We start from the raw sequence: 144,179 nt of genomic DNA on the forward strand, positions 1-144,179 counted from the left end.
ACAATAAATTTAAATGTACTTCAGAGATTGATTTCAGGAGTATTTGAAATATGTTTTAAAAGTTCAGTTAGGAATCTGTGAAATATGTAAATAAAGGTTTTCCATCAACACGCCAAAATTCTGAATCTGTCATCTTGACATTGAATGTATGATCTAGAAATCAATTGTGCTCTAGAAATTGATGTCAGGAATACGTGTGTGAAGTTGCATGAAATTTGGCTGAACACTTTTTGTCAATAAGCTGCGATCAATCAGAATGATGACAGACGGACGGAGGATCAGTATGACGCCAATTAGCGCTCCGCCAAGCCGGCGTATGAAATGACATTTACAAGACGTATCCTTATTCTCTCTCCTCCAAGCTACGGGGATCAATACTCAATGTTTCAAATCGCTTGGCCAAGGGATGCTAAGTAATTCATTAATCAAATAAATATAAAGATATGGGTTATACAATATACTGTTTATTAAAATAAAATGTTGACTTATTTTTTTTCACAAAAATATAAACAATATGTTGTAACATGCAATATTAAAAGCGTTTTACATGATAAAACACAATGAAATACAACAGTGGGTTTTTTTTCATAATAAAACGGGGTTTTTTCCCCCATTCATATATTGTCATAACACATCTATATAGATACTAGTTATAACGTTAAAAGTATTTCAAATACTTTCACATTATTGAACAAATATTTTACGGTATGCAAACGCAATTATTTCTTTTAAGTTGATAGAGATAATTATACAACATGAAAATCATATATAACCATCAACAAATATTTCAATTGATATGCATAACATTCCAGTGATCAGACAAGTATTATCTCAAAATAGATTACAGCCCAAACATTTAACAAACTCCATTTCAGAATTACAATGGGAATGTATTAAAGGTATCCTTATAAAACAAATAAAAAACCCAAACGGCCCATATTGCTAACCGTATATTCAGTGCTGTGACATTCAGAGAATGTAAAATTCGAATTCATTAAAACAAACCTGATAGTTCTTTATCATCAGCATACTAGAACCTGTATACCATTACTCTACATTTTCTGGTTTTAGGACATTTGACTCGCACTACAATCAATGTTTGTAAAAGTCATTCTTTTAAACACATATATGCCTGGCCGAAGCGAATGGACGTATCCGTAGAGTGAGCTGACCAGATTCATATGGATTCTCGTCATTTCAGCTGCTTTAAGTATGTTACTTAAACATAAACTCTTATATATACATGTCGGTCAATCGCCACGCCAAACCCAACGTTTTAATCCCAAGTTAATTGTGCAAAAGTGGAATATTCAAACTTGTCCTTCAGGCCACTTAGGTCCGCCATTTTTCGGACAATAGAGAAGTGAAGTGTGTACTAAACGTTCACCATCGTTACATGTAACTTTGTCACCAAACCAGAAGGATTGATATGGCTTCATCAACACCACATCCAGGGCTTTCCAAGAACATTAAGAAAAGTATTGGTGTTATTCAATCTCTGACAGACCCCGTTACGATAAAACAAGTTGTCGGACAATTACTGGACAACACTCTCATAATGGACTCCCTCCTACCTAATCATGGGATCGATCATATCCAGAGTAAACTTGGATCTTTAGATTTTTTTTAAGAAGAGTTGGAGCAGTACTCCAGACGTACATGCCTTAAGTTTAGGGGTATTCCTGTAACTGAGAATGAGCTAACTGACGAGATCATTATCAATGTCTGTAATAACATATTAGGGGTAATGATCACGGAACGAGATATCGGAAGGTCTCATAGGATTGGACCAAAGACATCCTCCCATCCGAGGGACATCATAGTTATACAGGTCACCTTTTTATCTGAACTTTCTGCCTACCCTGACCCACCCGCGCGGCCCGTACCCACAACACCTCGTGCTGGTCCCAGGACACTAGCTGATTGCGATCGGCCAAGTAAGGTATCTACACCAACACCCAGAAGATGGAACCAGTCTACCCACCAGACAGCTACAGCTGCATGTACTACGAAATCCTCCTCTATAGTGTCGAACAATAAAAACGGCCCACTTCAAACTAACGCAAATGACTGATAATGTGACCAGTACTGAACATACTGTGACTTAAACATATATACACTTGAATCCTATATATTTGGTTATGTAAAAGCCTCAATACCCAAATAACCATGCGCAAGTACTACATTGACATAATTTTCAGTGCGAGAAAAATGAAAATATCAAAATAATATGTATAGGACATCGAAGGATTTCAGCAGTAACATCGACTTGTAAAAAAAATGTAGAATTGTTTCTGAACATAAAAATCTGCCGAAGATACGACAAAAATACAAGGTATTCATTGAAAATGTCAAATTAATTGTTTGTGCAAAAAAAGAACATCAATGCAGTCAAGGAGCAACGCATGTTACCGTTTTTTGCGAGCCTGTACGCCCGGAAGGACGAAAGGTTTTGAAGGCTTCATTTAGCAAAGAACCAATTCACTCTCATTTTCCCGTACTTTTTGTGCAGGTGTTGCTATAACGGCTCGCACTACTCGGCCGGGAGTGCCCGCTATTAATGTGCAAGTCGTTATATTAATACTTTAGACATTCTTCTTTTTTCATTATGATAACAATATGTTCTAAACAGCGAGGGTGTCTACGTCTGGCCACGGGGCCTCGTTGCAGATGTCTGGGGTGCACGTGTGCTATGCCGGTGTGGGTCACAGCACACATACGCGTGTATGTTTATGTGTGCTGTGACCTGTATTGGTGTGGCATTTGTGTGTCTTAGTCATTTGTAGCGGGCCCCTGTGATCTGACCCATTGTTGTGGGACGAATCAGCGTTCTGCCCATCTGTTTCATGCTATTGGCATGGAGTGGTTGGGTGGGGCGGGGTTCGTGTCATGACTGTGGACAGGACTGGAATGCCTATGCATCCAGGCCATCTTGATACTTACTGAGTTTTTTAATTATTTATCCATGTTGAACATGCCCGTATGCCTGGCTGCAGGGGCTTATAGCGGATGCTCGTGTGCATACCCCCATACTGATAACTCATGTTTTATGACACATGTACATGTTGGTGTGTGTGTGCATGCGGGCATCTGTGGTGGGCCCCAGTGGTCAGACTGAACCCTCACAATTTTGAAATGATAAACACACTCTTAACCTATTGCAAGTTCCTAGCAGAGGTTCCTGGGCAGTATGGGGGAGTATACATGTATATAATAATCATATTCCAATATGCTTGCATTATATATACACATGCAGAGTACCTGTGTCCCTTACTACATTGTCACATTATACTCATAATTAATAATGATAGCTATATCCGCTATGTAAGTCAAAAAATACTTCTTGCTAATGACATTGAGCTTAATCCTGGTCCCATGTAAAATATAGAAATCACTCGTCTTAATGTTAGGTCTGTAAGGAACAAACTTGATATAGTTGATTCTGAGCTGCACTTTAATGACATTGTTTGCTTAACAGAAACTCATACCAGATATTCCCAATAATGATAATATGCTAGACTCATTTCCAAATGAACCATACAGAAAGGATAGACAAAATAGGATGGGGGAGGGGTTGATTTATTATGAAAATACTGTTCAGACTAAAAGAGGATTGGACCTTGAGCATGATGATATCGAACTTATTTGGATAGAAGTGCATACTGGTTATCACAGATTTTATTAGAGTGAATATATATACCGGAATCTAATGTAGAATACTGGACACAACTTGATATTTTATTGGATAAAGCTGTTGATACCTCACTAGACATAATTTTAACAGGTGACATAAATATTGACATGTTATATCTACGTCCTAACTCACATCTCAGCAGAATTTTTACTAAATATAATCTGAACAGTCTAATAAATGAACCGACAAGATTCACTCTTAATAGTTCACCCTCTATAGATATTGTCTTTACTAATAATACTTGAATCATTCAAATACATGTACAAGCCCTCAGTTCTGTAGTGATCACTGTCCTATACATATTACAGTTTCCTATTCTGTCTATAAACATAGGTGTTATAAAAAGACTATATTAATGTATGATAATGCTGATTTTGACCAAATGAACAGATCACTGAGAGATATTGACTGGATGACACATGCGCAAACTAGTACCTCAGAAGAACTTAACCAAAAACTTACCAACGATATTAATCAACAAATGAATAACTATATTCCTTAAAAGATAATTACTATACGTCCAGATGATAAACCGTGGGTTAATAATGAAATCAGATTAAAACTAAGACAAAAATTAGGATCCATAGAAAAGCAAAACTAACTAATAGTCAATACCACTGGAATAAATATAGAAATATTAGAAATTAAACTATTGAAATCATAAGGAAAACGAAAATAGTTTATCTTGAAAAACTACAGATATATCTGAATGATAAATCCTTACCACCATCTAAATGGTGGAAAATAGCTAAGTCTATATCTAATTTTAATAATAAATCAACTAACATTCCTCCTCTTGATCAAAACGGTATATCTCTCCAACATCCTATAGATAAAGCTAATACACTAAACGATTACTTTACCCCAATAGCAACATCCTCTCCTAATCTTGACCCACTGCCGCCTACTGTAAATAACTATCATTTTCAATTAGAAAGAACAAGATGTAATCGACCAACTTGAACTACAAAATGATAATAAACCAGCAGGGCCTGATGCGATTATACCTAAAGTAATTGAAAAAACTAACACCCTCAATATCATATCCACTAACACTACTATTTAACAAAACGATGAATTTTGGACATATCCATGCATCATGGGAACTCGCTAAAGTTAATGCTATATATAAGGGTAAGGGGTCCCAAAATGATGCCTGTAATCATAGGCCAATCTCAATTACATCTTGTTTCATTAAAATTATTGAAAAAAATCATCTTTAATTACTTGTATAACTGTCCTGTAGCAGCTGAAAATTATTTCTGAGCACCAGTCAGGCTTCCTGCCTGGTGACTCAACTGTGAATCAATTATTATCTATATATCACACTATTATAAATGATTTATATAAAGGTAAAGAAGTTAGATTTGTCTTCTGTGATGTAAGTAAAGCTTTTGATAGGTCTTGGCATGACGGTTTAATATATAAATTAGAAGTTTATGGAATTAAAGGAAAATTACTGGCATGGTTTAAGAACTACTTGTCCAAGAGAAAACAAAGGGTTATTACAACTCATTATTACTTGCAGAATATATGCTCTTGGGCTAAATCTTGGGATATAAAATTTAACGCATCCAAAACTAAAACTATGATCTTCACACGGAAAAAAGAAACTAATCACCCTTCAATCTTTTTCTCTAATCAACCACTAACCGACAGTATAACCATAAACCTGTAGGTCTTACTTTTAATGAAGATGGTAAATGGGGTCAACATATCCAAAATATTTATGACACAGGATGTAAACGAATTAATATATTAAGAAGTCTTAAAACCTCACTTGATAGCAGTACACTTAACACTATGTATATATCCTACATTAGACCATTTTTAGAATATGCGAATGTAGTTTTCGATATTTGAACTGAACAATCAAAATTATTATTAGAATCAGTCCAACTAGATGCTGCTAGAGTAGTCACGGGGCTTCGTAGAGGTACATCACACCATAAATTGTACAAAGAATTTGGATGGGAAACCTTAGCCGATAGGAGGGGGAAAACAAACAATATTAATGTATAAAATATTGCATAATATATCACCAAAGTACCTTCATGATATAGTTGATCCTTTTTTAAATGATTTAACAAATGTGAGGTATCAGCTAAGACTAAATAGAGTGTTTAATCCCCCGGTATGTAGAACTGAGAACTACTTTAATAGTTTCTTTCCCTCAACCTTTCGACTTTACAATCAGTTAAATCCAGATATTTAAATGCTTAATCTCTTCCCCAGGTTAAAAAACTAATTAACATAACTAATAATATACAAAATAATGATACTCAGACAGTGGTAAAAATACTCTGGTGATAGACAAATCAATATCATACTATGTCAAATAGAAATAATCCACGAACTTAAACTTTGATCTCTTTAATGACCATCTATTATAATCTGCTTCATGTAAATGTGGTTATATACAAGAAACAAGTTATCATTTCTTCTTTGATTGTGCCAGATACAACAATCACAGACAATTACTCTCGGCTACTCTATTCAATGATAATCACTCGCACTATAATCTACATACTTTACTAAATGATTGTAACCAATGTGACAATGAAACCAATAAAAATATCCTAGAGAGTGTCTCAACCTTTATCGTGAACTCAAAAAGATTTATATAACTAGAATGATCTATATCAACTTATATTATAATGTACTAATAATTTAATATTGTAAACATGAACAGCATACATGCTTATGGTTATCAATACCATTGAGCACTTACTAAAAACACAGTGTGAATATGATATACTCTCCCCTTAAATCATAACAATATTGACATACCTTATTCATAATATTTAATGTATATAAGCCTAATATTCAACTATCTATGAGTCACTCTGTGTGGATTTTGAACTCCGAGGGAGTCTAAAACTCACTCATTACTCTGGTGAGGCCAAGAAGTAGCACAGGTTGACTTGTGAACTTTCATGAGCAGTTGGAGTTATCCTCCCTTCACCATATGACTTGCACATTGATATCTGTCTTGTCTACAAGTTGTGTCTTTTTTATATTATATTTTATATGCTGATTTATACAAATGCATGCAGGAGAGAACTGGTATAGGCATATCCTGTTGTTCGATCCAATTCATACAACATCATGAATAAAATTGGTTGAAATAAAATGAAATGGAACTCATCAAAACTTCATACAGGGAAACTATCAGGTCCTTTACACATCATGGTAATCAGACGAAAGTGTTTAAATAATGAATAGATTTGCTCCTATGACCTTGAAGATGTCAAAATCAGTTATTGCTACAAGCTTGACAGCACTTAATTTGAGCATGCTACACTTTACAAATATCTGACAAAAAAAACACATTTTCTTTATCCACGAAAACTGAATTCTTCATTAAAATGTTTCAATCTCGCAAAAGCTGACATGTTTTTTTAGTATGCTGAAACGGTACAAAAGACTACAATAAATAGAAAACAGGTAAAACTTTAGTAATGAAAGTCTTTTCAGAACAGCGGTAAACATCCTTATACGACCTAGTCCCTTTGCCCACGTTGTGGCAGTAACTTTTTTATATTCACTTACAAGTCTCCTTGGCCATAGGGATCTTAAGCTAGAAAAATGTAATCTTTCTTAATCTTGATTTATCCCTTGATAGTCCCATTCATCTGTTTAGAGATCATTGTTTATACAATATTCAGACCAATTGACAAAGGGTTCCTTTAAACCAAATAAGATTTAAACCGCTACACGTACTGAATCAGAAAACATTTAAACATTAACACAAGTTCCCCTATTGGGTTTGACTACGTTTGAATTCCAAAAGAACCGAGTTTAAAATCAAGGTACATTAATCCAATGATATAATGAAACCCTAAATGATTCAGTGGCAAAAAAAAGACATTTAGAAACAGTGTGATGCTGTCTTCCTGAAACAACACAAACATTTGAAACTAAAGTTGACTCAGTATGTATAATATCAGGTTAATAAAGCAAAAAATATATACAATCATAATTGTCACTGCTCTAAGGGTCTTCAAGGTAAAATACTCACAACAGCGTACAATAGCACCAATCAACAAATGAAAGTCCCGTCAATGTAGATTAGTAACCTATTAATATTTATATTCCTTTACAATTGTAAAATGTCTTTATTATAACCATTGGTCATGATCTGGACTTTGAACATGATGCATGGATTAGCACAAGTGTGTCTCTTTGGAATATGTAGCATTCTTATCTACCAAACACTTTGCAAAGATGATCAAATAAAGGGCTGCTGTCTGTCTTATGGTACTTTGCCTTTTCCGTTTTTCTTTCCTCTGCCTTATCTAAAACAGATTTCCCCTCACTATCAAGTATGGTTTTGATGTCATACGTATGTCCTGTTGATTCAAAGTACTGTTTTACGATGGTTTCACATTCGTTGAACATGACTTCATCTGATGTATACCTAGCTATATAATGTAGACAATGACAGCCGGCCTTATCTGCAACTGTGGTTAGTTTTGGGTACGACTGACACAAATACAAACAAAGATCCTTGTGTCCCCATCTATAACTCAAATGTAACACCGTACACCCGTCATTACACACAAGCTGAGACATATACTGAGCGCACGCACAACTTCTATGCACGACACGACCATCTACTGACTCACACTTGTGTTGTTCATCCTCAATTCTATACAAAGAATTCAGGAGACTTCTCTCCACTGTCCGAAACATGGAACAGTTTCCTGTTGTGGCTGCAACAAGGAGCGGGGTTCTTCCTAACCAACCATGGTCATGCACCATGTGTGGATAAGTGTCACACAACATATTCACCATCTCTTCTCTCTGATACAAACACGAATGGTACAGAACATTGCTATTGTAATGATCTCTTGCTGTTGAAGTGACGTCATACTGAAGAAGTTTACGTAACACCTTCACACTACCTCTCTCTACCACACCAAACGGTGTCTCATTGTCAGGTTTCACATTCTGGGACAAGAGATACAAAGCACATTCTTCTGTTCCATTAAAACATGCTTTATTCAACATGGCACGTTTTGTCTCACCGTTCAGGTATTGTGCAACTCTTCTAAGTCTCACGTAATCTCCTTTATGCTTCTTGATGCTAATCAATGACCACAATTCTGTATGCTTGTTAGGTTTAACACCTATAGACAGAAGATATATTGCACATTCTAATGAACTAGCAGAACATGCTTGTCCCAACAAGGCAAGTTTAATCTCATCATTCAGATAATTGATTAAGGCTTTCAGAACATTCACACTTTTCCCATTCAAAATGCAGGTCGGGGTGTTTTTGTCAGGTTTTACACCCTCCTGCAGAAGGTATAAAGCACATTCTTCTGCACCATAAGAACATGCCTTGTTCAAAACAGCAAGTTTCTCAACTTTTTTATCATTCAACATCCTGACAAATTTGTCACCGAATTCACGATCATTCCATACGTCTAGAGAGGCAATACTGGTGCCATAATCATACCCCTTACATTCAAACTCTCTAATCAGACGTTCACACATGTATGTATAATGATTACGTGATATGACAACCCCGTCTGGAGAGTTTGTGCATGTTGTTAGATAACTGAGGGATTTGCTGGGACAATTCCGTATGTAGCCAATAGGTGTGGCTTTTCCATACAAAAGTGTCACTGCCACACATATAGAATCATGAGAAAATCTGTACACATCCTCACCAGACCAATCTTTCTCCTTTACTACCAAAAACCCTGATAATCTCTCTAAACTTTTCTTTACAAATCCTATTCTTTTCTCATAGGTTATTATTGTTCTGTCATCTACTCTTTCAATCAAATCAATTTTGAATGCTTCTTCTAAAAAAAATGTGTTTACATTTTCACTGTTTGGATCTAGATCTTTTACCTGTACGATCCCGCCATTGAGGTAGAGAAACAAAAGGGCAGAACATTCCTCTAATCTTGACAATGCTTCATTCACAAATTTAAGAGGTTTCTTAAAAAAGTTGACTCGTTCTTTCTGTAATTCAGGAATATCTCTGAAAAGTCTACAGCATTGCGGAAATCCCATATTCGGGGCATAAACCATGACTGCGTCTTTTTCTTCGTCTTCCCAAAAAAATGTGTTTTCCTTTGGCTCATAGAACTCCAAAATATCCATCTTTTCTGTTGCAATTTGGTAAGTGTTAGAACTAAGATCAATGATGTTGAAATCAATGAAAACTGATCCCAAAGAATGCTTTTTCAAAGAATTAAATACTTCATTACGAACAGTTATGACTAGAAAATTGCCCTGGGTTTGATCATCCCCACAAAATTTTGTATTTACAGAGCTGATTCTTTTGTTCCACTCACCTACTTCCTTATCATGCAAAACTTTCTCTCCAAAAATATCATCAATCAAAGCAAGATATTTTGAATTAGGAGGCAATAAATCTAAGTCTTCAATTTTGTGAATTTGTAGTGGCTGTCTGTCTTCTTGTTCATTACTCAGCCTGTTAAGGAGTTGAATAGCTGTCGCTGTTTTTCCATCTCCGGTGTTACCTTTAATTACAACGATCCTGTTCTCTTCAAGCTTTTCTTTAGCATCAAAGAAACTTTTGGTTTCAATGAATGTTTTCTTTTCTTTTTCTTCTTCGAAACTGGCACGTGTAGTTGCTGTACGGAGAAAAGAAAATATTTGAGAAATGATACGGTTGTGAAAATTCTATCAGATTAGTAACTGTATTATTTTTCATCTTTAGCTTATCTATGTATTTTCTTATCTGTGTCATTTAATGACATTTATTCTTAAATGTATAGAGATTTCGTAACTTATCGAAATGAGGATACTCCAGGTTTTAATGTTTCTTGGAAAGCTGCTGAAATATTGTTGACCTTAATTTTACATCAGTTACCATAAACATGGATACATGTTATTAGTTTAAGCTACAAAGGGGTACATGCAAAACATCATGACCCTGTTGTTAAAATTAGAAAAGGCTGTAAATAATCTAGTTGATAATTTTTTGGTGGAACGTGCTTACATTTCTTGCCAGTAGAGCTAAAAACCATATTTTTTCTTCACATTCAAAATAATCCAGCTAGTATAGTTAAATGGTGCTTAATGCCAACACCAGGACATCCTATAGCATTCGTTAAAGTGAGGTTTCCAAATGAGTAATAGATGAATAACAACTTTATCAAACTCAAGCAAGTTAGATTAAAATGTTCAAAAGACAAAGAGTTCCTGCGTATCGTTTAAATATTTAAAATGTATTAAAGAGAGTAAGATAATCAACATTGGCGAAAATCACATAACACTTATTCTATGTCCGAGAAGCCCAATTACTTATGACGCCAGCCTCCAACCCTTGAAAAAGACAGTGAATGATCACATTACCAAGGACATTTTACATGAATTCAGAATGCATATTACATAAAAGATTATCAAAACCAAACAATTCACTGCACTCTTCTACAGTTATATATGATGTACATCTGTAGGATCTGACAAGATTGTATCAGGAAACATATTCGGGAGAGCTATATTTGATAACTCACCTATCATGGCTGCTACTTTTGGAGGTATCGCTGTAAAATAAGACATTTACGTTAATAGGATACAACATAATAATTTAAGGGCCTCGCCATGCGCCTAACCCTAAATATCGCCCAGCATCGCCGATTTGATGCAACAGATTTCATTCTAAGTTATGATTATTCATAATGAAGCACTACACAGGTAATCTGAAAGGTTTAGGTTTACCATTTAGACTATCCACTAAGTACCATTTACCACCAAATAACATCAGTGACTTTAATTGTGACCGGGGGATTTTCGAATCAGGTTATATGACATTACTAATGTAAAAAGATACTCATCAAATTATATTTGCCATCACACTCTATTTATACCAACAGTGACCTAAGCCCTGACGGACATCTATATGTAATTGGTTTTCATCTTGCAACCTTGCAAAATTTAAGACACTTGGATTCTGAAAATCTCTCTGTGGACAGACCGGGAGAAACTAAAGGACACCATAATGGATCTCTCCTTAGAGGTCAAGAATAGATAAGTTGTATACGATGATAGTTTAAGAGTCAAGTAAAATGAATGAGATTTGTAATGAACTAAAATGCGAAATGATTCCCCATTGTCCCAAGAACAGCATTATTAAACATGCACGGAATATGCCAAAATTAAATCTCAAAAAGCAAACAACCAACCAGAATGCAAAGCCATTATACCGAGCGGAATATGCCTAACACGCATTTTGATTTATTGGTGAATACGTAATTCCATGGGACACAACTCGTGCCGACCTGTACGTGGCGGACCCGGGAGCCTTCAATTTGCTTTGAAATATTCTAGGGGTGCAGAGTGTGTAAGTGTGTGTAATCCCTGGAATATCGAGGGTGGTCCAAGAGAAACTACTTTCCTATTTATTTATCAATATTAAAGTACATGATAGAGTCTAACTTAATATATATCTGATATTTGAACTCATTACTTGATAAAATAATATCTTACTCCGGAAAAAGTCTACTGCTAAGTGCTTAACTTACCTTCTCTTGCCTTGAATTCCTGTATATTATATTGTTTCGTATCATGGTCCATGCTCATGGTCAGTAAAGCGTCTACAGCGGTCACAAATGTGCTTCCAGTGAGAACGTCGTTTTCAATTTCGGAGATGATCTGACGGATATAATCACACCTAGCATTGAAGTCAGCATCAGACAGTGAAGCTGTGGGCAAATGTTCATCAGCTTCATTCCTCTCCTCTTTCAACCGATCAATATTAGCTGAAAGTGACCTGTCTGTATTGTCTGGGGTCTTCCCCCAACCTTTCTGATGTGGCGGTATGTTGATATCCTGAAGGTTTCGAAGCAGTTTGTACAGAAGTGTAAAATCTAAGTCATCCAGGTTACCTGAAAACGCTCCAGCTGATGGATATAAAATTTCTTGCTGACGCTGTTCAAGAATTTTACAAAGTTGAACTTTTTGACTTTGCAGAATAGCGGATAGTCCTGGAGGCGGGCATTTAACTTTCAGGACTGATCTAAAAAGGTCAGAATAGATATCGATCAACAATCGAGAGGGTCGTGCAAAATTTGTGGTTTCTCTGCTGGAAATGTACTTGGCGGCCATCGTTTCTGTGGTGGTTGATACCTGAAGATAGAGCGTGTTTATTAAGCACATTAACACCTGTATACCATTATACAAATTGTAAAAACACGTATTACGCTACATATCTTGTATCTTATAAGCCGTAATAACGTACATGTCTATTAAGTCACTGTTGATCTGGACACTATCTCTGTAATCTCGTAAGGTTGTTATTTAATAGTACGCACAGAATGACGCTATTGCAACAAAATGTTTTTCTTAGCTTTGAAATGGAAAAACAACAAAGCAGCCCATATACAATTACGTTCCAACCACAAGCCATATTTGGTGCCTTTGTTTACGAAGAATCGTGTGATTTACTGGTAACTCCTAGTAAAAGAAATCCGACATACAATATAACGTGTTTTCAATTGATCGCCTTTATTTTTAAAAAAATCAAACAATTTTTAAAACACATGATAACCGTTTAAAATGAATTGTTAGACAAATTGTTTTCTTTGAAAAGGGAAAGCAATGAGTGGAGAAAAAATGCTTTAAATTCTTTGCTAAACCCAAAAGCGATCCCCGATTTCTTTTCGGTACCGTTTAAGATACATGTTGGCCAGAAAATAAGCGAGCAAAAAAGTTAGATATTCAAATTTTACGTTTTACCATCCTTTAAAACAATGCTCATAATATTATTTAAGAATTTTTTTTTATAAAATTTACAGTAACAAAATAAAAAGGACAGTTAAATAAAGTTAATCATGCAATCAGGATACTCTAACGAACTACACACTTTTAATCTTATAAAAAATCTCTTGTTTACACATTGGCATGTTCGCACAAGATACAAGATGATATATGTATGTTTGATTATTTGTACATGGAATAATAAAGCTTTGATAATCATGTAGGATACACGTTACATCATTGTATCTATAGCGATGCATTCATAGAATGGTGTTCCCCTAACTTTTTACGACATCACCTTGTGGACAGAAGAAGGTCAAACAACTTGAATACCACTTAGGAAAGAACACTACGAGTTAAAATAGTTTGAAGACGTTAAGGAGTTTTCGGGACGGAATCCAAAACATTAATCAAATTACTTAGCATTGACTTAGACCGCGGCAAAATCATCTCATAAAAGCTAATAATGTCTCTTCATTTATCTCCTGCAAAGCTGACGGAGACGGGAGAGAAATCAAAGTTTGACTCTGGAACAAATGGAATGCTGTTTAAATCATAAATCTCAGTACATACCTCAAAACTAGTAAAAATGGCTTAACGTATTATGGGTCTTCAAAAACATCCTTCTTTTCTACGAAGGCCTTTGAAATGATATACCGTTAGTCGTTATCAACCTGGGCATTTAAAGCATCTAGATTTAATTGATTAAATTGGAATATAACATGCCTGTTTACAAGGTATTCTCTTATGCAAGGACAGTTGTGTTTTGCACTCTGCTGTTGCTGATTATGACTAGCATTAAATTTAGGCATGTTAATTTTCCTAATATGAATGGCTGACCAGTCACATGAGAAGTCTGATACAGTTTCTGAGAATGATAAGTCACAACTCTGCGGCCCTGGTCCTCCAGTAACCGGACATATCAATTAACTTTTACCTAATATGGCACATTGACAATATACTCAACTGACCCCTATACTAAAAATATTTGATGTCTTCATCAAAGGTGGTAAAATCGCCAGACAATGGGTCATATTTAGTAAGTTTACCCGGGTCCATGTGAACAAATTGTATGAATATCTTCTATTTTTTTGTGTGAATCTTAAACTTTTATGCATTTTTGCATATAAATGTTTAGTTCTTTACGTACGGTTAAAACTTAGAAATACGTCCGACAAGAATTCAGAATATTTGATACGTTTACATATAAAATTTTATGGATACATTTTGTATACTAAGTAACCATGCTACCGACTGAAACTAGTTTGTGATATGTCTTTGAATTGTAAAGCAGGTCATAGATATGTATTGTTTAGCTAGCTTGTAATTGCTATTATCTATTTGTGCAAATAAGCGGCAAAACAAATAAAAGTTATAATCGAACATGGCATATTAAATGGTGAATATGGATTATAACAAAATGTCTGACAATGTCATTATTGAGTTGAGATACTTTGAACATTTCCGCTTCTAGTTTCTTCCGGGAAATATTGGAACGCAATTGACAGCGCGTCATTTTAAAACTCAATGGGTTCAGATATTTTTTGTATCACTCAAACTGGGTTTGTTCTTTCCTAAATGCGATACAAGTTAATGGTCTCTGTTAAAAGGACGCATTATGTCTACTTCACACTTCCAAAACTTACTCGCTTAGGGTCTGCTCCCATTTCCACCATAGGTTCCACTGTATTTGTATGACCACCTCCTGTAGCAGATTCCACAACCCCGTACTGCAGTTGAAGAAGAGTTGATACCAACTACTTATCTTAGCAGTGATCAAAATTGTGAGAATTCTTGCAATATTAATGATTTCACCGACAGCATACTCGTATATATATTTAGTTTTAAAATGTAAAGATGTGTTCGTCGCTACTGTATTGAAATTTATTTTATTTTGATAGATTAGTTCAAATGAATAATGAAATATTTCACTTTAAACTTCCTATAACAAGTTTAATGTTTTAAAATGTCGTCTTATATCTGTGTGAATCTTAAATTTCAATTGTTTATTCGCATACCGGTGTTTGCTGCTTTACGTATGCTAAGAATTCTGAAATAATTCCAATATGAAGTTCCGAAAAATTAAAAATTCTTGGAGAGAAAAACCATGATTATACCTGGTAGGCTCAACAACCACATCACATACTAACAATAGATACGTATATGTCTCTAAATTGTATAGCATTTCACGGAAACATATTGTTCTGCAAATTTAGAATTGGTATTATGATTTTGGGTAAATAATCGGCGAAACAGAATCACAGTTGTAATCGTTCATAACTTATTGATTATTTGTAATAACGACATATCTGTCCAGGTAGTTATTGAGTTGGGATACTTATTCGAACCCTTTCGCTGCTAGATACTTCCAAAAGAAATTGAGTTCACAGGATGATGAAAGCAACAGGAATCGTATCATTTTTAAAACGTAATCGCTTCTTCTGATACTTTTGACTTTTATATATTCTGCAAACGTATTGTTTTTGAAATTTGATATAAAAGTAATTTAAAAAGGACGTAGTATTTCTACTTCACACTTTCAAAACTTAATTGGTAAGGACTTTCCTCATTTTCAACAATAATTTCACGATATATGTATGACTACATTAAATACATTTAATGATATTTTACTTTTAAATGCATGTATCAAGTACAGTCGTGTGAAAGCTAAACGCACTTAAAATAGCGTACGCACACCGTCGTACACCATGTGCGGTGCGCTTATCGTCTGTACATGGTGCACGCAATTATGCGATGTAACAATGGTTCCCGGTTGTGCGCAAATGTGCGATTAGGTACTATTGGTTGATTACGGAATGAAAAAAATCCGGAAGGCTCGTACTAATTTCTTATCACACTAATTAATATATAGGGGATATTTAATGGTGTCTTCAGTAATATCAAACATATTTCACGAGTGTGGCTAATATTTTGATGTTTTTCACTCGTGCTGCGCACTCGTGAAAAATTTCAAAATACGAGCCACGCTCGTGAAATATATTTGGTATTACTGAAGACACCATTAAGTTTTCTATTTATTCTATTTTAAAACATAGAACATGAAAAATGTAATGCATTAAAAGAGCGTGGGAATCAGAAGCGTAATAATTAGCGCCATATTCTAATGACGTCACGCTTGACAACAAGGTAGCGCGCCATTTTGAATGTGATACTCAACACAATTCCGACGTTTTCTGCTATTTTCTGGTATGATTGTTTATAAAAATGTTATTAATTGTATATTAATTGTATATTTATGTAAATACTTAAGTGTGTGCACCAAACATTTACCACTTGTTCTACCGTCGCTTCATTGGAATCTGAACAAAAAAAATCGTTGCCTTTGAATGCAGCGAATAAAAGATACGGTTATGATTGGTCAATACCAATTTTGATATTTGTCACACTGTGAAATATCAGTTTTATCAAGTTGATAGAATCCGTTATTTCACTGGCAAAAATGTAATAAAATGTTCAGTTTTATAATGCGTTTCACATAAAAAATATAAAAAAATATATATAAATATCTTTATTTAACGTCGTGTACAATTGCCAACAACAAACATAAGCTCTGTAGAGCTTTTATTACGACGCCGCTAAGGGAACAAATGGTGTTTCGTAGTGGAGGAAAATCCACCGGGGAAAACCACCGTGCCATCGGAGGGATAACAACTAACCCTATCAGACATCACTCTCTTTTTTTCAGCCACCGCTGGGGATCGAACTTCTTGGGAGAGCGAGTGGTCTGAAGCTCACGCTTAATTGCACACAGTAGTAATGACTGTGCGCGTTAGCGATCACGGCTATCGAGGCACCTACATAGTATAACAATAATCGTCCAGATGTTTATAGTGCGATCCTACAACTGCATACCTTGGCCTGGTAAATAGCTCCCATTTACCTGCATTTTCAAACGTCGATGAACTAAGTAAGTGTCATGGTTTAGGAAAACTACGTTCCAGGTCCATGCGCAAAGTTGCTACTTTTACCTGTATATGGGACCATTTACATATGTTGTAATTTTATATGTGTCAATTAGCCAAACTCGAAAACACCATTTCTAAATTTAAGAACATATCGATAGAATGATAAGCATATAGATAAAGCTAGAGTATAGAAACATACTTAAAATATCAATTTTTTATCCTTAATTAATGTTATATTTTAAACACGAAACCGTATTTATTGTAAATGGCATTTCTCGATTTACACCAACCACGATTGTTTTCGCCAAACGTTCGGCGATCGTTTGCTCAGGTGTGCGCAAACAATAATCGTCCAGATTTTTATCGTGCGATTCCACAACTGCATATCTTGATTTGTAAATCCTCTAATTTTTGTGTAAATTTAAAACCTCAATTGTTTTTTCATTATTTTTATTTTTCAAAACTATATTTGCTTCTTTAAGTTCGGTTTTAGTTTCAAATATCCAAAACTGTAGCCAATTGTTACACCCGCATTATATACTGAAAAAGGTTTGTTTCATGTTTTTGAATTGCATAGCAGGTCACGAATACTTATTGTTAAGCAAGCTTATAGCTTTTATCTATTACAGATGTGGAATTACATCAAATTACACGAAGTCCGATTCTTGCTCTGTGTGCAAACGACATGTGACCGATATATTTAATATGGGTGATTGATACAAATCTGGACAAACGATTTGCGATAACTATCGTGGTTTGTGTAAATTAACAGATGACTTAAACATTGGTAAGTTTTTGTTTTTAAACCTTTATGCTTGTTTAAGGTGGTTATAGACCGATACAAACGCGGCAATAAACAAACATTTTATATCCAGTTTTGCTTTCGTAACGGTGGTACAGTGTCAACGATCAGACTTTCAGGATTAGGCCAGACGAAAATCCTGATCACTCAGCAAAATAGCATATATCTGCTCTCCAAGCTGGAAGTCCTATTCCAGTGTTTTATGATACTAATACTATGTAACGCGCATTGTAAACTTGGACATAATGCAGATCATACTGACCAGAAATTAAATATATACAGTATAAATGATATGGTATCTTTTGAAAAATGTCTTGCATGTTCTCGACTCTTTAAAGAACTTACATCGTAAGGATCTATTCCCTTTTCCAACAGTAGTTTTACTGTTTTAGTATGACCATCTGTTGCAGCTGATACGAAAACATTGTCCTGAAGCAGGAAAAAGTATCAATGTCAAGTAGCATAATGTGGCCATTTGTGAATATTCTATTTAATGAATTAGCCCTATGATATTGCATGTATAAAAAAAAAAAAAAAAAAAAAAAGCACTAAATTGGCATATGATGAAGAGGACTAGGTATGCTTCATTTCTTTTCAAGAACAAAGATTGAATTTTGTTTTAGTGTTGACAATTCACAAATCCGTTTTAGCATTTATGTAGTATCTTTTGTTCTCAACACATGTGTAAATATTGCGAACAAAACACCGGTTTGAGCTATACTTAAACGTGAGTATTTCTGTTACCTAGACTTGCCCCCCGTCTCTCGAATATTTAATGATTTCGAAAAAAAAATCACTCTAATTATTTTGATCATTTGGATGTCTGAGTCTAGAGACTGTTTAAATGTGGAATAGGTTTGTAATTTGACTCCGGGGCTAGATGTCCTGTGATACCACAAACTCTGTAGGACAATTAGCCACACACCAGGAGTATAAATCGCCCTCATTACTGAATAATAACTGTCCTTGGTGATTTTATAAAAGCTTCATAAAACAAGCCATTTTGGGTTTTTACCAATTTAAATACATATACATTTATTTATTGCATAATTATAGATATTTGTATGTAAAATACATATATCTATATATCAGACAGAAATATCTTTAATTATGACAAATACAGATATCTCTAATTAGGACAAATACAGATACACTGTATATCTAATTATGACAGATATGTTATTAAAATACATATTTCTATATTTTAAATAAAGATATTTGTATTTGAAATACAGATATCTCCAATTATGACAAATACAGATATCTCCAATTATGACAAATACAGGTGTATCTCTAATTATGACATAAAGGCAGAGATATGTTATTAAAATAAAGATACTCCATGACATATATGAAATATTTTAATTTAAGATATGTGTTATTTTGTAATATCAAAATTTGAAATATCTACATTTCAAATAGAGATATCTATATTTTTAATATTCAATTCTATTCAATATCTGTTCAAAATGAAGATATCTTTATTTGAATTACAGATAATCCTGTCAATAAATACAGATATATGCAGTAAAAAGGTAATAATCCAAACCGCTTGCCAAAGCTTCATCCATTTTCAGGACATATCCAACGAAATAAAACAGGCCCTTGTAATGCTACCCAAGACCATAGGAACACAGCTAAAGGAACCCCCACTCCAAAAATCATCTGTGAACCCAGTGTAATAAAACTGTCCTTGGTCACATCCCAGCCTAATCTTCATAGCATAGCCAAATCAAATCAGCTTGATCTCAGTAATGTAATATGGGTTTGACCTTTTTGCACTCACCACTATCCCGGGAAGTGCTTTTCGAGATTTGACCATACCCTAAATTCTCAAATTAGGGGGAGATAAGCTACTAGTAAAAAGAGGGTTGGTAGCCAGTCTATCTGTTACCGAATATAGGTGATATTTAATTAAAACAGGTTCTAAGAATAAAATCCCTACCTATGGGTGTCAATTATTTTGGATTAAAGTCATGTTTTCTTTTGCATCTATTAGCAGTTTTTGATGTTGTAACCATCTTTTCAAAAGTCTGAAACATGGGGAAAATACATTTGTACTTTTTGAAATCAAAATTAATTTTGATAATAAAAATGTGTTTACAATGTAATTTATAAAAATATACAAATATGTAGGTGTGTTGTGTAGGATGACTTCGCTATCCATGTGTATCTGAGACATGCCCTCTATTTTTTGGATAAGGCCATTTCTACTGTACACTGCTACTGTATTAGCTAAATAATAATGGGGGGGGGGTTAGCTACGTAAAAAAGAACTCGAACAATATATCATTGCAGACCGACTGATTTTTCTCCGTTTTTATAGTATATGGTATGCTTGTTTATGTAATTTAGTAATGTTTATCCCGTTAAGGAACCTTTAGCATGGCTTTGAGGTAAAAAAAACTTTTACACAATTATATGATATGTACTTATGCACTCTCTGTTTTATATTATCAAACCTCTTGTGATAATTTCCTGAATACATGTACAGCCCAATGTGCACAATGAGTCATGTCGAAAAAAACTGACCGTAAAAAGTTAGTTTTATGTATGAAGTTGTTTAGAATGTCCAAAGTACAAGCAATAATACCGAATGTGCTAATGGAATGTAAAAGAAGAAAAAATTGATCTGTACAACCTGATGTGTAGATAATGTGACTGATCTTTTCTTGTATGCATGGTGTTAAATATACATAGAGTATCAGTACTTACAGGCGACTCCTTTTCAGTAATTGGCTGTATCGTGGAACCGTCGTCAATTGTTGTCTTGGAACTACTTAGTGACTGGCTCTCTCTTCGTGACGTCTCAGCTTGTAGCACCAAAGAGGTTTCAATGTTGTCTGATATAAAATAAAACATATGCTTTCTTCACATAGTTCAATATATGCAATACGAATGATATTATTTACACTGTGTTTTGACAAGTTTTTTGAGCACTTCGCATTATGTTTGTTTCCAAGTTGGATATTGTGAATATGTTGTCATTAGAGGCTAAATAAGAAAACAACATTTGTATACCAATTCTAATTTTTGTAATGTGTGTAATTATATTCCTTTGAGTTTTATAGTTTTACATAACCAATGACGATGCAATATGGAACGTTGAAATACGTGTATATGATTTATTTTAATACAGTTTTAATTGATAAACTAAAGTCAATGCGTCATTATGATACATACCCCTATTGAAAATGCACATGGAGGTTGAAAAGGTTTTTCCGACACCAAATCTGTTCTCAGCATGACATACATAACGCCCTTCATCTTGAACTGTTGTGTCGTCAATTACCAAAGACGGTGACTCAACAGAACCTCCAAAGTATTTTTCGTTGTCAATGTCAATGGCATGTTCTGTTCCGTCGTCGTTGTTGATTCGGAACCATGCAATTGAGGTGATATGAGTCGACGTCATCACCCTGCTTCTCAAAATAGCTATGTCACCAGGTTCAACATAGTATGCAGCTTGATCGATGCTTACCACCGGCACATTGATATCAGCGGCAGCTGTAGAATAATGATGCATTTATATGATAGGTAAGACAATATGATACAAATTTGATGTTGTGACAAGTACTTCAGTGACAACAAATCATCAGACCTCATACTAAAAGCAACACCCAAACTAATCGTAATGAAGTTGTGTAAGTTAAGCCTTTCTGTTTTAAACAATATGTATAACCTACTTTGAATGTAAACATTTATGACATAATGAATATGTGTTCTACAAAAGTTATATCAGTTGTTGTGCTGATTTAACAATTGCATTTGAATAATCTATAACGCATCCATTTTTCTGCTAGCATGTTTAATACTTTTTGTTTCATTTATCAATGTTTGTTCTTTTTTATTATAATATACAGTTCACAATATGCATCCGTAAATCGGACATCAGTCTGAGTGGTCCTGAATACTTGCAAGCGTATTTGTTCACTTAAATTAGAAACGCTACATAAATGCCATGCAATCTTATGTTAAATACTTGGTAAATATTTTTGATAATTATCCGTTCATTAGATTTGTTTGTAGTTAATCTCTATAAATTTAAGTAAGAAAAATAATGTTTAAATTATTAGAACATTGCCTTTAGTAGTCAGGAACAGCTTATTAAGATTATGTCATGTACCAAACATCAGGTCTTGATCTCCGATAATTAGATAGGTGTCACGCTCATCAGCTGCCATGATATTTCTTTATATTTTGTCGTGCATCGTTGAACTTAGTGAGGATAAGTCAGACTACAGTTACAGCCTCATTATCATTTTAACGATTAAATGAATGCAGGGTAACGAGTACAACATTATGTAAAAATATGTTATTCTAGGCGTTATATATCTTATGTACAGAAAATCCATTATCTTATGTACATTATATAATAGCAATGTATTTCATTAAATGTTTCCAGATAAAAAAAATAAAAAGATGATCCGAAATAAAGAAATGATTCCTAATCTTAATACTAATTATTATAATTCGGGTTCTTATGTTCCGCTTTATCACAACATAGTTCGTAGGTCGTCTGAAAGCGGTTCGTAAATTATTATCCGTGGTTATAGGGTCTTTGCAACCAGCCAATATTTTTTTTCAACTCCCTGGGAAGCAAACAGCCGGTGTTGCCATTTCGGCGCTCACAGCTAGCATTCAACAAGTCTAGCACTACCCAGCCACGTACTCATTTACAGCTGAGTAGACTGAAACAAGCGGAGTAAAATATATTGCTCAAAGATACAACACAGTGCCGTGACGTGACTCGAACCCGCAACCCTTCAGTCACGAGCCCGGCGTCCTACCATTAGACTACCGTGTCTCCTTAAGTGTGTGTTTTGCTTCTGATTAGGTAAGTTGCTATAGTTAAGACAATTTAGACCATAAGATTATATGCCGATGATTTCGGCTAAGTTATCGTTATTTAGGCCAGCACAATGGAAATCAGTTCAAACATAGATTAATTATGTTGTTTCGGAAATTTAAATGCAAAATCGATAATTTAGAGGATCTGCGCCTTCAATAGGAAGCGTTCCTTGGTTCTCAGCTAGCTTGGTATGAAATCAATCTATGTCTGTTCATTGGGTTGAAACAAAATTATCTTATGATCTCAATTCTGACGTCAGTACTTATTTGTTCTTATTAATTGGCCTTAAATTACACATTACTTTTTTGTTTACCAACGCCAATAGTACTGTTTACCAATAATATTTTATGAATTATATACTAGTATTGCTAGTAGAATTTTGATATATAACATTGGAATTGGTGAAGACATTATTTCGAATGTCTATCTTATTTGAGATTTCAGCAAAATAACTGATCAACGAAAATTGAATGATAATCTAAATCAAGATAACCTTATTCATAAGCTATTAATCTGCTGAACAATATTAATGTTGGAATTCAATATTAATTTCTTTATTACCAATCAATGACGAATAGTATCTTCTATTCAACCTACAATCGTCACTGATTAGGTATCTTTAGATTTGTATGCGGAAAGGTAAGGTCTTCAACTAAGTATTATAAGAATAATTTAAAAGGGGAGATATACTTTAATTTACCATCAAGTGTCTCTTTCATTGTGATCTTTATAGATTCCTGTGGTATTTTTAATGGGTTTCCGGTTTCATCAGGCAAACGAATAGAGTCGTCTTTGAGACCTGTAGTGAATCGTTCCGCTAAGGCCAATGCAGATTCGTCTAATGGATGTGTAGAACCAGTTATGTCGAACGACACGATGGTGCAACCTTTGCAAAAATAAACCAAAATAAAATTGATACAAGTGTCGGTATATCCACATAGTTTTGTACATTTGTGATAGATATTACACTTGACTATACAGCTGTACAGCTTGCGTCCCTGGGTATTTTTCTACTAGAGCAAAAAAAACACGTACATAACTTTACAATTTACATTACTTCTGTAATACAAAAAAAGAATACTGTTTTAACAAATATCTAAGCAAGATATTATTTTGCTGGTAGCGTTTATTAACGAATTATACTTACCTGTGCTCATTTGTACGTTGACAATCCTATAGTATACACCTAACGCTTTCCCAATTAGTCGTTGAAAAGATTCTTTAAGCGCTCTTATGTCTTCATGTACAGTAAATCGTACATTGACCTCTCTGATGTCAAGTTCCCATTCTACGTTGAAACCTTCAATAACGACACAATATAGGGATACATTTTGTAGCAATCGTATTTAATTCAGACTATTAAATGCAGGCAAATGCTCACACGACAAATTAAGTAGAACGTTTGAAATAAAGAGCTCCAAGTCATACATACTCACTCACAAGAAAATTGTCAGAATAAGTTAAAATTCATTGCAGTTTCCATGAAGTCTGTTTAATATGTATGAGTATTCAATGCAAATTGAAATTACACAACGTGGAACGTCTCTCGTAAAATGATGTTCACCAAGATTCGTACGAAAAGTTAAAAATAACAGGTGGTTGCACTGTGGGCCATTGTTTCACAGTTTAATAGTAGAACAGAACACGGGCCGCCTGTTTTATATAAAAAAAAAAAATGACAAAAAGTGACATAGTGAAAGAGGACAATTAATCTGTAATGTCATGACCCTACATCCATAGTCATTCAGGGGAAGGTAGTGTAAGATTTAAACACATGTATTTCACATTTAATACTTCAAGTTGAGTTATGGTTATTCCTTTGTAAAAACCAGATAATAAAAAAGAGGTGATTGCGCATGTCATATAATTATCTAAGACTAGTTAGGCTGTTCAAACAAAATTATGAATTAAAACACGCATTTAATATTTTGAAAACGGAATTCTTGCTTATTCATAAGTTATTTAGATTCTGATAGACTCTATAATGACTAATGAATACTAAATTGTGAACGTATTTACCTGTTTCTTGCTCTGGTTGTGTGATTTTGATTTTGATTTCATCACTCCTCCCTGTTCCGGCTGAATTTTTAGCCTGACAGATATATATGGTCTCATCTTCCTCCTCTGTTGTCTTCGTTATACAAAGAGATGGCGACTTCACAGATCCACCAATATATTTCTCGCCGTCGATGTCGATGTCTGTGAATGCATCGTTTCCTTTCGCTTTTCTTTGCCATTGCACACTGACGATTGCGGTTTTACTTTCATTAAATTTAAGTTTCTGTATAACGATTTGTCCTTTTTTGACACTGTAGGATTTTGATGTGGGCTCAAATGTAGGAACGTCTGAAAATGAATGGAGACATTAAATGTATGCAGATATATAAATATACAAATATATATTTGTATTAATTGCTTAACGCCAAAATTCATTTAAAAAAGTATTTAACAAATTCGGTCCCTAAGTGACAAATACGTTTAAAAGTCATTCGATAAATCTCTGAGATATTACAAAGAGACGTTTTTTTTTGGCATGACAAGGTAATGCATTGGACGTATATATTATGCAGTATTTAGGTTACCGTGTCGATCATGTTATTTCTTATTTGATCAAATGACATTTACTACATGTATTTCGTGCTCTGTGGTTGAAAAAATATATATATGCCAATAAACCTAACACAAGCCGTGGCCTGAATATCTTGACGAAGATTTATCAATTGAAAAAATCCCCATTCTTTTTCATATGAACAGGGTATAATTATTGTATCGTGTCATTTTATGTTGAAGAAAATGAACTGGAAACGATTTCGTCTACATGAATGTTGTTAAGAATTATTACTATCGTTGTTTATTTCTTCTGCACTTTAGCACAGATTAAATATGATAAAGGACACATTACAATTCCGCAGATAGAAAGAGGTTAATGTGCGTGGTTGGGTTTGTTTGCTCCTATTACGTAAATTTTGCAAATGATTATTTTGTATCTACCAACATGTAAACATACATCACTATGTTACAATGTATTAACGTTAAAATTAAAATCATTAATTTGATAATTGTATGTTATAATGCCGGACTTATATCCATTGCATTATAATTTATTGTTTTAAAGTTATTTATCATTACAACAACGTAATATATAACAAGAGTACGGCGGGGCGGAACAATATCCGCCCGTCGAAAGCCATATAGTGTTATATACTTTCTTACATTGAAATAAGATCTGCGTCATTCAAAGAGAGGTAAGCTGAAATGCTATAAAAATGTAGGAGAAAATCTCCGGATAAAAAAATACTGAAATGAACAAAGGGCAATAACTTTTGCAAAAAATGTTGAATCAAAATTCTTTTCAAGAAAACACAGCAACATATCATGATTATTGAGCCTACTAAGTTTCAAAGAGACCCGTTGAAAAATGTGGGAGGAGATTGCCGGACAAAAATCAAATACTGAAATGAACAAAGGGCAATAACTTTTGGAAAAATTGTCAAATCAAAATACTGTTCAAGGAAACACAACTACATATCATGATTATTCAGCCTACTAAGTTTCAAAGCGATCCGTTGAAAAATGTAGGAGGAGATTGCCGGACAAAAATCAAATACTGAAATGAACAAAGGGCAATAACGTTTGAAAAATTGTCAAATCAAAATGCTATTCAAGGAAACACAACTACATATCATGATTATTTAGCCTACTAAGTTTCAAAGCGATCCGTTGAAAAATGTAGGAGAAGATTGCCGGACAAAAATCAAATACTGAAATAAACAAAGGGCAATAACTTTTTTAAAAAAAATCGAATCAAAATTCTTTTAAGGTAGGCGCAACTTCATATCATGATTATAATGTATATTAAGTTTCAGAGAGATCGGTCGAAAAATGTAGGAAGAGATTGGCGGATAAAAATCAAATACTGAAATGAACAAAGGGCAAATACTTTTGTAAAGTCAAATTTGACGGGCGTATAAAATAATCTTAATAATAAAGCTTCAAAATAATTATTATATTTTGTTTGTTGTCAATTTATTTGACAAAATATAAAGGAATATTACATTGTTTCACTCTAAATAAATAAAACAAAAAAAGATATCCATGCCTGACTCACCATAAAAGAAATGTAATTTTAGTATATTTGATCCTTTTGACAATCTCATTAGTAATGAAATTTCACATACATGTATTTTGTTCCGCTCGAATCCTCAATAAAAGGAACAATTCTTACTTGAAAGAATGTAATATTGGGTATCAAAATATTAGTTGAAATATGTTGCACACGATGATGTTATAATTTTAAAGTAATTTTGTAATTTAAATGCTCTGGGGGGAATTGTATTACCGCAACTTTAACACCCACACAGGTGTAAGTCGATGAGGTCCCATTTGGTTTACAATGAATTCTGAAACCAACTGTTCTTGATATTAAGTTCCTATATCAATACCTTTTTTTGTTTATCTTGTTTTGAAATTCCAAGTGGGGGTCGGCGCTAATGTTAATTATCCATAGGCGTTGACCCTATCTTCGATATAACTTGCTTCGTTATTGTTGTTAAATATATATCATTTTTTTCTTTTATATTAAGAACTCACACTACTAAATCGGCCAATCAGCGAGTGTTTCATACGATTGTAATCCCTATCCATGATTTTTTTCGGGTAAATACAGTGCCTCTGAGTAAGTAATTGTTGTCATATTTTACATTGAATGAAACCTACAGATATTGAACTTTAGAAAAATGTATAGTTTTAGTAGATTTAAAATGTAATGGCGGATTAATATGGGGGTTAAACGTCCCACTTCACCGGTTTGGCTTGTAATCTTCCGGTTGTCAAAATCAGACGCATGTAGCGCTCTTATATGCCACCAAACTCACAAAAAAATGCCTTTTGAATCCTTCGTCAAACAGTATCCGTGAATCTAGACAGTTGTCAATAGTGTTGGACTTCAAATATGAACGCTATTAGCTCAAAAGCTTAGTAATAAAATTTAGTAAATGATTTAGTTGTGTGAGCCCTCAATACATCACCATTCATTTTGCTGACATTTTCTTTCAATACGAACATTAGGGTGACCTTGAAGGATTCTTACAATTCCCCTACAAGTCTGTGCGCGTAAGGGATGCTGCCCCGTGGGTCGGATATAATTTCCCAGCACCGACGGAAATGCGGATATCTCGGTCTAGTATGCAAGAACACATCATATAGCAGGCGAATATTAATAAAAATGTGTTCTGATAAACACATTTACTAAACCGCTATGCTGTTCATAAAAATATTTTCAAAAATGTATGTCTTAATATGACGATACATCATGTGTATAAAGCATACTGGTTATTTATGTGAATCGTTGTACATTTTATTTGCATCTAACAGTCTATTTTACATACCTTTATAAAACTCATGTATACGTCTAGTGTAATCATCTATTATTTCTTTAGCAGTGACGTTGATGGATCCAAGATGTTCACTTATGTTTGTGTATTCACCGTATGTTATGTTATTGTTCCTTTTCTGCACCAAACCTATGAACAGATCTTCCATTGTTTTAATGACTCCCACATCAGCAGTGGAGAGTAGCTCAGCCATTTTTACCATACAAAATGGTACGCCATATGATACCGTTTACCGGAAATAGTTCTCCTAGTTTGTGCACCATTTCTTTGTGCAGTTTTAGAACTTCTGGTGGTCTGGTGGTATCCGTTGCCATGTCGTAATATGGTACCTATATGAGAAAGAACATTTATCAACGAACATAAGATATAATAATTAAGCAATTCTCTTAATCAAATATTGGACAGCACAAGATCACAGTGGCATAGTATGATCTGCAAATTATATATAAGTGATTCATTATTTAATGGGGAAAAACCTGCAACGACCGCATGTTACTGTAAATGATAATTCTTGCGGCTCAGAATTTGTATAGAAACGTATTCCATGTAAACAATAAACACAACCTTTTATAATTATGTCTAGGTATCTTTATCGTTTTTGCCCCCTTGACATATGTCACCAGACTTAAAGCATATCGAAGTTAAATCTACTGTGCTTTTGTATATTTTAATGAATTTTTTTTTTTTTGAATCATCCGCATTGCTATAAACAAAGGAATCACGATATTTGAAAAGCATGCTTAAATTTTTCATTCAATTAACCGAAAACATCGTCTTAACTGACAATCAAATAACGTAAAACCAGCATAAACTTATGGTCAAACTCTGATGGCTTTTTTTTTAGTGCTGCTAGTTATTTTCAACATTGACGTGAAATGAGTGGCACAGAAGTTCTGACCAAAACAAATTTCAGCAAAATCGGTTACGGCACTAGCAGGTTGTCGTTATGTTATCGCATGTTGTGTACTTCACTACCTGGAACAATCATTTTCTTCTCTGTTCTTATGCTTATTCTTTATTAACTTTAAGCTTTCCAGCTCATCAGTGTACATGTTACAATATAAATACATTGGCAGACACTGCAAAACGCAGTGGAGAATGGACAAAAGATTTGACACATTTAAATGTCATTATATCATAGTCTTCCTCAATTTAGTGGCATCATATATATATTTGCTAAACCTGGTTAGTTCTTTTACATTTGTTGAGCACAGTATTTATATTAACTTAAGAACAGATGGTTTTCTCCAGTAATACATTTTTATACACTTTGATCTGAGCTCTTGGTATACAGGACAAATAAGCAAAAAATGATATTCTGTTAACCGGACATGACTTAGTAAGAGGAACAGTTTGTTTATACTACCACTTTCCCTAATAATTCGTAATTGAACAGAGAAATGTGCCTGCATAGCAATGTATGATAGCTGTAACTGTTAAGTCCCTTCACTAATTTCCGACTGAACATAGAACAGAGTGAACAATATTTGCGAGGGACATAGGGAGACTGGCAGAACATGCTGGCAACGACCATTTCACTTCCGCATCATGTGCTCATTTGACATAGCAACGACATGACCTGAACTCAAATTAAGCACTTAGCTTTATTAAAATCATGTTTACACCTTTTTATAGAATGTGTCTTCGGAATAAATGAAAAGAATACCTATTATCGTGTCGGAATGTAAACTGCATTACTTATATCCTCCACTAAGCCCGAAAGAACATGAAAGCTAAATATCCAGACTTGAGGAAGTTTGTTCATAAAAAGTGAATATGCAAGGTTCTATACACAATTATTAAACAATCAGTCCTCTATCTCTTAAAATATCAGTTCAATTTATATTACTTTAATTCGAAAGTGGTTAAATGAGGAGTAGAAACGTTTCTGTACATTGTCTATACTACCGGTGACAGGAACATAGACTTGGATGGTGAAAGCCGAGTTCAGCATTTGATACACAAATGTGCTCTTTCTGTGCATGTTTAGTACATGCAGAGACGGATGCAAATATTCTATGGAAAATGATGAAGTATACATCGAAAGAAACTTAAGATATATAGTTTGTCCTTCTACTCCTGATAGTTTTTATAAACAAAAGAAAAAAAGAAAGATTACCACATACTGCTTACACAATATGACCTGGACATCACTTGTCACAGATTGTATTTATTGAATATATCGTATTGTTTGTGTAATCATTATTTTTACATTCAGGTTTACATTTCTATAATGTTTACAGAACATGTCCATGGTGGAATGTGTTGCCTTATTCCCAACCAAAGGTCTTAACAGTTGGAAAGGGAGCCATCGAGCCTGTAGGTCCTGCCCCAACCCCACATTGTGAACACCAGTGTACAGTTGGTGTTTTGCACTAGTGTTGTTTGTGTATGACTCGTGCGTGTGACAATATTTTTTATACAACACCTGTGTTTGTGTATAGTATCAGAGTTGTTGAGTCCAATACCAGTGTAGTTTACAATAAGCGTTGCTAAACGTTTGTTGGTGTATAATACTTAAGTTCGGCATAATTTTAGTACGTGGATATTCTAACAAAATTATATTCGTTATGAAATGACTTGCAAAAGTTTAGTCACGTAAAATGACTAAGCTTATACAAGTTTTGTTTGTGTTTCTTATGACTGTTAAGCTTTAAAAAAAACTGTTTGTGGATTAGAACCAGTTCATTAAAACATCAACTCAATATTTGGTTATATTTCATTTGATATTCCTCTTAGCCTCACCTGGTCCAAACTACATTTACTAGCTAGGTTGTTTCAATTGTCGTCTGATGTTCAAAAGAAGTGCTTCTAACGCTTTTTTCCTGAACTACTCCGAAAAATTCCTCTAGATTAAGCTTGACATGTCCTTCGGTGGGTGGTGATTCAAAATGAGTAAATCATGAGGGACTTGGTGTGAGGACAGAGGGCAGAGAGCTGAGGGTTGGCAAACAGAAATTTAACACAGACTCGCTGAACAACTTGTCTATAAGCTATACGATTTTATATTTATTTTCTAATCTAAAAAAGTACGTTCAAAAGCATGCAAGGAATAAATGGAAATAAAAGGCCAAAGGGCCTTAGCGGTCACCTTAGTTAAGCTTTTGGTACACTGGTAGCTCAATTTCATTGTTTTGATGTGATGTGGAAATCAAAATGTTAACAGAGTGAAATGCAATACTAGTACTTGTCATGTCACCAAAGAGACGAACTTTAAAAACTGTTCAAAATGAATTATTTTGCTATTGAGAATATGATATATTTTGTCATTTAGCCAATTTTCCCCTGGGAAAGGTCAGGATCTGACTTTCTGAGGCCGCACCCTTCTTTCCCCTTTGGCAAGGACGGATGCTATTTTTTCATACCGTCTAATTGCCTTCTCATCACAATTATTCCAACCAAGTTTAATTTTTTGGCGAAATTAGACAAAATATAAAATAATTGCCACCTGGTATCAAAATCATTCCAACAAAGTTTGAACATTTTTCCTGCTGAAAATGGACAAAATATACCAAAACGTGTTATTTCCCTATAAAAACTACAGTAAACTTTACCCCCTCCACAGGCGAGAATGGATGGCCCGGGAGTAATGAAATTGACAAATAGATAACGCCTCTGATGTACTTTTCATCCATGCATAGAGTTTCATTGTAGTAATCTGAGTCTGAAGAAGACGACTTTTGAAATATTAGTAACTTTTCCTTTGTTTGAATAATTTTTAAACAATAACTTTTTATAACACAACCAATTTTCATGTTCTTTTTAGTTTTTTTTATCAGTGTTTCATTCTGCCATAATACACTTTTCATGTTAAAATTCATTTGATGCAATCCTTAAAGATTAAGATGGACTTTTTACGTGTATTTATGTTTTGTATAGGAAACATTCCTTTCCTCACTTCAAAAACGACCGTAGAAGAATCCCAAGTGTACTGCTGAATTTCTACACAGATGCAAAGAAATTAAATGTTATGTGTTCGGGTCAAATTGTGGCTTAAAATCTTGCTCATAAAGTTATTTGATGTGGTAGCCATGCTTCTTTCCAGAAAACTACATTTCGGGAAATCACTTTACGTTAATCTATAAAAACTGCATACAAAATTGTGAAGTATAAATGTATTGATACTTGGGGATGTGTTGTGCAGGAGGAATCCGCTATCCAATCTTAATATTTTTAATTTTTAGGATCGGGCAAGTTAATTGTACACTGCCATTTTTAGGGCGCATTTGTTCACACAAGTTACCTACCCGTTATTGTTGTCTGCCATGCGCACTGCAAACGTTTACCCAGCCTGACTCTAGGCACATTTAAACATATTCAACAGTAACTGACCAATAAAATAAAACAGTCTATTATGAGATACGACCAAGGTTAAAATCTATACAATATAGATAAATTTGTATCGAATAAATGTGTGTATGGTGTTGACGACGCCGACTTGAAACATTGTAGTGATTTACTTCGATAACCCAGATTGCGGATCCCACTGTTGGGTTATTTTCTTGGTCATGTTTCTCATATACTTTTTTTCAAATAAACGATTATGTTGATATGTATACTTTAGAACATAATAGCAAAGTTATCAAGACTGGAAATACGTACCTTACTCTGCTTCAGATTTCATCATTTCGAGTTTGTTTTCTCTGTATATCTGATTTTGTTCCTGGTTGTTAGCTATATGACGTAAATTTCGTTCGCTGACCCATAAACATTAACCTTTTAACGGAAACATTGTCTTGTACATGGGACGGCAACGGATACGTGTGTATGTTTATGTTTAAGCGTGTTCACGAGACACAATGTTGCCAGACTACTGACGGACGTTTATTACATAAATAATTTGTATTGACCAGGCATATAATGTGTTGATCGCTCAATGCCTCTATTGTGTCGATCGTTAGTCTATAGTTGTCGCTTTCGAATCAAAATATCCAGGTATTACAATATTTGCATTCCTGTTGATATAAGGTATTCATGTAGACTGGATATATTAATATATTTTAATCATTCAGACATTAAGTTAGATTATTAAATGAACATACCCCGAGTCGGGGTTTCTCTGGGAAAGACACACACATATTTAATTTGCAAAAATTAAGGGCTTCGCTCAATTCAATGAGAGCATTAAAAAAATGACAGTAGATACAACAGTGACTTACATATGTAACAGGTCCTCAGATAGTGTTGCCTTAGTCCCTTACACAAACAACAATACTCAATACCTTCCTTTTTGACTTTGCCTCTCAGCTCCTTTGTACAATGTACAACAATTTCAAGGTCCAAATGTCACTTTATGTATTACATTTTTTTAAATTCTAAAACGGTAGTTATCTCAGCAAGTTCAATATTATGACTCCGGCATGGATCCCAAAGGAAAGACGGTATGCTAATTGTACATGTTTTTTAGGGGTGGGTACGTAACTCAATCGTTTCCGTGTTATAACATTGCAGTTCTTCGGGGGCGGGGGTGGATGCAGGGCAGTGTCAATTTAAGCATGACGATGTTATTCTTTGCAAGCCTAGCGATGGTATATATGGCTAAAAGATAGACAACCTATAATGACTGAGGGACGGGTTTCCAGATGCGAGAGTGGATCCCGACGCAAAAGACAATAGCATAAGTATATTTTCTTCTCCTGCGATGTAATGGTGAGTATGTTAAAAACAAAAATTAACATTTCCCATTTTGTTTAGTGTTTCAGTATAATTTTAAAACAAAGATTGATCTATTTAGGAGGGCAAAACCCTAGGTCATACAATTATTCAATATCTAATATTTAATGTAAAACAATAAAGAATTACATCTATTTACACTACATACATGTACCTTACTGACTGAACTCTCCCAATCCAACATTGAACTCACTTAGGCGAAAGATGATATGATCAGTTTGGTTAAAACGCCGTTATCTTCATTGTAAGGGCGGAACTTTAGCTTGATTTCCTTCGTTAGATCTTGCTCTCTGTTCTTTAAGGGACAACACACTATGTTTATATAACAAAGATTCCATTTGGTAAGGAAATGGCACCAGTGCCCCAAACGGAATTTGTTAAAGTACCTTTATCCGACTGGAGAAGAATGTTAAACGTTATTGTTTTGGAAAGAAAGATTTTTTTAAAGCGCTTTACAAATATTATACGATAAATTATTTACATGTTTAGAACAATTATTTAAACACCAATACACTGGTAAACAGGAGGTAGATCGTAGCCACATCCACACGTTTACACCATGCAGAGTTGTGAACCACCTGATAGAAAGTATGTTGTAGCGCTTAATCATATATTTATAAGTAACAAGGCTCCTTGCACTTAGCGTAGTATCTACTATGTGTGTCTTTTGACAAAGGTTATCTAATGCATATAATGAACATAATATATGCAGCTGTTGTTGATTTATAGACCCGTGTAACCTGTGGCTTGTTAATCGGTAAACATCTTACATAGACTATATCTGATACGGATTATTCTATAATACCATACACGAAGGAGTTATTTAGCTCATCAACACATTAATACTTGTTATTAATTATTGTATATCTGTAACATAAATGTGCCCAAATTCTATCTTATTTTTAACTCGTCTGTAAAAATTATGGTGATCGAATGTCATTACGACAGGTCATTGAGGTCTGACTATACCCAGACATGTTCCGTTCCACCAGGCTAGTCGCCCGGGGAAATTGTGTTATGTTTAGCCACTTAACGTAACGTTAGAATCGCCCTTTGTTTGAAAAAAGCAGGTCAGAAGACCAAGGTAAGATCTTAAAGTCGACAACCGTGCAGTGTTTTGCAATAACACGTCTATTATCTGTAATTGTTAAAACTATTTTTGAAGGGTCCATTACCGAAATAGATCATACATTGATAGAGTCTAGTGTGTACAATCTTGTGTAGATTGTAGACAAAGATTTAGTCCCTATTCCGTTTATACAGTTGCTGCCTGCAGGTGGGGGATCGAGAACATAATACTCTTGCTGTTGCCCACTGTATGAATCGTAAGAGGCGTTTTTTGTGAGAACCCCCTTGGGACTTGCTTGCTTTTGTGTCAGTCGTTTGTATGGATCAATCTAAAACCTTCATGAAGAAACATTCGTCTATTCAGATGATATCTATAGTATAATTCAAAAATATAGTCTTATTTATTTCTTAAAGAAGTGTATTCAAACGGATGCATTATACTGCAGTAATAGACAGTAGTAAAAAGGAATTTGTGTCGAATGAGGAACACGTCAGGGGAGATGTCAAGTAAAAGCGATTTTAACAGTTTCGTCATTATTCTTAACAGAGTACAGTCGCTTAAATAATATACCAATGTCATAAGCAAGAGTTGTTATGCTGAATACTTACGGGAGCAGTTGTGACAATATCGCTAATATTAGTGATACGGGTATACCCCAGAGTGTGTTTGTTTCTTCATTTTCCCATACATTACCTATTGGAGACACAAAATAATACATCTGTAGCTTGCATTACATATTTACCAGTTGAATAGTTAAATTTTTCACAAGTGAAAAACAAACACTTTTGCCGACTTAACAAATCAAAACACTGAATACAAACTACCATGCGAAACATGTGCTTCTAACTTGTCTTTTATTGATCGAAATTATAATTCTCACTCATAATACAGGGTCAATGATAAGACAGGCAACATATTCTTGTTAAACAAGATACAAGGATAGGGTTCTTAATCTGCCCACGCATGGACTTTATTCTAAGTTTGCAATTTCAATAATAAGGCGAAACCACTTCAGAAACCGATATTATTATTTTAAAGTGTGTAAAGAAAAGGCAGAAAGGGCTTGTGTTGGTGTTTCCCTGAAAATTAGGGGGTACCCCGATATTTGATGTCATAAGTATACACAATCAGGATAGAGTTTTGTAGATGTTTGTAGTTAGGATTGTGTAGACACTTAACATTCCATTAATATGCATTTTGTATGTTTAAGCACACATTTGCTGTCTGGCTTCCTTGCAAGCTTTCCTTCCAACTTGGCCTGTCTTGCTTATTTAATTTTTTATTTCTTATTGTCTTATGACAACACTCTCCTTTCATTTCATTAGTGGGTTTTTTACATTGTCCTACAATGGTTTCTTTTAATAAACTACTTTGTAATTCTTTTCAATTTAAAACCTGTATACAGTATATCTGGAACTTGTTTAGCAAGCAGCATGATGTATAGCGGAGAGTTTTACTTCCTTAGGAGACTTTGAGGTTTGGGTGCATCAACATTCAACTGGTTTGCTCAGGGGTAAGATTTATTCTAGACATAAATAACAAACAAAATACAATGTCTGAATTCAGTATGATCAACAGATCCTATGAAAGACTATGACTGTACTTGCCCCACTGGTAAGAAAACTGATGGAATGTGTGCACATACTGCTTGTATATGATACTTTCTGGGAAATGCTTCAAAGCAAACTTTATCATAACTATCTTGTAAATGTGTGTCTAATTTTAGGAAGTCAAATGTTTGCTAATATGGGATATCGTCTGTGTTTAATTTCCATGTTTTTTTATAGTTGATAGCAAGATAATCAAAATAAAGTTTGATAAAATATTTTAATGAGTCACTCTGTGGAACTTGACAATCTGTTGTTTGAAATACAAAAAAAAACCACAAAAAAAAAAACATTTCCCATATTGTTTAGTGTTTCAGTATAATTTTAAAACAAAGATTGATCTAGTTAGGAGGGCAAAACCCTAGGTCATACAATTATTCAATATCTAATACTTATTGTAAAGTCGTTTGTATGAAAAAACCCTTGACAAATATTATAAAGGACTATACACATCAATCTAAAACCTTCATGAAGAAACATTCGTCTATTCAGATGATATCTATAGTATAATTCAAAAATATAGTCTTATTTATTTCTTAAAGAAGTGTATTCAAACGGATGCATTATACTGCAGTAATAGACAGTAGTAAAAAGGAATTTGTGTCGAATGAGGAACACGTCAGGGGAGATGTCAAGTAAAAGCGATTTTAACAGTTTCGTCATTATTCTTAACAGAGTACAGTCGCTTAAATAATATACCACGTTTTTTTCGAACTGATAAATAAGGTATTGTTTAAAAAGATTGATTGCCAATGTCATAAGCAAGAGTTGTTATGCTGAATACTTACGGGAGCAGTTGTGACAATATCGCTAATATTAGTGATACGGGTATACCCCAGAGTGTGTTTGTTTCTTCATTTTACCATGCATTACCTATTGGAGACACAAAATAATACATCTGTAGCTTGCATTANGCAAGAGTTGATATGCTGAATACTTACGGGAGCAGTTGTGACAATATCGCTAATATTAGTGATACGGGTATACCCCAGAGTGTGTTTGTTTCTTCATTTTCCCATACATTACCTATTGGAGACACAAAATAATACATCTGTAGCTTGCATTACATATTTACCAGTTGAATAGTTATATTTTTCACAAGTGAAAAACAAACACTTTTGCCGACTTAACCAATCAAAACACTGAATACAAACTACCATGCGAAACATGTGCTTCTAACATATTCTTGTTAAACAAGATACAAGGATAGGGTTCTTAATCTGCCCACGCATTGACTTTATTCTAAGTTTGCAATTTTAATATTAAGGCGAAACCACTTCAGAAACCGATATTATTATTTTAAAGTGTGTAAAGAAAAGGCAGAAAGGGCTTGTGTTGGTGTTTCCCTGAAAATTAGGGGGTACCCCGATACTTGATGTCATAAGTGCACACAATCAGGATAGAGTTTTGTAGATGTTTGTAGTTAGGATTGTGTAGACACTTAACATTCCATTAATATGCATTTTGTATGTTTAAGCACACATTTGCTGTCTGGCTTCCTTGCAAGCTTTCCTTCCAACTTGGCCTGTCTTGCTTATTTAATTTTTTATTTCTTATTGTCTTATGACAACACTCTCCTTTCATCTTCATTAGTGGGTTTTTTACATTGTCTTACACTAGTTTCTTTTAATAAACTCCTTTGTAATTCTTTTCAATTTAAAACCTGTATACAGTATATCTGGAACTTGTTTAGCAAGCAGCATGATGTATATCGGAGAGTTTTACTTCCTTAGGAGACTTTGAGGTTTGGGTGCATCAACATTCAACTGGTTTGCTCAGGGGTAAGATTCATTCTAGACATAAATAACAAACAAAATACAATGTCTGAATTCAGTATGATCAACAGATCCTATGAAAGAATATGACTGTAATTGCCCCACTGGTAAGAAAACTGATGGAATGTGTGCACATACTGCTCGTATATGATACTTTCTCGGAAATGCTTCAAAGCAAACTTTATCATAACTATCTTGTAAATGTATGTCTAATTTTAGGAAGTCAAATGTTTGCTAATATGGGATATCGTCTGTGATAGCCCATTTGATAGAGAGTCCAAGTAGTATTTTGAATCTGCATCTGTGACCTATATTTAAATAAATGCAAACTTGTGTTGCAGAGAATTCAACAGTTTGAAAACCCCCACTTTCCCGGTGTTTAATTTCAATGTTTTGTGATAGTTGATAGCAAGATAATCAAAATAAAGTTTGATAAAATATTTTAATGAGTCACTCTGTGGAACTTGACAATCTGTTGTTTAAAATAGCATACATTAGCAATTTCAACAGAAAAATGATGAAAATCTTGTCAGTTTTTGTTACTGTCACCTAAACAATTTTACCGACATATTCAAATTTGATATCATTTTAACTGCTAGCATGACTGTAATCAATATAACCATTTTTCATGGAATAAATTCAGTAAGAGAAATGTTAGTGAGCTTTAAAAGGAGAGTTAAATGAATTCATTTGACAAAATGCAAGTCAGATCGTGCGGGGCTATTCCTTTTGCATGCTTTTGAATAAAAGTTATTGTTTCTGTTTAACCATGGTATGATTAAAGTACTTGTAAAGTTTCATGAAAATCTGTGGTCAAGGTCTATGGGATTTTAATATAGGCAAGAACCCAAACTTTGAATAAATGTAAAAACCAATTTTGGAGAGATGCTTTTAGATCATGGTATAAATACAGTTTGCGAAAGGACAACTTAGGAAAGGATGAGTTACTCTAGATCTTGAAAATACCAATCTGGTATAACAAAAACTGATGTATTGGGGGAAAAACTATTTTTTACATGGATTGGTATAAGAAAGGCGTGGTTAACATATATGATGTTTTAAAAGATGCTTCTGCAGGTTCCTTTTATACCCTTAATGAGTTTTCGCTTAAATATCAGATTGTGACAAATTTTCTGCAGTACCAAAGCTTCACATCTTCAATAAAGGGGTTTATCTCAGCTTATGATCTAACAAAATCCAACATAGTTGCCCCCTTTATACCAGTAAATATACAACCTTTTTTCAAGTATGCCAGAGGTTCAAAAATGTTTTATAATGACTTGATTAGGAATAATCCAATACCAACTGGTAAAATGAAATGGAACCAAATTTTTGATGATATTATTGATACAGAGAGGGCCAAAATTTTCAAAATTCCTTTCCAAGCTACAAAAAATACAAAGCTTCTGTGGTTTCAGTTCTGAGTGGTTCCTCACATCCTGACAACAAATTCTTTTCTTTGTAAAATTAGCCTGGTTACCTCCCCTTTTTGTATTTTATGTAATTCTGAAAGAGAAACTATCACTCATATTTTGTGGGAATGTAATGAAGTACGGAATTTACTACAAAGTTTTGAAATGCTATTACAGGCATTACTTATTCCTTTTTCAATAAACAAAAAATCTTTTCTCTTTGGATTGCTATCTTTTAATCATCCTCCTGTCAACAGGGTTGATAATGAAATTATCATTATTATCAAGCAGTACATATACAGAATGAGATGTGTACACAATTCTTTACATATAAATTCATTAATTAACATAATTAAAGACAATTTTAGAGTTCAAAAATATATTGCAACTGGTAAGGGCGACTCTGTGAAGGAAAAATTTGATATAGAATGGCGTAAATGGAAAAAGTTAATTGATTTATAATAAAGAGTTCTCTTGCTGTTTTTTACTTGTAAATTATTATTATTAGTACCAGTGTTATTGTTATTCATATATCAAGTAGGCTTCTCCCAGCCCTTGGCAAAGCTGAAAATATTATGTCTTGTCTATATATAGCTACCTCCCAACCTTTTCTTCAACTTTGTTTCTATTTCTTTTTCTCGTTTTCTTTTCTTTTCTTTAAACGTCTTTAATTCTTTCTACATTCTATTTGTCTGTCCAGCCAATAAAGTGCAATATACATTCATGTAAATCTGATCTTATTTATCATTGCAGGTATACAATAGATAATTTATTGTTTATTTTTTTTGTTACTGCGTATGCTTCCTCAACTTTATGTGTATGATGTCAGGATGTGAGAGTCATGTGACACGTGGAAGGTGATCTTGTTTTCTTGATAATAACAGTGAGGATGATGATCACATGTACATGATGCAAGTATTTATGGTAATGACCAGTGTTGATTTGTATTTTTTCTCTGTATGATTATAACGATACAATGATATCGCTTTGATGATGATGATGATCATTGCTTTTTCATGATGATGATGATGATGATGATGATGCATTGTATGAAATATGATGAGATGTTGTTTTATGATTATGATAATTGCTAATTTGATGAAGATGTATATTGCACATTAAAATGAAAATAAAAATAAAATTAAAAAAAAAAAGGTAGGTAGACAGGGCCTATACGGGAAATATCGGTTTATCTTTAAAAGATTATTGATTTGTATAAGAATTGCTTGTTCCTAAAAGCCTTGATGTCGTAAGACTGATATGTGGAATGTCTGCGTTACACTTCTAAGTATCGGCTGTGACATGCCTCCATCCAAGATCTCCGCCATGATACGTGTACCGATGTCAGTTACGGGAAGATAAAACATGTAACTCTACTAAAAACATTCAAAAATCGAATGTACATTGTATATGATATTCAACTTTTGCTATATTTGCCCATAAAAAAAAAAAAATATGCAAGTCAAAAAAACAAAAAAAAATTGAAGCCAACCTTTAAAAAAAAATATATAGTCTTGTTGATTTAATATTAACACAGAGCCAACATCAATCAAATACAGAGGTTGATTCCCAACGGTTAAATTATCCAGAATGGCCTCTGGAACAAACTACTAGAAAATAGATACAAACCTAACAATACTATGTTAACGCAACGATTCTGTAAACTTTCTTAAAGAAAAACGTATATTAATTTATATCCGGACTGCTTTTGTCCGTTTTAGGTTTAGATACAGATATTTTATTTGATTAATTACAGGATGAACCTTTGATGCTTTATACATGTTATTTTGACAATTCAAAATATTTAAATTTGGAAAACATTACTGTTAGTTTATCATATATTAACGTAAATACACTGCCGCCGATATTTTCTTAAAGGATTGAATGTCGTAGAATCAAAAGCATTTAACTTTAAAGTGGAATACAAACTTGAGCTCGGACGCTTAAAACTTTAATATTTTGAAACACTGCGACCCAAGGTTATTAACAATAGAGGACAATGTAAGTGGGATATACTGCTTTTAAAACATTACAATCGCAATTAACACGTGAACAAGTTCTTTACTAGAAATAACACTTTTTGCGTATTTAAATCCTCCGCTTTAAATAGATAAAACACAAATACATAACAAGGTAAACTACTTAATTATTGAAGCTTAATTAATGTACAGGTCATATCTAAAGGCAAATTACAAAACATTTTGTGCAATATTTCAAGTCAGTCGTCTTTGTTTGCTTGACGATAACAGTATTCAATTAACTAACAAGTAATTAATCTTCCCGGGATGATTGTTATTGGACAATAGAAAATTGGCAATGTATGGTAGGACCTCGACCATAAGGGCAATAAATAATGTTATAGGTAATCTTTAGGGCAGAACCCAGCTGAAGTTGAGATTCATATCATGAGACGTAGTCACCATCTAATTGCAAAAATAGCTGTATTATACTTTACTTCTAATAATGCATATTCTGTTTAACAGAAAAAAACGACATTACATATAATTTATATCAATTGCGATGATGCGTTAGAGCCGTTATCAGAAGCAAAAGACTTATCGATATTACGGAAATGAAGTAGAAAAGGCAGAGAGACTAATAGGAAGACAATAGAGTACATGTAATAGGTGGTTTAACGAGTACACACACACAAAATGATATGTAATTTTCAATAGCCAAAAGGAATGATATGTTTAACTGTCTAGAGTGTTAAGAAACATCAGAAGAATTACGCAGATATCAGAATTTAATCATAGAAATAACCAATTTCCTTCCAAATATATTTATTTATAGTTTTTGATACTTCTGATATCTGAGGACTTTCCTTATCCATACTCTGAAATATTGAAATTTAAATGATAACCAATAAATAGGTGTTATTTATTTTGGACATAAAAAAATATTACCAAACTTTGTGGAAGATCTACACATTTTCATGGTTGTTCTTTATATTTCAACAGCTCTGTCCCTATTTTACGGGTAAATAACAAATTGTCATAATAGAACGGGTTAGTGGAGATGAATTCGAAAACATTAACTTTGAATTTAAAACACAGTAACAAGGTAGTGACCTGACTTTGTATAGACGTAAAATTTCACGACTGATTGTCGAGTATAATGCACGTACTGCGAGCGTCTACAAAGGACAGGCGTTCATGCTTGGAAGCTTATATGCCTGGAAGCTTATATCAAGTCTGGAACAACAGCCCGAGACAAATCGAAATAAAAGTAACCTGGTAAACTATAATGTATTACGGCATGATCGAAAAACGGCCTGATGCTTAAATACTAACAAATAATTACGATAATGATTTATATTTTCCGTACACCATATGTTTAACCTTGTTGTGTCCCCATTTCTTTTCAAAAGATGCGAACCTTTGAAACTAGCTGCATAGGCTTCCCACTGGAGTGACAGTTATTTCGCAATTGTGAAATGGCGAAATCCATATCTGTGTCTTTAAATATCCATGCAAGTTTTATGTCATTATCCAATGTAAAATACCTATTTATATTTGCCTTATATTTTGTTACGTTTTGTATAGTCATTCTTATGCTTTTGCCAGAATTTTGTGGTTTTCGATTGATAGCAGTTTATAGACATTCAGGTATATTCAAGTATATCATAAATGAATATGGCTACAATGACGTCAAACCTGATCATACAACTAAGATGGCCGACAGGGAGCCATCCTGAATTTGCCAGTTAAAGTTTATTACGGCTATCACTCGGAACGCACCTGAGGGATCATTCTCAATTTTTACACGGAGGTTCCCCATAGTGCTTAATTATGCATTTCGAACTTTGGGACTGATCACCAAACCAAGATTGCCAACAGTCGAACATCTTGAATTTAAGAGTTAAAGTTTGTTAGTGCCATTTCTAAAAAGGTACCAGCGGAAATGTTCTCAAATTTCACATGGTACAAAGGTATGCATATCAATTTCTGGGACTGATCACGAGATCAAAATGGCCGACAGGCAGCCATCTACAATTTGAGAGTTAAATTGTGTTAGCTCCAAGAACATACCAAAGGGACCTTTCGCAAATTTGACTTTTAAAAATTGTACAGAACTGTCATATCTCTCTGGTCGTATGAATGTAATTCAACCTATCCTGTAGAACACACATGTGTACTATAGAGGAATTGATAGCATGTCCCTGTGTGTTGTTGGGTTATCAACACATTAATGTATAGTTAATTACATGTTACATTGCTATATTTTTACTTTTTTGACTATACATCATTTGTTTTAGTATCAACAAATATAGTCCTTCATCGAATCCCCTTAATATTCGCGCTCACGTATGTTTAGAAGAATTCAGTATCTTAAGTGCATGCAATGTAGATCATGGTTTGCTCTTCCGTAATGATATCAGACTTCACACAATTGAACCGTATACGTTATATACACTTAACGTTTTCCTGTCGGCACCAGTCAGAACTCTTAAAAATTACACCATAGGCAAACTTCTTTTTACTTACCCAAGTGTAATGTAATGACAAAAACATTCACAAGATTGAATCGTTTACTTAATATACAATAAACAGTTTTATCGACATCAGTCATTTAAATAACATGCTGTCATTATAGTAACGCATACATGTAGACCTGTTTCAAACACTAGAGAGCTCTTTTTACATTTTACTTCCTTTATACTTGAATGTAAAAAAAAATAAAAAAATCCACGAATCTAGATAAATGACGCATAAATTTAAGAGAATGTTTTGTCTGTTGTCCCGTTAATAACCTAAACAAATGATCTTGACTACATTATAACGACATGAAAGCAGCAAAGTTCTATATCAAATTTATGTCCCTATCTTTATAAGGATAGAAAAAGAATCTTTCACATTTACGAAGTATAAAAGGGGGCAATTTAACTCGAAAATTACTCTCTACAACAATTGAACCCTGACACATTTGAGTATGACCCCAAAAGACAGTAGTTACATATGCCTCATTAATGTAGCATTTTACGCTTTGCTGACCCTTGACCTATTTGGAGGATTCACCAAAGTGAGGTAAATTTAAGAACATATTAAAATAAAATGCTAATTCTTTCGTACCAGTATGAAGGGAGCTGACGACGCCTACATACAATGTTTAGAAATGAGGTCTGCAGGCGGGACTGACTATTCAGCAGTAGCATTATATATCTTATAGGTATTTCTTTACGTATACACTTCAAAATACAAAACCAAGTGAGCTTATATGTCATTTCAATTCATCAGAAATGTTACGTACCCTGGTCAATGTCAAACACCCGTCCTTTGTGATCTGCTCTGTCCTGTAGAGGTTTGTTATAGTTACATGAACCTAATTATGTTCCTGGTTGATCTCTAACGAATCGTTTGGCGTTCTCTGCACTGCTATTCTTAGTAACAGCTTACCCCGTTGTCCCATACTGAGACTCCTTCATACACGGAACTTGACAGAATATTGAGATCGATCGCTATAAAGATATAGCTTGGTGACACGTAGATTCAAAAGAGGCATATTGTCACACAACTGATTGGATAGCATTATTTGTACCACGAGTACACTATTAAGTTTACTCGACTTAAAGAGATAGATACTTGCAATTAAGGACAGCAGATCCATTCGGTTACTTTACTGTCTCCAAAGCAGATGACATAAATCACAACCCCTATTCTATTTGTTTAGTTTTTATAACACGTTTATATAATTTCATTCTACACTGACCATTAAGAGAGTGAGGATTAGTGTATAACTCAACAGGGCAGTCATATGTCATATGACGAGAGATGGATTATCGGTTTTTTGAGCTCGTCTATTTATAAAAATTGAATAAACGTAATATTCTTTATTTTTCTATACATATTAGTAATATTTCACTCAAGAAACATAACGGTTATTTATCAATTAAACTAATAACATCCTCCATATATTCGGGTATGCCTAATTCATATTTGAGGTAAAAATGCACACAACATTGTTAGTGTAGGAAGCCAAGTCATAAACTTTCCGTATGATTGTATAGTACAAAGGTAGTCTGGTGTCGTATTGTAGGTTCTGTATAGCTCTGACGTCTCGCACGATTACACATGTAACGTTATATGGTTTTGTGTGCGCCCTTGTTACTTGACTAGACAGTTGTGAATTCTTTATCGGTCCTCACAGCAACAAACCGCTACTGTTTAAGTTTTTTATTGTTATTTATTATAATTTAATATTGTATGAATACCAGACCGATTGAAGAGATTTGTCGTCGCCGTAGCCTTCGCTATCATTGCTATGCCGATGACACACACATTTACATGGTCATCAAACCACAGGACAGTTGGAATACAGTCTCAGAAAGTCTGGAAGCTTTTCTGACAGATATCGGTATCTGGATGAACGCCAACATGCTTAATCAGGAAAAGACGGAACTAATCGTCTTTTCCCCAAAGTGTCAGCAAACAATGGCTCTCCAGCTCTAGGTCGGTGCCAGAACTATTGAGACTGTTTCAACAGTTAAAAACCTAGGGGTATACTTTGATAGTTCACTGAACATGGAGAAACAAGTGAACGCCATTGCAAAAATCCTGTTAGTACCAGATCAGGAACATCGGCTGTATTCGGTAGTTTAAAACTGCAGATGCATGCACGATTTTGGTGCATTCACTTGTGGTATATCTGACAAACAAACTAGTCGTCTACAGCGGGTCAAGAACACTGCAGCACGGCTAGTTATTCGTACTCGAATGAGAGAGCACATCACATCTGAGCTTTATTCGTTGCACTGGTTACCTGTACGATACAGGTCGCAGTACAAAATTCTGGTGTATTATTTTATTTTAAGTTCCCCAAGCAGAAGACAAAGCAGAAAATCCCTGATTCTGCCTTGAGTAGGAGGAGGCATATTTGCTTCCTGCTATAATATATAGTGGTATAAAGGAGTGTTATTCTTTTTACCTGGAGTAGGTTATATATAAATGTGTGTTACTCACTCACTTAAATACAAATCATTAATCGACTAGAATAAAAAAGGGAAACAAAAAAGCTCGCATTAAAACAACGGGTAAATTGGCAAAAGAAAGTTAAATCCACATATTGAATTTCCTTTTATATTTTTTTTACTGCTGGTATATAAAGGTTTCGGGTAATTATTCAACTTATTCTAGTAACAAATAACAACTCTGTGAGTTTTTCTCTTTAATGACCTTTCAGAGAGCGAGGATTATAGTATAAGTTTCCCAGCATGATGAAGTTATATTTCACTCGGAAACTTAACAGTTTTTCATGAAAAAAACATCCTGTAAATATTCGGGTATGTATAATTTCTGTTAGAGTTAACATTATACACGATACTGTTGGTGTAGGTTGCCCAGCCAGGTAACATCCCGAATGATTGTCTAGTACAAAGGTAGTCTAGTGCTATATTGTAGGTTCTGTATATATCGGACGTCTCGCACGATATCAAATGTAATGTGATATGTCTTTCTGTTTACGCCCTCGACACAATAAAACACGTGACCTGCCAGTTGTATATCAATAACTAATTTGACTGCAAAACAGTGTCAAGGGAGGTAAGTATTACATTCTCAGTCAAAAGGATCAAATGTTGATTACTATTGACTATCTTGTGTTTGGAAAGCTTGATGTATTAATGAACACATAATCTACAAGTTCTTCGACCTTAAACTAAGACAGATATCAAATTAGAAGCGATACGAAAACATACGATCTAAAATATACTTCTGAAATTATAAGGCATTGCAAATTGAAAACAGGTCGTAGGTTATGCGACCTTCCTTACAAACTGTCTTGTCCGTCATTCTGTGTAGCAAATCAGAGTGATATTATATATGTTTGGTTGTTTCTGATGACAAATGAGCAAACCTTACACCAACACATTTAAGTACTCAACTTGACAGTTTAGACGAGAGCTTATCTGTGACATCACTACACTTCGAACATTTCAGATATAACACAATTTCAACTATTCAACTGCCCTAATATATGTCATATCTGGCAATGTTTAATTTGTACCCGGTTCTATTTATCCATATCTGGTGTCCTACACTACCATTTCGTATTATGTATTTCGTCACCTAGTGCAATCAGTAACGAACGTATTGATACATTTCTTTCAGATAATTTATATTTCATAAATACTAAACCATGCAATATTAATGAGCCAATGAGCAAATTAAGATTGTGAACTGTTTGAAATTTAATGTTCTCTTTCGGTATTCAATGATTGTTGAAATGACACTGCACTGTTCTATCCTATTGCGTATTTAACACATAGAGGATACGTTCTTTTCGGTTTACTTGCTATCACCACCGCCGCTTTTAAGATCCTTTTGATCTGATTTTGTAGTTTAGTGCCGATTGAGTTTTCTTTTTCTGATATGGTTTATGTTTAAGAATTTACTTGAATGAGTTTGATTGCCATCAAAACTAATAAAGCAAAACAAAACGAATTGTGTATGTACAGTAATGCGTAGTCTTAATTCATATCCGGTTTGTGCGGTACAAATTTCTTCAAGCTATTTAAATATTAATGAGTACATTACATTTTGTATAATTTATTACAGTTTAATTCTTATTCGATTTTTGTTTTGAAACCATTTGCAAAAACGTAGTTTTCACATTAAATAAGTATACAGATAGTACCTAGCAGACGTTATCTTTTATAGTTTATAGTCGTCTTGTTTCCAAAACAAATCACTTCATGTTCTCACTTCCATTGATTGGATTTCACTTCGTAACAAACGGTATGATATCTGTGTCTTTGTTTTCAGATCTTTCCGTGAAAATAAACTTATGTAGGTTAACGCAAAAAACACACCGCAATAGTTTCCAATTTTACAGGACATTCTGTTCTTAACGTCAGTCAAAATATTGTATCTGGTAATTCGTTATTTTATAAAAATGGATTTATACGATATCAACTAATTATGTGCATGTTAAAGGGGTCACTGTTTCATTAACCTTAATTAACAGGAAAAAAATGTTAATGCTAATAGAACGATAAGATAACGCATTAAAAACGTGAGCAGTATATGTGTCGGATAAGTAGACACTATCACAACAATATATTTACATTTGCATGGCATTGTCACTATATAGCCTCTTCGAAAGCTGTGTCGTTGATGGGACTTTAATTACCATGCATCACGAGACACAATTCTTAGCGTATTAATACAACACTGACCGGAACTACAATATCCAATATAAATAAACACATGACGGCTGCTGAAATATCGCTGGGCATTGTGAGATTTGACAATGCCATTGTAAATTTATGTGCAAAATAAAAAATAAAATAAAAAACACTTTTATTACAACGAAAACAAGACCTTTAGTCTGCCATATCGTACAAAATGCACATCGGTTGAAATCACCAATGCCGGCAATGGAAACAATTTTAACGCTCATGCAATTTATCAGAAATATCGTCTGTTACACTGCACTGATCAACAGGGGTTCGTTACAAATGTCTGAAATACACATATTCTATAGACCTACTGACACATATGTTACAGACCTACTGATATGAGTCACAGCACACATAAACATTTCAGACATTTGTAACGAACCTGTGCTCCGTCGCAAGATCACTCACTTCAAACGCTATCTTTCAGGCGTGTCGCATCCACCATTCCTCATTTTCTGACGACATGTCAAATAACGAGGATGTTATAGAATCTACCGACTGTTGTCAGGTTCCCATACAATCAACAAATACATTCACGCCTGGATTCTTCACAAAATGAGCAAAAAGAAAAGTTCGAATCAACTTCCAAAAATAACTCCCTCGTGGAGGGCAAGGTCGGATTTACGGTGTTCACTGTATTTGTCCATGCGCGAAATTTGTTCCGGGGAAAAATCGAAACAATTTCAAATATAACTTTCAGCTCAGAGTTCTATTGATAAACTTAAATCACCCTATAGACATATCATACGCAACTGTATTGATACTGAGTTGTGAAATATAATTGAAGTGTTTGTTAAAATTTCAAAATACTACTTTGTTTGCCAATCAGCACGCGACAATACGCTGTTCAAACTATTGAACGAAATTGTGTGGACTGTCGATAAGGCGGGCATTTTTAATTTTAAATATAAATTATAAGTTAAAAAAGAACATAAGAGGCAAAGAAAACGTAAATATAAGTATTGAACTGTTTTTGTATGGTATTTATGATCTATTTGAATGACACAGCTTTGCAAGCAAACAAATCATAATGCGCTAAATACCATACAAAAACAGTTCAATGCTTAATTAAATGACGTCACAGTGTGGCTACGCGACTAAAAGGGGTGCGTGGCTAGGTATGAACATTTATAAGATGTGACGTCGCTGAAAAATCCGAAGGCAGACCAGCGGCTTAGTCATCTTATGTATCAAAAGGACTCACAGTTACAAGTTATCGTACTGACAGTATCTCATCGGTGGAATGCAGTGGAAGGACAATGATTTTGAGGGGTGATTCCTACGGCAGTGTGATGCTACCTCAAAGTATTTGATACCCATTATATCATCCAGTTTGGATAAGGTGTACGGAAAGAACCGGAAACTGACATGAGTTGTGTTACTTGACCTAGGACGCGCACCTCTGTGGCAATTACCGGAGGTGTGTGCTCAAGAAATGTTGCAACTGTATTTGGAGTCGTGTCAAAGTCACCGCCTGTCATTAACACGACAATGTGTAGCTACTTAAAGCAATATCGGTTACCTGTGTCCTCCTGTTGCTATGAGGGACAAATACACATTAATAGACTGCAAGACTTCACTCGCCGGTATCAACTTGTTTCCTTGTATTCATTGTCTATAAAATTAAAGCATGAGTCCAGCAGCGTGTTCACTCCAAGTCAAAATTGAAGACCTGAAGGACAACTAGCAAAATGGTTTGAACTTCCTTGATTTTTTTAATTTACAGTGCTTGTCCCCCGAATAACTAAATATTATCGATTTTGAAATATATTTGAAAAGAAAACTATAGATTGTGCATTGTATTTTTCTATAACAACGTGTGACCAGCGTTATCTACCTGACTTGGGGCGTGTCTTTAACGTAGATGCGTATTAATTAGGTTTGACGTAACTGAAAATATATATAAAAGGAGTGTCATGGAATATTTTCAATGATTTGTGACATCACTTCTTCTTGACGTCGCAGACATTCATGAGTATTGTTTGTATGAATAGGGCAGTAGCTTTGTACCACTAATTAAAATCCGTTCTCTAAATGCAGCTCCTCCGTTTTGTCTAAGCCCGTAACGATCTTGGTCGTATTTTCCGTTCAATTTACTTGCTGCCCCCAATTGCATGATCGTAAGAGGCGACTAAATTTGGGACCTTATCTCTTCTCTCCTTTCTAAATAACTTTCTTTTTCCTAATGTCTCCCTTGACAATGCCTCACTTTTGGCCATTTGTTGAGCGTTCGCCCCTGTGAGGAAGGCCTTGGGTTCTGTCCCCTGGCCCAGACATACCAAAGTCTTTAAAAATGGCAGTTTCTACTCCTGCTTAACGCTCAGCAAATTAGGAGTGGGACGACTGGTTCGCCCGTTGTCAGTATAATGTGACCGGGTGGGGCGTGCTGCTGGGTGTCTTCGGCAGTATGTTTCAGTGAGGTAGCACTATAAAGTCGGCATCAGTTCCGCGCTATTACAAGAAGACAAACACGAACATATCGCAGCCTCCCAAAATACACACACATACACTACACGCATGCATCTTGCACACAGGGGAGGCCGTCCTTAAATGACCTTAGCTGTTAATAGGACGTTAAACAAAATCAAACAAACAAACAAACAAACCGTTCAATTTGTTCTTGTTCTTTCTCCATATTTCCTGATTCGAAAAGATGTCCAGATCACGTTGTTTTTCAGCGACAAGTTATTTTGCAAGCGTAGTGTCAACGTCGCTTCTCCAGTAAGGCATATGAGGCAGGTTCGTTTTTGACATCTCCTATATACAAGTGGCAGTCATGTGTCTGTTCTACACGAACGGACACTGAATATTGATTATTATAAATGATATTGGCAGATTTCTTTTTAAAAAATCTTATCAACAAGGATAACTAACTCCTTATCGTCAATGAAGGTGTCGTTGCATAGATCGCAACACACGAAACGAATCGGGTCTCGTAGAGGAGGTTAGATTTTGAAAGCTTCATGGAAACTCATAAGATTGATTGCCTCTGTGGACCAGTGCACTGTCCGAAAACTTGAGAAACATGCGCATGCTCATTTTTTGTGAATTATTACTACGTAAAGAAGCCGTTTTTATTACGATTGAATTTCCAATTTGTGGATCCAAGAATTTAATTGCATGGGCCAATGTAGCTAAGATGCCATTTTACCGTTTCGCCTTTGACAGTTTTCTTTCAATACCTCGTCGACCTTTTGTCCACCCAGTCTGTTCTGAGGACGAGAAGCTCCGATTAAAACATCTTTCTTAACAGTTTGAACTGTTGATTTTTCTATGTACTCTTTTGTTTAGCCATGTAATCTTGCTACTCAAAAGTGACTAGTTATAGTAAACCCTATTTCATGTATCCTTTTTCAAAAATTGGTAGTTTTCAATGACCACTAAACGAGGCCGGCTTTTTTCGGTTTGTCAATATTCTATAAATATTGCTTATTTTATTCACTGACAACATAACAAATATAACTCTATAAAATGATAGTGTATGTTATCCACTTTCCTGACATTTTCAGCTTGAGTGCCCTCGATTATAAACATTCATATGTGTAGATTATCCTGTGTATACACACATCTACATCGATATCACACCTGATACAAATAAACATGTTGATAATTGTAATTCCGTGGACCCTTTCGGAGGGTAAACATGTCTACTGAAAACATAGATATGTGGATTAACAGTCCCCCTCGACTTTTAGTTCCCCAACAACGATGTGTTTGTTAAGAACTCATCCCTAGAAAATCGTGTATTCTTCTGACGAATATCAACCCCCAAAAGTAGCATGGTTTAGTATGACATTCTCAAACCGTGGTTCTCAAACCTCGAAACAACAATTATTTGAATATTATAGAGAGAGTTCCCATAATAAGATTGTTTTAGACGGTCTTATTGCTGCAGTTGCTTTTTGTTCTGTGTAACGGCTCAGAACCAATATATCTGAGGAATATGTTCAGTTTTGGTAATTAATACTTTCTGAAAGAACACTGGACTGAACTGTTCTATGGAGTATGTCACATTTTATTACAGCAGCCTGTTATAGGGCAGACATTCATTTTGTTCTGTTTTTGTAGTTAAGTGCCGATTGATTGATTTTCCTGATATGGCTTATGTTTAAGAATGTATTTTAGGTGACAGATTTCCCTTCTTTGAAAGCAGTTTATAGATATTTTTTTCATTTTTTTATCAAACATTTTCGGATTTACTGGAATGGATTTGGTTGATATAAAAAAAAAACAGGAAGTTTGTCACCTTAAAAGCTGCCAAAAAAACCCAGAAAAAATCTTGGGCTAACGACACAAGCAAAACATGTTTGTATGACCAGATATTGAAATTTAACAGTTATACCAGACTTTAAAAAGAATAAACACTCAAAAACCATAACAATATCGCAAGGTATTGGTGAGTCGTTTCACATTTTAATTCATTGAAAGCCATTCAAGTTATATAACTTTAATGATTAAGCACTGTATCTGTTCTTGTTTTCTGATCGAACTGACAGGACAGTAAGGGCCTCGTCTTGTGGCAATATATCCCCCATAATCATCAAGAAGCAATCTGCCCATATAGCTGAGCTTGACGTTTGACATTTGCAAGGAAGCAAAATATACATTTTACATGTACTATGATGTGAGTCTTGTTTCCTACCACCTCCATATTTGCTGGGCTAACAGAAATGTAAATACCGGTGCAATACTCATTTGTAAGCTTTGGTTTGTTTTATTTTACCTTAAATACCTCCCCAATAAAGAGCCAGGGTCACTTTGTCTTTGACCTTTGGACACAAATGACTTTGACCTTTAACCCAGTGACCCTGATCTTTGGTCAGTTGACTTATTCTTTAATTCCGACCAACTTTGCTTCATAATATCATAACAAAATGTTCATCAGTGAAAAATACAAAGCTTAACCTTGAACCTTTGGACCCCGTAACCTGGACCTTTGGTCAGTTGACTCCGTGTTAAGTTCTGAATAACTTTGCTTTATAATAACATAAAAAAATCATCAGTAAATTGACCTTGACCTTTGACCCAGTCATCTTGACCTTAATTTAGTTGAATCTTTGTAAAATTCCGAACAACTTTGCTTCATAGTGTCATAACAAAATGTTCATCAGGGAAAAGATACAAACTTTGACCTTGACCTTTGACCCAGTGACCTTGACTATGGGTGAAAAGCTTTAACAATCTTCTTCTCAAGTTCCATAAGGCCGAGGGTCATGATATTTGGCCAGTAGGTACCTGGGATGGAGTGCTATAAAGTATCCTTTCCAAAATGACCTTGACCTACTTCAAAGTCACATGGATCAATTATGTTAAAAACTTCTCACAACAATATCCCAAGAACCATTTTGACTAGACACTTAAAACTTGGGTATGTTACAGTTGTGGGATCGCACAACGTTACACGATGTGCGGTGTGCGCACGATGTTTGCACGGTGTGTGAACGATGTGTGCACGAAGTGCGACGATAAAAAAATTGACGATCATTGCTTGCGCACATTTGTGCGGACGATCGACGAACGTTGTGCGATAACAATCGTGGTTGGTGTAAATTGAGGAATGGCTTTTTTAGTATGTTTCCTTCCTTATTCTAGCTTCATCTACAGGCTTATCTTTCTGTCTTTTTTTTTCTTAAATTTAGAAATGGCTTTTTCGGTGTTTTTTAAACGACCTTAATCGACACAAGTTAAATTACAAAACAACCTCGGCAACACAGGTAAACATAGCCACTTTGTACCTGGACCGTAGTTTTCCCCCGCCCGGGGCACCTACGTAACGCGCCAAGGTGTAAAAACCAGGTGAAGGGGAGCTTTAGATTAAAACGAATGCAAATAACAAAAACTAAACGTCCAGTTGTGTTTTCATAACGGTATACGGTATCACGTATCAGCTCTACCCGTTAGACACAGGCCAGGTAAAACTCCGGTCACTCATCAAATTGTTATTTACCTGTAGTAGGAGCCTAATCCATTCTTGACAGTCTAACGGTCACTGTAATACTGTGTTACATGCATTGAACAATTGTATATAATGTTAATTATTGTGATGAGAAATTAGAATAATAAATACAATGTAAATAATTGTATACAAGTACGAGTCTTCCGTATTTTTTCATTCCGTAATATTGATCAACAAATTATACCAAATCGCACAGTTGTGCGAAGAAAAGCGTACATCGGGGCGAACGATTGTTAAATCGCCCAGTTGTGCGCTCCATGGACGATGTGCGGACGGTATGTGAACGATGTATGCACGGTGTGCGCACGGTATTTTTGGTTCGTTGTGCGGTCACACAACTGTATATAGACCAGCAGTGCAAATATTTTTCTTTATTTCAATAACGAGGTCAAAGGTCAACTTTAAGTGCTAGTCGGGGGTCAAATGTCAACATAGGTTAAAAGCTTTCACAATCTTCTACTCAAGTTCCATAAGGCACATGGTCATAATGTTTGGCCAGTCGATACTTGGGATAGAATACTATACAGTTTCCTCATTTAAATGACCTTGACCTATTTTCAAGGTCACAGGGGTCAAATATGTTTAAAACTTCAAACAACAATATCCTATGAACCATTAGGACTAGAGTCATGATACTTGGGTATGTTATGTAGACCAGCAGTGCAAATCTTNAACCCTAGCTCTCCATTACAATACTAATCAGTAATAGTTACCATCGCTCTCCATTACAATACTAATCTGTAATAATTACCATAGCTCTCCATTACAATACTCATCAGTAACAGTAACCATAGCTCTCCATTACAATACTAATCTGTAATAGTTACCATAGCTCTCCATTACAATACTAATCTGTNCACGATGTGTGCACGATGTGCGAACGATAAAACGTTGGACGATCATTACTTTCGCACATTTGTGCGCATGATGGACTAACGTTGTTCGATAACAATCGTAGTTGGTGTATACCATAGCTTTCGGTTACAAAAGTGTTCAGATACAGCTACAATAGCTCTCTATTACAATACTAATCAGTAATAGTTACCATAGCTCTCCATTACAATACTAATCAGTAACAGTTACCATCGCTCTCCATTACAACACTAATCAGTAACAGTTACCATCGCTCTCAATTACAATACTAATCAGTAACAGTTACCATAGCTCTCCATTACAATACTTATCAGTAACAGTTACCATCTCTCTCCATTACAACACTAATCAGAAACAGTTACCATCGCTCGCAATTACAATACTAATCAGTACCAGTTATCATAGCTCTCCATTACAATACCAATCTGTAATAGTCACCATAGCTCTCCATTACAATACTAGCTCTCCATTACAATACTTATCAGTAACAGTTACCATAGCTCTTCATCACAATACTAATCTGTAACAGTTACCATCGCTCTCCATTACAATACTAATCAGTAACAGTTACCTTAGCTCTCCATTACAATACTAATCAGTAACGGTTACCATATCTATTCATTACAATACTAATCTGTAATAGTTACCATAGCTCTCCATTACAATACTAATCAGTAACAGTTACCATAGCTCTCCATTACAATACTAATCAGTAACAGTTACCATCGCTCTCCATTACAATACTAATCAGTAACAGTTACCATCGCTCTCCATTACAATACTAATCAGTAACAGTTACCATAGCTCTCCATTACAATACTAATCAGTAACAGTTACCATCGCTCTCCATTACAATACTAATCAGTAACAGTTACCATCGCTCTCCATTACAATACTAATCAGTAACAGTTACCATAGCTCTCCATTACAATACTAATCAGTAACAGTTACCATATCTCTCTATTACAATACTAATCAGTAACAGTCACCTTAGCTCTCCATTACAATACTAATCAGTAACAGTTACCATAGCTTTCATTACAATGATAATCAGTAACAGTTACCATATCTATTCATTACAATAATAATCAGTAACAGTTACCATAGCTCTCCATTACAACACTAATCAGTAACAGTTACCATATCTATTCATTACAATACTAATCAGTAACAGTTACCATAGCCTTCATTACAATACTAATCAGTAACAGTTATCACAGCTCTACATTACAATAATTATCAGTAACAGTTACCATAGCTCTCCATTACAATAATAATCAGTAACAGTTACCATAGCTCTCCATTACAATACTAATCAGTAACAGTTATCACAGCTCTACATTACAATAATAATCAGTAACAGTTACCATATCTATTCATTACAATACTAATCAGTAACAGTTACCATCGCTCTCCATTACAATACTAATCAGTAACAGTTACCATAGCTATTCATTACAATAATAATCAGAAACAGTTACGTCTGATTAGAGAGTTTGAAATCAAAGGATATGATTATGGTGCTATCATTGCCTCTTTAGATGTATGGAATGATAAACAATTCGTTAAACAATTCGTCATTTTGTTGAATGATAAAAAAAGTTGATAAACTTGCTTTGTTGAACAAAGCATGTGCTTACGGTGCAGAAGAATGTGCTTTTTACCTTCTACGGGAGGGTGTAAAACATGACAGAGACACTCCGTTTCGCATTGTGGATGGAAGAAGCTTGAAAGTTCTGAAAAAAATCATCGATGATCTTAATGATTATATTAAACTTGCCTTGTTGAATTACGCATGCTCTGCTGATTCATTAGAATGTGCTATATTTATTCTATCTAAAGGTGTAAAACCTAACAAGCACACCAAATTGTGGTCATTGATTAGCATCGAGAGGTTTAAAGGAGATTGGGGGAGACTAGAGAGAGTTTATGTATACCTTAATAAAGAGACAAGACGTGACATGTTAAACAAAGCATGTTCTAATGGAACAGAAGAATGTGCTTCTAATCTCTTGTCTATGGATGTGCAACCTGACAACGAGACACCGTTTTATGTGGTAGAGAGAGGTAGTAAGAAGGTGTTAAGTAAACTTCTTCTGTATGACGTCACTCCAACAGCAAGAGATGATTACAATAACAATGTTCTGTACCATTCGTGTTTGTATGAGAGAGGAGGGATGGTGACCATATTGTGTGACACATACCAACATTTGGCCCATGACCCTGGTTGGTTAGGACTAACCCCGCTCCTTGTTGTGGCGGTGACAGGAAACTGTTCTATGTTTCAGACAGTGGAGAAAACTATACATAAATCATTACATAGAGCTGAGAGTGAGCAACACAAATGCGAGTCAGTAGATGGTCGTGTGGTTCATAGGAGTTGTGCGTGCGCACAGTATATGTCTCAGGTAGTGAATAATTACGGGAATACGGTGTTACATATGAGTTATAGGTGGGGACACAAAGAGCTTTGTTTATATTTGTGCCAGTCGTACCCAGCACTAACCACCGTTGTTGGGATATTTCATCTTACATACCTTAAAGGAGTGACAATTGTGAATATAGTTTTATACATTTTTGATGTGTGCATATCTAGTCGTTCTAATTATCATGTATTGTTATTGTTTATGGTACATGTAAATGTTGTTTCCAGTTAAATAATTAGGGTGTTAATACATTTTTACATTACATAACATATCAAATAATTTACCTTGTTTAAATTTGTATTTGATTTAAAAACCAACTGATCTGGAATTCGAACGTATATATAATTGACCAGGACCGAAAAGGAGAAATAGTGATAAATGTTTAAATGCCTTCTACTTCAGTACATGTAGTGATATACATCTGGAAAGTTATAAAAGACCTCTTTGTCAAGTGGTTTAAATAGTGTATAAACGAATGACTCGGGGTAATTGGATGAGACCATCAAGGGATATATTAGGAATACGAACGAAAGGATTACCTAGTTCGAGTTAAAGATTCCTATATTGACATGACATTTGAAACAGACCAGGTCCAACAAGGATATATAGCATTGCTCTAAGAATCGAATTACTAAATTTATGCGCGTTTGAGGATATTTTACTATTATAATGAAGTTTATAAGTTTACTTGTCTTATTAGCGCCCATTTAAAACATTTTTAAGGGGCGTCTTCTTATAGATATGAGTTAATGGAACGTTTGTCGACCTTGGCTTTTGTCGAATTCGCCGTATTTGTTTGTTTAAAGCTCTCTTCCTTTTCAGGGAAAGGCGAATTCTGCCGGACTTTAAGGATATGAAAAACTGTTCACTTGGGCAGGTTTAAAAAGTATTGAAGCATCACAAACATTGTTGTTATTGTTTACTATTGATTTGCATATTTAGTCATTCTAAGTAGCATGCGTAGAAAACATCACAAGGTTTCCAAAAATATGTTTTTGGAATTTAATAATGTCCTTGATTAATGTACCGTGATAAATGGAGACATAATTTTAAGTCTAGAAATCAATCATAAAAAAAAAAAATGGAGCTGGGCCACAGTAGGGAAAATAGAGATCAATGTTTTAATGCCTACTTCTTATACAGTAATGTTGTGATTTTAATGTAGTTCAATTTAAAGGGTCCCTTTGTCAAGTAGACTAAATATTGTATAAACAAAGTATTCAGAGTAGAGGGCACCTTCGATACCCCAGGGGTTACACACCCTTTCTCTCTCTCTCTCTCTCTGTACCCCTAGACTATGTCGTAACAAAATCGAAGGCTGAATGTGCACCATCTTGTGGATGAGACGAGAAGACTAGTTTGGTCCTTTGATGTACATGAAAAGAATCTGTCAGTGTCGCGTAAACGATGAAGTTTGCTTTAACATGCAGGGGTGCAGAGAGCGAAAGTGAACATAATCCATAAACATAACTGGTGTGTATAATGTACATTTTTTAATATGCTTGACCATATGGGAGACGAGTCTTTGACTCAATATGTAATCAAGTTTAAATAAAGACTATTAATATTTTTATTATTATCCCTGGAGTTTCGAGGATGAGTAGAGGGATAGGGGCCATCAATACAAGTGAAACAGATTGGCAAAGGACAAGGTTAAGTTGTATAATTAGTTTTACATAGACTCGAATTACAAAGTCTGTACCTGTTCGTTACTCATATACATTGTGCTCTGTTGTACCATATTCATTATATATTTAAAATGAAATGATAATACTGCGAAAATAGATTTACTTTTGATTGTGGAAATGTTCGCGTTATGACTCTATAAACAGGTCGCGGTGTGGAAAATTTCGCGTTGGCAATGATTATTAAGATCTTTTCGAGTTTATTTACTCCACGCGAAATATTTACTTATACAGTAATAAGCTGCTATTGAGTTATAACTTGCATGTTATGAAAAATGTATTTCTCTTATGTAAAATTATCATTTTCGTCTATAGATAATTGTCTCGTGATGATTAAACAATTACGAATAATATCTTAACCGTTTTTTTAAATCATTAGCTCACTTAACTTAAAGTCTAAAGATAGCGTATGCCGTGATGCGGCGACCGTAGTCCTTCCGTCCGGGGTCAACTTTCTAGTTCCAGCGACTTCTTCTGAATTACAAAGAGGTCTAGATGGTAATATTTGGCCAGTAGCATAATTTTGACAAACTTAAACGGCCGCATGGGTCAATTTAAAATAATAAAATCACTTCTTCTGAATATCCAAAAGGTCTTTGTGAAACATAATTTGTCCAGAAGCATGTTAATGTGAAGGGCTTTCAAGTTTGTTCAAACAACTGACCTTAACCAACTTTCATGGTCACAGGGTTCAAGTTGAAATATTAAGATAAATTCTTCTGAATAACTAAAAGGTTTATGATGATGAAATTTGGCCAGTGACATGCTTGGAGGAAGGGATGTTCAAGGTTGATTAAACGAGTTACCTCGATCATCTTCAAAGTGACACGAGTCTTTGAAACCTTTACTTGACTTCAGGTTTTATAAAACAAATTACTTTGCCACATTTTCAAGGTGACAGTAGTCAATTTGTTAAAACCTTTAAACGACTTTTGAATAAACAAAACGCAGTTGGTGATATTTGGCTAGTACCATGTCTGGGACAGGTGTTTTCGACGTTGTCAAAACGCTTCAATTGACTTCTTTTGAAGAACTAAAACTTCCTTGGATGAAACCATTTAATCAGCAATTGAGGTCACAGATGTCAAATGTGTGTAGATCTTTAAATGATTTTTCTGAATTACCAAGAGATCTAGTGGCATGATGTTTGTAATGTAGCATGCACAGCTGGATGACTGGTGATTGTTTTCGAGTGAATGACCCTGTTCCACTTTAAAGGTTGTATTGGTAAAATTCGTTGAAACATTGGGATATAAACTACTACTGAATAAAAAGCTTAAGTCATAGTTTTGGCCTGTTGCATCCTGGGATTTAAAATAAATTATCATGACATTATTACAGAGCTCAAATATATCGTGAAGTTGAAACACTTTTTTTATATTCTTGTCGCATCAGTGGAAATTGTATGTATAACACCGATATTGTCTTTTTTTAATTAAGATATATATTTACACGTTATAATGAACCTATCAACTAAGGAGAAATAGTTCTTCTAATATACTGCATTTGTGCAAGAAATATAAATGTAATTTGATATATGTATTACGTCATAACTTGGTACCTGAATTGCTTGTATTGAGTTATAACAGTATATGAATAGAGAGAAGTAATTAGATGAAACTATTGTATATTTTGTATTGTATCGCATTGTATTGTCTTGTTTTGCATTATAGCCTTTGATATTGCATGTTCACACCACACATCTATGGTTAATTTTGTTAAAACAAGTAAAACCTTGCAGCGGCAATACAACTTATACAGTATTTTAATAAATAATATTTCATACAGCCGAAAGTTCATGTTTTTATCATTTATTTACACTATGAGGTATCGAGCATCCCTAGGCCAAGGGAATTGGATATGAACAATGAAGGCAATGATCCCCTGTAGGTTGAGCATACAGATAAAATAGACGGGGAAAATTGCACAGCGTCTTGGGGGAAAAAGTAATTTTAGACGCTCGCCACATTAGTGTAGTCTTTATGGGCATTACCCTATAGCTAATTGCCCGTCTGATAACATTTGGCGAGTCAGCAGCTCCCTGTCTAAAATGTTTGATAACTTCATGAATGAAACTTCACATCATTATAAGTGATAGTGATCTCCGGATGTCAGTTGAAATGCAATACCACACGTTTCTGGTCAAGGTTATTAAGTAATAACAAGATAACTATACAAAACATATCAATATGAAGTCATTGTTATTTTCTGGTTATTTATTTTTTGTTTATATGATACATTCATCACTGGGCGGTTAAATGGTGCTTACAAATATAGCACAGGCGAGAGAAATATTGTCAACATAACCACGTCTACATGTGATCATTTACGTCCTACTAACCAATCCATTTAATTTTCGCAAGCTGGATGGCCTTCTGACGAGAAACGAGAGACACATAAAAGAGTTATTTCCCCTTATTTGTGAGTTTTCAAACGAATTGAAAATCCTTCATGGTTCCTTGGGTCAAATGACAGAGCTCGATGTCTTAGCTATGACATATCAAAAGCTGCTTCATATAGGTATAGATTCACTTTCAAGCTCTTCGACACAGTTGTGGAGATAATAATTGTTATTTGGAAACATCTTTTGACAAAAGGTATTGCATGCATAATTTTCATTTGGATTTACAGGGTTCTCCTATGATAATTTGACCAACAAAATGGTTGTGTAGGCATAGGCGAGACATGTTAATCCGATTGGCTTAACAACTTGTGTTGTGTAGGCGATTTTTCTGGCAATTCACCTGGCTAATATGGTGACAAAGATCGTCCGGGAGAGAAAGAGGTCGGTGTTCTATTTTTAGGGAGGGTACTAACAGACATTGGGCTTGGGGATTTCGGACGTTGACGCTGCAAATGCTCATTAGAAGATGATGGAATCCTGTAACTCGATCTGCCCTTATTCCAAGGCCAGACGGCAGGATCGAACGCGTCATCTCTCAATACCGTTCGGAAGTCAATGCCATCGGTTTCTTGATCGAGGGTGTCTATTTCCGTTTTCAAATTTTGAATTCTTGATGTTATTGTCATACCACGTTTCATTTCTGGTGTGAAACATATTTCCGGTGTCGGTGTGCGCTTGCGCGGTAATGCAGCAGCCTCTTCTTCCGGATGAGTGTCCAATAATAGAGGATAATTCTTATTGTAGAAAATGTCTTGTTCTGTTGATGTGGCAAAGTTTTTCGGTTTCAATTCTAAACTTTTTGTGAAATGTTTGAACTGGGAGTCCGTTTCCTGCACGGGTGGGGTCCGAAGTGGAGTCGGTCTCCTCAGCAACGGCCGGTCCGTGTTTGGTTTTTTAAGGCTTCCTGTATATGGCGCTGGTTTATAAACAAACGAGAGAGAAAACCGTCTGTCATTTTTGTTTTTGTTCCTCCGACTAAGGATTTCTGACCGATCTCGATCTGTGTGAGGATTTGGTGTTGCGTTCAAGTCTAGCTGCGTAAAGAAACGCTGGAATGGTTTGTTTTGAATCACCTGCACAGTTTTGGACCTACGTAGAAAGAATGGAACCTGCTTCCGGCCCGGGTGTTCGTCCAGTCCTTGTTTGACATAGTTCTCTACAGCCCATCGGTACTTCGGTTCTTGAAATAAAACAAATATCAAAGTTTATTAACATAGGTATAAAACGAGTGAAAGCATTATGATTGTAAGACACAGTCAAAAATTGATGAATCTTGACGAAGGTACATTTTCCAATAAAAATATTATTTTAAGTGAAACTGAGTTGAACGGCCTTTTCCGTTTAAGGATCCCCGTACAATGTACCATTGCCAACTTTGCTTTGGATACAGTCTTTTGCTTTTAGCTGAGTTTTTCGGCAAGACTATAGCTTTGATCAATCAGCTTGATATCTGACAGGATTTGATGAAAAAATATGATGGTTAGATATACAAAATATAACAAACGACAGTTTTCTGATTGTAAAAGTATCAGCGGATGATACACCGGGGTTCGAACCCTGGACTTCAGATTGTTATAGAACTTTTGTCGCTCTAACTAAACCGCCAATTGAATGTCATGACCAATCTCTGCTAAAGAAGAAAATTAAGGGGATGCTACTGTTTACACGAAAAACCATAGTGTAATGGGACAGGGATCCTTTATTGCTGATACTAACTTAGAAATCAGGTCTGGTTTCAATCCTTATCAAACTTTTGTTATTCGGGATTATTTGTGCTGTTGACCATTGATTGGCCGATTATCATGAAACTGTTCTCAAACTCAGATTCTGTACCCAAGTCCAATATTCTCTATCCCGGTGATAACTTTATCATTACCACATTGTTTCGATGACTTGGAAGAAATTTCGAGAAGCAAAGCCCAATTCTTTTTTCTTTTCAGTTTAAAACTTCTTTTTTAATGTATCACGTGATTTAAGCGAGTAACAAGAAAGTCGGCTCGTGTTAAGGATTCGTACTTAAACGTTTTCATAGAAAACAAAATAACGAGTCTTTCCTTTAATTCAATTTATCTACATGAATGTTTTGGTTAATGAAATGGAAAGTGTTAACTTATTTTAATGAACGGTCGTAAACGTCATTCCAGAGCTAGAAAACCTTTCTTGCATAGTAAATATACAGTGATTGAGTATACAATTGTCTGAAAATGTTGAAACGCAATGTGATAATTAAATCTTTATAATTCCTATTGGTTCTGTTTCTGCTTTTGACAGTAATTAACGTTCCTCGTAAATACAAGAACTTGGGGCATCAATATTAAGTATATTGAGCCAGGTAAACACGGGTTAGAATGTCCGAATTGGAGGCATTTGTTTTAGTTATAAGCATTTATATACTTATTGTAAATTCTGGGTAAGCTCTAAGTGAAGGGTTGTATTGTCTGTGAGAGATTCAGTGATTTATGTTTTATACAAAGAACATTTTGAAGCGATCCTTAAGACAATCGGTACCGTTATTTGAAAACGTGGTGCAGAGAGTAGTAAGAATATAAATCATGACTTAATTAGGGCGGATATGGATATTATCAATCTTAACATAAAACGGATATTATCAATATCAGCATACAATGGATAATATCAATCCTATTCTTAAATCACGAAGGATAATATCAATATTAATGTATAATATCAATATTGGCCAATTATATGTAGTTTACTGTTAAAATAATATTATTCCAAAACTCCAAAACTAGAAACATGAAATACCTAAAAGTTATCAGTACCTCTTCAAGTGTTTGATTAGCTACAATAAATATCTGCTTGTCATATAACAAACAATATGTACCAGTCTCAGTTTTAAAGATACCGAGGATTTTATACGCTTTTGAAATCCGGAGGCACCTCGAATAGTGCTTTCGGTGAAACTCGGATCTTGTCAATGGTAGTGCCCGCCCAGGCCCGTGTTGTTATGAATGACTAACCATGGTGGGACGACCAATTGGGATCCGACAGCACATTTATCATTTTCTCGTTTACAGAAAGTGCCGACGGTTCCCGATTGGTGGGACGACCGTATGATCGGCTTTAATGCCATAATAAGTGTATATTACGACACTGATATGTATTCATACTAAAGACCCGTAAAAAATCTACGATTTTTTTGATAGAGAAGATTTGAATGTCTTACCATGTATGATTTTTTTTTTTAGAAATATAGTGACTGACAAAAGGTAAACAAAACAAATGATTGCTTATGTGTGCCTTTATGGTCAGAGAGGGTTATTCTTGACCTCTAGGCTGCCGGGTTTAGTATACGATAACCAGCACACTCGGTTATATTGCCGTAGCGACATGTCCGTGTATGTTGCAGGTTGTGAACGTGTTCTGCTCCTTTTGGATTTCTATTTCAAATGACACTCCTGATATTGAAACGTCACTGGAAAACTATAGCACAATAACCGTAAAATACTTTACACTATCAAGGTCTTAGTATACTATAGCCGGACAGAGCGATTCACAGTGGTTCGCTAAACGCTAAAGGGTTAAGAGAGAAAACCAAGCAAAGTCACAAGACAAATGTTAGTAAGTAACCATGACAACAAGTACTTACTGGGTATGTAGCGGATAGCCACGTCTGAAACAAATACACAACCGTTACCATGAAACAATAACTGACAAATACCATGACGTCATAACACAAAACCTACTTGTAACGTATACCGTAACCATTGCGACATGTAACATATAACAAGGATTGGGTTTAAATAATAGACGAAAAACATCACATAACATAAAATATGCGTATACCGTAACTATGGAGACATATTGCAATGTCTCGGAACCATACATAAAAGGCAACCAGCATCTCTAACGTTTTAATAGCTATTCTATAGATATTTTTCGAAATATATTTTTTTTAATTCGTGGTATCTTTTTTGCCTTCATTCGATAATAAAGAATCACTTCTAGGTGAAGTAGTGCTTCTAGTTTCCAACAATACAATATTCTAACATCGGACGTTTGAGGGGTCGTCTCAAAAGTGTAAGTAGTGGAGGCAACATCATTGATAGACTTCAAGGCCAGTTTGAGTACCATCCCCTGGCCCCAGTCATACTAATTCAGTGGAGGCAACATCATTGATAGACTTCAAGGCCAGGTTGAGTACCATCCCCTGGCCCCAGTCATACTAATTCAGTGGAGGCAACATCATTGATAGACTTCAAGGCCAGGTTGAGTACCATCCCCTGGCCCCAGTCATACTAATTCAGTGGAGGCAACATCATTGATAGACTTCAAGGCCAGGTTGAGTACCATCCCCTGGCCCCAGTCATACTAATTCAGTGGAGGCAACATCATTGATAGACTTCAAGGCCAGGTTGAGTACCATCCCCTGGCCCCAGTCATACTAATTCAGTGGAGGCAACATCATTGATAGACTTCAAGGCCAGGTTGAGTACCATCCCCTGGCGCCAGTTATACTAATTCATACCAAATCTAGTATAAACACCACTAACCCAGTGTACATAGCTTTATTTATTTTTAGATTAAAATCGGATTTCTCTTTTACCCTGTTTTAATTGGAGGCGTCATATCGTCTTGAGCTGCACCGAGTCAATTACACTCAAGCGGAGTACGACTCGTATCAGGAAGAAGAAGGGCTATAGAGCATAGATTTTTGTAATTTTTTCGGTGTATCTCTCTTTCTAAATAATTTTGTTGCCACTCTCGAAATACTATTTAACTGTACTGTAATGTTGGCCGTTAGGTTAACTCAAAGGACCTCACTCGTTAATTACAATATGATCAAAGACGTATGGCAACCATAACATAGTCTTGCTATTTGTCACAATGAATTCCAAAGAATACCAAAAGATAATTTTGCTCTCACTTTTTGAAAAATCAAACTAAAAACGCCTGTTTGCGTTAAAAAGATACACAAAGGCTACAATTAATCTTTGTGGGAGAATATTGTCGTGTTCATTAAACTCGTCAGTTCTATCTCGAAGCTATTAAAACGCTACTGACCCAAGTGGAACAAACTATATAATGTTCATAGCCATTCCGCACCAACAAAGGAAAGACAAATCGGCCCTTACCTTGAAACTTTGGCCCCATAGGTATAAACCCGGCCTTCCCCAGACCACGCAGGCACCGCAAACGGTGGAGCGGAACCTCGGCGTCATTCTCCATCGACTTCGAGCCGACATGGGGAGTAAGTGCTGAAACAATCAACCAGTTGCGTGGTAACATGATGATTCTGACGTCATGTGAAGCGTGACGTCACAAAGGTAAAAGATGAGGTACTGTATGACGTCACAAAGCTGCGGAGTTTATGCCAATCTAAACTAAGCAAATCTGACAGCAGTCTCTTTTCCATACACTTCTCACTGAGGTTTTGTTATATGAAACCTACTTATTTCAAATCGAATGATCCCTATGCGCTGATGGAATCAAATATAGTTCAACTGTAGATATAATCAAAAAGGGTGGTTGATTTCATTCTGTTTGGTTTGGTTTTATTTTGTTTAACGTCATATTAAAAGCTTAAATCATTTAAGAACGTGCATCCGTGTATGTTATGGATACGTGCATGTGTGTATGTGTGCTGGAGACCGGGTATGTTGGTGTACGTGTTTCCTTGTGATAGCGCGGATCTGATACCGACTTTATTATGTTCGCGATTCTTATAAAAGTCGATACGTTTTACGATTAAAGCATTTATGTATTTCCCGATTTACTCACGGTAACGAAACTAAATGTGTTTTCTAAGTCGTTCATTACTCGTCGTGGATAGATAAAATTTTACTGTCCCAGCTCGCCATGGACAGATCACACATTACTGTTCTTACACGCTGTTCCAATACTTTGTGAAAACTTGTAAATCTTTAAAAAAAAAAATACTTACCAATTTGATGACAAAATCGTCAGCTATTGACCGTTTTAATTCGGTTAATAGACTTCGGGACCAATTATAAAGAACTAAAGTATATTCTTACCCGAGTCTGATACATCACTCCCGCGGCGCTGTCACACTGGAGGAAATTTGTATATATGGTTCATTACTTGTTTGTTCTAGGACGATTGTCTTCTAAAATTCATTATAGGATTCATATTTATCAAAGGGTATGTCATCTTGACTGTCGTCGAAAGGAACGAATGATGTTTTCCTGTATTACTCTAAATATTTATAGTACGAATCGCTTTTAAGCTGACAAGAACTTTTTAAGCATAACGACACTTTAAAATAAAATTAACTCGACGTCTCAAATTGCGAACGTGAGTTTTAAAAACCACTGCCACAAAATAGTATTAAATTTCCCGTCACTAAATTATACAGATCTTAAAAGTAATTTAATTGGATATTAACTAATAATTTAAAGAAAAAATGTAATTTTATGACAGGATAATGGACGAAAAGACTGTACCCATTACCTTCCTTCGTGTGCCGTTTTTGGGCATGCTGCCATTTAGTGTTTTTTCATCAATGGAATTATTTGCTGTGATTTAAAGTGAGCTTTATCGACTGCAGTTTTGCTGTCCCGTTGTCCAGCGTATAACTTCTAGAGCAAACGACACATGTATCAGGTCAATAGAATTACTGCGATAAGTATCTGTCCCTGTAGATCTGAATCTGATGAATTAGCAGACGATATACATGATAAAATAAGATGACAATTTTAGAGGCGAATTAATAATGGATTTCTCTCTCTCGACTTTCTTAGTACTTTCCCGAGCAGCAAACTTTTCCCAGAACCCACCAAACATGTACTTTACCTAAACCACACCTTTACTTACCATTCATAAACGGCGACATATAACAGCATGTTACCCGCCCGCTACGTCCTGACGATAACCATGAGCCAAACTCTCCTAACTCTCTCGTCGGAACGGCAAAATACGAACCTTTCACGAGGTCGACACACGTACTAGACCTCTTCTGGTTTCCATCGTACTTTCACAAGCAGACGATACCCTTACAATTACTTAACTCGCCTGATGAGACACTTATACTTTCCCGAGAACAACACGTGCACACGCACTTGACCTCTTCTGGTGTCCATCGTACTTTCACGAGCAGACCAAACATGTACTTGATTTTTCTGATGTCTATCTTGTTTTCACAAGCAAACGACACACATATACTTACCTCTTCTGACGTCAGCCGTACATTTGTACTTTCACGAGAACGACACACGCACTTGACCTCTTCTGGTGTCCATCGTACTTTCACGAGCAGACCAAACATGTACTTCATTTTTCTGATGTCTGTCGTGTTTTCACGAGAAAACGACACACGTATATTTACCTCTTCTGACGTCAGCCGTACATTTGTACTTTCACGAGAACGACACACGCACTTGACCTCTTCTGGTGTCCATCGTATTTTCACGAGCAGACCAAACATGTACTTCATTTTTCTGATGTCTGTCGTGTTTTCACGAGAAAACGACACACGTATACTTACCTCTGCTGATGTCAGCCGTCCTTTCACGAGAACGACACACGCACTTGACCTCTTCTGGTGTCCATCGTACTTTCACGAGCAGACCAAACATGTACTTCATTTTTCTGATGTATGTCGTGTTTTCACGAGAAAACGACACACGTATACTTACCTCTGCTGATGTCAGCCGTACTTTCACGAGAACGACACACGCACTTGACCTCTTCTGATGTCCATCGCACTTTCACGAGCAGACCAAACATGTACTTGACTTTTCTGACGTCCGTCGTACTTTGACGAGCAGAAAAACATGTACTCACCTCCAATGATGTCTGTCGTGCTTTCATGGGCAGACGAAACATTCGAACACTTCCTTTGCCTATGCATCGTACTTTCATGAGCAGGCGACACGCACAAGTATCCTTCCCTCATGACGGCTATCGTACTTTCACAGGCACACATGTACAGCACTGCTGGCTGCCGTATTTTAGGAACAAATAGCCGGGAGTTTCTTCTTGCCCAACTTCAGACTTGACAAATAATGTTTACCAGACACCTGCCTAACGGCACATGTACTCTTTAAATTTTGACGTCCATCGTACTTTTACGAACAGATAGCACACTTAATGTACACATACTCACCTCTCACATCCGTTGTACTTTCACGCGCAGACGATAGACTTCGACAAGTGATGTCATCCCCGACCTCATCCGCCTGATCCTCTGTAAGAGGAATCCATACTCCGAAATCCATTGCCAATATCGCCCGCCAATCAATGAGGATATTCTCTTATATTGCCACGTCAAGTTTGAGGATAAAAGGAACATTAATTTGTCCGGCCAAGAGAGAATACTGACCACTTAACAGCTTTAGGACCGCGATAACAGTGTGTTGCATTGCACGGCCATAATCGTTTGTCTTAGTAATCCACGGAATTGTGGTGTTGATTGTAGAAATCTTGTCAGACAGACGACCAAGCTAGCACATGGAACCGATTTGTACTTATAAATGTCTAAATACAGCTGTCACATTAGACACTAGTAGCAATATCAAATACTGTGGCAGACCAAGCCTTCATATACCTTGTCAACTTGGAGACGAAATAGAAACATTTTGGTAACGTTTGCTTAAACATATTTCATAACGTTTACCAAAAATAATATGTAATACAATTCTATTTCTGTTATTTCCAATATTAAATTACCAATCAAAAGTCAAAAGTAAACAAAAATGATGAATGAATAATATAATAACTTTTATTCATATATTTTAAAGATGACGGAGCTTGATTTTTGTAACTTGTCCATGTATATTTCGAGTTTGTAATACCGGTGGTTTGTAGAGTGCACACAATGGTCCCTGGGTAGCGTCTTTGTTTTAGGGGCAGTCAATGCATTCCCCGTTTATATACGTGCACAAATGAACCAGTGTTCCAAGGTCTGGTTTTTTAAAGACAATTTCGTGATAAGCCTCAAACACAATACGGTCACGCTTGCCACCTTCGGATAGGTTTTAATAAAAATCTTGAGTTATAGATTCAACAATCAGTACCTTACGGGTTTAAACTACAGCGCGGACTGTGTGAAATGCATAACGTCCAGTGGCAAGATTTAGACAATGTTGCCAAAGATATCTTTATCATTCAAAGATTTGGTTTAAAAAGAAGGGAGATAATTTATGATCTATTGAAGCACGTGTGGAAGTACAAATTGTCTTATACCGATCGCCCTATGATACACGAAATTCTGATTATTTAAACAGTATTGCAAAATATTTCGCAAACCAGTCGAACATAACTTATCATAGTCCTCTTCAGCAACAAATATGTGTTTAAAATACACATCACGCAATGTTGCATTCGGCTAACATCGGCTGATTCCGGAATCCTTCTTCGTGTAGGTACGGAATCTGCCGAGTTGTGACGATAGGTAATGTTGGAGCTAATTTAATACACTTTTTGAGCATGCAAATACGACATTAATATAGAATTATAGTTCAGATAGGAGAAAAGGAAGAAATTGAGATAGTGGGTTGTCGGGTTTCGTAGTTCATAGCTCAGTCACCTGTCACAATTCAAGACGACCGGGGTCACGTGAAAAGGTATTGGGTCACCTGCCCGACCACGTTAGTTTTCTCCTGGTACCCCAATTTCTTTTCATATTTCCACCTCCTACACTCTGCGATACGCGCCATCAAAAATGGTTCATATACATTTTTATAAGTTAAAAAGCTTTCATAACTGTCGTAAAATAATAACGTTTACATTGAACAGGGATATTGTGAAGACATATATCGGACACAGTTATTATGAGTAATATCACAATATTTGCTTTCTTGCTTTACCTCAAAGAGCTTATGAATCAGACTTCAGGCAACAATCCATTAGTGTAGCTAAGTTCTTGAAACTCTTTTTTTCTGACATGACTACAGCTTTAATTAATCATTTCTGAAAAGAAAACCATACCTTCCGAATTTTTATGAGAAACAAAAATAATTAAAACGAAAAAAATAAAATAAATAATAATCAACAACAGTGTTCTGAGTGTAGACATTAAGCAGGGTAAGACCATAATCGAATCATGGACTTTATTATACAATCTCTCAATCGGAAGCGTCGAAACTTTCCGTAAAATATTCACGTTTACGGAAAGTGCCGACGGTTCCCGATTGTACCATCTCCGGTTGTATTCTTGCCCAATTAACTGTGCTACAGCTTTCCGAACGGAAGTTGGGGAGGTAACTGCATTTAGGGAAAACCACAGTACAATGGGACAGGGATCCGTATAATTGTGATCTTTAGTACATGTACATGTTCAGTATTGGTTTACCTTTGAAAACTAAGAAATGAAACATGGAAGAAAAGTCATCTACGTTCGTTGTTATTACTTTAACAGGAAAGAGAGTAGTGCGATTCCGCCGGGGATCGAACCCGCGACCACCAACTTCCTGGACGGACGCTCTACCATATAAATTTCCTCAGCGCCAAGCTAGAAGGCGACCGTAATCCTATGTACAATTAAAATCTGCCACAATACGTTAATATAACAAAATTATTTACGAGATTTTAGTTGAGTTCAAACGTATTTTAATTCTAAACGATACCATATGGATTGAGTATACGGGAGATAAGATAAGATAATTGTCCCGATCAGAGACATATACAGCCATATGTGAAGTGTATACGTCTCTGCCCCGGTGTATCAACTCCGATGCAGTCCATTAAACGGCTACTCAAGGTGTCTGTTAAACAAAGAATTAATCAATGAATCAGTTAAACACCTTCCGTCACTTTCACTGTCGAAAATCCTGATCTAAAGAACGTACATCACGGATACTCCAGGGGTTACGCTCATTATCGCTCTCTGCACCCCTGGAATATGCCATAGCAAAATTGAAGCCACTAAGACAGCTCCTGACCAATCGCTATGCTGATAGCTGTCCTTTGATGATGACAAAGGAGCGACACTCTACTTCAAAGTCAGTCAATTTAACTGTTTCACGACCGCGAGATTCTTGTGATGTACATCAAAGGATCGAAATACATGTAGTCTTCTTTTCTTATCGACAAGGTGGCGCACACTGCGCCTTCAATTTTGCTATGACATATCCCAGGGGTGCAGCTGAGAGCGAAAGTGAGCGTATATATAAAGACTCCTTTTTACCCTCATCGATTGCCCTTTGGAACAAGTTACCCCAAAATATAAGAGAAATTTCATCAGTTTATACACTCAAAACTTATCTTAGCAATGGCAATGCAACAAACACTCCAATGCAGGTAATCGCAAAGGTCAAATATTTCACTCTAGACTCCGACTCAAATGTAGCTTACTCAACGAACATCTATTTCATAAAAACCTTGTAGACTCATCACGTTGTTCTTGTGGGTTTTCCACAGAAGCCATTTCTCAAAGTTTTTCGGAAACAGAGAGTGATTGTAAATGGGACATCGTCAGCAGAACACACAGTCATTGTAATGGAAACCTCAAGGTAGTGTGCTAGGTCAAATACTTTTCGTCATATACATTAACGACCTACCGGAGAGCACATCTTCGCCAACCTTCATGTTTGCTGATGACACTAAGTTGTTCATAACAATATCTGATAAGCAGGTCCAGTACACTCTGCCGATTAAGCTATATAGCTGTAAAGACCTATAATAGCTCTATTGCCCTATCTGAAATAGGTCTTTTGAGCTATTTTCAAGTGATTTTTTTTTTTAAGGAAAACGGAACAAAGTCGCATTTAAAAGAAGATTGTATCATTAGGTTCAAAACAAAAGACATTACATATAAGTATTCTTTTTAAAAAATAATAATGTAAAGAAATCGGAAATTTTACATTTATGAAAAATGAAAATAAACATCTAAATGTATGCTTTTTGTAGTCAACATTACTATTAACCTTATTGTTTTATGCGACTTTGCTTCAATTTAATTAAATTTGAAATCTGAGGAAATATAGCTCAATACAGCTATAATTTATAGGTGTATATAGCTATATAGGTCTTTATAGCTATATCGCTCAATCGGCGTATGTACTGGACCTGTTAGTTTCGTACTTAGTTCGACTCATATATTGTATTTTAGGTTTATCTACTGGACAAGTAATAAACACCAATGAACTCTTGTGCTTGTTCGACTTTACATACAAATATAAATATGGGATTGGAAAACAAGCTTGGAGCTTATAACAATTCCTTTCCCAAACACATCAAAAGGCAAATGAATGAGGGTTGGTCGATCTCGCCGCTCAAGGAAAATAATAATTGATATCTGGAATAGTCTCACACAAGATGTTCTTTCATCTCGTAACGTATTTGACTTTGAGAAAAACTTAGACGAATTCTGGAAAAATCTTGAGTTGAAGTACGATCGTACAGCGTCTTATCAGGGCGGATCCAGAAAGAAGATGTACACTTTTTTGTTGGGGATCATGAATTAAATGATAGGGAAAATTCTGAAATATTTCTCGCCGTACGTGACTTGATCTTCAACAGCTTACATCCGATGTGCTATATGCATTCTTTAAAAATAAATACATCTCCATATCTCGCCCGTTACCGTTTTGTCCATCTGTCATTATTAATATATACGTTGCAAATATCCATATAGACTGTGTCGTAATGTCAAATAGAGGAGAGGAATTATGATGTTTTCCAATCCTCTTTTTCTATGTTTTTAAAGTTTGTTGAACGTGCAAAAATAGGAAATAAAATAATGTTTAAACCATTTTTTTCAACTGGTAACGCCTCCATATTATCACGCGTGCAAGGGGTCCTTCGAGCAGTGAAGACTGATTCCTTTCGAATAAAGGCATGTACCAATTAACATACAAAAGGAAATACATATTATAGTAGCACGTTAAATTCAATTGTTCTGGGACTAGACCATAAACAAGCCGGAGATAATAAAAACTAGCGGCCAGCATCTCCATTACCGGAAGTACAGTTCGGGTTACAAACGCACGTGTGTGCCTGTACACCTCTCCATAGTTATTTACATTATATAAGAAGACGGCGAATTACTCGGCATACCGTTCTCTTTGCTGTGCCAACACTTCCGGTAAGCTACTGTATATATCGTTTTCCAAACATGACAAGGTACAATTGTATGAAACATGTACGACAATGCATGCGTAGGTAATGTGCATCATAGCAGACGAGGCGTTATTTTGTGATATACGGAGTAACTTCATCATGTTTGACTAGCTCGACGACATTACGTGTCGATCTCGTGTATGGAGGCCTAGGCCACGATGTGCGATAGAGCATTTCAGGCTTAAACTTAATCCGGAGTATACAAATGTCGCATGATCAAATACGTTCCGTACGTAAAATTTAAAGACACTTACACTTCGAATTCCCCATTCCCAAAAAGGGGACCTAACAAATTTAATTTTAAGGACATTCCAATATGGCTGCCACACCAAACTATATCAAATTCAATAATGCATTCCGTTAGCATTAAACAATCCCTGTCACAAAATAATAATCCTCCAATAATTCTCAAACATAATTGAGGTACATGCACACTAAATTTCAGAAAAAAACCCATTCAATAACTGTTAAAAAAAACTCAAGTAAAAGCACGGACTTGGATAACATCTAATCTAATTCCGTGGTAAAAGTCACAATTCAGGAAAAAACCCACATTTAAACTTGTAAATATCATAAGCTTGGATGTCCATGGAGATGCATTTGTCGAGAAAAATGTGTGAAAATGCTTTAAATCTCGAAAATGATGAGATGTATTTTGATTGGATATTTTTACAATAATTCATCAAGCTAACAAGACTTTTGATACAAGTCAAGCCATATTACCTGAGTGAAAACCTCTAGTGAATGGTGTACAGGTAAAATCTCACTTGCTTTGCATGCTTTTTTCCAACCTCAGTCAGCCTTGTTTGTTTTGTGCTCAGTTGTGATTTATTCAGATATTTATAAGTTTAAATGTTTGTTTTTTTCCTGAATTGTGACTTTTATTTCGCTTGGAAAATGGACACATAAAAAGTGATTTTTTTCATCATTTATTGAATACTTTTTCTGAAATTTATTATGCAAATACCTTAATTATGTTTGAGAAATATTGGAGGATTATTATTTTGTGACAGGGATTGTTTAATGCTAACAGAATGCATTATTGAATTTAATATACAGTTTGGTATGGCAGCCATATTGGAATGTTCCTAATATTATCAACCACAGTCATATGTGATACGTATTGATAGTAACTTACTGAATGACAGAAAGTGGACTAGGGTCATGGAATTTCTTTTTTCTGTAGACCTATTGTCTTTGGAAAATTCACGGTTACTTTCAGCATGGAAGTTACATGAGTGCTATATAAGTCTGTGGTTTCAAAGAGTCCTACACATTTAATAACAGGTTTAGTTCTGTCAGTACAATATGGTTTGTTCCCAGTTACCCGACCTAGTCATATATATTATGTCTCTGGTCCTATCTAACTTGAAATAAAATAAAATTGGAGAAAAAAAATATTACATACCCCATGTTTTTTCCAGACATGTATGTAAATAAGAAAACAGACATGTTTTTTTTTTTGGCCTAATCCCGGAATTGCTATCTAAGTCTGTGGCCTAATTAAGTTGTAAACCATAAATTTCCTAAAAGTAATCAGTAGTTGGTATGGAATATATCAAGACAACATAATATTTGCTGCACTTATCAAATCACCAAAAAGAAGCAAGTTACATGTGTGCCAGTGAAAGTCCAATGTCCATGTCAGACAAGATCATTTGACAAATTAACAGAATTTCATCATCAACCAATAACCAATGTCGGGATGTTCCATCTAAGACAACACTTGTGCTGATAAAAAAACAACCAATCAACCTGAAATTTCTGATAGATGAAGGATAATTGAGAGGCCAAAAACAGACTTGGTCAAAGTTTTTGAGCAGGATTTAAGTTAAAGGTTTTTGTATAATGTTATATCGCCACACCCAATAGGCTGTTGACTACCGTCATTTATATGGAGTGTCTTGTGACTTTTCTATGACATATTCCAGATGTGCAGAGAACGAAAGTGAACGTAGACTAGAGTATCGAGGATGATGGAGTGTTAGCAACGTGCTGAACCATATTATTTTCATATTTTAGGGACCAAACATAATTTGACTTGGTGCAGTGGTGGATTACCACACTCAATTAATAAAAGCTGTTGCACAGTTGAATATAACAAGGTTTAGGCATTGATATAGAGTATACACAATTTACGTAACCATATTTTCATACTTTAGGGATCAAAAAGGATTACATTCAGTTCAACTTTGTATGGTACATTTTATGAGGCCATGCATCTTTCAAAGTTTCTGTTTAATATTAATTCCAAAGTTCTTTCATTATAATGAATATTCGGATATACATCTATTAACTAGTCATTGTATTACCGTTTGTGCGTTGCGTGTAGCGGTCATCCTTTAGATTAACAGAATTCAATAGAAGGAAGATGTTGATTCTCATTTATCTATGACACTGTAACTTCACTGTAGCAAATATTTTGTATACATCTTGTATTACAAAAAAATATGCTCAAAATAACTACCAATTCAGCAACCTAAAAAAAAAGGAAAAGATACATTTATTTCTATTGATACTTTCTAGCTTCAAAATAGGTGAGCTGTGCTGTTCTCCAACAGCTCTCGATTTTATGGGAATTGTTCCCCTTTTACAAAATCATTATTTCAAATGATTTCTTTTATATTTCAGATTCAGTAATATGGAACTTATCTACTTTCCAGTGAAAGGTTTGCCACACAAATAATAATAATATTTAAATTTGCATGCAAGGGCTTTTCTCTCTATACATATGTATAAATAGTCATAAATGTACTTTGCCATTCTCCTTAATTTGGAAGGATCGAGACTCCTGATTTTGGATCCTTAAATTGAGCATTTTCAACTAGTGAATTTGCTTATCTATTCATCCGAAAGAACAGCTCAAAAGATACCATTTGAAAGGGGTTTTTTTCCATCTAGGATGTTCATACACATATTTTATTCATGTTTTTAATTGTGAGTACGCATTATTTCCTCCATGGAAATTTCAAAAAGTTGGCAAGTATTAATAATACACATGTACACATGAATACCAAAATTTGGTATCATTCAAATTTAAGTATTTTTTATCGTAGGTTATCATCACAACCAAACAGGCAAGTGTCTGAAAATAGATCTTTCTGCTATTATATTATTTTAGGCAGAGCTGAGGTTATCAGGCTGATGCTGATTGACAATGGTACAAGCTACACTGAAACCAGCTGTGCAAATGACTGGGATTCCAAATGGAAACCAAAAATGGTAATCTGGCTCAAAGAAAATATACAACCTTTGATATAGTGCCCTATCTAGCTAGAATAAGCCACTCTAAAGCGCTTTACAGTACATAGATATACAATTAATACAATTAGCTTATACATTAATCAATAAAATTACAATTATAACTAAATCAAAAGTATTTCGAGAAAATTTCTGGTTTATTTGAAAGATTAAAATTCAAACTTTAAAAGAAATCCTTTATTTCCATCGACACTTGTATTTATGTCTGAATTTAATTGTACACTTTGCAATGATACAAAAATATATATGAAAAATCATTTTTCTGTATACTGTGGTTTGGTACATACTGGTAATGATATTGAATGAAATTTGTTCCTAATCCTTTGGTTTTGCATGTTTCTGTTTCAATTCAACAGCTGAAGATAGCTGTGGTACAAAACACATGAATTCGTAATTTGTGAAGTCAGTGTTATTAGGTTTGAAAAATTAACCCTCTCATTCACCCTAACAGATTTTAACTGGACTTGCCCAATCTTTGATTTGTTAAGGTTCAATTGTGACTTGCACAGTACAAGATTTTTTCAATCTTACTGCACTCTTGTAGTTAACATAAAACCAAGTTCAATTAATGCCATTTAAAGAAGATTTAATGATTTAAAGTTTCTATACCAATGAGTAACATTTTAATCAATTATATCTTCTACAATGTACTTACATTTCCAATGTATTCAATTTTATTGCACATGGCATTTTCTTTCCCAAAGTCAAAGCACCTTTCAACTCATTCAACCCCGACATTTCATAATGAACTATTCCAACCTTTGAATTTGAAGAGTTCAAATGTGTCTTGTGATTAACTCATTCACCCCTGAAGACTCTTCAGGGGTGAATTGGGTTAATCACAAAATATATGAAAAAGAAAGAAGATTAAGAACGAAATTGTAAACCTGATTATGTATTTGAAACAGGCTTTTGGACAGACCCCATGTCTAAAGGATGGTGACTTGACACTTGTTCAATCAAACTCAATCATCAGACACCTGGCCAGGAAATTTAGTAAGTATTTTTAGGTCACCTGAGCTTTAGCTCAAGTGACCTATTGCNACCTTGTGTAAACTATCCTCGATATTCCAGGGGTTATGCTCACTGCACCCCTGGAATATGTTATAGCAAAATCGAAGGCTCAGTGTGCACCACAAGAACACTAGTTTGATCCTTTGATGAACATCAAAAGAATATTGCGTTGGTCGGTGGTCGTTTAAGAGTACAAAAGACTGGCTTTGAAGTTGGGTGTCACTCCTTTGTGCTCTTCAGAGGACAGGTATCTGCCTAGCAATTGGTCAGGTTTTTTTTACCCAAAACCAATCAAATAGCTAGCCATGTGCCTTAGATTTAGCTATGACATATTCCAGGGTTGTAGAGAGCGAAAGCGAACTCCTGGAGTATCGAGGATGTGTGTAAACTAATATTGTATATTGCTTTGTAATATACAATAATTGGCAATGTAAAATTCGCAATACATGTATCATCATACAATTACATAGAAGAGGGAGATGAGCTGGGGAATCAGAATCAGTTAGCATTACACAGGAAATCCCAATAAGCGTGTTTGTAATAAACGTGTTTTACTGTATAGGGAAATAACACTTTTGACTACAATTTGTCCATATTCAGGAAGAAATGATTCAAACTTAATTGGTTGGAATAATAATGATCGATGAAATTGAAATTAAATAGTATCGGAAAGTAAGATCCTAGCATACACCAGGGGTTGGCCATGGGGAAAATTGGCTAAATGACATAGATATTATGTATCTCAAGAGGAAAATAATTTAATTGAATAGTTTTTATGCGCCAATTCGGCGCACATATTATGGTATAGCGTTTGCATCCATCCGGTTAAAGTTTAGGTGCAATTTTCTTCAGTGTTCTACAGTTCAGTCAGATCATGTGTTATTGTCCTAATTTTTGGCATGGATGGTCATGTGGGGTCCAAGAAGGACAATATGGATTTAATTTGGGGATATAATTTCTAATTTTTTTTGAAATTTTTGCCGTGTTTGGAACTTGACTTTTCTCGTGCAATTTCTTGGTTAAAGTTTAGGTGCAAGTTTCTTCAGTGTTCTACAGTTCAGTCAGAACATGTGTTTTTGTCCTAATTTCTGGCATGGATGTTCATGTGGGGTCTAACATGGACCATATGGATTTAATTTGGAAAAGTGATTTCTATTTACGGAAATTGTGGCCGTGTTTAGGACTTTATTTTTCTCACGCAATTTCTCGGTTAAAGTTTTGGTGCAAGTTTCTACAGTGGTGTACAGTTCAGTCAGATCATGTGTTATTGTCCTTATTAGGTACTTAAAATATCAAACAAACGAAACATCATTGGATAGGGTCAGATGGGCGTATTATGCATACTTTTGCGGTGCTCCTTCTTGTTAACTTTGTTACATGCTGATTTCTACTCCACATCTCAACAATTAAAACTACCTATAATATAACTCAGGTGACTGTTAAGGCCCTAAGGCCTCTTGTTTTAAAGGAGTTTTTCCCCTTTTGTGAAATCCTTCATAAATAAGGTCATGCTTAAGATTCTGAATTATATACCGGTATATACATTATGTTCTGAATAATGTTCATAAAACCTTCAATAGATTTTTATGAAACATTGTTATCACTTGATCAAACAAGACAATTATTTAATTTCAGTAATTTTTAATGAAGAGTGTGCCTGTGGATTGCAGTGCTAAACTTTATGATGATCTGACCGAATTTGTTTCTCACAATCCAAACGGTTAGACCAAAGTTGTTCATTTATGAAATAAGGTTGGACCTAGTAATCTGATGCTGCTTTCATCATTCATGCAAGCCTTGACAAAGCCTTGCAAGGCCTGCATAAACAATTGCAGGTCTGCCAGGGTTTATACCCAAAAATGTAACATTTAAAAATTGACAAACCGGTTGGACCGGATACGCGAAGGACAAATTATGTTTTTGACAAATTATCATTAACTCATTCACCCCTGAAATTTCATAATGAACTATTCCAACCTTTGATTGGAAGAGTTCAAATGTGTCTTCAGGGGTGAATGAGTTAAGGTAAGCTTTGAACAGACAAGTCAGGTGTGTTTATTTGTGTGTCTGCTTTCAGGTTTGTACGGAGCCAACGAAGCGGAGGCTTGTCGTGCTGACATCATTAATGACAGTGTCGAGGACCTCCGGTCTGCTTACGTGAATCTCATCTACAATAATTATGTTAGTCTCCGTCATTTTATAGCCATTTCTGTTATTTCACTTAGTTCCGATTTTGGGTTAAAACATTTTGATATTTACAAATTACTTATCAAGTTCAACTCCATATAAAATACAGCACCTGAGGCTGTTTATAATTTAAATGGTTCTTGGTTGAATCAAAGTCAAATCATAAAAAAAGGTTTTATTGTATTATGTCACTCACCTGGCCTGAAGGGCCAAGTGAGATTATGGGAAAGTGCAGCATCCTGTACTACTAGCATTTTTTGGTATGAAGGACTATCAAACTTGCTTAAATGAATGATATTGACTTGCTTTCAAGGTCACTATGCTAAAATATGTTCAAAGCTTGAAATATGTTCTCCTGAATTACCAAGAAGCCTAAGGTCTGTATTTGGTCTGTAACATACTAGGATGAAGGGCTATCAAATGAATGAACTTGACTAAGATTTTAGGTAGCAGTCAGTAAATTAATACCTTCAAAACCCAATAATGTTAGCTTGCTTGATGTCAACAATATAGAAATAAATTTAACCTTGACATACTTTAACCCATTTACTCTTGAAAACACATATAAACTCTTCCAATTCAAAGGTTGGAATAGTTCATTATGCAATTTCAGGGGTGAATGAGTTAAAGGTCACAAATAAGGGATGTATTTGCAGACAATATTGTGTAACAGGTGAGCCATACATGCCCATTGGGTCTCATGTCTTGTTTCCTCTTTCAGGACGCTGGTAAGGAGGAATACATCAACAAGCTACCAGCAAAACTGCAATACTTCGAGGTAAAGTACTACTGTAACCTATTTATCTCGCAACAGTTGATGTAATATTAAATTTCTATCTATCACATTGCCTTTATTTGAAATAATTAAACTTTGTCATTGTTAAATCACATCCCTGAAACAGTTTGTTAAATTTTGATGGCAGTTTATTTCAAATATGTTTTGGATTTTCTCATATGACTGAGGTTAGTCAGCAAATGTATCCATGACACGCATTTTTGTATGAACTTATGTAATATGACAGATGACATCATGGTAATGAAATGATGTCACATACTTTCAGATTTATAGTATGATGTCTCAACGCAAACGATACTGATAAAGAACCAAGAAAGCAGAATTTTCAACTTCAAGAATGATCTTAAAAAGCACATTTTTTTTTTAATATTTGTCAAAATCATTCATCATTTTGCTAAAAAAGAAATGTGAAATTGATTTTTACCTTCCAGGGGTTGGTAAACATTTTTGGAAGTGATTTCATTGGTCAATCTTTGATTTATGACGTCGCATAACAATGCTTTTCGACATCAATTTCCATTGTGACGTCACTCTCCATGGCAATTGTTTCCTCCATTGAAAACACACATGATGTATTTTCCAAGGGGAAAAAGTGTTTTTTTCAGATAAAATAATAACGTTATTTTAGAAACAGGTCCCCAAACTCGTAATGATTAGTTATCACGTTTATCTAACTCTCGTTAGTGAATTTTCAAATTGTAAAAGACACCCAGTAAACTTTGTGTCTTTATACAATTTGAAGAATAACTAACTCGAGTTAAATAAACATGATAACCAACCATCACTCGTTGGGGAACCTCTATTTCCATTATGAGACTGATGAAATTTTCATCACATAATTTCTTATTTTAACTTGTTGAAATGAAAACTCTGAAAACTCTAAAGACAGCTGGTGTAATAAATTTCTTTTTAATTGGAATTTCATGCGTAATCCTGCATCAATTTGAAAGTATTTCATGGATCAAACATTTTTAATATTCCCAAGTTATGACAATACATGTACATGTAAAACAGATCAGTTTCTATTATTGACGAAACAAAATTTGTGTTTCCACTTTCCCAACCTAACCAAGTTAAAACATTTTAAGCCTACCATGAAATAATTTTGGCCAATTTATCAAACAAACATTGTTAAAGTCTTCAAATTTGTACATACTTTGTAAAAATATTTTGCAAAATATAAGTTACTAAATGGAACATGCATTGTACCTAACATTTGAAGGCTGAAACATGATTTGATGAAATTTATTTATGAAAAATAATGTCAAATTAAAGCATTTCGGGACACAAATTATTCCTTAATGCGAATCCCGCCTGCAACAATCGCATTCTGGTTGTTTTATAACGAGGAATAAGTTTTTTTTATTTAAACTTAAAAGTCTTTCACCAAAATTTTAGAATTTTAAAAATATCATTAAGGAGAAATATCTAAAAAGTAACAAATACAGTGTATTTCTGTTTCTTTTATTCCTTATCATTTTGAATCAATGCAACGCAAATTTAGTTACAAATTTCAATATTTTGAAAAAATGAGATACAAATTTGATGTTGTCACAATTGCAATTCGATATGATTGCAATACAAGGGAGATAATTGACCCAAATACTTTGAATTTGTAATCTGGACTGTAATACCAACCACCTAAGCCACTCATGCAGGAACTTTGAGGAGATTCTGGAGAGGTATTTGGTGTAGCAATTGATCAACACAATGTTGTTTTACGTATTGCGAACACAGTGTATATTAATTAAGAAACTGACTATTACAATGTTCACATATCCCACTGTTAACATCTTGACCGTCAATTTCCAGTCTAGACCTTTGTAAAAAATAGCAAAAGTTTGTTATTTTTTCAATGTTGAAATATTGTCACTGTACATTATTATACACACTGTCATTATTTTATTTCAGAAATACATCGAAGGTAAATCTCCCTACGTCCTGGGGGATCATGTAAGTTAATTGACTGATGGGAGTTATAATTGTTGTGGCATATATATTTTTCCCAACCAATTATGATGTTGTATATTTTCGAAGACCTTTGTCCAAAAAGAAAGTTTTTACCATTTTAGATTTTATTTATAGCTTGCTGACATGAAGAATTAAAGAAACGACCATGACTAGTGTTTCCTAGAACTATTTCTCAATAAGTACATTATGTTTTAATGACATACATATGAAGTTTTGTGTATGGTTTTTTTTCTATGACCCAAAAAGTTTTGAAAAATATAATCCCAAGGGTTTTAAATTTCTATGTATTTTGTCTGACTTCAGTCAAATAAGTATAAACTTTAATAGAGAAATACTTTTCTGACTAGGCCCAATTGCTATACACTTTAGTCTTATGACTATATTTTTCTGACTCCTAACCAATAAATACTAGTCTTTAATCATATTTACTGGTCATGCGTACCTTTTTTTGTATCGAAATAGGTAAAAAAAAAATGCAAGTGACCCAAGTTTTATTTAAACCGTTTTGTTTCATATTTATTTTAGCCAAAACAATCACTTTGGACCCCACTTCAGTAAAAGCTAGTGCCATATCTGATCTTCTTATATCCCACACTTATTTAAGGGGGGTTTATAGTAATGGCTTTGTCAGTGCATTTGTATGTTCATCTGTCTGTCTGTGGTAAAATGCTTAGGTACGAGATACTGTATCTCGCAAACTCTTCAACAAATCTACGAGTAATTTATATTAACACCTTTAATTAGTATGGTAACATTGAGTTCTAATCTGAAAGATTATCGGTCAAGCTTAAAGGGTCAAAAGGTCATGGGTAAAGTAGGATGGATGGGGAAGTGGGGCGTGGGTAGAAAATCTTGGTGAGTCTTGGAGCCTTCGTTCATTTTGTTTTTATATATTTTCCAGATTTGTTTTGCGGACTACAGTCTGTTTGAGTTGCTGGACATCCATTTGGTTTTGGCGCCGTCGTGTCTCGACAAATTCCCTGCTCTCAAGGCTCTACATACCACTGTAGGGTCACGTCAAAAGGTCAAAGCCCACAGGGATTCCGACGCAGTCAAGGCAATGCCGATTAACGGCAATGGCAAACAGTAGACAATCCAAGATTGATGATGAAACAATGTTCCTAGTTAGTGGCCATTTGTTTTTTATTGATGGTTGTAGAGGTATAATTTTTATATAATAAATCATGAAACTGCCATTGACTTACTCAGACAATGACTTTCTGGTACTATAGCCAGTGTTCTGATATTACTGATTAAGATTCTCATAAATGTAAAATTCCAGTTTTGATAACAATTTACTGTGGAGTCTTGTTAATCCAGTCAGCACTAACTAAAATGTGCCACTCTGTCAATATATGCCAGTGTTTTGCTCCATACCTTTTTCTGTTTGTATTTTGACCAGTTATCGATGCATGTCATTTTCGGGACACTTAGTATCTAGCTGCCTGAATTAACGAGGCTCTGCAGTACAAGTCTTGTCGACTCTAAATTGATAGCAATACTGTTTTTTATGCATGCACAATTCACAGAGATTGTTACGTTCTGCGAAATGGTTGTTAAAAAGTATATATTTAATCCTTGGTCAAGTATTTTTATTTTTGAAATTGAAAATTTCATATTGGTCAGTTCAAATTTTTGTGTTGAATTTTTCTTAAGCAATCAATTATGACTGCCAAATTTGTTTTTTTGCAAAATAAGGCTCGTTACAATCAATAATTACATTATAGGTATGATACAAGGATTAAAAGTTTCGTTGGTCTGTTATTCATTGTTTGAATATAAATATTCTCTGTCTTCAATGGACAAGTTTTTTAGGTCGACGCCCTCATCTATTGGTATTTAGCCACCGGTAAGGTTTTTTAGCAGAATTTATATTTTTTTCAACTTCAGTGGCCTGCAATGATTTTTCTTGCCTTGTTTTACACCTGACTACATGCTGCTTACCCCAGTAAAAAAGTGCTTTAATTTCCCAAAATGAAGGTAATTGAGGCATATCTTCCAATTTTAAGTAAAAATAGTGCTTTATTTTCCCCAATTCATGTAAGAAAGGATGTTGTAAAATCAAGTTAGAAAAAACACTGATCTGTGCTGCAGAGACCTAATCAATGGGGAAAATTGATGTGAAGATCATCAAAAAACGCTTGTTTCTAGTATTAAAAATACCCCCAAAATAATTTGGTTGGTTGTGTCTATGTTTATTAGATGACTGGTGTTTGTTTTAATCGATCTAATGTAAAAAAAAAAAAATGTTACTTTTTAACCAATTAAATTTATTTCCTTGTATGATACCTATAAGTTACCTGCTATACCTTGCACTTTTTACATGACGGTTGTGAAAGAGTTACCTCCCTTGGAAATGCTTTCTTTATGAAACCAGATTGACCAGTTCAGTGTTGACCTTCAAGTACCATACTGATTACATGCCAGTCAATAGGTATATATCAAAGTGTACAATCCTTAAAATACAGTTACAATTTTTTATATGACTTGCCCGAGGATATTTTGAAATTGAAATCCTATACATGTAGTAATTACCACAAGGTGTGTTGTTGTCAAGTTTTGTGTTTAATTGAAACTGTTGTGTCGTGTCTGTTCATCATACCACAAAGCTGTGTGCTTAAAAATAAAGATTTAAATTTCAAAATGATGCATTATTGATTTTTTTTTTTACAAATTTCAGGTTTTGTTTACGAGTTGATCTAAGTAATGCTTCCAATTCTGTTCAGAATTCTTGTTAAAGCTATGAAAGTTAAAAAAAAAAAAGGTACTTGTGGTTTAAAAAAAAATCATACCATTGCCTTGGGGAAAAAAACCAACATGACTATTGGTTTGATAAATCAGTTACTTTGATCTTGGGACTTTTATGAACAATTAATAAAGATGAAATAAACGGTGTTCAGAGAATATAAATTTACCGGGGCAAGTCTGTGATTTGAAGCCTGAACTTCAGATTGTTATACTATTGCTCTAATAGACGGAGCTACTTGGTCTACTGGCATGTATCGGTACAACTTTGCTAGTCATAACAAAACTCAATTAAGGGGAGATGACTGCATGTACAAAAAACACAGTGCAGCGAGACCAGGATCCTTTACTACTATATTTTATTTAAGCGAAGCGGGCATTTAAGATCTTGGCCTTGGGGCGGATATTTTAAGAATGTTGCTTCTCCTATTATAGTAATTTCTCCATGAATTAATTGCTCCATACTTTGTCAAATTAATAGTTTTCATTGTACATTAGAAGTTGCCCATTTATATAAAGGGGGTTTGTGGCGATATAGGAATTTCAGTTTTTCCCCCTCAATATATGTATTGATGAAGTAATGAAGTTATGTACTTCAAATAATTTTCTCCTAATTATCAGAAGTTTTCAATTTATATTAGGACTTGTCCAGTAATATTATTCTAAAGCCTTTTATTCCCTCAGTCTTTCGATTGTTTATCATGTTGTCAAGTTATTTTCTTCATTATACTGTAACAGTACAATTACATTAACACTGCATGAAAATGCGAACAAAATAGATATGATATCTGTTAACAACCTGAATATTTTTCTAACAAAAGACAAGACACAAACAATGTATAATTTTTTTTAATGTAATCTTATTTTCAAATATCACAAAAGCTGTGTTTGTTAAATGTCACATCCATACTATAATTCACTAAATGAGCATCAGTGACTCTGTTGCCTGTATTTACAATGTCTGAATGGCCAGTGGCCAACATATTCCTAGTCCTCGTTATCTGGGGGAATGCCAAGCTCTGCATCTGTCCACTTTGAAGGGTTAGGATGGAAGAAATGGACCTGCAAATAAAAAGCATGATATGTAACAAAGTCGGATAGATTTCAACCAGCTTTGTAAATCAATGTTTCCATCTCGACACATTCATTTCTCTACACCCTCAGAATAAAATGGAGGCTCTGTACACAACATTTTTAGGATGAAACAAAAGGCCTAGTTTAAACCTTTAAAAGAATCATGCTGCAGCATAATGGTAAAATTGACTGATGTTGAAGTCAGGTGTCGCTCTTTCTGCATAGTTACCAGCCAAGGATAACGTACTGCAATCCTTCAATTATGTCATGACATATTTAATGGGTGTAGTGAAAATTCATGTATGTTTATCGAGATCAGAAACTGTATTTTGAAGACCGGCTTAAACAGGACATCTGCAAACATTCCACACAACTACAGAGAACAACAACCATTATAGTTTGGCTAATAATTAAGGACCTGGATTGCTAGCCTTAGTTTTCATTTGGATCTAGTCAAAGAAAATGTGTAATGGAATTCAGTGTGGAATATTTCTTTTACCAAAACCAGATTTTAACAACTAACTTGTGTAATGGGTTTCAAAGTACTGTGTAGAGCCTTTGTTACTGATGAAGATTCATGAACATTTCTTTGAATATAAATAATAAGCAAACAATCGGAACACAGCAATCAATCTTGGTAGCATGCCCCACAAGCACATACCAGTATGTGTTTGTAGAGTGGTCCTCGGAACCATCTCCAAGCTAATTACAACCAAAGGACACCAATGCAAATTGTCAGGACCATGAGCTGATCATTCCTAGACTGATTTTCAGTTAGATCGGCCTATTAGAACTTTTTTTTAAGTTTGAAATAGCTATTTTCAAAATAGCGGCCATGGCAGCCAAATTGTATTTCTGATCGACCCGAAAAATAACAAAACTTTGTCAGGACCATGAGTTGATCATTCCTACAAAGTTTCAGTTTAATCGGCCCATTAGAACTTGACTTTAAGTTTGAAATAGTTTTTCAAAATGGCGGCCATATAGGATTTCTGCTCGACCCGAAAAATAACAACACTTGGTCAGGGAAATGTCAGTAACCTTCCCATGAAATATTGATGAAATCCCTTTGCCAGTATTTCAGCTTAAGTTGAAAATGTAAAATGTTAACGGACGACGGACGAAGACGAATAGCAATAGGTCACTTGAGCTAAAGCTCAGGTGACCTAAAAAGTGAGCACAGATCTCTAAGAGTATCAATAAAGTGATCAGAATGCAAAAGCTTTAACAAAGGTTGTACAGTTTATGTGGGTTGGTCATGTTGTAGATCTCATTGGATCTATTACACCTAATTCCATTTTGAAGCAGACCAATGGAACCTGTTACTGTAATATGTATCTATATAATCATACTTACACCAATCTGATGGTACTTTGTTCCTAATGCATAGAAGAAACAAGTGAAAACACCAAAGCATAGGATTTCCCTCCTCACCAAAGCTGCCTCTGACCTGAAACTGCATAAAAAGAAGAAAAATTTCCATGACACAAAAAAAATCAAGGCATCATAAGTGATACAAATCCCCTCGCATTCACACATTGTGTGCCATATGTGTGGGGAAATGAATAGAAAATTCAATGATATAACAGTAACTGTTCTATCGACAACATCTGTTGAAGGTATTGTCATGGTAAACAATTGTATCAAGTTTCATGAAATTACGTTGAGGAATGCAGTCGCTAGAGCGATGACAAAGTGTTTTCTTAGAAAAGGAGCAGTGACCTTGACCTTAAACGTAGTTACCTGAAACCCAAACTTGTTCAAGGCATTGTCATACCAAACACTTGTATGAAGTTTCATGAAATTCCGTTGAGAAATGAGTTAGCTAGAGCGATGTAAACGCATGTCATATGTACGGGCGGAATCCTATATCCCCTCAAACTTTCGAGGGGATAATAAGAATTAAGACAATATTGTGGGACATTTTGCTTTACCCAATTTCATTTTTTTGAAATGTGAAATTATAACTTTACACATTGGGAAATGTTTTGTTTGAATTTAGGTGAGGGGTAAATTACCCCTCACCTAAATTCAAACAACCGTAATCGGTTCATATTTCAGGCTCGAGAAGGACCTTGGAAATCTCAGTATGGTCATTTTTTGCACCACACGTTGACTACGATCTGCTCTAACGCAACTTGTACTGAAGCTGAAGTACATGTATGACCTATCTTCAACAATTATAATTCACTAATATGACTGAAAATTGTGTTATTTGTAGGTGAAGCTTTATTGTATTGTAATTATTCTTTGATGCTTGAAATTTTCAATTTGAGAGATAAATCGACAAAACTTTCTATCGGCAGATGTGGTATATTTACAAACAGCTTATTACATTACAAAGCTTTTAATATAATACAAAGATATGGGCCGGTGGTCAATAATTTTGAGCAAAAAACTATAGTGCCTGTATTGGTTACCTAATTCTTTCATTATTTCAAACAAACCAGATACAAAGGTGGCTATCTCAGATTTGTTATACGCCGCCTCTGGTCGGCCTTTATCTATCGGATATGATTTTGCCGACTGTGACGGCGCCTAGTATCTCGCCATGTAAACCTCTAACATTGTTTGAGTAGGTATGTACGTGTTTTAATACAATTTTCTGTTATTCCCATGTTGTGATTTGACAACTGTGTCATACCTGTCTTCAACATTCTAAATTTGTACCCTGTAAATAGTTTTATCTATATATGTCAAAAATTTTAAAAAATAACCCTTATTCCCTTGTACATTTCCCAGCGCATAGCACGTAATCTTCAGTTTATGTGAAGGATTGCTATTATCCATAAGAAGAAGAGAAGGCAAATGTGGTCTACAAAACTGTTTTTTTTACAATCTTAAATGCATGTGATAAACTTAAATTGATAATTATGTTAAAATATTTGCTAATTGCTTTGAATATCATCGCCATTGCTTACAGTTTTGTAAATTTGGTCCAGTTAAAGGATGGTTTTGCTACCTCGACACCACTACCCTTTGCGGCGGTCTCCATCTTGCCAAGGACAAATACTTCCAACAGTTTCGTATGAAAATGAATTTCGGACTGAACTTCAGTATAGAATACTCAGTTTTATTTTAAATTCGATTATTAAACTAACTTTGGAATAAAAATGTACGTATCTGGCCACTGAATTTTATTTTCAAAATATACGAAACTAAAAACCAACTCCTAGCTCTCGATGAGACTTCCTTGACAACTACATAACAGGTGCTCGATCTGTAAACGGATTCCGGTAGGCAATGATAGACGGAGCTCTTCTTACATGATGGTAAGTGCACGGAGAGTGAACATTACGTCTTCTTTCCCAACAAATATTGTGAATGGTTTTAGTACATTATTGTTTGGGAAATTGTAGACACATTGTTGACATTTGAGGCGCGTGGACGTCAACTGACAGTGATCATCTCCATGAAACGAGAAAAAGAACTCCCACGCTAAATGTGACAATACAGTACAGCTTTCTGTTCTTTCTTTCGCCTTTTCTGTCATAGGATGTTAATTTCACAACTGTCAATCATAGGTAAACGTGTGTACAGTATACTACACGTTATTACATGGGCATGGCTGTTTTTTTTCCATAGACCACAACAATAATTAATTTAGCCAAAACACTTAGGAAAACACATATTCAGAAATAATTTAAATTACGAAAAAAACAAGGTTCATATTGAAACATTCAATGTTATAGAGGTTGTATAGGTTTTGGTTTAAACCTAATTAATTCAGCTAATCCTATAACTGCTGATCACAGCAAAACATTCATGGACTGCAGCTATAGTCATATTCCAGTGTCGTATAGTGTCATGTTTAATTTACTCCTGTAAGCTAGTGGAATACATTCTTGTATTCTCATTAAAGATTTTCATTATTTGTCAATATATATAGTTATATAACACCATCCCGTCATACTTGCTAGTAATTCCTGTAGGAACTCTATCTTAATCAGAGATTTATAACGATAGATCTTATCGTTATAAATCTCTGATTAAGATAGAGTTCCTACAGGAATTAACTTGCTAGCTGCTCTCCCCGTTTTGGAGGGACTCGCTCCAAATTTGGACCCATACATTAACCAAGCCCAAATGATTTCATGTTATAGAGTACTTGAAAATATGCTATGTTAGTGTTATTTTTCCTTATGGGTATACATTTTTATTTAGTGAGTGATGAGGTATGCTGTTATGCAATGGCCCATTTTATTTGTATTTATATTCACCATAATTACCCCCTCCCTCCCCTAAATCAGTGTGTCTCCCCTTTTATCAGCACTAATTTACTACTAATTAAATGATTCAAGTGTCCCGTTTCCAAAATAACTTCCATTCTGACCCTCTCCAATTAACCAAAATATCGTAAATTTCTACAAATATGGGAAAATGTCGAACACTTGTGTCGACCTCTTTAACTTCAACTGTCATATAACATATGATCTGTTATCTTAATAATTTCCCCATTCAGACAATTTTGCATGCACTGGGTGTTTATCAGAGAAAATATGGTATGTCTAACTCTTTAAAGTCATCACTTCGTTCTCCAATATTAACATTGTTGTACCATTATCCATAGATTCCCTGACATCAACACTTTTAGAAAGGTGTGATGTTTTACATTATGATGTATTTCATTAATCAAGCCACTTCACTATCAAGACAATTGGAACTGGTTTATAGAGTACTCCTAACATAAGAGGCCGCTTGTCTGCCTTTTTTCTATCGGATACGATTTTGCAGACTGCAGCGCCTGTCTCGCCATGTATAAGCCTCTTAACTGTTGGAGTAGTTAATGGAGGTGACAGGATAACTGAAACTTAATTGTACATGTGTAACAGGAGAAAGAGAAATGCAACAACCAGATCAGGGCTTGACTCTGGGACCCTCCGAACTCTTGACGGACACTTTACCAATTGAGCTACCCAGTTGCAGAAGATCGACCCAGTCCAGTTCCCCTACATTCCTCCCTCCTTTTTCTTAGTCTTCACCCAAAGACAAGCCTATTAACAATTCAGGTTCAGATATCCCCTAGCTAAGCATTCATCCAGTGCATGAAACAAGGGTTGGCAAGCTTGTAAATTTTGTAACAGAAACTCTAGATGGACGCTCTACCAATTGGGCTACCTGGTTGCCGACGATTGACCCAGTCCAGGTCTGCTACACATGAAAATCTTCCATTTTAATTTGGCTCATTTAAAGTTAAATGTGCAAAATGGCCCGGCATCTCCTGCCCTCCCTGAGTCCCAGATTGTTTTAATGATATCATATCTATGTTTCTGTAACTTGTTAGTAAATCATGTCAATTTTGTGTGTCTTAGAATAGTGTGACACTCTGATTATCAATTTTGATTATAAATCGAAGCCAGGGGTGTACCACTAGGCCTAATAATATAACAATATCGAAGCTTACCAACTCGCTTCTTGGAAAGGTTCTGGTACACTAGAAAGATAAGATCGTTGGCATTTTAATTACCGGTAAACATTGAACCCATTGTTGTCCATCAGGTACCAAGTACTTTATATTATGTACAAAGGTATTATCCAAACCTTCTTTTTGCAATCAACAGGGTAGTCCTTTACTTGTTTATGTCAATAATTATTAAAAACTATTGATTATTGAAAGTTTCAACAATCATCAATGTTTGTCTTAAGTGGAACTTTTTTGTTTTGATACAGTATTATCCAGAACTGATTTTGAATGTTTTAATGTCAATTATTTTGTATTCTATTGTTTCAGATTTAGAAAATTTAGCTATACCTCTTGCTGTTTTATCCAAAAGAAGAATGGCCTTGAACATAAAAGGGATTCCCACGATTTTCGGGGAGACATTCGAGAAGAATGTCACCTTCTGCGTTGACACATCAGGAAGCATGTTCAAAGGCCTGGGTGTGGTCAAGGAACACCTGGTGGAGACACTATTAAAACATGCAAGGAAGAGTCAGCCTACATCATTTAATATCATAGAGTTTAATTCAGAAGTGACACAGTGGGCTGACAAGATGGTGAAGTGTAGTGCCGAAACAGTTGAAGTCGCTGCAGAATGGGTGAAAAGACTAAGTGCGAAAACAGGAACCAATACACTTGATGCACTTCTGACTGCACTTGAGGATCGTGGTTGTGAATCCGTCTATCTTGTAACTGATGGTCTGCCGGATCAACATCCTGTAGACATCCTAGACCAAGTCACCAACGCTGTGAGAGGACGTCCCATCCACTGTATCTATCTGTGTGCGGAGGATGCTATGGACACATCTGCAATTGAGTTTTTGGAGGACTTGTCGGTGGAATCTTACGGATCTTTCCATATTGTCAGTCTAACACAACACGGCTGTGTGGAGCGTGTCACTCCAATCTATCGAGCAGATCATGCTCACGAGCGAATCGTTAGAACCATAAATGGAACATTACATAACCATGGAAAACAGTGCAGCGTGGCCACAACACTGAAAGTGGATCCCGAAGAATCCCTCGCTCTCACACCGCGAGTTTCCTCCTTCAATTCATATCCAGGATTTCCTGGTAACCCTTATGGTCACCTTGCTTGGGGTCATTGGTTCATGCAGCCACATCGTTATTACTTTCCCAACGGATGGAGTCAGTATCGTCCCGCACGGGGATGGCTGAAGTCACAGGAGTCAATGATGGATCACATTGAAAATTCCGGTGTATCTCCGGCCGCTGGAGCACTTTTAATCAGCAAGAAAGTTCTGGCTCGTCGAATTGACGATGGATATTTCTATCTCGGCAAGGTCAAGAGCCAGGTATGTATTCTGTACTGTGATACGATTATGCAAATCTCAAAGCCACAAGCCGAACTCCCTAAGGCAATGAGAAAATACCCTACTTATATAATGTTTTTTAGTAACCAAATTTATTTAGTTCCCCAAAGTTTGTTGAACATGTTTTGCTATATGTATGCCCTATTGCTAGCTAAAAGTTGTTTTGATTGTGAATTTATGCAAGTTTATAAAATAACAGAGTTACAAATAGTAGCTCAAAAGTCAGGACAAAGCAACACTGAGGAAGGGAACTGGTACTTCTATAAATTGACGTAATTAGTATAGAGTGACACCTGACTTCACCAACACCGGAATAAACTGATGTTGACTACACCTTGTAATATCTAACATGCCCTCATGGCAACCTGAAGCTGGTTCCCTTTTTTTTAAAGAAATTATATTTAGTATACATTGACACCTGACTTTTCTGACACCTGAGTAAAGTGACTTGAATCACACCTTGCAATATCTTACATGCCCTTATGGCAGCCAAAAAGCCTGAATTATAACGACTTAACCTACACACCGTCATTCTTGAGTAAATTCAGTCTCCTTTGAAGTCAGTAAATTTAGGTTCATAGTTTACTGACATAGATCTGAGGAAATGATGTCAGCTGCCATTAAAAGTGGCCAGCTATTCATCAACTTTGAACAGGCTGTTTTTTTCAGAATACACATATAGACCAACATTATAGCATGTGAACATTCAACCAGCTAATCTTTTCAAATCAATTCAACCACCTACTTGTTAACTTACTGAAAACACTGGCTTGGGACACACTGCCATATGCAACCAAATGATCCAGTTTTTTTGGATGTCAGTTAAAAGAGTCATCGTTAGCGAAACACTATCGTATCGAAATGCAATACCCAGTCCGTCTCTGAAGGAATTGAAAAAGTAGGAAGCATTGGATGTGGGTGGTCGATTGACACAGGTGGATGAACAGCACAGTGAATACACTGGATAGTGTACTCCCCTTTCAGTAGGGTTTGATTCTCCGATCAAATGTGAGAAGGCATGGTGTCACCTGCCTGACCACATGGGGCTTTCCTGGGTAATCTGGTTTCCTCCCACACTAAAAACTGCTGCATGCTACCAACAAGAGTAATTATTATAATTTAATAAAACTTGTTTCATATTTTTTGCAAAATAAATAAAGATTGTTGTGTTATATTCAGAAAAATTTCAAAATTAAGAGTGATATGTACCCAAATCCCCCTCTCGGGAGAAAACACTGAAACCTCCTATCCATGATTAGAACAACCAGATCTTATTCTGAGCTCTGGCTATAAAGCATGTATGATCATCCATCATGACTAGAATAAATCAATAGTCGATCAATAAATGTACGCAAGATCATCAGAGAAACCATGGCAACACACAAACAGTATGATGTTATACATTCATCAGTAACATTCTGGTTACCATAGCGTTTAAGATGTTACATCACATATTTGTCACATGCATCATGTAATTATCATTGTAAATAATGATCTGTATGTATGAGCAAATACTTTGAACTACATCACAGTTATTTATGTGGTACAAAAGGTTGTGAAATCATATTTGTATTATTTTCATTATTTTCTACCATGCTCAAATTTGTTTATATATATACCACATTAAAGGGTTACAAATAATAGTTTTTTGTATGACATATAATACTCCAAAGATTCATTTTATGATTATTTAAACATATTACAACATGTAGATCTATTATTTTAATTAAAAAGCATTATTATTAATTATATTCTACAATAACCTCCAAACTCAACTACCGAGGTGAATCATTTTTGCAGCTAATAATAGTTACATGATGAATAAATTTGAAAAAGCTTTAATAATTTAATGATAGCAAGCATCACTCAAAAATAAATTACTTATTTAAATATGTACATCATTATTTAATTTTAACGAAGAAAATTATTTAAATATGTATTTTCAAGTAATTTTTTTTTTTTTTTTAAATGTCAATTTATTTTATAACATTTGAAATGAAATTTTTATTTTTCATTTCAGATTTTGGGTGATAAATTTTTGGTAGCATTTGGTCCCAGTAAGCCTGGGAAGTACAAGGAGACAACATATCAGGATACATTTGTGTACGACCTAGTAGATTATGAGGACGCTAAGCGTCATACCATCAACACCTCGGACAAAGTGCTGGCACCCTGGGAACCTCAAGGGGAGAGGTTTGGGCCTGGAGTCGTCATAGAGGGACACGAAAAGAGAGGTTCCGAAGGTACGTAGATCTGGTGATAAATTTTCTTAAATTATTTGACAATTTTTATTTAACAATTTCTTTGTGTATGGTGACCACACAGATGAAACAAAAAATAGATTATATGTTTTCAGAGGAATTTCAGCATTTTCTATCCAGTATTCAGACTTACACAGTAACTAACTTGTGGTGAATGACCACAGGTCTCTCCAGAAAAAGCTAGGGGCCCTCTTGAAATTATGGGGGTCCTGATGTGCGTTGTTACTTTTCGGACACTACCTGTTCATCAAAATGGAGGCAGAAGCATAAATGCTTTAAAAAGCAAATCTTAGCGAATGAGGTTCAGGGGTATGCCCCTTCAGGGGTTTTGTTTTGTTTTAGAAGATCTATGGTGGATTCTAAACTATTCTGTAATCTGCATCTGTTAAATATGTTGTACAGTTTAGTTTATTTTCTGCAATATAAAAGTTCCTGCCAATATATTTGAGTTTCAAAGCATCAGGCATGTAATGGCCAAAAAAGCTAGGGCCCAGCGGGCCACCATAGACTGTATGAAGATCATGGGGTCCTTCCCATATTTTAGGGGCCAAGAGCCCCTTGTATTACATACCCTAACTGATATGCCTGAGTATTTTGGGAAAAGTCATCTTCCTTATTACGTTTAGAGATATTGAAAATGTAATATAAAATATATTACCCCATAGCAATTTAAGTAGAAGCAAAATCTAAATGAAATTATTTTTTATTTCTCTTAATCAAACGATAATGCAAGTCAAGATAAATGTTTCAATCCAGAAACCGCATTCATGTGTTCACCTTATTACCTACCAACACAAATATTCTTATATCAATCTGTTACAAGAAACCTACAGCAAAACATTTTTTTTATTGAAAGGAACATTCACATTTATAACTTAACAATTTTGTTTCAGAATAAAAAAAAAATTATAAATTTTTCATTGGTATTTTAAAAGTTGTCAAGAATCTCTAAAAACAATAAATTCATAATTCATCATCACCATTTCTCAAACGACCAATGATCAGTCATAAACTGAAAGGGAAATAAATCGGGAAGCATTTACCAATAGGGTTAGAAGGAAGTGTTTAAGAAATAAAACCTTTCTAAATCGAAATCTCTGGGGTGGAATAGTAACGAGTCATTATAGACAGGTGGTTGCTATACACAGGTGCAAACCAGTAGTGAGGGCCCTGCATTAGAGACTGTGATACACAGAGGTACAAAAAGTTATTTGGGTATGGTGGGGACCAGGTCCATATTTGTTTTCAAAATGAGAATTGCCTAGCTGAAATTCATAGTAGAAAAACTTGAAATCATGCCCTGTATAGTGTGGTTCAGCCTTCCTTATATAATCACAGAAAAATGTAAAATCACATTTTTTTTATTTGGCATGAAAGCAGTGAAAATACCTGTAAAAAGGCCTGCTGGTAGCATATTATGGTGATTTTACACTGTGTGACATGTGTTTGAGTCTGGTGTTCAGAATCTAGTGCATTCAATAAATTTGAAGTTAAACACTTAGGATTTTTATTACCCTTATAATCTGAATGTATACATTGTACCATTGAGATTTTTATTGCCCCATATCACACCAGGTTTACCTTTAAATTGAATAGCCAATGAAGATATACATGAACTCTTCAACAATAATTCATTTTATTACTTTGTTCAAGATTTTTTTTTATTTGACCTGTTATCAGGGTTGTACAATTCTTATTTAGTGTGCTAGCCCACAGAAAGATTTTTAAAAGATTTACTTGCCTAACATATATACGTTTTCAAATTAAATATTGAAAACTTTCACTAGCCCCGCCATAAAATCAATAGCATCAAGCATTAGGCTATGGGAATTCTATGCCCATGTTATTTTTTAATAAACTTACTGCTGCGTCTTTTGATTTAAAAAATAAATAAATAATAAAAATGGATTTCACCTAAAACTTTTTTTTTCAAAAGATCCAAACATATAAGTCATTCGTATTCACATCACAGCTTTATTTCAATTTCTAATTTCTATTGCAGAATAATTTGCACTTTTTGGATTCCTGATTTTTGTTTGCTTTTTTTGGGGGGGTGAAAAGGCTATTCACAGATTTATCAATGTGACAGTTATATGCATACTATAGTTTTTGGAATCTCAATGCTTTTTGTGATGATGCTATTCACAAATTTTTTTCAGTGTTACAGTTAAATATCTTTTTCTCCTTTACAGTATAGAGATAGTCTTGAATAATGTAAAAGTACTTAGAAATATTGATTCTATTGATTTTTCAACCCTTTAAACTATACACATGTTTCCTGTAGCCATGGTCCCTGGCTGAATGTTTGGGAATGTCAATAAGGTCAAATACAGACCGGCTAGGTATTGATCACTCATACAAACCCGAGACCAAACATATCTATACCAGTGTATAACTTCTTTTTCTTGTTTTTATATTTGGAACAACAGTAGACATGTATGCGTAACCACAGTCTGAAGTTTAAATCACTTTCTGAAGGGCCAAAGAATTTTTACCATGCTAGTTTAAATGGTATGTGGCAGGAACTTTAAACATATACTTGGTGCCTCAATGTGTTCTCGTCAATGATTCTTTCAAATTCATATTTACTTTCTCGGCTGAATAGAATATCTCAAGCCAATTATCTTGAAGTGGTCTGAAATTGATATTTATAATTACGGTTTAACCCTATTTGAGAGATCCAGTAAGAACTTAACAATTTGTGTTTGAAGATAATCCCTTTTTATATTTGTGTTATTTTTTGCTTAAATTCATGCAAGGCAGATTAAAAAAAAAAAAAAATCTGTCACAAATACCCTCTTTGTCTATCACAGTTTCCTGCTTAAAATAAACTAAACAAAGATGCATATTCTATCAAAACAACCTTTTCATAAATTTATTGAAAATTTGTATGTGGAGTAGAGATACAGATTTTAAATGTTTTATAAAGCATAAAAGAGATCATGCAACCAAATACCAAATACAAAGTTTGGACCCCCTCCCCCCCCCCTGCAGCATTAAAAAGGTTCAAAACACCACATGTTAGATAACATTCCCCTTCCTCGAAAAATCAAAGAGTATAAGAGGTTTTTTAATCATATCATAATGATGGGAACATTCAGAAAACATTATGACCTTCCCGGTCCCCCTTGTCACATTGATATTGCAGTAAATACTTTACATCAAATGGCCAACACTTAATTTTTGGTATTAAAGATGGCCACACTGGCTTCTGATTGGCTGATCAGACAGTAATGGCTGATTCTTCACGGCAGAAGTTCATGTCATGTAAATGAAGTATGTAAAAAGGGATTAAAAGTTGTCCCAAGTCAATATTTCAGAAAGAAAATTAAGAAAAGCATGAATTTTAAAGAAAGAAAAAAATTGTACATTGTAGGTCCAGATGACCATCAGATCACTGTCACATTCTCCAATGGGCGGACAGAGAAGATTCCGTCAGACATGGCACTGTGGGTTCCTGAAGAAGTATATGAACGACTTGTGCTGGAACTTAAGATGCCACGAGAGGCAAGGGAGACTCTTCAAACCAACCCACACTACCCCCTGGAGAACCTCCCAGGTTACCCAACATCTGGCCCCACTGCAGAGCCCCGTGTGTACGAACAGCCACACCCGGTGACCTTTGACATGGACAGCACGGTGGGAAGCGTTACGTGGCAGTATCCGTACACTCCAGGGTACCCCGTACAACTGAAACAGCGCACGGCGTCCGTCAAGTCTGCCGTCAGTAGCAATGCCATGAATATGCTTGTACCAGGTAAGTGCATGTGCTTATAGATATGTATAGCTGGTCATGATGTTTGGCTAGAAAGCATTATAAATATTTATGTTACATATCCAAGACAGATTTCAGTACCATAGTTTGTGGTTGCATTTTTTCTCTTTATCTTTAATTAAAAATATCTTGGAATAATTTTAACTTTAAAATTTGGAAAAATATACATATCTATATTGTCGAACTCAAAAACCTTAAATATCCATGACAGCTTGAAGTAGTTTCTGGTTGCATATTTTCCCTCTTTATCTTTTATTAAAAATACCTTGAAACCTGTAACTTGTAAAATTTGAAAACTTTATCTTTGAAGTATTTCCGGTTTTGTTTTCATCTTATACAGTGTTATAGCCTTAAAAATGCCTTTGAAATCTTAAAAAACGATCATTTGAAAACTAACTTACTTTAAAGTAATTGTAAATAATGTATGATATCAATAAGGATCAATTCTATTCATTTAAAAAACAACTGTGTATTGTTTACTTGTTTTTTACATTTAAAACTCAAATTTGTTTTTCAATAATATTGAAAAAGTTTTACAAAATTTTACATTTATCAAAAATGCTAAAATAAGTTACCTGAAGAAATTCTCAACTTTTCAGCAATCACTCAATCTTGTTTTTTTGTGTAGGCACAAACATGACTCAGGGACAACTGGACGAAAAAGTTACATCACAACTGATGGAACATAAGTTAATTATTGACGAAGGACAGAGAGACAGACAGTACGAAGAAAAAGCTGCGCGAGAGGAGAAATCGTTAGATGTGGAGAAGGTTGAATATAATAATGAGAAACAATTAATGGAGGACAGTGAAAAGGTTCTGATCAAGGCTCAACAGAGGGAAAGAACAGAACAACAAATGGCAGAGAGAATTCAAGCATTGGAGAGAGAGCTGGAATTGGAACGACAGAAGGAGAAGGATCTAGAGTTGAAAAAACAGATGGAGGCAGATGAGCTTGAGTTTGAAAGACAGATGGAAAGAGAACGCTTACTGAGAAAACGTGAAAAACAAGAGGAGAATCTACTTCGTAAATCGGTATCATTTAAAGACGATGTTATGTTGGAGGATCTTGACAGGCCAACTGAGGAAGAGGTCAGAGGTCAAAGAAAGGAGGAAAGACGATCAGGTGAGAAAAACTTGTTAATTATACATTTTGTTACTCTAAAAATGAGTTTTATTTGAAGAAGTATACTAGTTTCAATAATACATGTGATATAACTGTATTAAAGGACTCCAATTTCTATAATAAACTAAGCAGATTTGTTAAATGCATTAATGGGAAAGCTTAGATATTTTTCATTATCAGCTTTATCCCATTCAAAGCATCACCTATTTTAGATATTTGTAATATCGTATTCCTTGTACTAAAAATCTCATATACATATTACCATATTTATTCCAATTAAAACCCTGTCCCTTCAACACCTATTTTATTATACATATATGTCATAACAAGCATATATATTCTCTAATCAAAGCCATCCTTTATACACCTCTTATAGATAAACAAATAACTGCATTTATTTACTTATAGATACAAATTAATATATTGATTCTAATTAAAGCCCTGTCTCGAATACATCTTTGTATTATAAAATACATACTTCATACTTTTGCCCCGTCAATTTTTAGCCGTGTCAATAAAGTCCATATTCACTCGGTGTTAATTTTGCCCTCCTTATTTAATTACTTTGTATATTATGTTGTTTACTAAATTTCGCTGTAATGATAAATTAGCCCTCATTACCTCATTAATTTCCCCAAATACACCCTTCTATATTCATGAAATACCATATTTATTCAAAGCAATGCTTTCCTTGATACACTTTTTTTATACTGATATATACAATTTACCATACCTACTATGAGTTTTTTTTCTTTAATTCTAAAAAAGATATTTCCTATGGTAATACGAATTGAATGTAAACCCTGTTTGTAACTTAATTTTTTATTAGTGAATTATAATTAAACTCAAATCTTCAATCCAGTGGTGGATTTTTAGAAGAGTTAAATATTATCTTGTAATTAACTGAAACTCTTCTTGCAGAGACAACTCCTCAGCCAACAGAGAATTTAGAATACAACTTCTTTGCTGGAGAAGACAACAGATATGCTGAAAATATTCCTGTGTGCCCTCCTCGTCGTCGTAGAGAATCTCCAACCAGGCGTTCTCATTCCCCACGCTCAAGATCAAAATCCCCACCAAGGAGAAACCGATCTCCTGCCAGGGATTTTAACATGTTCTACCGCCGCCCAGGGTCAGGGAAGAGGAGCCAAAACAAGGCCCCATGGGTAAAATACTGGGGCAGTGAGTGTACCCCAGAGATGATTGGTCCTAACAGGCCGGGCCCATTTAGGGAAACAGCCCTCCAAGCTCCATTAGAGGCCAAAGACCACAGCAGAACACCACCATATAGTGGTTAGTGTGAACTTTCTTAACATTGGTTAATTTTAGGGTTATACCGTACCTTAATGGAGAGAGTTCCACCACTTTTCTACGATAGACGGGCAATGGAAAGATATTTTCTCGTTTATATTATTTCCTCTATATTCATTCAAAGAAAATTGTATACTATAAGCCTTTTAGGGAGTTAGAACATTTTGAAATTGTTCCTTTAAATAATGTTGAAGAATAAAGTTTTAACATATATTCGGATATCATGACCAGTGCAGTGAATGACTCCCTGTTTTATAAGTCGAATCCCAGTGACGGAGATTTTTTTCTGAAAACAGAAATTATCATAATAAATATCTTCATTTCATATATAATATACATACTGCTGGCTGTAGTAAATGTGCAAGTAACTAAGTTCAAGTAAAGAAAAATGCTGAAAAGTTGGAACCTGTCTACGTTGAAGGTACAATATTAGACTACTGGGATGCTCTCTCGTAAAATTGTAACGTGTACAAGGAGTTATCTTCCATAAGAAACAGTTTATCTCATTTGCATTGTTATACCCATATTGTTTTGTTGTCATTTACTAAATAGAGTTTTACATTTTTTACAGTTGAATGGGCAAATTCTGCATTTAAGTATGTTGACCCACAAGCAAAACACTGTCATACATCAAGTGTCGAGATGTTGATGAAACCTGCAAAATGCCAGAATGGCATGTTCCCTCCTCACCGCCCTTCCCAGCCCCAAGTCACACGCACAATGTCCGCCGACGCCAAAGAGGCTGCCAGGACAGAGTTCAGGTTAGCGTCCTGTATATGGATAATTTACCCTCGATAAAAAGAGTGCCAAGATTTAAAATTACTTACCTGAAATAACATCATATACAAAGCCAGGCAAATAATTGTGTTAACAGATTTGATAATTTTATGTCAAATATATGGATTATTTGCCTTTGATATTATGTATACATTACCGTATTCAAAATATTTTGGCTACCAAGCTTGGTTATTAGACAAAGACAAGGGCAATACCTGACTTGATAATTATACAATATCTATGTATCTCACAGTTATAAAAACATTTCAGGAGGAAGAAAGTTATCCAGCGACAAGTCAACTGGAATCAACGGCTATATCAACAAGACAGGATGAAGGAGTTAATGCAGGACAACCATAGGGAGCGCATCATCGCTCAAATGGACCACGATCGGCAGCGTCAAGTGAACGAGGAACGGATGGTTCAACAGTCAAGAGAAGCCAAGAAACAGATCAGTGCAGAACTTAGGTCGAAACGCGAGCAAGTTAAACAGCAACAAGAAGAGCTGCGAATTAAACGTATCGCAGGAATGAGAGAAAGACGAGAGAAGAGAGAGACCGAACATTTTACAAGGGAACAGGAGAGTGTGACTATAGCTGAACAGAGACAGGTATGATGTTCTAATCTTTTATAAAGAAATGTTTGTATATTCTTGACTATAAATAGGTGTGATTACTGTGGAAGCTTGTGAAGAATAAGATGTTTTCTTCTGCATTCTCTTGATGAGAACAGTACTAGTGTACCTGGTTTATTGTTCTGTAATATGTTACACACGCCAGCTATTGCAGTACTTGGGACCCTGTTTATCATAATTTTAACTGTTTTCTACATTTTTTTACATCCATGCCCCTCTTGATACACCGGTATGTGTTGATGGGCCATTAATTAAACTAATGTCGAGAATGGATGATGGAACATTCGTGGGGTTTCTTTGAGTCACAATCTAATTATACATGTACCTTTTTTGTCCTTATTTTATACTGATCAATATGAAGAAATCAGTGATTCACTATGCCCACTCTTAAAATCATTTATTTATGTCTTACAGACATTTTAACTTTTTTTTAAATTTTTGGTGTGATCCATAAAGCATTACAGTATTTTTCAAGGTCACTAGGCGAAAAGTATGTTAAATTCTTTTGCCCATTTTTTGCCTATGCCAGAAATGGTGGATGCCCCATTAGTAATTATATATATGTCTTATATATAGTTTGCTCTGTCGAAGGGTTTGTATGAATGTATTGACCTTGACACACTTTGGAGGTCACATGAGTACAATATTGTAATTAAGATATTGCTTGCTATCATTAATTATTAGTTTGTCTAATTTAATTTGGCCATATATCCAAAATTGAGGGTCACAGATGTGAGAAGTTTTTACTATCAATAAAATGATTTTATTTGGATTTTTTTTGAATTTTTTTGGTTTCTTTTTTCACAGCAAGTACGAGTTCAGCATTCCCAGAAACGTTGGGATGAACACCAGCAGCGCATTCAAGTAGAAGAAACTCAAAATAGGCAGCAAGCAACACAAGTCCTCAACGCTAAGGTGAATCGGATTGAACATTTCAGGACTCTTGAGGACGAAGGACAACGAAGAAAAGATTTGCGCATAGGCGTCACTGATCAACACCTAGCAAACTATCGTTCACAGGTTTTGCCGTGAGGCTTAGCTTATTTCGGTTTTATTGTTAAATTTTATATAGTTATGTAATTTTTGCAACTTTAGAATTCTTGTAGCAAAAGCGAATCTGCTGCTTGCTCAATTATCAACAGGAGAAATGTTTTTTGAATTGTTGTTAGATTGGTGATGGTGAAGCTAAACTTTCTGAATTTTCCTTAAACGTTTTTAACATCCCGCTCTCTATAATTTGCTAGTCAACATTTTATTTCATGTATGTATGGACCAATTTCATTGTGCTTGAACTTTGATAGGGGTACCAGTAACAGTATTCTGTAAAAAATAGTTTGTTTGTACATATCAGCGAAATAAATGCTTTATGTAGGGATAAACTACACAAGTAGTTTTTATACAGTGCGTACTTGGAAACAATTACTGCAGTTGAATTTTCGCCTTTTTCACCCTTGGAAATGAGGGCAAGTTTATCATTACAGTGAATTTCCGCAACTATCATAATACACATAATGGGACTATGTAGATGTGAGGGGTGAAACCAACTCTGAGCGAATATTGATTTTATCGGCGAAAATTTGACTGAACGAAAGTTTCCTGGTATACAGAATTTTAAACAGTGCTTGTATGAAAATACTTAACTGATATGTGGAATTTTATTTTTCAGAAATAGATTTCAGACGATTTTTTTTAATTTTTATCAATGAAGTTACAGTGATCATTGCCACATTCGAGTCAAACATACTAGTGTCAAAGTGATGTAGTACAGATTTATCCTGAGAGGATTAGATCAAAATAATTTCATTTTATTCTTCAATGGAACCCTTTACCTTTAAACTTCTTGGTGTTTTGTTGGTTCAGTAATTCAAAAGACAGATTTTATCTAATTATTTTTTATATTGTAATATAATGAGCCAATACAAATATCAAAAATGATAAGAAGTCTTTTCCGGAGAAACACATATTGGTGTATTCTATCCTAATAGAATACATTTATCAATTTCATTCTGAGCTAATTTTCGTGTTGGTGATGGTGTAATTTTCGTGAGCTCATGAGGTTGATGTAATTGCATTGTCTATCGTTAATTTTATGAGAAATATATGAGGATCAGAATGTAATATGAAAGTTACATACTTCGGCTTATAAATCTCTGTGATTGCTTGAGTGTCTGATTGTGACAGATCAATTTGTTATTATTACTGATGATGAACTTTAACGATGCTAAGGTAGAGACTCGGAGAAAAACATTGTGCCAACAAATGGTTTAAAACTAATATTAATATTTTTTAATTATGCCTTAAATTCTTGGAACGTTTCTTCCTCAGGGATTTAAATGAAGTTAACAAATCAATATTGCAAAGTCAACAAATCCCCATAAAAAGATTAATTTAGAAATCCCATAATTTTATCTTCAGAAATCTTATCAGTTATCAGGTCCTTTTGAAAATGAAAAGGTAATGGTCCAATATAACAAAAATTGTTGTGTTGTTAAAATATTGTTTATTAATTAGGGTTTGATATTCGATAATCTAAATTACAATGATATTGCTCAATTTGAATTGTATATTACCAGAAACAAAGCAAGGAACATATATAAGAAATTGTTGACAACTTATTATTTTGAAATTGTGAGTTAATGTATAATTAATATTGTTATTTTGAAATTTTGAAAATAATGATTATGAATAATTAATATTGTTATTTTGCAATTTTGAAAATAATGATTATAATTTGTTAGTGCTTGTATATTGAATACATGTTTGAAATAAGAATCATAAATACTAATTATTAAATCATGTAAACTAAAATTAAATATAATGTAAAGGATAAGCTACCAAAATGAAGTAGTATGAGATTTGGCAGGACTGATACAGATGTACCCGTAAACAGAGGGAACCTCCCAGATGTACCCGTAAACAGAGGGAACCCCCCAGATGTACCTGTAAACAGAGGGAACCTCCCAGATGTACCCGTAAACAGAGGGAACCCCCCAGATGTACCTGTAAACAGAGGGAACCTCCCAGATGTACCCGTAAACAGAGGGAACCCCCCAGATGTACCTGTAAACAGAGGGAACCTCCCAGATGTACCCGTAAACAGAGGGAACCCCCCAGATGTACCTGTAAACAGAGGGAACCTCCCAGATGTACCTGTAAACAGAGGGAACCCCCCAGATGTACCTGTAAACAGAGGGAACCTCCCAGATGTACCCGTAAACAGAGGGAACCTCCCAGATGTACCCGTAAACAGAGGGAACCCCCCAGATGTACCTGTAAACAGAGGGAACCTCCCAGATGTACCCGTAAACAGAGGGAACCCCCCAGATGTACCTGTAAACCATTACATCTATATTGAGGAGCAAAAAAGAAAAAGAGTAAATTTTCACATTTTGGACTTGTCCTCCTCACCTGGATCTGCCCTTCCCCCTTGGTTCTGTCCTTTGGTATGTGTGTATTTAATTACTTTTTCATGCATGTGAGGTTACATTCTATCACACAAAGCTGCTAGTATTGTGTGACTCTTAGAGCCCAATTACATTTTGGATTGTTTTTTGGTTTTTTAAGTTGAAATTTCAGTAAACATTGTTTATATGTGTATAATTTCTCTGAATAACATGTTATTATTTACATTTTTGGAGAGGTTTTTTTTGCTTACTGAACCTTTAAGAAACATCTGTATATATGCTGCCTTGCACATTGTACTTGTAATTTATATCAAAGTTGTCTCCCTTGATTAATGAATAATGTTCATTGACAATTTTCCAAAGAATTGGAAATTGCCTGATTATTACTAAAGCTTGTGTTCTTATTGATGTGTCTCTTTTTAATGGGTCACAATGAATTACCCATGTCTGAAAAACCAAAATAAAAGATATGTGAAACTGTTTTCTTTCAGTAGAACTCTTTTATAAAGGAGACAGGTAGCTATAGTAGTAAGCTAAGGTAGGATATACCTTAAATAGCTTTTGATGTTCTTTAAGATGTGTACATTTTGATCCCCCTCTCGCTTTTTTATACCTACAGGAACCTGTACATATTGTTAATTACAATTTGGGTTGTATAACCTTTACAATCAAGGTCAAGTCAGGATATAGGTGTATCACAGCATAACAGCAATACAATTAAAATGGCACTAGTAAAATTATCCTTAAAAAACTCACTTTTTCCCCATAAAAGTTGTGGTTTCTTAAAGCTTCGATTTGTCACTTGAGTTGATTTTTTTGCAATTTCTCTCCCAAGATATAACTATTTTTAGTATATTTCTACTAAAATAGAAATAAAAGAAAGATTATAGTTTTAATTAGTTTTAGGAAAATATTATATTTAATTTGTTATCGTAAATAGTCATCATGTTTCATTGGCAGTGCTCATATAATGTTTTTTGATTTCATATTCACAATACATGTATTTAGAATTTATCATTACTTTAATTTCAAGCTATGTTGTGTTGCTTAACTTAAGCATGAAACTTTGAACCGGTCAGAAGCAAGGGTAATACTTTTGGTATGATAGATGTGTAGTATAAATGGTAACCTTACATTCTCTCAGCCTCCATTAATATAAATATTTTTACGTTGTAGCTTCTTCTCAAGTTCTATAATTGTGTCAGCATTGATGTTTCTTATTAGCATGGCCTATACATACATAAAAGTTTTATATTTCAGTTTTATTTCATAAATTTATAGAAAATTTCCCAGGGGACAATTTTCATAATTTTAAGGGGTCATAAAAGGGCTTCACTATAGGTCAAAGTTCAACACAATGGTAGACCTAGACAATTCTTAACATCTATCATATCTTTATAAAGTCTGTGTCAAAAAATTGTCATCAACATAGATTTTAATAGAATAATTCTTAAATGGTTGTCAGGAGATCTAGAGAGATACAGGCCTGTTGGACCCCTTGTTTACAATATCAATCGATGTGTATTGCCCCTCGGATTCATTTTAGCGTTATTACATGTATAATATTCTCGTACGCCTAAATCAAAACTTTTCTTTGTACGTTTTTTTAGCTTTAATAAGAGAACTATTGTAAACAATTTACATGTTTCTAGACTTTTGTAGTTTGACTGGTATTATTATATACCATTTTGTATTTTACGATGTAAGGAGAGATTTATTTCATGCAATATTGTTCTATATGTAGTGATGTATATTGACAAGGCTGTGATAAAACACAATCGTAAGATTGTATATTCTGTTTAATGTCTCTGGATTTGTTTATTAGATGAGTCAGCTTTCTATAGCAGCTATAGTGAAGAAATAAAGATCCGTCTACATGGATAACACTGTGTTGTTGTTTGTAAGTTAAAACATATTAATTTAGAGCATGCACACAAGTTCAATTGTTGATGTACAAATGATGAGACTGAGCCAAAATATGACAAAACGCTTACAATCACAAGAAGTACTGGTAAATGCTTTGAGATGTTTTTTAAAGAGGAATTCTATAGAATCTACCTTCAAGACAAGATTTTTGTTCCACACTCGGCAAGGCCGTGTCTAACATAAAAAAATCATATACAATGTATACATTGTACTCGGCTTGAGATTTCTCAGTCTGCATCACACAGTAGTGATCAGTTATATTGTCTCACACTAAAGTCCTACTGGCTTTGATTTAAAAACAGTGCCTAAAACTAATTAATAGGCTAGAATTAATGCATATTAGCTTTTCAATCCATTTGATTTTAATGAATGAAAGATGTTGAAATGAAATTAATCAACTTTATGCATATTTCAAATGAGTGTTTGGTGTGGGAAATAATGGTTCATATATGGTTTGAAATAAAATAAGGAAAAACATTCAATGAACAAAGTAATAACACATGTATACCACAGCATCAACAAATAGGGACTGTCGGGGACGTAACCAGGACTATGAGTATGTGGAAGCACACGAAGCGCGAAGAAGGGGGTGGGTTTGGGAGGGGGGTTACCCCCCGGCTCCCGAGGTGCAGTTTGAGACATTAAATACCTATCATTTTCATATTTGGCTTTTAATATTTTTTATCAAATGCGTAATAATTATTTTAACCTGATATACATAGACGATCATGCGCCCGTTATCTGAAAAAAAGTATACTTGAAAAAATTACGTGGAAGCCTGTGCGTACGCCTGGTTACGACCCTGACTGTGCATGCACTTAGTGAACCATAGTGGGAACACATCAGGTAAAAAATACCAGAATGCATGTAGTAATAAATGTTGACAATACCTCATCAACACTGCAGGACCACTTTTAACACATTGTCAATGTTAAAAGGAAAAAAATGTTTATAATCATAAGTGCATAAAATTAGACAACACAGAAGAATTTCCTCAGAGAAGGTACAAGAACAGAAAGAGGTTCAAAATTCTACCGGAAGGTTCACCATGTCCTGCACCACATGTGGTTTCCATTTTGATGTTTCATTTCCTGTCAAAGTAAAGATATAGATAGGTCAACAATCAAGGAGGGCAGTTCTCTAATAACTTTTTATTTTAGTGTAAAATTTCAACATTTGATAAACTTTTTATTTTTACTTTATTATTATCATATTCCCTTTTGGAGCATATACTATGCCTTTAAATTGGTCGCAAACGGTTGCGTTTTTCCAGTTAAAACGTCTCGCACAGTTACTAAACAATTTGGTTATTAGCTAAACATTCTAGGTCTTCTGTGTGTTTGTGAAGAGCCCAAAATGCCAAACATCCAGGCGAGCCAGAACAAACTACATCCTGTACAAATATCACGAGTTGAGTTGCGTCACCTGTGTAGAAGTTGAATCGTAACCCATCCACGGTATCCGAGATTCACAGAGGAATTAAACCATACAGGACTAGAATCCCGTAAGTATAGGAGAAACACCGAAAACTGTGGAATAGTCGAGCAATATCTTGACTATTCCACAGTCTGAGGTGTTTCTCATACTTAAAATATGGCATCAAAAACTTCCACTCTTGACTATTACACAGGTATACAGTGTATTGTTTAAGTATTCCACTGTTCCAGGTAAGCCCTTACCTGTAACTCTCCGAGATCTATTCTCTTGTTTACCCTCGCTATAAAGAACATGCAGCATGCTTTGCATAAACTTTGTGAATGTTTCGCAGGCACCATGGTTCAGCTGCTTCTATTGAAACATTTAGTCAGTTTAGTTTTCACTGTTCAACGTGGGGGACCCTACATGCAGTACTAGTGATAATGAAATTTTTCTCACACAAACGAAAACTAACACTGATTTTGACCTCAAACGTTTTTTCGGACATATCAAATGCAAGTGATTCGGAACAGGAACTTATTAAGGCAACGCAGGAAGCCGAGCAAAAATTGGAGAGAAAAAATATTAACCCTCAGTTTCAGACTTTGGATGATAATAAAATTGGAAGTCTTCTGAAGGATGCCACGTCAAAAAACACCATGGCAAAATCAGATTGGACAGTCCGTCTTTTTGAGGCCTGGAAGGCTGATAGAAACAAAAAAGCTGTAACAGATTAAAATGTGCAAGAAGTGAAAGGGGAACTTTTATTTATGTCTGAAAAAGATCTTGATGCAAATTTGGGGAGATTTATAACAAGAGATACACAAGAAAGATGGAACCGAGTAACACTCTATAAACTTACTGCTGGGATTCAGTATTATCTTCGTGAAAAGTGTCGAAATGTAAAAAGAATTTGACGGAGAAAAATGTTCAAGGGTTACGAAGACTTTTTGGATGCCAAGATGAAAATTTTTGCCAGACAGGGAAAAGGAATACACAAGCGTCAAGCTTCTGTTATTTCTTTTGAAGAGGAGAATAAGTTGTGGTCTCTTGGAATTCTGGGTACAGACACACCACAAAAACTATTAGACATCCTGCTCTATACTTTAGGGCTTAATTTTGGGAAATGGCCGCAGGTACATTCAGTACCTTGGAGGATGTATCTAAAACTAATCCAGGAGGTCTCAATCATCGTATACTCACCCCCATACAGACATGTGCTTATGAAAACACAGGACAACAAGACAGATATCTACTGAGGATATATAAGCAGTGCATGAGGCTATGGTAAATAATTCGATTTTTTACACTTACATACCCCCCCACCACCACCACCACCACCACCACATACCCACAACACACATTTCAATACCTTGCAAGTTATTTATCTATACAGTAATTATGATGACATCCAACATCAAATTTTAATATCCATCTTACTCTGCAATAAATATTTACCTACAACATGGAATATATACATACATTGTTTAAGTTTTCAATTACATTCTTTCAGACCTAAAACTGGAAAATGTGAATAAACAACACCAAACTGCTGGTATGCTGATGCTCCGGCTGGTGTGATCATTTTAAGGCAAACAGTTAGTAGGATGTGTAAAGAAGCATGCTTCCAAGGTTTTTACACCAACCATAGTCTAAGAGCAACTGCTGCAACAAGATTGTTTGAAGCAGGTATAGATGAGCAACTTATTATCGCCGAAAAACTGGCCACAGGTCTACTGCTGTCAGAGGATACAAACGTAACAGCCAAAATCAGTTGGAGAGAGTCGGTGAACTCTTGCAGTCTGGTGTGAAAAAAACCAAGAAAGTGGATGAAAGCTGCACAAGTGTTAATGATTCTGTAAATAATCCTTGTGAAATTCCAAGTAGAAATTAAAATTTTCCTTCCATGGTGATAACACTTACGCGGACACGAGGACTGTGAGCTTGTTAAAGTATGGCAAAAGTTTGTAACTATTCCTCAGAAAAAGGTAACTATTCCACAGTAGTAGGTGATAATAGTAGATTTGTCTCGACTATACTTCATGCAATAACAAAAGATGACATCACAGCCATGTTTTAAGAAATATCGGTTCATGAAGTATGGCTAACTTTGGCGGTAAATCACCTGTTTTGTATTGCCAAAAGCCAAGATTAACAACGGCGTGTAAATGCACAGTAGACTTCTCCAAGGAAAATCGGAAATGTGTTTGTTTGAGTGGTTTTACTTCCGCTTCTCCACCGATTAGTTCGGTTATCCAACATACGGGAAAATGTTCAAGCCGCTAGCATACTACAGTTTGTTATTAAAGTTACTTCACACTCGGTATTATAACGTTACATGACACTGTGATAAATGTAAACATAAGTTTGACAAGTACGTCATGCATTGACATCTACTTAGTGTAGACTGTATAAATGTTTTACATGAAATTACGAATGATCTGTGTGGAAAAGGGGTAAGTTGTGTCCGAAACACCTACGGAAAGATATGGTTTCTTTTAGAAATTGAAAAGTTTGTGGTTTACAATAAAACGTTTTAAAGACATACTATTTAATAATGGAATATAACAAAAGGAGATCTAAAAAAAATACGAAATTTGGACTCGTACTTGTAAGACAGCATTGGTCCTGCCAAACTTGCTTATCAGAACAGAAGGTTTAGAACAGTGATATGCATATATGTGTTGATGAATTGTTGAAGCCGCGTGCTTTCATTGGGGTCGACCTTCTGATTACCGAGTATAGGTATACGCACATCAAAGCCACCAGGTTTTCCCAGGGCTAGATCTAATTCTACTTTCCCAGGGTATTGAATTGTGCCCAAATCTGGCTGCTCGAAAAAAACTTTAAATGAATCTAAATCATACGAGGAGGGATATGGTACAGAAAAAGCCTCAATGCTTACGGTGTAACCAACTAGTACCTAGTACGGAAGTATTGACGGGGCGATACTGCAATCAGCAACCGAGAAAAAATATATAAATTGTTTCTCTTTTCATTGCCAGTGACATATCGTTATTTAAATAGCCTATTGAACACTCCATAGATGCGCAACCCATTTTCGAATCATCAAAATCGTATGTAGAGCGGGCAACGTTATGTCAGAAATGCTCAAGGAATACACGTCAACACATGTCCACTCGTATAAGTTTTGTGTTATTGAAGTCGACGAGGTGTTTTTTTCGTCGAGAATGAAAATTTCACCTGAGGAAAAACATGGGAATTCAGATTAGGTGTGTTTGCTTAAGACAACGTGATTTAAACAAGCTGGTCCTTCATCCGGCCGCTGATCGTTCCAGAGAAAAACTGGAAAACAGTATACATCGTCTCGGGCAACGATTTTCACAAACAATTTTTTAAAAGAGGTTACATCAGAAAATGCTCCGGGTAACGTCACTTCTCCTTGGTCCAAAACATCAGTTCAAAAAAGTTTACACAAATGTAGAAACTGGTGAAGGTATGACAATTGGTGCAATTAAAATTAAAGGAGCATGAAAACACACAAAAGATCATTTCCGTGTTATCGACGTGGCCACACGCCATCAAAACCTGGAGTTACATTTGGCAGAAGTACTTTGGAGAAACCATAAATTGCTGTAAAGCAGGTATGATGCATATTTCATACCCTTGTTAAAAAGTGCATTCACACACGAAGATGACCCGAAGTATAAGTAAAGAATGCCGCTTCTCGACATTTTTGGAGAAATTTTGAAAACTTCAGGGGTTACGCTCCCTTTCTCTCTCTACACAGAGTGAAGGTGAGCGTAACCCACGGAGTATCAAGGATGGGACGACATGCGGATCTCGGTGATATCGTTCGCCCATCCAAACGATTACCTCCTGTAAGAAGGCATCAACTTTCAAAAGAAAAAAGGGTTACAATCGTATGGTTTTGGAAAACGTTTATTTTCGTCTTCGCCAGAGGGCAATTTCTGTGCTTAAGTAACGTTGTTTATTTTCAGTGTTTTGTACTATATTCCTTACTGATCCATGGAAACAAATGCCTGTTTCATCCATGAGTGATATATATTTGCTGTTAAATTCATTGGTTATTATAGAGTTATAAAACATATTCTTTCTGATTATGTTTGAGTGTCTTGAATGTGCGCCAACGAAATGATTAAGTCAAACGGTTCCCTTTTACCGAGGGTTAATATCTTAGAAGCTTGATCATACAACTGTGTTGACTGTTGAGTGTTTATGATAGTAAGCTGTTTCAACCATAACATTACGGCATACACAATAGGGTATTTACAGATAATTATACTGCGTTGGCGATGTAACGACACTCTCATTGGTTACAAATATGTGTAGTTTGGAAAGAGACACGCGATAATGTTACGGATCCTGCGTCAAGGGCAATAAATGTATAGCATTTAATAAAAACGGAAACTCATTTTTCAGGACTTTGACTGCTGGTGTGCTACAAGGCTTCGTTCTAAGCCTTCTGCTATTTTCAATCTATACAAGCGACGTATGAAGTGTATCTAATATCTTTGCTGATGACGCCATTCTTATAAATAGTAGTGTTCTTCGTTATATCAAACCTATCAAAGAGAAATTTTACCGCTTGAATATTATTGTTACATTCATTCTTGAATAACCTGAACTGAGACAAGAGCCCTGTAAGTAACATCTGTCAACTTATATAGAAACGGATGAACACGTATTAGCCAGCTACCAAGTTAGATTTAAATACCTATATTCCCTTGATAAGAAATATATCGACAAAACCACAATTCGAACTCGAAATCGGTAAAACTAGGGCAGAATATGAAACAAATGAAATGTTTATATGGAGAACATTGAAAAAATATAAGACCAGGTGTTCCCGAAGGGCAAGCGTCTTCTGCTTCATCGATGATAAGACCATAAAGGCTTCGAACTACGTGCTTCCCAGAAGTGAGCGTACACTATCGGAAATGATACAAGACTTGGATGGATGTGACGCATTATATCATTATACGGGGTAGGGATGTCGTTTAACATGTCCAACGCCTCAAGAAAATGCTCAATAGAGTCCGTGACTACAATCTCAAACCCGTTACAGATAGATGTAAATTTTGGCAAAATCAAGTGACCTTTGTCAGTTCACAGACTCTGCTGAAGGTATCAAAACCGGACTGTCGAGAGAGTGAGTATTGGGAAGGCTCTGGGCCCGTATTCATGAAATCATTCTCATGCTGAATTTCTTGTTCCCGTTATGAAATAACAAATTGTCTTATTTTGTCAATGATTTGGAAAAACATCGAAGAGACTTAAAGCCAAAACTGTTTTCAATGTTCACATTTGACTTTTTGATTGTTTGGCATGATTTAAGCGAGTTACAAAAAAATTGGTTTGAGCACAGTTTCCATGCTTGAGCATGAGAACGGTTTCATGAATACGGGCCCTGGATACAATCTAAAACATTGAAGATCATCATATCGTACGTTTGGTTTGGTTTGGTTTAGTATTGTTTAACATCCTATCAACAGCTATGGTCATTTAAGGACGACCTCCTCTGTGTGCAAGATGCATGCTTGTAGTGTATGCGTGTGTTTTGGGGTTTTTGGGAGGCTGCGATATGTTCGTGTTTGTCTCCTTGTGACTGCGCGGAACTGATGCCGACTTTATAGTGCTACCTCACTGAAAAATACTGCAAAGGACACCCAGCAGGACACCAACCCGGTCACTTTATACTGAAAACGAGCGAACCAGTCGTCCCACTCCTTAATTGCTGAGCGTTAAGTAAGATTCTGGTATGTCTCGGCCAGGGAACAGAACCCAAAGCATTCCTCACAGGGGCGAACGCTCAATTAAAGACCAAAAGTGAGGCATTGTCAAGGGAGACATTAGGAAGAAGAAAGTTGTTTAGAAAGAAGAGAAAATATAAGATCCCAAATTTAGGAGCCTCTTTCAATCATGCAATGGGGGCAGCAGGTACAATTCTCACGCCCTACCTGCAGGGACTCTAGACCTTACGTACACATACCCTTTCAATTTATGCATTATTTGTAAAAGTGTCTGCCAAATTTGTAAGAAAATTCCTTTCTATACTCAGATTACTTTCTGAGATTCTGAGACACTGAATGATGCTAGGGACATGAACAGGAAATCGCTGGAAGAAAACGGACCTCCTGTATTCCTACACTAACCTGGCAAGTGTACACTCAAAATTCACAAGGAATACACCCTGGAGCATACATTGTATAAGTTGGACAAGCGGCCACGAGAATTCGTCGTAAATAATAGTGTATGATCTGAAATATTGTGAGTTAACCCTTTCACCACTATAGACCATAAAGGACTTACCCAGATCAATGCATAGTAGAGTTTATTAAAGTTACATAGGGTGTTTCCTCAGTCTGTGGAGTACATTTTTCAGTCCATGCAATTAATACCTTTCCAGTTTGTAGAGGGATAAGAAATGGTATTTAGAGGGGGAAATATCATCGGGTCGTTAAAAAGAGGTGGACTTAGAAACATTTGGGTAACCCTTATATAATTAGATATATTGCTTCAGGTTCGTTCACTCATGTACACTGTATTTATACTGTACAAGGCCAGTCGTCATCAGCGTCATCACCAACCGTCATGTCCATACACAGGTATTATATATAATATAGAGTCAGTTTATGAAGATCTTGATTCTAATATCACAACAAAAGAAATTGTTAAAGCCATTGAAAACCTGAAATCAAACAAAAGTTGTAGTGAAGACTTAATCATAAACGAAATTTTTATTCAAGGAAAGCNCTCGTCTTTCAAAACATCCATAATATAATCAATATTGTTATGGGTGTAATTGACAGACGAGGCTAATACCTGTGGACCATATATAAATCGCCGTTTTTTGTGCTGAACCCCCTATGTCGAGCGGAGCAATGCATTTTTTCTTTTAATTATTTTCAGTTAAGATATAACTGTATTTAAGTCTCGAAATCAATTCTCAATGTCTTGAAAATTTAAAATTTAAAATTTAAAAAAGAGGGAAGGGGGTGGGCGGACCCCCAGGACAAGTCAATTATCCTTCCCCCACCACGATGATTCGCCCCTGCAGAATCGACACTATGGAAAGTGACCAAAAAACGCAAGTTTTTAATTTTCTTCTTCTTATTTTATACCCATAGCAGAGATTGAATATATAATTAAGATTTGTTAATGTTATAGGCACTACGGATTTTTTGTTTTATCTGTAAGTCCCTGTCATATATTTGTAATCACATTCTATTCCAGTCCTCTATAAATTATAATTTTATTTGTTTGTTACCATTGTTTAATTGAAAAGGTTATCAAACTGATATCAAGTCCCGATTGGGATACTTATCGGCTAAAACATGTTCTAAATAAATTCTTCCTTTACACACTTTGGGTGGATCCAGGAATTTCGAAGGCCGGTTGATGATGATGATAAAGGGAACACAGTTTATTCATTCAACTTGTTTCCGTGTATATATTCCCTCTCAGGGAAAATAAAATATAAAAATTCGCTGATACATCTAGCGCATTCAGAGAGCAATAGAATGTTTTGGTCACTTCAATATATATATATAGGTCAAAGAAGTAATATACATATATATATATTAGATTAGAAGAATCCAGTCAGCCACGGACTTAGATAACATTCTATTCTAATTCCGTGAGTCAACCAATAATTTCCGCTCATTCATCTTATTATATAACTATTAATAGGACCGACGTCTAAGAAAATAAAACCAAACCAATATTACAACCAAGACCAGCCGGTCAAAGGCCTCACTTAGACCCACAGGCATTTGTTTCTGTCAATAAAAATAGTAACGAAAAAAAATTCACACCCTACTCAACATCGTCTGCTGAGACTGGTTCTCGGCCCTACTTTCATCACTCTTACAGATTTGACACCAGGTGGCAGCGCGATTCGTGCAAAATCTCGATCTCCAAATACAAAAGAGCTCCAATGTAACAACGAAGAAGAACACCGGTTTTGAAAAAGATTGCATTGCAGTATTGATACGATCAGATCGCAAATTTCTTCCCTACTGAAGTTTTCCCCTTTTAAATGGTAAACATAATTACGAAAAATTGATGCATTTCCTCATTAAATACCTGCAGCATTGTCTCACGTTCTGGTATTTAGTTTTGGGAGTAAGGTCAAGGTTGACAAAATTGCTAAATTTTCCATTTCCAAATATTTAGGCATTTCATCCATTTTGATAATGGCATTGCTCTTCTGGACTACAGAACCTAAACATTAATTCTCTATTAAATCTTCTGTGCTGATGAACTGTGCATGACTTGAAATATCAAGGAACAATCCGTTTGAAAAAAATAGGTGTATATATACTACATTTTGAAGTAAAGTGAAAATGGAACAGTAGATGTTTGACTTTTGATATTTTGATAAGTATAACTTATTCGTGACTATCATTTCAATTTCAGAAGACATTGATCATGTGAATATTAATCCAGATAAATGCAATTGCTTGAAATTTAATAATTAGTGACTATTATAAATAAAAAGATGGCAATTTGCCAAACCATCTTTTTCGTTCAATTCTAATTACACACTTTTGCATTTCGTTCAACTTTTTTTATAATAGTTAAAAACTATCGGATGACAAGTGATTACGACTGTATAAAAACTTATTAGGGACCGGAGAGTATACAAACAGCTTTCCTTCTGTATATATATAGCATCTAGGGGTTTATATATGTGTCTGGCCTTATAACTGAAAGACTGACTAAAGTATGAATAGTTACCTTTCTTTCTGCATAAAACCAGATTGATTCATATGCATATGTAATGATGTGTTATGAAATTAAGTTAAGGGGTAAAATGAATAGTAACAATTCTTGATTTACTGGTATTTATTTGTCACAAAACTTTGAAACCTGTGCACTTTGAGCTCTAGATCTGTCTGAAAGGTCGGCCAACATCCTGTCCAAGTGTGAATATACTCATCATAGAATCGTTCTTCTTCCAATAATCTGCATACTAACTGTGGTAATTGTTGCAGATGATGGTGGCACATGCTACCTAAACCGTTTCAACTCTGATACACACAATCAGCTTTATTTGCATTTAACATTTTATAGCTTTAAATTTCAGAAATAGCCAGCACTGCTGTTGTTTGATTTACATTTTTTGTGCTTGAGTTACAAGGACAAATGCATTTGTAAGACTTACTTGGACCACTGAATCAACCTCAACACATTTTAATTTTCATGTGATGTTGCAAATTTTCCATACAAGTACCTGTTGGGAAGGCAGAGTAACCTAGCTCTGATCAATTGTTTTGAATAAGTCTCAATATATACAGAGTTATATACTTTTATTTACTGTAAATTTCGGGGGGGGGGGGGGGGGGGCATATTGATATTTCCTTCCCGAGGTCATCTACAACTGCCATTTTGTTTATGTCAGTATCAACTGGGATGACCAAGTGCTGTGCACTGAAATCGGGTATTGTGTCCAGCATTAAACAGATTTATGGCCCTTTGTACATTTTCATAAAGAAGTTTGTCTGAAGGTGACAACTTTGTATTGCTCCCAATATTTTGACTTGATTTTATAATTTCAGGAGCGGCTGTAGACCGTCACAAAGTTTACATTGAGTGGAAGTCATCAATCTGGACGCTGTCATGGCAGCGTTTCGCAATAATTTGGACAACAACATCAACACAATGGCAGGAATGGGACAGTAAGTAATATTCTTGTACATATTGTATAAATGTTAAAACTTTGTACTTGTTTATTTTTTTCCTGTTCCATTGGACAGCATGCAGTAAACCATTTGCCCAAGGTTTAACCCATACATGTGATGTATAACAGCCTAGACACACAAAAGGTTCCAATAGAAGATGGGTCAGCTGTTGATGTAAAAATGTATAGCAGAAAAAACTTGCTTCAATTAATTAAGTCCTTTTTTACGACATACAGTTGCTTCGGGATATATTGTGTATATGAATGTATAAGTGTATTGAAAACCTACAGTAGCTGCAGCCTGGATGTCTCAGTAAAATTGCTAGGAAAAAAATAACTTAAGGAAATCCAAGGGTCAGCTATTTAAAAAAAAAAATCAAAATCAATTTGTTCTGCAAAATGAAAACTTCAGCTATCTCTGTGATAAGCAGGATTTATATGTCAGTATTGCTGCAGATTTTTGAACATCATGCTTTGTTTTAAAATTAGGATTGAAGGCAATTAATACAAATTTCTAAATTATAGATTTCAACAGATCATATCATTATAATCCTTACAAAGTAAGATCTGAAGTTAGTGAGACTCCCCGTTCGTCTATGTAAATACATTTGTACTGCCAATTTCCCCTGTACCACAGGCTTGCTTTTGGTGCTTAGTCAATGAGTGTCAATGAACAATCAGAATTTGGTGATTATATATTCCATAAATATTAAACATAATTGTATTTGGGTGATTTTTTAATTACTTTTTCTTTTATCCTCATTTTACTACTTCCACTGAGTTGTTCCAGGAAAACTCCAGACACTCATGATCAGACTCAGCACAAATTAAGGGGAAAATCTTTATGTATGCAACTGAAAAAGGAGCCTTGTCTAAGTATTGTTGTCCTTGTACCTATGTATACTTGTACAATAGCTGTCAACAACTTATACATATTTTCAGCAGTTGTAGATGGAAATTATTTTTTCAAAGTACAAATCATAGGTGACATACAATGTAGCACTTCTGGCTTCTTTCATTTCCAAGTACTGTTTTTTTCTCTCTCATTTTTTTCATTGGCTCACAGACAGGGCTGTGGTTTATTTGATAGACACAGCCTTCTAGTAGAACCATGTCTCTCACCCATTCATAAAAGATGATGTTGTGAATAGTCCACTGATAAACACTTGATAATCGACTGTGCTGAAGTGACGAACTTGGTGTTTGGATGTATGCTACTTGTACTTTGACAAAGTAAAAAACAATTGATTGAACTGTTGTTTATTTAAAACAAGAACAATAACGTTTAACCCGTATACAGAAGTGCTTCAACTGTATTCATGATTTGCCGTGAACTTGTATTCCCGAGTGTTATATAACTCTGATATTTTCTGATGGATCCAATTCACTTACTCAAACAATATATATCTGAAAAACAAGATGATCACTGGTGCTAAAGGTGATTGTCATATATTTGATTGTATTCATGATACTATAAATCAAATACACTAAGAGATTAGACTTATCCAGATGTCAACAAGTGATACATGAGTTGTTGTTGACAAAAAAATAATGTGAATGTCAAAATGCAACATTTTTGCATAATTCCTCTCACATGTGTTATGTTTGCATTGTCACAAGAGCTTCTCCAATCTTTGCAAAACAAGAAGGAATGATGTTACATTTAACCCTTTCACCGCTGTAGACCATAATGGACTCGCATCCATATCAATGCATGGAAGAGTCTACTAAAGTTACATAGGGGTGAAATGGTTAAGACCTAGGCAATAAAGATAAAAACACAGTTGGGATTTTTTTTTAGTGTAAAAGAAAATTTGAGTTATTGTGATAATGCTACTTATATTAGGAAGACATTTTAACGCTCACCTCTCTTGCTCCAGAAGGTTTATGACCGATCAGTTTTCCTGGAACTCTCAGTAAGTAGACAAATCTTTGGTCTCCTTATTTAATTGATTTGCTGCAGCTTCCCGGCTTCCTGTGGCTGCATGACAACATTTGCATGCAGTTACATCCATGTTGCTTGATGTTAAACCAATGTTATTATATCCAATGAAACCCATTTTTTCGCATTTGTTCCTGTCAATCTTTGAACAAAAACAAAAGTTATCTACAATGTTTTCAAATAAGAATCGATGATTTTCACATAGCTTGCTTGTACCATACTGGCTCTGAATTTTGAATTAAGATTTATGTCATGTGTCTAGTTAAACTCACCAATCACTAGTGATGGGCTGATGATTGATTATAATCGAAAATCAATCGGTTTGACCTTTCAAAGTATTAATTACAAATTCCATTAATGATTATTGATATAATCGGTTCTTCATTGAAATCAGTGTGTTAATGTTTTCCATGTGAAAAATGAACTGAAAGTCATATTTTCTTATGACTTTTATTATATGATTGATAAAATGGCATAAAAATTGCTTGAAATTCATTCATTATAAAAACACAAAACCTAGTGTATAGTTAACAACTCTGTCTATTGATGTTATGATAGCGTTCGCACTTTATGCAATCAATCATTAATCTGTTTACTATTTCCGATTACAAACCTTTTTAAACCAATTGCCCATTTACTACCAATCACCAGTTCATACCTCAATATGTATACCAATCACTGTGTTAAGTCTAAACATAGATTGTGTATAGCACACACAGGCTGATTTATATAACCGTATTCCATAAATGGGTGTGTACTGCTTTACAGAAAATTTTAATATTTTTTTCTGTCAGGTTAATTTTGTTAGTCTCTCACTATATTTCATAGAAGTCACATAGCGGTAGTTACACCATAAGCTGTGCGATGTGATATAAACAATGCACATGTATCTGTACTGTCCAGACAGCTGTACATTATATGTACACCTGCACAAATCACCTGGATCATTTATAGCCCTCAGGATAAAATAAAATCTCAGAGCTTCATGTCAAAAGTTACACACATATATGCTGATTTTGAAGATCCAAAGTTATTTGGATTGGTAGAAAATCTTATTTGCCCGGGATTAGAGACATAAAAATGTACCTGGCAATGAATAAAAAGTTCATCAAGAAAATCAAGATGGCTACCAAGGTCTCGAATTGTCAAATATTTGCAACTCCTTTTCTAAGTCAGATAATATAACAAATAATTAAAGACAGATGAGTGATACAGGCCCCATATACAGCTTCAGACTTATTATTTTGAATTCTTGATCTGGTCATAATAACCAGCTAGTCTTAATACAGTACATAGACAGGTTGTCTCATTCAGTTTTGCATAGTGGTATGTTATTACCTGTAAATTGAAAGTTTTTAACCTTGGACTAGTTTGCATACAGGTATGGAAACTAGATATACTTGTAGAAATATCACAAACAATCATGACTGCCCTGGTTTCAGTCCCAGCTATATAATATTCTCTCTGCTTCATGTCACCATTTCGGCAAAACAGCTTGACACCTGAATTTAAGCACTTGTCTTGATGTAGGGTCGCTGAATACTTTAACAAAGTATTTTCATTATTAAGACTCATCTTTGCGGTCTAAGTTGAAATGTTGGATACTGTAGGACACTAAGCTTTAGTTTGTGTGATGTTAATCGTTCTTATGCGTAATATGTATTTTTACATAAAGGACTGATTGCAAAATTGTCCTTATCGTACGGAAATCCTTTACACATATATCAACACAAACACACAGAGTGATACACAAGTTTGCAAGCTGGTGTTTCCATTCCTTTTCGTTATGATAAGCTCATCGTGAATAGGAATGGAAACAACATTTTTTTTGCTAAAGCAAGATTGCAAGAAATCTGTAGTATTTTACATAAAACAATTTTCAAGAGACTTAGTTAAAGAGAATTTCCATGCGTAGATTTTGGTGATATGAATCTGTTTCAGTACATTCATATGACTAGTGTATACTTCTGTGGTATTTGGTGGAATGTTTTACCTTTATTGCTTTGATAATGTGATGCTTCATGAACTTTGTCTAGAATTTTTCATAATGTCAATTAAAGGGACATCACGTGAAAAGGTTTTTTTTTTTTAATGAATGTATGTATTGTATGTACTTCCACTTATGTTACCTCGCTATCCCCATATTCATAGTCATTCCAAATGTCCAGTTTGACCACTTGAATTGTTCGGGAAAGCCCTGCTAAAATTAGCGCCGATAACGTCACCTGACTAGGCAGTAAACAGAAGTTGTGCGAGCGAGATGAAACGGTTTCCAAAGGGGCCCCCAGAGAGGGGCCTGTCAGGCAACTGCAACCTCTTACCGCACTATGAAACCAAGTTATATGATTTCCGAGTCCGTATTCAAACTTATTGAACAGAAATTATTCATCATTAGAAGTTAATTGCACACTTGCCAATGTTCAGAATTTAAATTTATTTAGCTTTAAACATAAATTTGTTGCCAATAAAATTAAACAAGGGATGGGGCACAAGTTTTTACAATTTATCACAGCCTTCTCCCGTCATACATTTACAATTAAATGTCAACAATGATAATAGACATAATCATGAAGTAGATATATTTAGATATATATTGAATTTAGTATCGGAAATGTAGCCGGTACAGATGGTACGGGGCTAAACACCTTCCCTACACCAAGGGACAAACCTTTCTGGGTTTTTTTTTTATATTGCCGGGGCAGAGGAGGCCGGGTATTCATATTAGTACTAATTTAAATCTTGCATGTAAAAACAAAAATAATCATTTAATTCAGCAATATATTTAAATCATACCATTTTATTGAACCCGGTAATATTATAAATTATGTAAAACCACGGACTTAGATAAAACGTATCTCGGTGACCCAGAAAATACGCCGTGGGCCATCACAAGTTATCCCTTGGAGGGCCTCATGGCAAAATCAAACTAACCAGTCACTTATCCTTCCTTTCGCATAAACCACTGTATAATTATAGAAACACAAAGTAAACTCTCTCCAATACATGCACATTAACATATTGAACTAAGTTCATCTGTGTTCAAACTCAGACAAAGATACTAGCGAGCTTTATAGTTTTAGATATTTATTCATAACATAAACAGCGCTAGCATTTCTGTCGATTCCATTTCAGCTTAACCCGCTATCCGTATACGAAGAATACATGCACCGTACTAACTGCTACGGCAGTTATTTTCTCCTTTGAATACTGCCCGCCTGCAATAATGATTCCGTAACGTACTCCTTGCGCTATCTTTTGACCATTTGGCAACTTTTCGTTTCGTAGCTGACACGGTACAACACTTTTCTTTCGCTTACTTCACGCGGCCAGTCATTTTGTTTACAAAGAAATGGTGTGCTATGCGCATGCGCTGGTAGAGGGAAATCCCTGAACAAAACGTAGGTCAGACAGGTAGAAATACCGATGTTTTTCTTAGATTTAATCATTTTTATGAATCTATTTCAGCCAAATCCGATCGTTATTTTCCATAAGGTGTTTCACTTGATATGTTTATGTAGTATTTGAAAAAAAGACAAAAAATAAAGTTACTTCACCGTGATGCCCCTTTAATAAACACATGGTTAAGCGAGTAATAAATATGATGCATGTTTTTGTAAATATATGATAGAACTTCACTAAAGAAGTTGCCACTTAAAACAAGATGTATTACAATATATTGAGAGTTCAAGATAGATCACATGCTCAAGCTGTGTATTACTGTATTTCAATTTACACCACTTGTCACAACCAGTGATGATATCCATATTTGAGGTTTGTTCTTTTTTTTTGAGATGATGTATTTTGAATAAATATATTAATAACAAGGCCTAAAGAATGTAACAAATGCCCAAAGGATGTTGATTAACAAGTTATTTATTAAAAACAAAATAACCAAAAAGTGTTGCAATACTGTAAACATGCATATTTCTTTGCGCTCAAAAATATAGTACATTATCAAATTTTATTTTATTGAAATGAAATTTCAAGTGCGTTGCTGAACTGGCACACCCACAATGTACATTGCTGATCAGGCACACCCACAATATACATTGCTGAACTAGCACACCCACAATATACATTGCTGAACAGGCACACCCACAATATACATTGCTGACCTGGCACACCAACAATATACATTGCTGACCTGGCACACCAACAATATACATTGCTGAACAGGCACACCCCCAATATACATTGCTGAACTGGCACACCCACAATATACATTGCTGAACTGGCACACCCACAATATACATTGCTGAACTGGCACACCCACAATGTACATAACTGAACTGGCACACTCACAATGTACATAACTGAACTGGCACACCCACAATATACATTGCTGAACAGGCACACCCACAATATACATTGCTGAACAGGCACACCCACAATATACATTGCTGAACAGGCACATCCACAATATATATTGCTGAACTGGCACACCCACAATATACATTGCTAAACTGGCACACCCACAATGTACATTGCTGAACTGGCACACCCCCAATATACATTCTTGTACGCCATAGGAACATTGGAACAATTCTCTTTGTTTATATTTCCGTTTGCATTAAATAATTTGTTAGTTAAAAAAATGCATATTGAATGGCGCAACTTTTTTGTTGTTGACACTTTTGTCATAATGTTTTTCTATAAACAACTGAAAAGCTAAGCTCAACTGTGACCCAGATACCTAATATACATACATGTACATATTACATTGTTTCATTTTATTATTACTTGAGGAGTCTGATCATAACTCATATTTTTGCATGCCATTATTTTGACAGCCACAAATCAATGAGTATGAAAGGTGTCAGTTTCAGTTGTTCTAAATAGTGCTGTAATTGAATTCTCTCTTGACCTAAAGCTTGGCATAATCTGCTTCCGAACGCATTTTGTCGCCATTTTAATTACTGCATTGAATTTTACAGTTTTGTTTTGTCCAGAGAATGTGAGCATCACAGCCGAGCTTGTCATCCTGGCTAGTGGAACTAGCAAACCACTATATAATATTTGATAAAAATTCAGATTTTTATTTTAAGTGTTATGAAAAAACAGTGTCTCACATACATACATGATGTATATAATTAGGTTCAAAATTATTTTAACCTTCAAGGTCAAGGTCACAACAAGGGGGGTAAAATTTGTGAAAATTGTTTAATAAAACTTCATTGGATATAGTACATTTAACTATTATGACGTTAAGTTGGTGTGTCACATACGACAATCAACTTCACAAGTCTGTTACCTTTAGGTCAGGATCACATATCTGCAAGGTTATAATAAGGCCATGGCAAAGATAACAAACCATTGCAAGGCGTGTTGCAACTTTAACTTTTGAATTCTGGAGACTTTAGTACATGTATATAATAGGACTTGAGGGTATATCATGTAGGGTAGTACCGCTCAATTGGATACCAAGATGAAAAAACACAATTTCAAGCTCAAAGTTTATAATAGTATGGATAGTTTTGTAATAACATCTGTAGTTATTATTACCAAGGTATGTATATATTTTTGTAACTAAATTTAGTTTAATTTACAGGTAAAGATTTGTAATAAGTCATTGTAGGCTAGGTGTGATCATGTAATTACAGGTAGCATGTATTCTGTTGTAATTACATACTGTATACCAGAACATTTTCGCTGCAGTTTACTTATCATCTTAAGCTTCTTCACCCTGTATAATAAGGGTTAATACAACATAATAGACATTGGAATTAAATGTGAAGGGCGATGTTAAAACTTGGTGAATATGGATTTTACCATTGAAGGGGGAAAGTTTGCCTGGGTGCCAATTTTCTGGTATACTGAAATTTTATAATAACAAATTTATAGTTACAGATGAAGGCATTGTTTAGTAATTATAGATACCTTTTTATAATTACAGATATGGTTTAAATAATCTTGGTAGAAAAACAACAGGTGAATTATCGCCAGGTGCGAGAAAAAATCTGAACATGTCCGGGATGTCGTCACAGCCACCACAACCTAACCAGCCACCTCACCCATCACAGCCTTCTAAACCCAGGAAGGTAAAAAACAAACATGTAGTCTTTCCTTATTTAAGCAAATGGTGTACTGTACAAGTGTAAGCAGACAGGTATGGTTACGATCCCCTATGAAAATACCAGGTGTGGGGGTCTTGGTTTGATATACAATTTGGTTGGTTGGTTAAGGTGTTTTCCATCTACTATCACTGACGAAGTAAGTGTTTGGGCGACGTGAGGGGGTAAGTTTCCGCTTACCGGCCAGGCCCTCGGAGATTCTAAAGACCTGCCCATCCAGGTCACGCTCTGAGGTCAGACAGCTCCTCAGATGCAAACAGGCTGTCACAGCGGCTGTGTTCCATGGAACAATGTCCTTAGTTAGTGTTACAAATGTAACCCCGGTATTTGTATGTACAGATTTACAAAGTGAACAATGTAGGTGTCTTAACATATTTGATTACACTTTATACAAAGGTAAAGTACGAAAATACCTTGAATTAGTTCATGTGTCAGGGTTCAAAGGTCAAGGTTAAAGTCACTGTTTCCGAAATTTGTCAAACAAGGACACTTTACCAATGTTGCTATCGAAATAATGGTGGATGATGTCTGTCTGTCCCTCCATCTACAAAAATACCTAATTTCGTATCACGTAATGTTTATTTCAGGGTTTATTTGGGGAGGATGATGACAGTGAGACAAGTATGTATTTCCCACAGACCTCCGGACTTCAGTCTTCCGTATTTAGACCCGACAGAGATGTAAGTACAAATTCCTGCACCTTTGATGTATCAACAGCTGACAAGTTAGTCTGAAGTAAATTATAATTTCTTTGAAAGATTGTGTGTGATTTGATATGTGACGAAAACAAACAAATCTGAAAATGCAGGGTTTAATCCCATTCTAATTTTGATATGGTTCTTTCGTCCCAAATGTTTACAAATCTTCAAATTTAAATAAATTTTAGTTCACCTCAGTCCATTATGGTGTTTCTTCTAGTAAGTTTGGGACTATATCAAGGTTTTACATTCCCAAATCTTGTATATTGACCAGTAAAATACCTTGCTTCCTCACCATAAACCAATAACTAGCCACAGTAGGATGCTGGTCATCCAAACCTGGTATGGTCAGAACTCTGTGAGACAAGTTCTTCAGACAACTCTTTACAACTCTTTACAGTAAAACCTTAATGTAATGTCCATGCTTGTATTTGCCGCCTTACTGTCAACGTGTTTCAGTGTTCCCTTTTTCCCTTTTTCTTACAAAGTTCTTTATTTGTTTCTCTCTCAATTTATCAGCAAACCCCTTCACACAACCTAAATGTCTCTCGACATAACAAGGTTTTTATATGTAATTATAACCTGTGAATTTTTTTCTGCAGGTAATGAATTCACAGTCACCTTCACAACTCTCGAGTGGATTTGGAAACAACTTTTATAATCAAGGAGGTATTTAATTTTATCTGTAAATAGCATCACAAAATGCAAAATCCTATGAAAAAGACATGTACACTTTACTTAACATGTTGTTGTTTTTTTATCTTTAATTGCTTTTAAGATACAGGAGATGTAAAATTTCACTTAATACATACATCCACCATTCATCATTCATTTTTCTCAGACTAATGACTAATGGCATGAGGAAAGCACAGTACTGACACCAGCAATATTTTCTCTCCACATAATTATATTATATTTGACATGAAAAACATACCAGGTTATTGTGGAATCTGTCAATAAAGAGTTAGTAAGCAACACAAAGAGATTACTTGGGCAGTGTCAGTCTTATCATTGTCGTTTTAATAATCACAAATTGTTTGCCTAATCTATGTATTTGTTTTCTACTCTCAGGTCTGAACAACTATGCCCTACAACCGAGGGGCCCGGTGTCTGGTGTGACGGGGCCACAGTTTAGGGGCACAAGTCAGGGGCATGTCACTCCCACCAGTATGAACCCTAATTTTCCAATGAATCTTCAACAGCCTCCTCAGCAACCCTCACCAAACAGGTATGCAGAAATCGTTGATCAAATGATTCCAACAGTCCTACAGGTCCCTTTATGATGTTTCTCATAAAAACATGTGTTTAGATATCGACAGCATTTTGCTTTGATATGATGTAGCAATTTTGCATAGTGTGTTCTGTTATGAGTATGAATAGACGTAAATACTAGATTAAATATCTAGGTATGAGTTAAAAGACGTAAATACTAGATTAAATATCTAGGTATTTGTTAGATGAAAATCAATGTACATTAAGATTATCAATGTAATTTAAGTATCTCTTTGACATGATATGATAAATGTTGTCAGTTTCAATGAATAAGCATATTTTTCCTCAGGAATGTGATTTCTGCAATCGGTGGACAAAGAAGTGTCATGAATCAAAACCAGGGCAGCCAGTCATTATCTAATCTACAGAAACGAGCCCTGGGACAATCTGGTCTCCCCAAGTAAGTCTGATATACAGAAATGAGCGCTGGGACAGTCTGGTCTCCCCAAGTAAGTTAGATATACAAAAATGAGCCCAGGGACAGTCTGATCTCCCAAAGTAAGTCAGGTATACAGGAACAAGCCCAGGGACAGTCTGGTCTCCCCAAGGGAGTAAGATATACAGAAACAAGCCCTCCAACAATCTGGTTTACACAAGTAAGACAAATATACAGAAGCAAGCCCTGGGACAATCTGGTCTCCCCAAGTAAGTCAAATATACAGAAACAAGCCCTGGGACAATCTGGTCTCCCCAAGTAAGACAAATATTCAGAAACTAACCAAGGGGCAATATGGTCTCCTTCAGTAAGTCAAATATACAGGAACAAGCCCTTGGACAGTCTGGTCTCCAAAGAAAGTCAGATACATTCCTGGGACAGTCTGGTCTTTCCAAAGTGAGTCAGATATTCAGAAGCGAACCCAGGGACAGACTGGTCTCCCGAAGTAAGTCAGATATACAGAAATGAGCGCTGGGACAGTCTGGTCTCCCCAAGTCAGTTAGATATACAGAATTAAGCCCTGGGACAGTCTGGTCTCCCCAAGTAAGTTAGATATACAGAATTGAGCCCAGGGACAGTCTGGTCTCCCCAAGTAAGTTAGATATACAGAAAGAAACCCAGCGACAGTATGGTCTCCCAAAGTAAGTCCGATATACAGAAATGAGCCCAGGGACAGTCTGGTCTCCCCAAGTAAGTCAAATATACAGAAACAAACCCAGGGACAGTCTGGTCTCCCCAAGGAAGTTAGATATACAGAAATGAGCCCTGGGACAGTTTGGTCTCCCAAAGTAAGTTAGATATACAGAAATGACCCCTAGGACAGCCTTGTCATCAAAGTAAGTGAGATATACAGAAACAAGCCCTCAGACAGACTGGTCTGGTCTCCCAAAGTAAGTTAAATATACAGAATTGAGCCCTGGGAAAGTCTGGTCTCCCCAAGTAAATTAAATATACAGAATTGAGCCCTGGGACAGTCTGGTCTCCCCAAGTAAGTTTAATATACAGAATTGAGCCCTGGGACAGTCTGGTCTCCTCAAGTAAGTTAAATATACAGAATTGAGCCCTGGGACAGTCTGGTCTCCCCAAGTAAGTTTAATATACAGAATTAAGCCCTGGGACAGCCTCGTCTCCAAAGTAAGTCAGATATACTGAAACAAACCCAGGGACAGTCTGGTCTCCCCAAGTAAGTCAGATATACAGAATTGAGCCCAGGGACAGTCTGGTCTCCCCAAGTAAGTCAAATATACAGAATTGAGCCCTGGGACAGTCTTGTCTTCAAAGTAAGTCAGATAGACAGAAACAAGCCCTGGGACAGTCTGGTCTCCCCATGTAAGTTAAATAAACAGAATTGAGCCCAGTGACAGTCTGGTCTCCCCAAGTAATTTAAATATACAGAATTAAGCCCTGGGACAGCCTTGTCTCCAAAGTAAGTCAGATATACTGAAACAAACCCAGGAACAGTCTGGTCTCCCCAAGTAAGTCAGATATACAGAAACAAACCAAGGGACAGTCTGGTCTCTCCAAGTAAAACATATACAGAAACAAGCTCTTTGATAGTCAGGTCTCCCCAAGTAAGTCAGATATCCATGTTTCATGTAAATATTGAAAAACTTTGAAACTTTTTAAATTGTTGATAATTATATTAACTGTTTGTTTGTTGTTACAGCTCAAGTACCCCCCTGTCAAGTATCAACAATAATTACAACTTTGGACAAAGTAGTCGACAAAGTAAGTCATTTAGCACATACAGGAGCATCCTCGATATCCAGGGGTTACGCTCACTTTTAGCTCTGCACTCCTGAAATATGTCATAGCAAAACTGAAGGCAAGAAGATAGCTGTTTGATTGGTCTCGGGTAAAAAAAAAAATCGCTGGGTTATTATACCTGTCCTTTGAAGATTACAAAGGAGAGATGCCAGACTTAAAAGCCTGTTAATTTCTACCGTTAGTTGACCGCAACATTCTTCTGATGTACATCACAGGATCAGACTAGTCTTCTTGTCTCATCAACAAGGTGGGACACACCGAGCTTTCAATTTTGCTATGACATATTCCAGGAAAGCAGAGAGCGAAAGTGAGCGTAACCCCTGGATATCGAGGATGACACAGGAGCCGATTGGATTTTCAGTGATTCATTTGTGCTTCGGGAGAAACATAGAAGAGGGAAGAAAACGATATTATTCCAAAAAAGGAAGAAAAATATGCAGTTGAACCACTAAATACAGTGAACACCTTGAAATTGTCTTGAGATTTATTTCTGTAATAAAAAATACAACAGTCAAATATGTCAAACTCTTTAAACGACATCTTTTGAAGAACTAAAAGATATAGAATCTTTATATTTGGCTGATGGCTCCATGGGATAGAGCCCAACAAAGTTTGAGAATGAAAATGACTGACCTACTTTCAAGGTCATAATGGTCAAATGTGTCAAACTCTTTAAACGACTTCTTTTGAAGAACTAAAAGGTATAGAACCTTCATGTTTGGCTGTTGGCTTCCTGAGATAGAGCCTGACAAAGTTTGTGAATGAAAATGACCTTAACCTACTTTCAAGGTCACAGGTGTCAATTATGTAAAAAAAATCATCAAACAACTTCTTTTGAATAATCAAATAATGACCTCAACCTACTTTAAAGGTCACAGAGGTCAACAACATTTCAAAGGACTAAAATCTTATGATAATATTCAGGTGAGCAATACAGGCCCTCTGGGCCTCTTGTTGTTTACCTAGGACTCCACATATTTGAAATTCTGCACTAAAATGCTGGATGGAACACAAATTTTATAAATTTGTGCTAGGACTAGTTGAAATTGTTCTTTTTGTTGGGTTTTTTAAGGATGAATATTTTTCTTTTGTCTTTTGACAACATATATGGTTGACTACACTCATTTCATATTGCATAATCACCTTCTTTAAAGTCAAAGTGATGATTTGTATTTTCATGTAGTAATTATATATTTTTCTATTCGTTCTAAATTATTTCCGGTATTTTCTTTTCGCAGTTTTTGGCACTGATGACTCCTCACAGCCTGGGCTAGACCTGTCTGAATTTCCGACCCTAGGCAACAGAAACAACATGCCCTCAAATCCGATTCCGGCTGCAAGAAATTACGGTAAATGTCAGTTTCATTTTAAGCCAAATGTTTGGTACACATACATTTGAGTTCTTTTTTTATTATCAATCTTCTTTTGAAGTTCAATTGAATTATTTTGTGAGACATTGTTTTGATTTGTTTTGAATTCAATCTGAATTGAATTTTTGTTCATGATTTTTGCTGCAATTGATATTCTTGAGCAGAATTTTACTTAAAAATTAATGACTGCTTCTGTCTATTGTCTTACTGTCCTTCATGTGAGGACGAAATCTATCATAAATTTTCAAAATTCATTTTTTTCGTAAAATTCAATTGAATTTCGTGAGACTTATTTCAACATTTATTTCTTCGCTTTTTCTTCATTTCTGTTTTAATATTTTGAGTTTTGCTTTGAAAATTTTATTTAAATTTGGTTGATATTTTGTTGAAATAGTTATCTTGTTTAATATGTCATTACACAATTATTGCATGCATATAAATTTGGCTATATAATGAAACAGTGCAAACAAAATGAATAGCAAATTGTTTTCGATAATTGCCAAATATTGATAATCAAATGAATCATAAAATATAATAATATGAAAAAAATCGTTTCCTATAAAAACAGTTTTAAGTCCATATTTTTTAATAAATTTGAGCCTGATGGTAACAAAATTAAATATCAAGATTATATGATGTCCGGGTAGTTTGGTCCATTGAAGGCGGGGTAAGATTGTCCTGATGCTGGTAATCTTATGTTTATGTTTTAGTGGGCATGGTGAGTAAACCTGTAATGGATCAGACACCAGAGTTCCAGATACAACAGGAGGACTTCCCAGCGTTACCCGGCGCCCAGAGTGAGTTGAGGCAAACACACAAACTGCTTACCAAAAAGTTATCTTTTAATGTTTGAAGCAATGGAATCACTGTTTAGATCTATTTGTTGGTGTGATTTGGGGCTGAAATGTATGATTGTATATTCGAGTAACTTTTTTAACCAAAGTCGGGGGTATGTAGTTTTCACTTTGTCCATGCAACTGTCTGTACATGCTGACTTTGGTTTCCAGAGCATATCTCAGCCTTTCTTTCATAAGTGGACAACAAACTTATTATATACCGGAAGGTACATAAATTGTATTTGAAAATAGAAGATGACAACATTTTGATGGAGTTGAAGTCAGAGAAATTTATTTCAATGCTGATTCTTTTTTTGTAGATCCTCCATCAAGTTCAGCCGGTGAAGGAGCCCGGAAAACAGTAAGTTTACTGGTCCCCCACATAAACTACCACAGGGAACCTTCAGTTTGTAGTCCACCCATCAGTCCCCCTCATGTACCACCACAGGGAACCTTCAGTTTGTAGTCTGCCCATCAGTCCCTCCACATGTACTACCACAGGGAACCTTCAGTATGTAGTCCACCCATCAGTCCCCCACATGTACCACCCCAGGGAACCTTCAGTTTTTAGTCCACCCATCAGTCCCCCCACATGTACTACCACTGGGAACCTTCAGTTTGTAGTCCACCCATCAGGCCCCCCACATGTACCACCCCAGGGAACCTTCAGTTTGCAGTCCGTCCATCAGTCCCCCCCACATGTACCACCCCAGGGAACCTTCAGTTTTTAGTCCACCCATCAGTCCCCCCACATGTACTACCACAGGGAAACTTCAGTTTGTAGTCCACCCATCAGTCCCCAACATGTACTACCACAGGGAACCTCAGTTTGTAGTCCAACCATCAGTCCCCCACATGTACTACCTCAGGACATGTACTACCACAGGGAACCTTCAGTATGTAGTTCACTCGCCAGCCCCCCCCACATGTACCACCCCAGGGAACCGTCAGTTTGTAGTCCACCCATCAGTCCCCCACATATACTACCACAGGGAACCTTCAGTTTTTAGTCCCCCCATCAGTCCCCCACATGTACCACCACAGGGAACCTTCATTTTGTAGTCCAACCATCAGTCCCCCACATGTACTACCACAGGGAACCTTCATTTTGTAGTCCAACCATCAGTCCCCCACATGTACTACCTCAGGACATGTACTACCACAGGGAACCTTCAGTATGTAGTTCCCTCGCCAGCCCCCCCCACATGTACCACCCCAGGGAACCTTCAGTTTGCAGTCCGTCCATCAGTCCCCCCCACATGTACCACCCCAGGGAACCGTCAGTTTGTAGTCCACCCATCAGTCCCCCTCATGTACCACCACAGGGAACCTTCAGTTTGTAGTCCGCCCATCAGTCCCCCACATGTACTACCACAGGGAACCTTCAGTATGTAGTTCACCCGCCAGCCCCCCCCACATGTACCACCCCAGGGAACCGTCAGTTTGTAGTCCACCCATCAGTCCCCCCACATGTACTACCACAGTGAACCTTCAGTTTGTAGTCCACCCATCAGGCCCCCCACATGTACCACCCCAGGGAACCTTCAGTTTTTAGTCCACCCATCAGTCCCCCCACATGTACTACCACTGGGAACCTTCAGTTTGTAGTCCACCCATCAGGCCCCCCACATGTACCACCCCAGGGAACCTTCAGTTTTTAGTCCACCCATCAGTCCCCCCACATGTACTACCACTGGGAACCTTCAGTTTGTAGTCCACCCATCAGTCCCCCACATGTACTACCACAGGGAACCTTCAGTATGTAGTTCACCCATCAGCCCCCCCACATGTACCACCCCAGGGAACCTTCAGTTTGTAGTCCACCCATCCGTCCCCCCACATGTACTACCACAGGGAACCTTCAGTGTGTAGTCCAACCATCAGTCCCCCACATGTACTACCACAGGGAACCTTCAGTTTGTAGTCCACCCATCAGTCCCCCCACATGTACCAACACAGGGAACCTTCAGTTTGTAGTCTGCCCATCAGTCCCTTCACATGTACTACCACAGGGAACCTTCAGTTTGTAGTCCACCCATCAGTTCCCCCACATGTACCACCACAGGGAACCTTCAGTTTGTAGTCCCCCAAAATCAGCCCCCCACATGTACCACCACAGGGAACCTTCGGTTTGTAGTCCACCCATCAGTCCCCTACATGTACCACCACAGGGAACCTTCGGTTTGTAGTCCACCCATCAGTCCCCTACATGTACCACCACAGGGAACCTTCAGTTTGTAGTCCCCCAAAATCAGCCCCCCACATGTACCACCACAGGGAACCTTCATTTTGTAGTCCCCCCATCAGTCCCCCCACATGTACCACCACAGGGAACCTTCAGTTTGTAGTCTGCCCATCAGTCCCCAACATGTACCACCACAGGGAACCTTCATTTTGTAGTCCACCCATCAGTCCCCCCCACATGTACCACCACAGGGAACCTTCATTTTGTAGTCCACCCATCAGTCCCCCACATGTACTACCACAGGGAACCTTCAGTTTGTAGTCTGCCCATCAGTCCCCCACATGTACCACCACAGGGAACCTTCAGTTTGTAGTCTGCCCATCAGTCCCCCACATGTACTACCACAGGGAACCCTCAGTTTGTAGTCCACCCATCAGTCCCCTACATGTACCACCACAGGGAACCTTCAGTTTGTAGTCTGCCCATCAGTCCCCCACATGTACCACCACAGGAAACCTTCAGTTTGTAGTCTGCCCATCAGTCCCCCACATGTACTACCACAGGGACCCTTCAGTTTGTAGTCCCCCCATCAGTCCCCTACATGTACCACCACAGGGAACCTTCAGTTTGTAGTCTGCCCATCAGTCCCCCACATGTACCACCACAGGGAACCTTCAGTTTGTAGTCCGCCCATCTCTCTCTTATCAGCCACGTACAATTTTGATTAGGGCATTTTTGTGTGTGGATTCCTCTTGGGTTTGGCAGAATGCTTCACACTCAAATCAGGTTTCTCATCCAACTAAATGCTAAGTTATGGCCATTTGTTCACTATACATCATTATTTCCAAGACATACGACCCATATGACTGTCTCCACCAATTGACAAATTAAAATTGAAAAGGGTCTAAAACTAAAATTGGATCTAGGGTTCAATAATATACCGAGTTATGACCTGTTGTTAATTTTGCAATCTAATATTTTCTGTGATTAGAGATAATGGATTGCTCTCAATGCTTTACTTTTCAAGAAATCTGTAAAAAAAAAATGTCTGCCTATTTAAAAAAAAAAAAATGATTGAATCACACTCAGTATTTTTGAAATTAAACAAAAGTATGAATATGTATATATTGGTTTTGTGTTTGACAGCCAACAAGTGTAGCAACAGGCACATATGAGCAGGCTGTCAGTAAGGATGGAAAGTTTCCAGGTGACAAGTCTAACAACGCCCAATCAAAGCGGGGGATACAGACACACCCAGATGGTAAGCAGAGTTTTCAACAGAGACCTAACTGATTAATATTATATATCAACCATTAACACCTCTTTTGAAATATTTTTTTTGTCTACAAGATATCTCCAGAACCACTCAACAGATTTAGAACATGACCACTTTTGAAGTAAACAGGTTGTGTACAAGAAATCTCACAACAAAACCCTTATTAATTCAGTTTATACCATTGTATGGTGGTACAATGGTAACATCAAGCTCTATTCCTAGATAGATTTTGATAGTCATTTGTCGAGGTAAAAGGAGTCAAAAGTCACTGGTTAACACTTTTGAAGTACAACATATCTCGTGAATCCCTTTAACAGGGTGTATACACCATTGTTTGGTAACACAAAGTTCTACGCTTCATTGAATTTTGGGGTCATCTTTCATAACTAAAAGGTCAAAGGTCACATTTGACGAGAATTTTGGGGGTGTGAAGGGTGTATTTATGCGAGTCCCTTGTTTTACTTGTTATTTCGGAAGTTGAATAATGAAATTCAGGTTTATATGAGGTAGGTGTCTTTGGTGGAACATAATCACTCGCAAAATTTGTGGCAGCTTATTTCCTACACTGACCACTATTATTATATGTCAGATTTATTCACAGAAAGATGTTCTATCTTATCATTGTCCTATTTACTTATGTACAGGTACAGTGTCAAATATACCCACCGGCATGGTAACTGACCAGTTCGGCATCGTAGGACTGTTAACTTTCATCCGTGCAGCAGAAAACGACCCAAATTTAGTGGCACTAGCACCTGGCATCGACTTGACGACGTTGGGTTTAAATCTCAACTCACCCGAGTAAGTTGTTATCATTTGTGTATCTTGTTTAATAATAAATTTCTGTTTTAATATTTTAAAAATATATTACCTATCAATCAATGGTCCAGGATGCCTAGCAGCTCAAAATCTGTTCAGGATATCATGCTTTGTTTTTGACATTTCCAGTGACCTGAACATTGTAGTTAGCAGCTTAAGGGGCTGGAGTTTAAAATGCTTGGATTCCCAGGAAAATTTTAAATTAGAAAATGGTAAACCTATCCATCAAGCCATTTATTGGATGATGGTTCCTCCAGATTGAGGAGTAGATGGGTTAATGAGATAACATAAATAATGCTTTTTGCTGCATTGGCAAATTAAAAGGTTCAAAACTTCTGATTAAGACACCCTCGCACTTACCGTAGTCTGAGTGTAAAATTGGGATTTTAAAAATATTATACTGTATATTTGTGTTGTTACTCATGGTGTGGAAAATTTTACAACGGCAATCAATGGTTCAGAAATCTATATATATATATATATAATCTTAATAATGTAATGATAAGTATACATGTGTGGATATTTTCGCACTATTTTTACTCAATGCGAAAAATATGAATATTTAAAGTAAATGCCTGGTTAGTAATGTTATACTACATGAATGTCTAAAGTTGATCTATACTATCTGAGAGGGCTCCACGTTTGTACTCTCTGTACCTCTTTAGTTATGATTTGCAATGATTATGTATATATATATTAGTTAAATGTTTACGTGAATTTGCTGGTAAGTCAATCAGGTTCTGAAAATATCTTGGTCCTACCAGGTAATTTGTTTAATGGTTATAATAATAATAATAATATACAACATTTGATATAGCACTCTATCTAGCTAACATAAGCCACTTTGAAATGCTTTACGCATGCAGATTCAAGAATTTTAGATTTTGGACCTTACAACAAAATGTATTATAGATAGATGATTTCATTTCATTTATTGTTTTTACATGAGAAATTTACCTATTTTAAATGCAGATAGTTTCATTACTCATTCAAGGATCCCTGTGCCACTGCACTGCTGTTTTTTCTGTATACAGTAATCTCCCTTCAACTTCTGTCTGGCTATAAGTATAGAACATTTGGGCAAGTACACTTCTGTTGACCAGGTAGCTCAGTCAGTTACAGCGATGGTATATCAATCTGAAGTCTGCGGTTTAAATCCTGGTCTAGCCCCGCTGACTTTTTTTCACTCAGAACATTCTTGTCGATTATATTTTGTATATTTTATCATTATTATTTTTCATAAAAATCCCCTTAGATGTAATCATGTTGTTGGGTTGTTTTATTCAGAAATGATTTGTTAAGGCTATAGTAATGCAGGAAAACAGATTCTAATCCTAATTTACAGTTTTTGACATCGGTACAGGGATCCTAAATTTCTTTTTTAATTTTTAATGTTATGGAGCAGATGGCTTAATTCAATATTATTCAATAATATCACATTGACTGTTTTGTTATCATAACCTGTTACTTTCAATTCTTGCAGAAACTTATACAGTACATTTCAGTCCCCCTGGGTAGACCTGCCCTGCAGACCACAAGATATAGGTTAGCATATTTGTATTGTACAATGTACCTTTCTCACCTTCCCTGTAGCTTGACGGAGTGATCTCCCTTGCCAAGTTGAGCAATTTCCAAGAGCTTGATGGGAGTGGTCTCTCGATTTATTTTGAGAGATCTTAGAGCTTGATGGAGTTCTGTTGCCAAGGGGAGACGTTTGTTTACAATGATGACAGGCTGTAACCTAAATATTCTGTTGTCTTGCTATAAGATTGGTTCCTATGACTTTTCCAGAAATCTGTACAGCACATTTCAATCGCCATGGGCTGATTCCCCCTGCAGGCCACAGGATATAGGTCTGATTTCACACTCACCATCTTATCTCGGTTTGCTTTGGTTGGCTAGTTTCCGATGACTTCTGTGCTTTTTGTGCATATTAGATAAAAAAAAAATTGCATATGAGTGTTTTATGATTAACATCAAGTTTGAACAAATTAATTCTGAGAAAAAAACACATTTTACAAGCACGTCTGAATATGTGTGTGTTTCTTTGTTGTTTTGTTGATCTTGATGATCAAGTTACATGATTGCATTTTCTTGTTTCTTTATTCGTAGGTTTGATCGTACGAATGTTATAATTTAATGTTTCAATTTTTAAAACACTTTTAAACATTTCTAGTTTTGTGTATTGTTGATATTGTTGGTCATTGTGTTGTTTTCACAAATCTACCTTCAGAAAACTAAAACAAAATTGTGATTTTGAATGATTTAAACTAGTTTTAATGCTGTACATCTTTTTTTCGTCGCTTTTTTTTTAATTAATTGAGATGCATATTTTGAAATGTGAATAAGCATGTATTATATGAATGTACTTTTTAATCGGCTCTTCTAGTGGGTAAAATGCTTTTGTACGGTTCTGTTATTTGACTTCTCAAAAAGTATGCATGGTCTTATCATAATTATTGAATCAGGTATATTATGGAATTTCTGGTATACCTTCAGATACTGGTACAATAGAACTTAAGTCTCAAGAAAAGAGTTTCAGAAAATCATCTTGTTTTATTGCCAGAGATATCTTAATAATCTACCCTAGTATAAGCTTTTAGATATTTAATGAACAAAGATGTAGCATTTCTGAAGAATCCTCTTTCTTCCTGGCACCTTCTCCTTCTGTAAAGAAAAGACAATCTAAAAAGAGGAAGAGTTCTTCATTAAGTACACTTGTTATGAAAGTGTATTTAAAAATGACAGAAAATTTATCAGGAAAAGTTAAATTTCTTGGGGAAAAAAAGGATCTTAAGGGAATATCATATTATAGCAAAATAAAACATAAATCATCTTCTTGAAACATTTATATAATCTCTTTAAAAGCAAAAAGAAAATTCATGTTAGATAAAGAGAATTATGATCTTTCTGTTCCTATTAAACTCCAACGGTCTGGAAGGCCTAGTATTGTAGGGAAGTCTATTTGAACATTTTGACAGAGCTATACATGTTGTATACAGTTCTACAGACAAACAACAGTCTGCTATATCTTGCTATTGCCCTCATTAGTTCATTTGTTAATGATCAGGTCAAAATTGGGTTTATACAATAGGCTATTGTACTTTATTTCTGGTGGTAGCTCCATAGATATGCCGTACTGACTACAAATAACATGCCAGATAGTCTACATGATTAATCAAAATATGATGTATTAATAATATATTGTACATTATTAATGAACATTATATTTTTTTTATTTTATTTTTTATAACTCAGACTATATAAATCATTTTATAAATATGTAACTATATAAATCATATTTTAAATTTATTACTCAAACTATACCTAGGAAACAGTTTTCTGGTGACATATATACATATAATCCACATTTTCACAAAGGGATGTAACCTTGTAAATTGTAAGCTGTCAGCTTTTTATCCAAACAAATGTGTGTCCTCACATATTCAGGTCTCATTGTAGTCATGTTTACAAAACTTCAAATAAATGATAATGAATTAACGTTCCAGACGATAATTTACATGATAATCATGGATTTCCGTGAAAGCAATTGTGTAAAAATGTTATTCAAGGGATCAGGCAACCATATCAAAGAGCAGACCTTTGTTTATTACCTGGTAATAGATAAATACAGGAAAAATCCTTACTTCTTTTCAAAAACAGTTGTGCTTGTTAACATTTATAAAAGGCTGTAAAAAGAGCATGTACAGAGCTGGACTCCCTCATTTACATTGTATGGTTGTTAATACTTGTGTCTGTTACAATGTAGTTTCCTTACGACTTGCATGATTGATGTTTGACCATTAATAGATTTTATCTTAACTCAATTTTATTCATATTTCAACTTTCACTTCACTTACTATATATTTAAGTTTTTCAATTGT

At 35.4% G+C, this 144,179-nt stretch overlaps 6 protein-coding genes across 13 annotated transcripts in view; 3 read left to right on the forward strand and 3 right to left on the reverse strand.

The window, feature by feature from the left end:
- Positions 1–7,796: 7,796 nt before the first annotated feature.
- LOC110458269 lies at positions 7,797–25,136 on the reverse strand. The gene is made up of 10 exons (XM_021509890.1): positions 25,038–25,136; positions 24,166–24,318; positions 23,719–23,904; positions 21,350–21,673; positions 20,882–21,009; positions 18,512–18,595; positions 15,085–15,168; positions 12,205–12,808; positions 11,197–11,226; positions 7,797–10,311 (listed from the first exon to the last, which is right to left on the reverse strand). Exons 2-10 carry the CDS (start codon positions 24,173–24,175, stop codon positions 7,898–7,900), a joined length of 3,864 nt encoding a protein of 1,287 aa, XP_021365565.1. The 5' UTR covers positions 24,176–24,318; positions 25,038–25,136; the 3' UTR covers positions 7,797–7,897.
- Positions 25,137–62,052: 36,916 nt separating this feature from the next.
- LOC110458268 lies at positions 62,053–70,903 on the reverse strand. Of its 4 annotated transcripts, none has more exons than XM_021509886.1 (4): positions 70,550–70,903; positions 67,560–67,682; positions 66,074–66,097; positions 62,053–63,646 (listed from the first exon to the last, which is right to left on the reverse strand). In XM_021509886.1, exons 1-4 carry the CDS (start codon positions 70,659–70,661, stop codon positions 62,811–62,813), a joined length of 1,095 nt encoding a protein of 364 aa, XP_021365561.1. In that variant the 5' UTR covers positions 70,662–70,903; the 3' UTR covers positions 62,053–62,810. The 4 variants fall into 4 exon arrangements, with proteins under 4 accessions (XP_021365561.1, XP_021365563.1, XP_021365564.1 ...); XM_021509888.1 differs by lacking the exon at positions 70,550–70,903 and adding an exon at positions 70,228–70,329; XM_021509889.1 differs by lacking the exon at positions 70,550–70,903 and adding an exon at positions 69,259–69,276 and having other exon boundaries at positions 62,054–63,646.
- A 4,473-nt stretch (positions 70,904–75,376) lies between these two features.
- LOC110458275 (glutathione S-transferase P-like) lies at positions 75,377–87,377 on the forward strand. Its single transcript, XM_021509906.1, has 8 exons — positions 75,377–75,469; positions 78,136–78,173; positions 78,626–78,726; positions 79,674–79,761; positions 81,857–81,960; positions 82,688–82,744; positions 84,674–84,715; positions 85,635–87,377. Exons 2-8 carry the CDS (start codon positions 78,146–78,148, stop codon positions 85,821–85,823), a joined length of 609 nt encoding a protein of 202 aa, XP_021365581.1. The 5' UTR covers positions 75,377–75,469; positions 78,136–78,145; the 3' UTR covers positions 85,824–87,377.
- A 934-nt stretch (positions 87,378–88,311) lies between these two features.
- On the reverse strand, positions 88,312–91,582 carry LOC110458277 (NADH dehydrogenase [ubiquinone] 1 beta subcomplex subunit 2, mitochondrial-like). The gene is made up of 3 exons (XM_021509909.1): positions 91,474–91,582; positions 89,909–90,008; positions 88,312–88,540 (listed from the first exon to the last, which is right to left on the reverse strand). Exons 1-3 carry the CDS (start codon positions 91,545–91,547, stop codon positions 88,466–88,468), a joined length of 249 nt encoding a protein of 82 aa, XP_021365584.1. The 5' UTR covers positions 91,548–91,582; the 3' UTR covers positions 88,312–88,465.
- Positions 91,583–91,744: 162 nt separating this feature from the next.
- LOC110458274 lies at positions 91,745–107,174 on the forward strand. The gene is made up of 9 exons (XM_021509905.1): positions 91,745–91,824; positions 94,284–95,308; positions 97,347–97,569; positions 100,964–101,344; positions 101,991–102,488; positions 103,410–103,781; positions 104,371–104,560; positions 104,847–105,186; positions 106,018–107,174. Exons 2-9 carry the CDS (start codon positions 94,331–94,333, stop codon positions 106,240–106,242), a joined length of 3,207 nt encoding a protein of 1,068 aa, XP_021365580.1. The 5' UTR covers positions 91,745–91,824; positions 94,284–94,330; the 3' UTR covers positions 106,243–107,174.
- A 12,663-nt stretch (positions 107,175–119,837) lies between these two features.
- Positions 119,838–144,179, forward strand: part of LOC110458273 (CCR4-NOT transcription complex subunit 2-like) — a 29,887-nt gene continuing 5,545 nt past the window's right edge. The window contains exons 1-15 of one of the 5 annotated variants that reach the window (XM_021509900.1): positions 119,838–119,982; positions 121,502–121,621; positions 123,504–123,539; positions 129,459–129,603; positions 130,224–130,316; positions 130,937–131,003; positions 131,406–131,562; positions 131,896–132,006; positions 133,709–133,770; positions 135,048–135,164; positions 135,890–135,976; positions 136,336–136,376; positions 139,347–139,461; positions 140,121–140,277; positions 141,779–141,840. In XM_021509900.1, the coding sequence (XP_021365575.1) occupies positions 121,563–121,621; positions 123,504–123,539; positions 129,459–129,603; positions 130,224–130,316; positions 130,937–131,003; positions 131,406–131,562; positions 131,896–132,006; positions 133,709–133,770; positions 135,048–135,164; positions 135,890–135,976; positions 136,336–136,376; positions 139,347–139,461; positions 140,121–140,277; positions 141,779–141,840 (1,309 nt within the window). In that variant the 5' untranslated portion in view covers positions 119,838–119,982; positions 121,502–121,562. Of the gene's footprint in view, positions 119,983–121,501; positions 121,622–123,503; positions 123,540–129,458; positions 129,604–130,223; positions 130,317–130,936; positions 131,004–131,405; positions 131,563–131,895; positions 132,007–133,708; positions 133,771–135,047; positions 135,165–135,889; positions 135,977–136,335; positions 136,377–139,346; positions 139,462–140,120; positions 140,278–141,778; positions 141,841–142,086; positions 142,149–144,179 lie in introns of all 5 variants that reach the window. The other 4 variants (XM_021509901.1, XM_021509903.1, XM_021509902.1 and 1 more) reach the window with 4 other exon arrangements.

The sequence above is a fragment of the Mizuhopecten yessoensis genome, unplaced genomic scaffold (assembly GCF_002113885.1).
Source record: "Mizuhopecten yessoensis strain PY_sf001 unplaced genomic scaffold, ASM211388v2 scaffold9525, whole genome shotgun sequence".
Taxonomy (NCBI): domain Eukaryota; kingdom Metazoa; phylum Mollusca; class Bivalvia; order Pectinida; family Pectinidae; genus Mizuhopecten; species Mizuhopecten yessoensis.

What these genes read in the sequence shown, in the direction of transcription:
- LOC110458269 (XM_021509890.1), bottom strand. An exon ending in AGGGAATAGATCCTTACGAT is followed by an intron (nt 15,169 to 18,511) that starts GTAAGTTCTTTA and finishes CTTCAACTGCAG; the next exon opens with TACGGGGTTGTGGAATCTGC. An exon ending in GGAATTCAAGGCAAGAGAAG is followed by an intron (nt 11,227 to 12,204) that starts GTAAGTTAAGCA and finishes CTTATTTTACAG; the next exon opens with CGATACCTCCAAAAGTAGCA.
- LOC110458268 (XM_021509886.1), bottom strand. Translation starts at nt 70,661, where the DNA reads ATGGATTTCGGAGTATGGATTCCTCTTACAGAGGATCAGGCGGATGAG. An exon ending in AAGTACAACGGATGTGAGAG is followed by an intron (nt 67,683 to 70,549) that starts GTGAGTATGTGT and finishes TGATTGTTTCAG; the next exon opens with CACTTACTCCCCATGTCGGC. An exon ending in GGCTATCCGCTACATACCCA is followed by an intron (nt 63,647 to 66,073) that starts GTAAGTACTTGT and finishes TTTTATTTCAAG; the next exon opens with AACCGAAGTACCGATGGGCT.
- LOC110458275 (XM_021509906.1), top strand. Translation starts at nt 78,146, where the DNA reads ATGGAACTTATCTACTTTCCAGTGAAAG. An exon ending in ATCTCATCTACAATAATTAT is followed by an intron (nt 81,961 to 82,687) that starts GTTAGTCTCCGT and finishes TTCCTCTTTCAG; the next exon opens with GACGCTGGTAAGGAGGAATA. An exon ending in CAAAACTGCAATACTTCGAG is followed by an intron (nt 82,745 to 84,673) that starts GTAAAGTACTAC and finishes ATTTTATTTCAG; the next exon opens with AAATACATCGAAGGTAAATC.
- LOC110458277 (XM_021509909.1), bottom strand. Translation starts at nt 91,547, where the DNA reads ATGGAGACCGCCGCAAAGGGTAGTGGTGTCGAGGTAGCAAAACCATCC. An exon ending in TGGACCAAATTTACAAAACT is followed by an intron (nt 90,009 to 91,473) that starts GTAAGCAATGGC and finishes CTTTTTATGCAG; the next exon opens with TTTCAGGTCAGAGGCAGCTT. An exon ending in CAAAGTACCATCAGATTGGT is followed by an intron (nt 88,541 to 89,908) that starts GTAAGTATGATT and finishes TTTTATTTGCAG; the next exon opens with GTCCATTTCTTCCATCCTAA.
- LOC110458274 (XM_021509905.1), top strand. Translation starts at nt 94,331, where the DNA reads ATGGCCTTGAACATAAAAGGGATTCCCACGATTTTCGGGGAGACATTC. An exon ending in CGAAAAGAGAGGTTCCGAAG is followed by an intron (nt 97,570 to 100,963) that starts GTACGTAGATCT and finishes TGTACATTGTAG; the next exon opens with GTCCAGATGACCATCAGATC. An exon ending in AAAGGAGGAAAGACGATCAG is followed by an intron (nt 102,489 to 103,409) that starts GTGAGAAAAACT and finishes CTCTTCTTGCAG; the next exon opens with AGACAACTCCTCAGCCAACA.